A 144,179-nucleotide genomic window follows, 5' to 3' on the forward strand; every position below is an offset into this window, starting at 1 on the left:
CAGGACCACCTGGGCTCTCAGAGTAGCGGAGGCTAAATAATTCAGTCTGGCTCACCCCGTGGGCTTGTGTTCAGGGCTGTTCAGGACCAGAGAGGGTCCTTTGAACTGCAGCATTTAGCAGTAGGCCTTGGGTGCTGTGGAATCAGCCCAGATTTCTGAGAAATGCTGGCAGGAACAGAGCTAGGCACTTGAGAACAGGTCCCTCAGGGCAGGGCCAGGGAGCAGTGCTGGTGAGACAGCAGGCTTGGGGTTAATGACAAGGTATAGATCCCTAACTAAGCATTCAGGTGAATCTACAATCTACGTGAGCCCGGGAAGCGAAGCCCGCACTGTGTGATCTCAGGAAGGCCCATTCCTTCTCTGTTTTCTCATCTGTAAGAAGAGGTTGGACTAGGGAGGGCGCCTGGGTGGCTTAGTTGGTTAAGCGACTGCCTTCCGCTCAGGTCATGATCCTGGAGTCCCTGGATCGAGTCCCTGGGTCGAGTCCCGCATCGGGCTCCCTGCTTGGCGGGGAGTCTGCTTCTCCCTCTGACCCTCCCCCCTCTCATGTGCTCTCTCTCATTCTCTCTCAAATAAATAAATAAAATCTTAAAAAAAAAAAAAAAGAAGAGATTGGACTAGGGAGTTTCTAAGACTTCCACTCAGGGTGGTCTGCGTTGATTTTTTGTGGGAAGGAATGGCCATTCCGTTAAAATCATGTCTCTGATCTATTATTTACTGCTTTTCCTGTTGTGTTTGTGAGAGATGGGATTTTGTCAACTGCAAGAGAGAGGGACTGTGGGTGAGCTACAGTAGGTGAAAAAAATCAAGCGGCAGACCGGCCGTGTTTATCTTCAGTGTTGCGGCGCCCCGGGATACAGCAGTGAACACAATAGGCAAACGTGCCCATATTGTGTAGAGACAATGAGAGTATCTGCGTGTGTGCTTAGAGCACCTCCCGCAGGCGACACGAGGAACGCTCAGAAAATTCATGCCTCCGGGGCCAAGGGTAGGGAGATTGATGTTCCATTGTAGAGCCTGTGGACCCTCTGAGTTTTGCGCCATGTGAGTGTATTTCCATTAATATAAATAAAATCGTTTTAAGAAAAAGAGAAGGGCTATGCGCTCCATGGTGCCGCCTGGGTCTCACGCCGGTGCAGACGGCGCCGGGGAAGGGGGCGAGAGCCTGTGATGACCCGGAGCGGCCACGTGGTGGCAGTATTTCACTTTGATCGGCTGAAGGCCACCCGCCCCATCTTTAATGAACTCCCCACTGCGGATTTCTGAGCTCCTCCCTCTAGGCTTTTATGGGCCTCAAGATGTAAAATGAAGATGTAAAATAGTATCCTGAGTGGAAAATAATGGCTGTAACAGATATCCCCTGGCTCCTCCCTGTCTTCTATTAGAAAATCTCCCAACTAAGAGCCCCTTAGCCGCAGGCCCGGGGTTGGTACTGCGGAGAGGAATCCAAGAGGGATGTGGGGCTGATTTGTGTCTAAGGCACGGGAAGCAAAAGAGCCAGGATGCATCAACCGGGCAAGGGGGCCAAGGGCGGTGTGAGTCCCCCAGAACCTAAGGAAGTGACTGGCTTTCATGGAGAGCTTGGCTTTTTCCTTTTACCTACCAGCCAGAGCCCCAGGGCCCATTCTTTCTGAGGGGACTTGGGGGCAGCTTCTTCCACAGGAGACTTGCAGAGGGGAAGGCCGCAGGGATGATGACCTTGGGCGGGTTACCAGACCGTTGTCTGCCAAGTTCCTCTTTGGTGAGGTTGGTGTGCTGATTCACTTGGAGGTTCTGGGCCCCCCAGTTCAGGACTACTCCAGGATCACTGGGGAAATGAATAAACCCCCAGATTCTGGGGCGCTGCTATTGCTTAGTTGTTCTGTGGGTCTGGGTTGGAGCCCAGGAATGTGGGAGTTTAATAAGCTCCCAGGAGAGCTGACGGGAGCCTGGTGTCCAATGTCCAGGAATGCTTTTCATTTCCTTCCAGGGGGAAATGTGTGGTTGTGGACGTGATGGCTCCATGCGGAGGACATGGCCCTGAAATCCACTTCTTAAAGCTGCTGAGGTTTGTCTGCATTCATATCCTCAAGATGCTGTAGGACCTTCCTGGGGCAGGAAGCCGATTCTGTGCCTGGTGAGGCCTGGCCTTCCTCCAGTCCCGGCTTTTCCAGTGACAGAGGGTGATGGCCCTCAGGAGGGCCTCTGGCTCTCACCTCATAACCAGGCGGGGAAGGGGGTGTCTCAGCTGTAGACTTTAAGTTCTTTTTATTATGGAAAAAAAATGTAAACATATACAAAAGTAAAGCAAATAGTATAATGAGTCCTTATGTATCCATTATCTAGATTCAATAGTTATTAAAATTTTGCTATATTGTTTTACCTAATCATATTTTTTTGGTCTTTGTCTTTTATAAGATATTTTCAGGCAAAATCCAAGCATTTCGTCCTCTCTCCCCTGTATGGGGCATTTTCATCATAATTTCTAATAATATCTTCTAGGTGTTACCTAATTCCCAGTCCATACTCAAATTTCTCCAAAATTGTCTCAAAAATGTCTTTTTACGTTTAGTTTGAGGTCTAGGCTTTTGACGTTATGTCTTAATATCTCCTTAAATGTACAGCCGCAGAGGGACACTGACGGGGTATTTGAAATACAGCACCATGGTTGTGGAGATCATTCAGTTCCCCCCTCCCCAGTAGTGGAGTCCCTTGACAGGTGAAGGACTGCTGTGCATTCAGCATTCCCACAGACTCTTCCAGGGTCCTCCAGTGGCTGGAGTGTGGACTTAGAATAGAGAAACTTATGAGCTGTCTGACCCTGGGTGAACTACTTACCTTCTCTGAAGCCAGAACATTCCATCACTGAAATTTAACCACCTCTCCTGCCTGTCCACTCTCTGTCCACTCCCTGGGCTGACAGATGCCTGTGGTATGCTCGGCTGGAGACTCTCGTGGAGCTCCCCAGAGACACACCCAGCTTGAGAGGCAGGCCTTCCCACAGGCAGACATGTTCTCCCCCAAACCTGTCCATGCCAGCTCTCCTTGATATTATCCTCACATAATTTAATCAAACACCATGAAAATTGATGAAATATGGATGTCAAAAAGAAATAGAGGTGTTTCCAGCTCCTCTGAAGTGGTTGAATGTGATGTAAAGACTTGGAGCAGACAAGCTGATAAAAAACTGCCTTCCCCCGACCCCCAACTTCATTGGGCTATAACCCCATGTAAGCCTAAGATGTACAATGTGAAGATCTGATATATGCATGTGAAATAATTACCACAATAAGTTTAATTAACACACATCATCTCACTCAGTTATGGTTTTTTTGGTGTATGTGTTGAGAAATTTTAAGATCTCTTCTCTTAGCAACTTCCAAATGTACTATGGGATATTAACTATAGTCACCATGCTGTACATTAGATCTCCAGAACTTATTCATCTTATAACTGGAAGTTTGTACCCTTTGACCAACATCTTCCCATTTCTGCCCCCCCCCCCGCCAGCTCCCTGGCAATCACCATTCTACTCTCTGCTTTTGTAAGTTTGACTTTTTTCTTTTTTTTCTTTTTTTTTTTAATTTATTTATTTATTTATTTATTTGAGACAGAGAGAATGAGAGAGAGAGAGCACACGAGAGGGGGGAGGGTCAGAGGGAGAAGCAGACTCCCTGCCGAGCAGGGAGCCCGATGCGGGACTCGATCCCGGGACTCCAGGATCATGACCTGAGCCGAAGGCAGTCGCTTAACCAACTGAGCCACCCAGGCGCCCTGACTTTTTTAGATTCTGCATATGAGTGATATCATACAGTATTTGTCTTTCTTTGTCTGATTTGTTTCACGCAACATAATGCCCTTACAGTTCATCCATGTTGTCACAAATGGGAAAATTTCCCTTTTTTATGGCTGAATAATATTCCATTCTAGCTATTTATCATCTGTCTATCTGTCTATCTATCTATCTATCTATCTATCTATCTATCTATCATCTATCTAGCTGTCTATCTATCTATCCGTCTATCTCATTCTCTTTATCCATTCATCCATCGATGGACCCAGGTTGTTGCCACGTCTTAGGTATTGTGAGTAATGCTGCAATAAATATGGGGATACAGTTATATCTTCAAGATAGTAGTTTCATTTACTCTGGCTAGACAGCCAGAAATGGAATTGCTGGATCATACAACAATGTGGAAAAACTCTCCAATTCAGATTGCTTCTTAAGAGAGTTTAAGTTCTTCCTCTGCTTGAAAGAAATGGAAACTGGAAATCAATACCAACTCACAGAGGTAGAGTTTATGAAAGACAGACCATGTAGATCTAATCAGTAGATTTCTTCAAAGAAAGGCCTTGGGTCAACATGAGCCTTGGGGAATGAAAAAACATATGTATTAAGTTGAAATTAAATATTTATGGTATCTATGTACCATGTTTTATGATTCTCTGCTTTAACTTATTTTTTTTTTTCAATTAACCACCCATCTACAGGGGAGAATGCTGGATATAAGGATTCTGTATTAATAATAAATGCTTATCTCAGAGGACAAATGTGAGGAAGAAATGAGATCACACAAATTTTCTATTCCAGTGTCTGGCACACAGCAGGCCCCCTAAATACAAATTCTCATTCTCCTCTCTTTCCTTCCAGTGGTAAGGAGCCACAGCTTCCAAGACAGCTGATTCTATTTCCAAACAGCTCTGGATTGTGAGAAGCTCTTCTAAAGCCTCCTTATAATTTCTGTTAGCCATGGTTTTGTCTTTTGGGTATACACAGAACCAAGGCTGTCTCCAGGTGCTTGAAGACAATCATCTTGTCCCTCCAGGAGCATTTTCTTCTCTAGACCCAACCCAAGTTTCTTTTTTTTCCCCCCCCTTAAGATTTTATTTATTTATTTATTTAATTTGAGAAAGAGAGAGAGAGAGTACGAGTGGGGGGTGGTTCAAAGGAAGAAGCAGAATCCCCACTGAGCAAGGAGCCCAGTGTGGGGCTCCATCCCAGGACCCTGAGATCATGACCTGAGCCAAAGTCAGACACCTAACTGACTGAGCCAGCCAGGTGCCCCAAGATTTTTTGTTTTTAACTGTCCCTCATATGATACTTTTTCAAGATTCCCCACTCATTCTTTTGCCCATTCCTCTCTGGGCTCACTTCACACAACTCATGTTATACCCCAGATGTATGTGACATTCTATATGTGGCACCCTAGAGCTACTCCACCACTTTGCCTTTGTTCTGGACGCTCTCTTCCAACGGGGCCATCTGCCTCTGCATGAGTGTTTTGACAGTGTCCAACGTTGTAGATACAGGCCTTGCTGCCGATTAAAACTCACAAGCCCTTTCCTTAGAGATTGCTGTGAGGCCAGGCCTTCTTCATCCTGAAACTGTACATTTGATTTTTTTTTTCAGCCTATATGCAGAAATTTCTATGAATTACATTTCATCCTGTTGGTTCCAGTTTTCTAACTTGAGTCCTTTTTTTTTTTTTTTTTGTATTTTGATGCAAGTCATCCATGAATCAACTGTTTTCCCTACCTTGATGTTGTTGGCTAATTTGGTAAGGGGGCCTTCTAGGTCTTTCCTCAAGTTGCTAGTAAATATATTGGACCGTAAAGGGATTGGGAGACAGCCATGTTACACATTATAAGAAGTCCTTCCCTCCCTTCAGTTCATTTAACTTTCAATTCAGCCAATATTTGTTAATCTGTACACACATTGTTCTAAATGCTGGAGATACAGCAGTGGACAAAACAAACAAAAATTCCATCTTTATAAACCTTACATTTTAGTGGATGTCATTTTGGCTAGTAAGTCTTGCCACCATAATATGTATTAGGGATCTTTATTTAATTCAGCTCACACTTATTCATGATAATAATTTATTGAGTTGGTATGTGTTGAGACTTGTTTTTGGTCTTCAGGCACATAATAGGTGGCAGCTGATATAGAACAAATAAGCTCAAGTGTCCACCCACTAGATTGGCAAAAAGCTTATTATCACACTCTTGGGGGCCCCCTCTCCTTTCCGGATCATTCATGAACCTTTCGAAAGTTTTGCAGTCTAAAAGGAAATTTCTCCAAACTTCCATTCACAGGTGGGAAAAAATCTTCAGGTTGGTCAGCCCTTTGTAGTGGCTGTTCCTTGCCACTTGGAGGCGCTGCTGAACAGATTGTCTGTGTCTTATCCCGCTACCCTCCCCCCAACCCCTTTTCCAGTTGACCCTGTGGTACCTGCTCTGCCCAGTACAAGCTGGTGCCTTTCAGAGGAGGGCGGTTTTACTTAGTCTGGGCCTCACTCAGTTCAGAGTGCTCTTCAGTGGGTTCTCTGGAGCAGTTCTCAGTCATTCTCCTCCCGGGTTGGTGCTCCGTGGGTGGCTCCGGGGACCTCCTCCTAGAACCTGAAACCCTGCCTTTCTTTAGTTTTGAGAATATTTTGGGTAGGTAGGTGGAGACATTGAGACCACGGCTGAGATGTTTTTCCTTTGCAGTCCTCAAAATCTAAAAAAAATTATTCCATTCTCTTCTTGAGATAACGTTAATTGATCAAAGCCTTCCCAATTTTTTTTCATTTAAGGTGAAAAAATTTGGAGTATTTTGTAAGGAAGGGGATAGGTGATGAGGTGCCACCTTAGAGGGTGCTGCTGACCCTGATTGCTCTCCATGCTTGTAGCATCGGGGTAGTGGTGTTCGTAGCAGTAAGTGCAAGGGGGATGGGCAAGATAGGGTGGTGGGGAAGAAATTTTAAAACTTAATGTATGAGTTGCCATTTCTTAGAGGCCACTGTGCATCTTTAAATATCAGAGGGAAAAAGTCTTCTGTGGGTTACCCCAAAACACATACATCATCTAATTTGATCCCCAGAATAGCCCTGCAAGGTAGCATAATTTTAGCCATTTCACAGATGAGGAGGCAGGTTCAGAGAAGTGAAGTAAGGAGTTTGGACATTGGGTCAGTTGGGGCCTGAAGTCTGACTTGGTCCATCACACTGTGCTCCTCTGTGTGGCTCACGGGCTCCTGCCCTCTGTATTGACCTGGAGCTCGCTGCACCATTGTTCAAGCGTAGAGGAACTGCTGGGGGCTTGGAGCCCCAGTGAGTTTCCTGTGGCCCAAGAGCTTCAGAGAGGGCTTTACAAAGAACTGCTGATTTGATCCCTGAAGTAGTACTTCTCATTAACCCAATTACATAATGCGAGTAGAAGAACCTTCCTGTGCTGGAGCTAAAAGAGACATCAGTGATCATGTAGCTTGGCTTGTTTTACAGAGTTGAAAGCTGAGAGTTAGGGAGCTTAAATGACAGCCAGGCAGAGAAGGAACTGGGAGAGTGACTGGGTTTTCTCACTCCCAGCCCAGGACTTATTTTAAACTGGTGTTGATGACTTTACCTTATAGAGGTCTTTGTTATTCTTAGAATAATGAAAATTATTGATGTGTTAAAATACATAGGACTTCCAGCTCTTGCCAAGACAGAGTAACAGGTTTATTTTTCCACCATTAACAGCTATAAAATTGGGCAAAACAGATGAACAGCTAGTCCCAAGCATCCCACGGCTGCGGTTCTTGAGGGAAGAGAAACACACAAGGTGAGGTTCACTACTTCCATGCTGACTTTTTGCCTGAGGCATTTCCAAACTGTAGAGAAGTGGAGCCCAAGCAGAAAGCAGCAGTCTGGTTGGGGAAAGGACACTAAGGTAGAAGGTCTTAGTTGCTAAGGCTGCTGGAACTTGCAGGGTTGTGTACCAGAGAGAAGGAAGCTGAAGAGAAATAGCTCCAGAAATCTGTGTAAGGGTTTCTTTCAGATTATTTGCCAGATCTTTAGTTGTGTATGCACTGAATGAGACTCTGCAGCCAGCTGAGAACAGTTTCTAGGGGACTGCGAGGTGATAGTGATTTGAAAAGTTGCCATGCAAGCGAGCTATTGGAGTTCTGATCCAGCCAAAGTGGAGCTGGATGCTTATTTGAGACTCTGGAAAGGCCCGCCTCAGGAGGAAGGACTATGTCCTAGGAATAAGGGACATGCCATAGCATTGAGAACAAAGATGAAACATATCTGCCTTAACAAAGCCAAAACCTAAGACTCAGTAGGATCAAGATGACCCGTTAGTAATTCAACTGTTAGAACAAAATGTCACATTTCTTAGAAGAATACAACAAAATCCAGAATCTCTACAATGTGTCATTCAAAATGTTCAGCATATAATAAATATGGCTAGACATGCAAAGAATAAAGTTCAATATGTTAGACCTTCCTTATAATTTGAAACTCCAGACACTCTCTCAGTTGGCTCTTTTTTCTTTGGGAGTCCTTTAGTCTGACTTAAATGATTAATGGAACATAGAATGTTTGGGCTTTGACAATAAAATTGGATTTCTTTTTTTTTTTTCAATTAAGGTATAATTGACCTATAACATTATATTAATTTCATGCATACAACATAATGATTTGATATATGTGTATATTGTGAAATGATCACCACAATAAGTTATAATTTTTTCTTGTGATGAAAACTCTTAAGATCTACTCTCTTAACTTTCAAATATGCAATATCAAATGGTTAACTATGCTCACCACACTGTATGTTAGATCCTCAGGACTATTTATTTTATAACTATAACTATTTTTTTTTAAGATTTTATTTATTTGAGAGAGAGAGAGCATGTTCTTGAATTGCTCTTAATGTCTTAGCTGATGTCTATCCTGCCCATTTATGGAGAAATGTGCCTCTAGACAGAGGCCTCCTTAACTAGATCTCAGCATTTTGTGGTTCAGTTGAGGGATGATATTTTGAAACATATCTGAGTTTCAACACTTTCTTTTTTTTAATTTTTTTTTAAAAAAATATTTATTTATTTATTTATTTATTTATTTATTTATTTATTTATTTATGTATATATGTATGTATGTATGTATGTATGTATGTATGTATTTAGGAGGGGATGCACAGAGGGAGAGGGAGAGAGAGAATCCCAACTCCACACTGAGCCTGGAGCCCGATGTGGGGCTCTATCTCATGACCATAAAATCATGACCTGAGCCAAAATCAAGAGTCAGATGCTTAATCAGCTGAGCCAGCCAGGTGCCTCTCAATGCTTTCTTTTTAAAAATATTAATTATCATATTGGTTTGGGTTGTTTGTCAGTAAGGGATTTGGGGGGATTGGGATGAGGAGTAGTGCAGTGCAGGGCAGAGAATTTTATGTATTTGGGAGAATATTCTAGATTTCACTGAGTATCTGAATGACTGCTAATAAAATAAGGAGGAACTGTAAAATCTGAGCAAAAATTGTAAAATCTTTGGAAAAAATATCTTCTAGTTTTTTGATTCATGACAAGAACTTACAAGCATTTTTCTTAGACAACTTCAACTTGTCTTTTGTGTTCAACTAGATCAATTTTTACCTAGAAAAGCTGATTTTTAAACTTTTGATTGTATAAGAAACCTGAAGAAGCATGAAGAAAAAATTTTGCAATTTCTGTTTTTAGGTATAATTAGTTGATCGGTTAGCATCTTTAGTAAAAACAGTCTTTAATAGAGATTTTTCCTTTCCATAAAAAAATAAAGTTGCTTTCTAATCAGGAAGGAAGCAGAAGGTTTCTGTTGGAGACCTTTTCATTCTGGTTGCTATTGAACTTGGGAGATTTACTGTTCTTGGAATAAGTACATTTATTCAATAGGGAATAAAATCAACATTATTATTTTAAGACAGAAAACATCTTGAATCATGAAACCTTTAATTCATGGGTCTTAATCTTTCTCCTTGTTTCTAATGGCTGATAACTCATCCTGCAGAATTATGCCTCTGTGCCCTTGGAATGCTCTGTAATTAATTAATAATTTATGCTGAGGGAAGTGATACACAGTACAGGGATGGGCATTCATCCCTTGCTGGGATTGCTTTGGCTGCTTAAATTGTCAGAGAGGTTTTCCTGGCAGAAAGACTCTGCAGAGTGTGGCCCAGAGACTGAAGGGCAAGGACTCATGGTGGGGGACACCTTTGGGCAGCCTCTTCTTCTAACAGCTGTGGATATGACAAGGTCTCTTACAAATCCATCAGAAGGTATTTCACAGACTCTGACTATCCCTTGAATTGTGTGGACTCTGAAACATTTTCCAACTTGAATTGTTGAGAAAAGGCCTTTATTTGGACATGGGAAAATTAGCATGCAGTTGAGAAATAGATTTTAAATGCATAAGCAAGAGTGATTAGCTTTTCTTTTCTTTCGATTCTTGGGCTGCTTCCATTTTAGTTTCAGTAAATGAGGAATCTTTTAATGAGTTATGTGATATTTGCTGAAGGTTGTGATTTTGGCAACTGCTAAATAGAAAAAAAAAAATGTTCTCCCCCCACTGCCTTCCCCTACTCATCCTCTTCTTACTTAGATAGGGTTCTTAAATTGTTTGCCAAAGTCAGTGACACAACTGCCTTTTTCAGACAGGCACCTGACAAACTGGCCCAGATTTCCACAGCCAGCTTTGTGTTGAATCTTCTCCACAGGAACACCAGCCTCTCGGGCAGGAAGGCGCTGCTCTAGAAGGGAGTATGTGAAGCTGTAGGTGAGCCAGAGGGTCACTTAGTCTAAATCCCACATGAGGAGGGTAGCCTTTTTTAAATATGAAAGTGGGTTCATTGCTTTATTAAAAATTATAACATTCATTAAAAATTCTATGCAATATAACAAATAATAAAAAGAAAGTAAAAACTCAAACACCCTAAACCCCCAAATCCCACCACTTATGTGGGAGTCACCAAGCTTTTTGCAAATGTCTAGAGTAGTAAATATCTTTGCCTTTGGTCTCTATCACTATAATTGAATTCTGCAGTTGTAGCAGGAAAGCAGCCATAGACAAAAGGTAAATGAATGAACAGGTGTGACCATTTCAATGAAACTTTATTTAGGACCAGATTTGGCCAGCAGGCTGTGGTTTGCTAACCCTTGATGAAGAGTAACCCTCATTTATATTAGGTGCACATCATTTCCCAAATCTTTTTTTTTTTTCTTTCCTTCTCACTTGTGTCTTTGGAAATATATCCATAGAGGAAAAAAGAGAGAGTTAATTTTATATAGATGAAAGCATCTTTATAAAAATGAAAGCTATATTTAAAAATATAGTAAATTCAATTTTATTTGAATTTGACAGAAGGAATGAACTGAAATAAGATTGCAGGAGCTACTGAAGTTCAGACACACATTTCTTCACCACGGGTGACAATATTTCCTAAAATAGTTCCTCCGAAATTAGGGGGGAAAAAGATGATGAAAACGTTGGGCATCTTTTTGCTTTTTAAAGTCCAGTTTTCAATTTTGGATGGAGCAGTTGACTTCCTACTCTGACAGATAAGGAAATAAGTGTTCTTCCACTTCTCCTGTCTGAATTCCCTTTGCTCATTTGATTGATTTTAAATTGGCAAGGCCAATGATTTACATTCTATTCCATCACCACAATGACCTGGGGGTCCTTTGGTCTTAGATGTTTCAGTAGATGGGCTAATGCCTACCACCATTTTTCTTTTAATCAAGGTTTCTTCATTTCTGTTTTTTTTTTTTAAGTTTTCTTTCCTCTCTTATTGAGTTGGATTTATTGCCTAGTAATATTTTTAAGAAGGACTTATAGGATTTTTAGTCTCTGATTTGCCTCTTAGCATCATACTCAAAGGACAAACTGTCCAGGTATGCAACTCCTGGGTCACATTTCCTACCAAGTGTTGTATAATTTTTATTTTTAAGTTTTTGCTGTAGTTTTAAAGTTACAGCTTCTTTATGTGTCTTTTGGCTGGTTGGATTTTGTGGTCAAGAATCCCACTTTCTCTATGATGTGTAGGTGCTACATTTCTCCTGTTCTTTCCTGTTGGAAAATGTCCATCTGTATTCATGCTGGAGGGCTTACTTGGCTGTGTCTGTCACACTTGGGGTGATCTCTCTTTGCCTGGGGACCTTGTAGGCTTTGCTCCTTTCCTTTTAAGCATTGGCTATTTCTCTTGGGAAGCCTGAGCACAGCTTCGTTTTTATCCCTTGGGAGTGTCTAACTGCCCCCCCCATACCTGAAAGAATCTTTCTTTATTATTAGAATCAGTATCTTCTTGAGAACATGTCACAGTATTAATCATTTATATTAATTTTGTGTCCTATTTGTGCTTCAGGTTTAGTTCTTCCTTTATGTCATGGAAGTTTTCTTCTACTTTGTTTTTTACTACCTTTTCTGTCTCATTTATTGAGTTCTTTATCTTGAGGACACGTGTCATTGTCTTTGTTCCTGAATATCCTCTCAATTGCTTTTATACCTTTGCTTTCATTTGCTATTGAAAGAAACCAGAATATGTCACCCCAAAATATGCCCCTTTGACATAAAATTATTTTGAGCTGAAGACAAGAAGTGTTGAATGCAGAAAAAAGCTTCTCCTTTTCTGCCTATAGGCAGGAAATAAATTCTCCTTTGATTAGAGACTGACTCTTATCAGCCCAGAGAAGGCTCCAGAGGAATCTGCAAACAAACCTTGTTAAACTAACCCTTCTTTTCCTAATTAAGGAAGTAAGGACCACCTAGCCCTACATGGACTACCCTTAGCCCAAACCTCTTTGTCTTGCCAGTTCTTCCCAAGTGTATTGTTTCCTTGTCTGAAAGGTATAAAAGCTTCCTGCTCTGGTAACTTCTTTGGGTCTTCATTCTCTTGTGAAGTCTTCCATGTACCCATAACAATTCAATAAAATATGTATGCTTTTCACATTATGAACTCTTTTGAAAAACTTAAGTCATGCATTACCTTTGAAAGCCCAATTCTTTTTTTTTATTATAAAGTATTATAAAGAATGGTCACAACTTTTAAATCCACTTTGAATTTCTTCTCTGAATTGTTAAAAAAGTTATTGATGATCTCATTTATAAACACTAAATTCTGATTCTGTCAGAATCTAAATTCTGTCACCTCCTGTCATTTAATTTTGTATTCATTCAAATGTGTTTTTTGTTATGTGTATTATAAAAATATATTTTATGATCTCTTACCCAAATAAATGCTTGCAAAGGAAAAAAAAAATATGTATGCTTTTCTCCTGTTAATTGGTCTTTGTCAGTTTAATTTTCAGCCCCAGCCAGAGACCCTAAGAAGGTCGAGGAAAACTTTTTCCTTCCCTATGCTGATTAACTCAGCCTTTATTCTATGTCAGTATTTTATTTTTGGCTGTTTTCTTCTCCTCACAATTTTTACTTATTATTTTTTCTATAATGATGTTGTTTTGATCCCTGTTTGGTTTCCCTAGTTCCACAATCTCCCTGTCATTTCACTTCATTACTTATTCATTTTGACTTTGAATTATTATTGTTTTATTAAATTCATGTTTTTCTTAAGGTTTTGCTTTTTTTGTTTTGTTTTGTTTTTAGCAAGAAACACGCACAGGGAATTTGTCTTCTCCACCTTGGATTATATTTTCTTTCATTCTTTCTGATTGTGTCCTTTATCTGCTTCTCCTTATCCTTTTCTTCCTTCTTTCCCTTTATCCCCCCCTTATTAATTTTTTTCTTGTGCTTTAGTGTTTGCTTAGCTGCCATGCCATTTCTTCTTATCTTGACCCAGCTTCGTATGAGCAGCTCTGCCCAGTCTTTAGTCAATATAAAGTAGTGTCCATGAATTTTCTCAGACTCTTTAGGACCTGTTTGTCTGTCTTGTAGCCTGAAGGCTGAATATTATTTTCTGTGCACTCTTGTTGCTTTTATATAACCAGAACATGTGGTGTTGGAGGTGTGTGGCTGGGGCAGTGGAGAATATTCTGCTGGGGCTGTGGGAAGTCTTTCTTGGAGCCCTTGGCTTGTCCTTTGCCTCAGTTGTGTACTACTCTCAAGGAGCATGGAAGCCTAGGCTTTAGAGATCCCCTAATTTAGCCCTGTTTTTTTTTTTTTTCTCCTCTTGTGAGATCTTGACCTCTTATAAGGGCAGATAAATGCTTCTCCTCTTGAGGATTTCCTCTCTGTACTTTCATGGGCTGCCTGTATACCTATTCAATGTGCATCTCTTCACATTAGTGGGTAATGTGCACATTTGAGCATTTTGTCTACACATCTTCCCTTAGTATTGCTTCTAAGAGGTGGTGATTAAGTTAGGAGCCTATAATAGTTTTTTCCTGTGCAACAAACAACTGCAAGATCTCAGTGGCTTACAACAAATATTTATCTTCATGTTCAGGCATCTACAAGTAAGCCACTGTTTGTCTGATCCAGTCTGGGCTTGGCTGGGCCAGGCTGGACTCCAGGCTTGCAGCTGGTTTCAGGGGTGCTTCATATCCTCACTCTGGGGACCGAGATGGAAGGGAGATGCTACCCAGTGGGATCCCAACAGCATAAAAAGCCAGGTTGCATCACACAAGCACAAAGTCTCTCTTTGCATCCATGACTGCTAATGCAGTCCATAGACCCAAAAAGGCACATGGCCAAATCTAACTCTAGCGGGGGTCAGCAACATCACATGACAAAGGGCAAGGATGTAAAGTCTATAAATGCAAGGAAGTAAAGAATTGTAAATCTTTTCCCAATCTACCCATGAGACTTCCTAAGTCTGTTAAGAATCTTCTCTCTTTCATTTGCTGCTTTCTTTCATTTTACTTTTGAAATTTAAGGCAGAGTTACGTCACTTTTCCTTGATTAGAATTTGGGTAAAGCATTTATTTTTTATTTAAAAAGTTCTATTCTATTAAGAATTAGAGGACAAATCTTTGATCTTAGCCTCAGTCTGACATTTACTCAGAAGTCTCCTTATAGTCTCTGTAGGGGTTTTCTAAGCTTTAGAAAGTAAACTGTTTTATAATTACAATAATTTCTTCAGTACAAACTAAATTCTCTTCTGCTCTGAGACTCTAGTTCTGTGCATCTCCCTCGGGATGCTTGACCCACAATAAATCATTTTGGATTTGGCTTCTGTTTCCTCTAGACATCTTCTCTGTTTGGCTACAGTCTTATATTTTAAAACAAATACTCGGCAGATGCAGGGTGTAAATAAATTAGATTGCACTAAAAGGGGAAATTGAGTGAGCATATTGGCTTTCAAAATTTTGATTTCCTAATGAGTCACTAAGAAAGGTGATTAAAAGTTCTGAGTGCAGAATGGACTTGCCAACCAGTGGGTTCTACTGGCGATCAGGTCCCCAACTGGACTTTTCCATTAAGGGATCCTCAGGATCTGGGGTCAGTGTGGTTGAAGGGTCTGGTATAAGGGGGCTGGAAGCATATAGTTCATGAATATTTAATATATAGTATATCTAAGAAGATATGACCTGTCCACTGAGAATCTGGAGAATCTGGTTCAAAATCTTTACAGTGTCATGCCAGGGTGGGAGATGGTGGTATTCTGTGGGATCGGATGGAGGAAAGATCTAGGCTCTAGCAGCTCTATGTTCAGACTCAACCCATCTCTCTGTTTTCAGGTTGGTGATAGCTGCGTCTCAGATCCAGGCTCTCCTAGGCATGCATTTCTCAGGCATGCATTTTTAAGGCATGCATTTCTGCTGCTCTTTGGCTTCACTCTCTCTAGGCACTTGGTCTTCATCCTTTGCAGCTGCATTAACTCCATATCTACTTCCTGTTTCCCCAAAATGGGCTCACATGGCTAGTGATGTCTGTCCTATGACTTAATACTTTTGAAAAAGATTCCTCAACTTTCTTGCATTTCAGAAGAGAGTACAGATAAATGCATTTATTCAGGCCACCATATTTAATCAGTCCATTCCTTTTATTTTTAAAATTTTATTTCTTAAGTTTTTGTTTACAGTCCGTTCCCTTTATGTCCCTCCTTCTGGTGCTCTCCTTGCTTAGAACGTATTTGAGTCTCTTGTATGATTAATCACATCATAATCATAACCTCACAATCTGGTTGAAATCTTCCTCTGGTTGAACTCTTCCTCTTTCCTCTCTTTCTTTGCAGAAACTTTGATTAAGCATCAACTGTGTGTTAGTTAATGTATTGGGCATCGAGGCATTGAAGTCACACAGATTAAAAGGCACACAGCTCCTATTCTTTTTTTTTTTTTAGATTTTATTTATTTATTTGACACACAGAGAGAGACACACACAAGCCCAGGGAGTAGCAGGCAGAGGCAGAGGGAGAGGGAGAAACAGGCTTCTCACCAAGCAGGGAGCCTGATGTGGGACTTGATTTCAGGACCCTGGGATCATGACCTGAGCCGAAGGCAAATGCTTAACAACTGAGCCACCCAGGCACCCCACAGCTCCTATTCTTGAGGCTATTTTTCCATTTAATGGGGAGACTGCCCAGTGGATAAGCATTTCTTAGATGATTGGGTAACGGGATTAATTGAGGAAAGTGCATGAGAGCAGAGTAGGAGTGCTTAGGTCTCTCTGGAAGAGTCAGAAAGTCTTCTGGAGGAGGTGGTATTTGGGTGACCCTTATGAAGGTGTTCTCTCAGAGGGAGTAGCATGAGTTAACAACAGGGCAGTGAGAGAAACAGTGGGTGCTGGGTCATTCGGCTAGCTCAGGGTTATAGAATGTGAAAGCCATTTCCTTCCTTTGCACGTTGCCTGTCATCTTAAAATGCATTACTTTACCATTTTAATGTGTGAAACCCAAGTGTCGCCAAGTCCTCTGTTCTCTGTTTCTTTAGTACTGAAGCACAGTCCTCCAAATACAGTTTCTAAGATTTACATATGCTGGAGGCAAAAGGGCACTGTTTGTCTTGCTGACCCCAAGGACTGACCCAGTCCTTTTCTATTTTTTCCCCAACCACTCTACAGAGGATTGTTGTGCATTGTAGACTTCTGCTGAAGGCTTGGGAAAAATAAGAGGCGAATTACAGCTCAGTCTATAAGCGTAGAGTGTTTTCATCTTCCGGCGCCTCTGCCTGCTACCATGTTGCCGGGAGTCGCTCTCCCTTCTATGCCACATCTCTCCAAGTCTTGTCCTCTCTGAGTTCCAAGTACCCCTGAAATTTCCTTCTATTTGAGCTTCTAGGGGAAGCCACCTTAATTCCTACTAATTTATTAGGCCTATTCCAGCTTTCCTGGTTGAAATTAATTGTTTCCGCCTGTGGGTTTCTATAAGATTGTCGCCCTCAATTAAGCAAATTTCATCCCCCACCTTTTAGCTCTGAACTTGCCAGTCTTCTCCACCAGAAATAAGCCCCCTGAGGTTGAGGACCTTGACTCATTCATGTTTATATAATAAAGTATAATGTTTCACTCATAGTAATTATTCAAATAAATCATTCTACAGGCATTGCCAAATGCTCAGGGCTTTGCAAACATGAGACTGCATTTAATCCCTGCATGATGGTTGCTTTGGCCTCATGCAAGCCAGTTTGATTCTTCAGCTGTTCCTAATTGAGATTCTTTCAGTCAGTGACAAATGATGGGGTAAATGCAGCATGAGACCTGAGACTTGGCCGTCCGTGGGTCAGCATCTGTGGAGTCCTGGGCTTCCTTTTCCTGTAGTATCCACAATAGTCACGGTGGGGAGTGGAGGAAGGGTAAAGATCTCCATGCCTCACCCATCAGAGGTGGCATCAGCACTGGGCCAGAGAATGCCATGTGTCGAGGGCCTGCAGAGGATGGTGACCTTGAATGGGATATTGTCAGAGTTTTTGGTGCCTGGGAGGCTGTGGGAAAAGGGTGCCTGGTAACCATGTGGACAGTCCTTTTCTCAGGGGCCCTTCACCTCTACCCTGGTTCCCTGTGATATTTTGTTCTTACTAATGACCTGAGGAACTTTAAAAAAATTCACTTCATTATTCATTGATCAGTGGCACCAGGATTCACTTTCACTGGTTCTACAAAGGACCCTTTGGTCAACTGGGGTTGGCCAGTGGTTTTTCCTTGGAAAGACACCAGTGACAGTTTCTGGTGGTAACTCCTAATAAGTTACGTGGTGGGTGGAGTGATCTCATTCGTAGTATTTGTTATTGGTGAATTTTCACTCAGTAACCACTCATCCCACAACACAGTAATAAGGATCATTGTAGGAATTCTTCTGCTGGAAATAAGCCAAGTTTTATGTTGTTCTTTCTCTTCCTTAAGCATTTTGAAGAAAAAGACTTTCTTAGAAAAATAACTGTTTGATAAATGCTCGAATTTCAAGTAGTAGGAGATTTTGGGGTTATTTTCTTTCTTCCCTACAGGAAATACTTTAACTTCAGAGTAGGGGGTTTAGATTTCAAAAATATGTCATTTTTTTCTCCCTTTCAAAGGCTGGGAGAATATGGCCTCTGCTTGGCCAGTCACATGTAACAGATTTTTGAGAGCAAGCTGGAGATGTGCTTTGTAACTGGTACTCTTGTAGGGAGTAGCCTCACACTTCTCATCTGGTCCTAGGCTAACATCTAGCAGAAGGTCCTTTGTTGATTCCGTTGTAGATATGGGAGCGTGGGGCAAAGTTCCAGATGTCCACCTCAGTGCTGGTGCAGGCAGGCCCGTCCCAGGCTGCTGTGGAGCTGTGCCTGGTTTTCCCACTGTCCTTTGGATTGAGGAAGCTGGTTTGGATTCCCCAGATGTGCTCAGTTTTAGAAGGTGAAAAGAGGCTTCTGGCTCAACCGCCACCCTTTCTAAACCGAGTAACACAAATCTTCTCAATGTTGGCTTATACTCAAGTGATGGGGCAAATTTTCCAAATTGGAAGAGTTGAGGAAAAAAATATTCAATGATATTTCAGTTGGAAAGATAGACTTTATTCAGGACCATCACCACGGGGATGGGGACCATTGTAATGGAATTTTACAGCAGGGGAGAGAGATCAGGCTCAACTCCAGATACAGCAGGGGCAAGTGGGAATTCATAGCCAAGGAGCAGGGTGGGGATCAGTGCTTGGAAAATTATGGGGAGGAAACATTAGGGGCTGGGGCGGGGAGGGGGGGATGTTCTGGCTAAACTGGCCTAACAGGATTCTTGCTGAAGGCAGGTCAGGGTGATCAGACATCAGCTGGGGGATGGCAGAGGGTGAGGAACCTGATCAGATATGGAGGGTGACGAATTCTGGCTAAACTGGCTTATCAGGGTTCTTGCTAAAACTAGATTTTTGCAGAGGAGTATACAGATGGGCCTAGAAGGAAGTTCAGGAGCCTGACTAAAGTTCGGCCAAGCAATTTGTCAGAAGCCAGATTGAAAATTATAACAATTTCTAGACAGGCTAAAGTTCCCCTTCCATGAAATATTAGTGTGTAAATTTTGCTGTGGAATAACTGTGAGATTCCGCTTCCAAGATGAATGACTCATGAGTCCTTTGTTTTGAGGTAATTAGCAATAGTAGGAATAAAGAAGATAGGAGGGTTTGTGGATCAGTCAGGGCTTTCCAGAAAAATAGAACCGATTCTTTCTTTCTTCCTTTCTTCCTTTCTTTCTTCCTTCCTTCCTTCCTTCCTTCCTTCCTTCCTTCCTTCCTTCCTTCCTTTCTTTCTTTCTTTCTTTCTTTCTTTCTTTCTTTCTTTCTTTCTTTCTTTCTTTTCTTCTTTCTTTCTTTCTCTTTCTTTCTTTCTCTTCTTTCTTTCTTTCTTTTTCTTCTTTCTTTCTTTCTTTCTTTCTTTCTTTCTTTCTTTCTTTCTTTCTTTCTTTCTTTCTTTCCTTCCTTCCTTCCTTCCTTCCTTCCTTCCTTCCTTCCTTCTTAGCTTTATTTTAAGGAATTGGCTCACAGAATTGTGGGGTAGGGGCTGCTAAGTTCAAAATCTGAAATCTGCAGTCTAGGCCAGCAGGCTGGACTCTCAGGCAGGAGGTGATGCTGCTGTCTTTAGGCAGAAATGTTTCTTCTCTCTTTCTCTCAAGGCCTTTAACTGGATTGGATGAGGGCCACTCACATTATTGTGGGTGATCTCCTTCACTTAGGTCATCTGATTGTAGAAGATAGCCATGTCTACAAAATACCTTCACAGCAACACCTCAGTTAGTGTTTGAATGAGTAACTGGGCACTACAGCCTGGCCAAGTTGACACATAGAACTATCACAGTAAGTGAAGTTGGAGTTTTTGCCGTGAGGTGGAAGAAAACCGAAAGGAAAGGAATCATGGATTCCTGAGGTGGACTGTTGCTGTATGGTGAGGAAGCAGGAGGACCAATGAGTATTCTGACATTGGGGCTATCATTCTGGGATAGGAGAGGAATGAAGAACAATTTCCTAACCTGGGATGCATAAGGCAATTCAGGCATTCTAAGATGTTTTCCATGTGCAAGAAATCCCTGCATCTCTGGGACCAAAGGCAGGCAGTCTTTTGTGTTGGGTTTGAGGCAGGGGGCTGGGGGAGGGGCATGGGGGGGCTGGTAGCCACAGCTCTGAATTGTAAAATCTGAATTGTAGAAAGACATTTGGCTGGAAAACTAAACACAGGAAAAGCTGCCTCCTAGCTTGTCATTTATCTATAAAGATAAAATGAATTCACTAGCATCCCTTTGAAACTTGAGGGATGGATATCTTAATAAATATCCATGGAGTCAAGGGATAAGGGATGAAGATTAACTGTATAGAGGCCACTATTACTAATTTAAGATGTGTAAAAATGTCATTATTGACTGCATTGTGCTGGCTTTATCACTGTATATTAGTAAATATAAAAATATTTGTCAGAGATTCACTCAGGACCTTATTCCTTCCACCTTGCTTTTCTCATAAGGTTACTCTCTACAGCCAGGGATTCTCCTACCAGGAAGATTCTTCAGGAACCCAACCTTCTATATTAGAGAGGAATTCTGCTATTGGCTCCTATATATAAAAGCAGGGGCATTAAATTCATCATCGTATATATGACAGAGCATGTCTAATGGGGCAGTGGAGAAGGTCTGTTCTTCAATTATTAACAAGTTAGCGCTATCAATACATTTAACAAAACTCATTTCCCTTCAATAAAAGATAACCATTAACCTCTTCTAAACCAGGCACACCCACTTGGGCAATTCAAGTAGATTCGCTCAATAATTGCAAAATGTTGCACCTTCTAGTGTCTTCCTGTTTGGTGCCTCCTCCCTACCCCCAACCCCAGCTGCCAAAACATTTGATTTTCTTGTCTAATGAAAAGGAGAGAAATAGAATCTTCTTTTATGACACTTCCTGAAAATGGCCTTTAAGCCAGAAAACATCACATACTTGCCTATATAGATAGATGGTCACTAAGGCTTTGGATTTTGTAGTTGTAATGGGCAGCAAATACCTGTGGGACCCCCTAAAATCTGTAAGTTGCCTTGTAAAACTGTCTTGTTTATGTACAAGATCTTACAGTTTCTGGAGTATATGTGGTTTTTTGGTAAACTTTTATTCTGGTTAAAAATTTAAAAGGGAGCTACTTATAATGTCCTTAGCATTAACTTAAGCTATAACAGGTCTATAAAACAATCACTGAGATGCTATTAAAAGTATATGAATAATAAAACAGCTACAGTAAGAAAAGCTTTAAAAGAGTAACTTGGCCTTGGCAGTTCCCTCTTTTCAGAAAGCCCTGGGGTGGGGGTGGGGAGCTAGATGGGGGCAGGGATTGGTTTGGCTGCACTCTGGCGATGTCCTGGGGGGGTTAAATGTTATTTGGTAATCAGGGAAACTGTACCTCCGTTTTTTTTCCCCCTTATTAAGAGTAAAGGCTGTAGGACATTTTCTGGGTTATAAATGGTAACAGAGTATAACGCAGTAATATTTCTAGGAAATCATCTCAGGGTATTTTGTTTATAAGTGATATTATGAGGGTGCAAGTTTTGTGAAGTTGTTCTATTGGTAAAAGTCAAAGGCGCTAATAAGCCCAGGGCCATGTGGGGTGTGATGGAAAAACTTGGGGGTTTTCAGAGCAAAGTGATTCTGGATTTGTATCTAGGTTCTGCTGTTTAGAAGCTTTGCAACCTTGGGCAAGTTCCTTAAGTTCACTAAACATTAGTTCCTCCTTTTATGAAATGGAATTAATAATACCTGTTGTGAAGTGTTACTGAGAGGATCCCTCAAGATGACAACATATATAAGGTGCGGAGCACATCTCTGGACCCTGTCTCCTTCTGTTACTTTGAGATTATTAGTGATCTAATATGATGTCTATGATATTTATTTGGTATCACCATCTGGTAGACATCTCTCTTGGCAGCGGTGAAATGGAGCTGATGTTTGAGATCACAATGAATGAATGTCCTTCTGTGGTGTTAGGAAGTTCAAGAAGGCTGCATTGATCAAGAATCTTGAGATCTTTAGACTTCTATCAAAACAGCTGCTGCTGCTTTCTTTAAAATATATATATGTATATATATATATAAAAAGAAACTATTTTATTGAAAAACAGCATATGTTTAGAAAAGTGCCCAAATTACAAGTATACAGCACAATAAATGATCACAATGTGAAGAATTCTGTGCATTTACCACTCAGATAAAGACTCAGCTCTCTACCAGCACCCCCAAAGACCTCCTTGGGACCACCCCCAGTCATTCCCACCTCCCTCTCAGAAATCATCATGGTCCTGACTTCTCATATCATCAGTCAGCTTTGCCACCTTCTGGAGCTTCTATAAATGGAAATAATTTATTTTGTGACTCCCTTCTTTCACTCAACATTTTTATAAGACTCATACATGCGGGCGCCTGGGTGGCTCAGTTGGTTAAGTGACTGCCTTCAGCTCAGGTCATGATCCTGGAGTCCCGGGATTGAGTCCCGCATCGGGCTCCCTGCTCGGCAGGGAGTTTGCTTCTCCCTCTGACCCTCCTCCCTCTCATGCTCTCTGTCTCTCATTCTCTCTGTCTCAAATAAATAAATAAAATCTTTAAAAAAAAAAAAGACTCATACATGCTATTGCCATACCAGTGCTTCATTCATACTTGTGCATGGTACATGCATTATATGAATATGCCACCATTATTATCCATCTGGTGTCGATGGGTATTGCAGTAGTTTCTAGTTTTGTCTATTAAAAATAGTGCTGCTATGAACATTTTAGCGTATCTCTTTTGGTGAACATATGTACACATTGCAGTTGGGAGTATTCCTTGAGATGGAATTGCTGACTTCGCAGGTAGGCACATGATCAATTTTAGTAGAGATTGCTAACCAGTTGACCAGTTGTCCAAAGTAATTGCATCTTCTAATGCACTATACTTAAATGTTATTTGGGAAAGTGATGCAGGAGAGTTTTGGTCGTACCATGTGTGTGCCACACTGGGTACAGTCTTTTTCATTTTGGCTACCCTGATATGTGGGTATCTTACTGGCTACCCTGATAGGAGTGGTATCTTACTGGGATTTTGCTTGTGGTTCTCTGATGACTAATGATCTTGAACACTTGAATTTATCTGCTGACCATTGGGACTTTCTCTTTTTCTCTTCCTCTCTCCCTTCTTCCCTTTCTCCTTCCTTCCTAATTCAGTGGCCACCTGTATTTCAAGTTTTGTGCTATTGCTCTGTAAGACTATATGTTAGCTCAAACTTAGGCTATTCATTAAGATGGAAAAGAATGGACTTAGGCAGGGCACCTACCCCCAGGCAGACAACACTGGCCTGAGAGCTGGCATATCTGGGTCCTACTCTCAGATACTCTGACTGTCCTTGTGATGTTGCTCATTGTTGAATGATGTCTTGGGTCTCCTTTTTTTTTTTTTTTTCTGGTTGGTAAAATAAAAAAACTTTAAATGATTTATAAGGGCGCTTTCTTCTCTGGCATTTTGTGATTGCACATAATTTGGCAGAACATTTACCATGTCCTCACTGCCTTTTGAACATTCTGCCCTGAAGTGATCTGGAATAGTGATTCTAAAAAATGGTCCCAAGAATCAGTTTGGTGTAAGTATAACTTGTCCCTTAATCTTATTGACAAAGAGAACTGGGGGAAATAGAAGCTGGTGATACAGAGGAACTTGTAGTTTTTAAGAAACTGAAGAAATCCATCAGTGATAATATGAATCTGAGGCCATCTGGGCCAAAGTAAAAACCGGAAGTCCCTAACAATGGTCATAGTTCAAAACTTCCCTGAGAATCATGATTATATTTATTCAGGATCTGCTCAGATTTTGAATGACCTGTTTGACTCCACCCTCTTCCTTGCCCCACCTCTGTGCATTCATAGCAGGACTAGAGACTGTCAACAGAACATGGCTCCCTAAAGTTGCCTCTTATCCATCAGATGACTGAGGGATCAGTGATGGGTGTGGGGGGGATCACTGGGTCGTTCCACAGACTCCTTCCTCCCTCATTTTGGGACACCCCCCATGTCCCACTATGCTCCTTCCATCAGGGGGAGCCACCAGGGCACTTATGTTGCTGGATTCAGTCACTGACAGAACAGAATTAACTCGATGAATTTTTAAAAAATGCACAAGCTTTGTGGCTTTTGTTTTGTTGCTTACAAATATTTTATTTTGCCTTGACTTATAAGACCATAGACTAATGTCAACAGCATCACTATTCTATGCAGTTTTAAAAATACATATAAACATACTGTATATCTATAGTGATTAATTTAACCAGTTCCCTGTGTAGGCATTTAAATTGTTTAGTTTTCCTGTATCAGAAACTATAAACATACTTTTAGCTAATTCCCTGTGTATGAGTGTAATTTTTAAAAACTTTTTTATTATGGAAACTTCCAAACATATACAAAAGCGTAAGGAGTAGTGCAATAAATCTCCATGAATCCATCATTTAGCTTCAGGAATTATCAACACATGGCAATCTCATCTCATTTATACCATTCTAGTGTCCCCTCCTCACTTTTTGAAGCAAATCCCAGATATCATATCATTTTATCCTCAGATAATTCAGTGTGTACTTCTAAAAAGATAAGCACTCCTTATAAAAATTGTGGTGGTCTTTCATGTTTAAACCATATGTGGTTTGTAGACAAAATTGGTGAGAGTAGATAACTGTGTTAGCTTTCTATTGCCGTGTGACAATTTACCACAATTGTAGTGGGGTAAAACAATACACAACTATTATTTAGTAGTTTTGTGGATCGGGAGTCCAGACCTGGCTGGGGTGTACTCTGTGTTTTGGGGTCTCACCAGGCTGCAGCTGAGGTGCTGGCTGGGGCTGCAGTGTTCCCCATTGCTCAGAGGCCTCTTTTAAGCTCACGTGGGTGTTGGCAGAATTTGGTTACTTGTGGTTGCTGGACTGAGGTCCTCAGCAACTTGAGCCCACCCATAGCTCCCTGCCACACGGTTCTCTCCAGAGGTACTCTCACAACACACAGCCTGCTTTTTTGAACCAGCAAGGGAGAGAAATCTTTGATGGGAGCATGGACTTACGCCCTCTTTTTAGAACTTTCCCCTGATTAAGTCGGGCCTATCTGGGATAAACCCTCTTTTGATTGCATAAAAACCAACCGATTTGGCCCCTTAATCACACCTTAATTACAAAATCCCTTTTGCCCATTCTGTAGGGGTGGAGACTACATAAAGACATGAACAGTAATGAGGAAGAAAATCATACCTGGAATTCTATTCTATTGCTAATTTAGGGCAGGAACTGGAACTTTTCTTCTGTGAAGGGTCAAATAATAAATTTTTCAGGCTTCGTGGCCAGATGGTTTTTGTCACAACCATCCACCTCTGCTGCTGTCCCAGGAAAACTGCCACAGACAGTGTATAAATGAATGGGCGTGGCTGTGTTCCAATAAAGCTATTTACAAAAACAGGTGGCAGGCCACGTTTAGTCAGTGGGCTACAGTCTGCCAACCTCTGATGTTCTGATATACTTTTCCCTCTGCTGGGCTGGAGTCCTGTCTTATGAGCACTGTAAGAATAGTGATCTAAAAATCTGTCTATGCATTTCTTTCTTTCTTTCTTTCTTTCTTTCTTTCTTTCTTTCTTTCTTTCTTTCTTATTTTTTTAAAGATTTTATTTATTTATTTGAGAGAGAGAATGAGACAGAGAGAGAGAGCATGAGATGGGGGAGGATCAGAGGGAGAAGCAGACTCCCTGCTGAGCAGGGAGCCTGATGCAGGACTCGATCCCGGGACTCCAGGATCATGACCTGAGCCGAAGGCAGTCGCTTAACCAACTGAGCCACCCAGGTGCCCTGTCTATGCATTTCTTATAGAGCCATCCTGAGGACATTTTCATTACATCTCTCAATAATTCCTACTGTGAAGCTCCATGTGAAGAACTTTCTTTGGAACTTAGTGGCAACAGAAGTTTTGCTTCCCCTGACTGTTTTTTTTTTTCTATTAAAAAAATTATATAACTCACCATATTTCCCTTTTTGTGTGGCTTCCAGGAAGCTCAGAGTCTAACTTGAAACTCCATTATCACAACTATTAAGACCTGACAGATTGCGTATTGTGCTTATCCACCCACACATTGGTATTTTATCCTTATTTTAATTTTCTGTGTCTCTCTATTTTACTATTATTTTATTGTATAAATGTGAAATAACATTGAGTAAAAATATGAAATTCTATACCATGGGCTCAAAGGAACACTGAATTTGTATTAATAATAGCTCCAAATTAGAAAGAGCCCACATATCCATCAAGAGGAGAGCTAATGAATTGTGGTATCACCATATAATGGAATTTTACATAGAAACAAAAAGATCCAACTGCTGACACATACTACAACATGGAAGGACCCCAACAGACATCACACTGATTAGAAGAAGCCAGACACAAAAGAGTAAATACAGTACGATTCCATTTATACCAAGTCCAAGAATAGGCAAAACAAATCAAAGGTAATGAAAATCAAAACATGATTGCTGTGGGGCAGGGGCGATTTTCTGGGAAGTGGCAAGAGGAAATCTTGTGGGGTGCTGGAAACACTCTGTATCTGGACTGAACTGTTGTCATGGAGAGCAGACATATGTAAAAATCATTGAGGTGTAGACTTAGGATCATTAAACTTTATGCACTTTACTATATATAGATACAAGCTGCCTCCCAAAGAGAATCGCTAATAATGCAGCGTCTTGCTTAGCTCTCTTCCACATCTATGCCCTGGTGTCTATTGGAAAAGAACGTCAAAATTGATGATCTCAAACGTCCGTACCTTTTTATTTTCTAAAGTCCATAAATTAGCAGCAATCATACATTTTTATTACACAATCTCTCTTAAGTGAAGAGCTGAAAAAATAGGTAAAAATAGCTTTTCAATCCCAAAGGCAGGTCACTGTCTATGGCTATGGTGTTGGTCCACTGCAGGAGGGGCTTGAGAGGCAAGTGTGAGCTGGAATCTGGCCCCTGGACCACTTGCCAAGCTCAGTACTTGAAGGCAGTGTCTGCCTACAGTGGTACCTTTTCTCATTTGCACCAGTACACATTTTCTAATTTGCACTTAACACCACAGGTCAGTAGCAGCTCTACACAAAGATGATGTTTAGGGCATAATAATTAATTTTCAGGACCAAGGGTATATTTGGTGATCTTTGGAACAGAAACCAGTCTCTACCTTTGTCTTTGCAACCTAAGGAATGTTTTATAAAATAAAATAGGAAGAATCAATATCCATTCACGTGTACATTCTACTTAAGTATTAAGAATATAACCTCTAGTTGGCCTAGTAATGGCTTAATGGGGCAGAGCCATATGGAATTTGGGGGAGAATGCATTTTTGCTGACCTAAGAGATCCATACTTTTAGCTGAGCCCCTTGGAGAGATTGAGCTCATCTTGACTTCTAAAGAGGTCAGTGTGGCCATCACTTAGAGGAAAGCATGTGAGCAAAAGATGGGAGGAAGCATCTAATCAAATCTGTCCTAGCTGAAACCCCAATGTCCAGGAAAGAACACAACAACTAAAACCAAAAGGAGATTGAGATCTAAAAAGACACTTAACATTTTTAAGCACTAAGATATAAATGTTAGGTGCACTATCAACCGGATTTATAGATACCATCAAGACCTACCTCTTCCTACCTCTTCCACATATATAAAGCTAAAGCTAAATTGTAATGAAAGATTAATACATGGTGGAGCGATGTTCAGGTTATCCTGGCTTCTTCTAATTTGACATGAGATGAACTAGAATTACTGGTAGCTGTGAAGTTTTCTCCACCACAATAAAAAAGTCTGTCCAGAAATGATAGTGGGGGAAAAAATCCCAAACAACACATTAAAAAATATTTTAATTCCAGTGTAATTAATGTACAGTGTTATATTAGCCAAACAATACATTTTAGTAAGTCCAATTAGTGATTGCTCATATGACTTTAATTTTAGTTTAAGAAAAAAAAAAATCTGATACCTACTTTGGGTACCTCAAATATATTTGGGTAAAATTTGAATTTAAACATGTACATAATTTTCTAGACTAATCACTGATATTGAAGACTTTTGGAGGAAGCTGTCTTTGTAGTGCTGTTAACTCAGTCCTTTTGGAGTAATAGAGAAATATCTTTGCTAAAAATTCCAGGCAGTTAAGATCACTAACTGAAAACTTATTTGATTTTTGCTCCTTGAACATCCCCGTGGATTTTTTGATGAACTTCTGACTTGGTCAAGTTCCCTTTGATTGAAAGTAACAGAGACCCACTTCAAATCAATGTAAGCAGAAAAAGAGATTTCCTGAGAGGATCCTTGCTAAGTAGGCTGGATATTAGTTCCAGGCTTCTGGGAGAGGGACTTGGTGCCTCAGCTTGGTCCACGTGTCCAGCCTTGAGCCCATTAGCTGTGGCAGGTGGTAGAGTCATACAACCCTAATGTGGCTGGGGCAGTCCAGGGGCAAGACCCTTCCTCCCAGCACTTAAGAAGAGATTCCAAGTGCTCGGTCCAGGAAAGAGTGAGCCCAATGGGGAGGAAAGACAACCCAAGGGAGGATAGATGGAGTGGTCATGCTGGGAAGAGAGCAAGATGGATTGCTTTGAGTTCTGTATAATGTGATGAACTTTAATTTCCTTCTGGTCCAGGGCTTAGGAAACCAATCAAGTTTCTCAAGCAGAGGCTAAGACACCATTTTCCCTCTTATCCATCTCAACTCATGTTGGACTCCATTTACTAGCCTTGGTGTGGCAGGAAATTATCCCTTGTTTATCCTGAGCTAATGTGCACCTAAACAAGCCAAGGCTGGTCCTAGTTCTCACTTGGTGGCCAACTTGGAAACTTACCCCATATAGTAGGGGTAAGTGATTGGAGTGAAAGTTTTGGGGCTGGAGTCATTTGGGGGACTTTTTAAGTATACCACCCTGTGTTGTTCATCTCCAGGCATGGAAGACTGATTTCATAGATGGACCCAATTTTTTGCATCTCTCTATATTGAAGCCCTTTAATAGAGGCCTCCTACTTGGACTCTGGGCTTGGTGACATGACTATAGACAATGGGACAACACCAAAGATACAAGTAGAGGCTTGGAAGAAGCACTTGTATACTTCTTTCCTCTTTCTCAAACCCTACTAAATTTGGAAGATAGTTTGTTACCTAACAATGGCTAACTGATATACCAGGTATTTTTATGTAAGTGAAATCAAGTTCAAATGATCATTTATTAGGAACACCCAAACGTTTGAGCTATGGAGGGATATGTGAGAAGTGGAGGGGGCGAAAAGCCCTTTCCCTAGGGCTGGTTTTCTCTTGAGAGTATTGGATATTGAATGGGTTATATTGGGTATTGAATGGGTCATATGCATCTAAACCCCAAGGATTAAAAAAAAAAAAATGTTTGAAATGAGCTCTTTCTCCCTTATCTCTGTCACTGCCTTGGGTCTCTGGGAATTGAGGGACCTGTACAGATTAGTATATATTTCTCTGGTGGATGATGTAATCCATGACTTCCTGAAGCAAGATTCTAGGGCCTTTCTGATGGGAATGAGAGAGCACCATGAATTTCCTTGCATAAAGAGTGAATTTCTTCTATTAAAATGTTGAGCTTCTCCTAAACTATTTTTGCTGGGATTGACATCACAGGCTTTGGGTTATTTAATCTGTTTTAAAAACTTGTCTTTATGTGGAGGGGAGTAATTTTTTAAAAAATTTTTTATTGTTATGTTAATCACCATACATTACATCATTAGTTTTTTGTTTTTGTTTTTGTTTTTTTTTTAAGATTTTATTTATTTATTTGAGACAGAGAGAATGAGAGACAGAGAGCATGAGAGGGAGGAGGGTCAGAGGGAGAAGCAGACTCCCTGCCGAGCAGGGAGCCCGATGCGGGACTCAATCCCGGGACTCCAGGATCATGACCTGAGCCGAAGGCAGTCGCTTAACCAACTGAGCCACCCAGGCGCCCACATCATTAGTTTTTGATGTAGTGTTCCATGATTCGTTGTGCATAACACCCAGTTCTCCATGCAGAACATGCCCTCTTTAATACCCATCACCAGGCTAACCCATCCCCCCACCCCCCTCCCCTCTAGAACCCTCAGTTTGTTTTTCAGAGTCCATCATCTCTCATGGTTCTTCTCCCCCTCCGATTTCCTGCCCTTCATTCTTCCCCTCCTGCTATCTTCTTCTTTTTTTTTCCTTAACATCTATTGCATTATTTGTTTCAGAGGTACAGATCTGTGATTCAACAGTCTTGCACAATTCTCCACACTCACCATAGCACATACCCTCCCCAATGTCTATCACCCAGCCACCCCATCCATCCCCCGCCCCCCACTCTAGCAACCCTCAGTTTGTTTCCTGAGATTAAGAGTTCCTCATATCAGTGAGGTCATGTGATACGTGTCTTTCTCTGTTTGACTTATTTCGCTGAGCATAACACCCTCCAGTTCCATCCATGTTGTTGCAAATGGCAAGATCTCATTCCTTTTGATGGCTGCATAATATTCCATTGTATATATATACCACATCTTCTTTTTTTTTTAAAGATTTTATTTATTTGACAGAGGGAGATACAGCAAGAGAGGGAACACAAGCATGGGGAGTGGGAGAGGGAGAGGCAGGCTTCCCACCGAGCAGGGAGCCCGATGCGGGGCTCGATCCCAGGACTCTGAGATCATGACCTGAGCCGAAGGCAGACGCTTAATGACTGAGCCACCCAGGCACCCCTATACCACATCCTCTTTATCCATTCATCTGTCGATGGACATCTTGGCTCTTTCCACAGTTTGGCTATTGTGGACATTGCTGCTATACACATCGGGGTGCACATACCCCTTTGGATCCCCACATTTGTATCTTTGGGGTAAATACCCAGTAGTGCAATTGCTGGATCGTATGGTAGCTCTATTTTCAACTTTTTGAGGAACCTCCATACTGTTTTCCAGAGTGGCTGCACCAGCTTGCATTCCCACCAACAGTGTAGGAGGGTTCCCCTTTCTCTGCATCCTGGAGGGGAGTAATTTTTAAATTAAAATAAGCCCTCACTTTATTCTTTTCAGAGTGACCTAATTTTATTTCCTCATTAAGGGAATTGAATGACCCATAGCAACACATGTGCATGTGGGAGTGGGGGTGGGGAATTGCATGAAGATTTTCGCTGAACACTTTTGCTATTCCCTAAATGGAATGACTGGGTAAATAAGTAATTTTTCTGGGAGAAAAATTGAGCCTCTAAGGAGAATCTTGAGGATATCTAATGAGGATACGAACTTGTTTGAGGGATATGAGAAGATTGTATAGAATTAACACTAAAGAACAAACACAAATATAGCTGAGATCATGATAGGTTATTGTGTACCTAGACGTGTCAAGCTATATACCAGAGGAGAAAATTGAGAAATAAGCTCAGGCTAATAGTTATTTTGTTACCTATAACAGTTTCAATGTTACTTTTTTATATCTTTGATTCTGAATAGTATAATCCTGCCTGTCCCTCAGAGAGCTCCTAATATCTGATTCCCTACTATTTACTTTCTTCTTTCTTTCTTTCTTTCTTTTTCTTTCTTTCTTTTTCTTTCTTTCTTTCTTTCTTTCTTTCTTTCTTTCTTTCTTTCTTTCTCTTTCTTTCTTTCTTTCTTTCTTTCTCTCTCTCTCTCTCTCTCTCTTTCTTTCTTTCTTTCTTTCTTTCTTTCTCTTTCTGTCTCTCTCTTTCCTTCTTTCTTTCTTAGAGAGAGAGAGCGTGCGAGGGGTGGGGGTATGGCAGAGAGAGAGGGAGAGAGAGAATCTTAAGCAGGATCCACACGCAGCATGGAGCCCAACGCGGGGCTGGATTTCACGACCCTGAGATCCTGATCTGAGCCCAAATCAAGAGTCAGTCGCTTAACCGACTGAGCCACCCAGGCTACTTTATTTCTTACTGTTATCTTCATTTTCATCCAAAATAATGTTATTTTCTCAGATTCAATCTAAACAAACATGACATAGCTTTGTTGAATCTGCAGATTTATGTCAAATTAATGAAAGATTGAAGAGTAGCCCATGGATGACATCTAATTCCTATATTCTCCAGGAAAACTACAATGTAATTATAAATGCATGAGTTGCTGAATTTACTGATTAAATTTATCAGAGTAAATTATTCCATTTCAGGAAGCTTTTGATTCTAAAGCTGATTCTAGTATCTTTTAACAACTTTAGAGGTTTAATCTGTTTCCATAATGTAGCCATAATTTTGGCTAAAATGATTTAGTTCTTTGAAAATATACCAAGTTTGAATGATAAATATTGAATGATCCTTTTGTTTTGTTATGTTGTTAAATTCTGTATGAGCTATTACTTTTAGTTCAACAATTTAAAAAATATTGAGTGGAGGGCACTGTGCCAGAGCCTGCAGGAAGATTTAAGGGCAGATGTCATTTCAGTTTATGGCTATGGTTGAACATGAATAATTTATTTCTCATTTTTGGTTTTTTGATATTTTTAATTATTATTTTTAATATGTTGATGGCAGTAGATACTAGTTGCGCATAGCACAAAATTTGAAAGATACAAAAAGGACATCGGTAAAAAGAAAGACAACTTCCCTCTCCTTATCCATCAGGTACCCAGTTTACCTTCCTGGAGGCAACTACTCTTTCCTTCCCAGTGTAATCCAGGCATTGAAACATGTGAATGTATGTGTGTTCTCACCTTTATACAAAAAGTATCATACCATATTATGCTGTTTTGTACCCTCCTTTTTTTTTTTTGACTTAATAATATGTCTTAGAAATCTTGCCATATCTGGGCATGTAGAGATGTCTCAGTTTTTCTAACAACTGCAAAACATTTTGCTGCATAATAGTGTCATACTTGAATTAACCAGCCTCTGATTGATGGCATTTAGGTTATTTCTAGTCTTGTGCTATTTTAAACAGGCTTCCATGAGTTCCTTTGGAAATACATTGTTTTGCCCTACACTTAACTTATTTTACATACAGTGTCATACAAAACTATCTATATTCCTTAAAAATTTCCACAAATAAACACTGGAGCAACTCAGAATTTCTTTTCACTCTTTTGGTTTTAAAAACTTTATCTTCTCAGTTTCCCTGGACACAAATATTTCATTGAATTCTTTTTTTTTGGCTTTGAACACTCTGAAAGTTTAAGTCAGGTAATTTGAAATTCTGGAAGCCCCAAAGTGTATCAGAATACGGACATGTAACCAATAGTTTTGCAGGCCAGTGGTTCTCAAACTATCTGTGGTAAAGGACCAGTTCTTCTCTCTTCCTTCCTTCCTTTCTTTTTTTTTTTTAGATTTTATTATTTTTGCAAGAGAGAGGGAGAGTGTGCATGTGTGTGCATGAGTGGGGAGGGAGGGGCAGAGGGAGAGGGAGAAGCAGACTCCCCACTGAGCAGGGAGCCGAATGCAGGACTCAATCCCAGGACCTGACCCCAAGCCAAATGCTTAGCTGACTGAGCCACTCAGGTGCCCTTCTTTTTCTTTCTTTCTCTTATTATTATTATTTAAAAATTTTCCAATCCATCGTAGACCAGTGCCACTATGTGGCTCACACCACATGCAACTCACCACGAGAGAGAAGACATTCAAGCTGGCTCCTACCTTGTTTGGAGAGACAAGTCGCTAATCACATGCTTGGATGTTGTGTCAATGTTAAAGTTTTTAGCTACACTCTTGAACATTTCTTGTGGATGAACCCCTTTGTAGCACTGTTGTAGGACCAAGATACAATTCCTTCCAATCATAGTTTCTCCCAACCTCTAGTAGAAAAACACTAATTTTTTTAAAAGATTTTATTTATTTATTTGACAGATAGAGAGACAGCACAAGTAGGCAGAGTGGCAGGCAGAGGGAGAGGGAGAAGCAGGCTTCCCGCTGAGCAGGGAGCCTGATGTGGGGCTCGATCCCAGAACCCTGGGATCGTGACCTGAGCCGAAGGCAGCCGCTTAGCTGACTGAGCCACCCAGGCGCCCCAGAAAAACACTAATTTGATGGAAGAACATCTTTCTTTGAATGGGCAAAACCAACACTGAATAAAGAACAAACTTTGTTTTCATTGTCTTAAGTGCATTCTTACCTGGCACTTCATTCTCTAAGAATTATGTTCACTGGAAGAAGTCCCTTGGCCAAATATATATTCATGATGATGGTTATCAAGTCCTCTTATTCTATCTTTGAACAAACTCAGAATTGTGATTGGTCACAGAAATACACATCATCTTCACTGAAGTAAATACAGATCCCTAGGGACTCCACTGAGACTATGTTAATAATGGCCTCCTGAAAAACTACAGGGACTATTTGCAGAAAAGAGAAAAACTCAAGGATTCACCTTTCTGATTTTAAAGGCTTTTTTAATTGGCTTTTTGAAAAAAGAGAATCAAATATGCATAAACAATGGATCTCTTTCTATGAGAGCACGACTGCCAGGAAGTCCTCAGGGGTGTTGTCACCACAGCAGTGAGCCAGCAGGTCCTGCTTCTCTGTAACCAGTGAGGAGATTGTGAAGGACTCACAGACTGACTGTGCAGAACACTGACCACGTACTCAACTGGAATCCAAAGTTGAGGAGGAAAGAAGCAACATTTTCTATAGCAGAAATGCCACCAAAGTGAGAAAGATTCTTCCCTTTAACATCCACGTAATATGTATTAGTCTTTTTCAGATCATGAGATGAAGAGAAATGTTAATAAAGAAACAAAACTCTATAGTTCTTAACATATGGACATGTGGAACCTGAGTACTGTTCTTTTTCTTCCCTTTTCTTTTCTTTTCTTGTCTTGTCTTTTCTTTTTCTTTTTTCTTTTTTCTTTTTTTGCCACTTAGAGGCCAAAGGCCAAATTCTCACAATTTTCTGACTTGTCTGCCTCTACCCCCAGCAGGGAATGACTTTTTGCCACTTGACTCTTGACACAAAACTGCTCAGTGGGAGGCTTCCCCCCAACAGAGAGGATGTGAGCTGGAATAGATGTATCTACAGTTATTTTAAACTTCTAAATGTGTACTCTTCTGAAAGACATTTCTTAGAAGGTAATTCTTTTTTTTTTTTTTTAAAGGAATTTAAAAACATTGGATAAAATCCAGTGCTTGAGAAAACTAAGGAGAACTGGGGTGGGGAGGGAATTATGCCTTTTTGAGAGACATAAGTAAATCCAAGATATATATACCACAAGAACTCCAGGACTGAAAAATCACCTACCTTCTAATTCAGCCAGTGGTCTGGATGCAGAATGCCCAGTAGCCTGTCCATAGCTGGGCATTCTGGGCATTCTGGACCAGCATGGACTTTTTGTCCCAGGATCAGTCTGTTGATCTGTTGGAGGCTAATGAGGTCTTGCTTTGCATTCTAGCACCTAGGACAGTACTTGGCTCATAATAGACACTTGTGACTTTTGAATGAATGGTCATGTGTCTTCTCTTGACTTTTCTCTTACCACTCAATCAGTCATTTGGCCCAGTGGATGGAAAGTTCATTCATTTTTGTTTACTGCTTATCACCAGCCTGGTGATGATTTCTGACTATCTCTATTTGTTCTTTTAGTCGAGTCCCACATCTCCAGCTGCTTACTGGGAAGTTCTGTTAAGATATTAACTTTTGCTTCAAACTCAACATCTCTAAAGGAACTCATCTTCTTCTCCAAACCAGCCCTGCCTCTTCAAATTTCCATTGATGGAAAATTACTGTCCTAGTTATCCAACTGTGAAATTTTGTAAACAGATAAATCTCTGAATCCAACCAGTCACTAAATCCCTGAAGTTGTCTATCATCTATTCTTTCCTCTGAAGTTTTCTTGTCACCACACTAGTTAGTTTTCTTACCTCCTCATTCCAAAATTCTTGCCATAGCTTCCTCCCTCTCCTTCCCAACTAGCATTGATGCCAAATGTATCTTCCCTATTGTTGACATCACAACACTCACCTGTCCCAAATCCATTGTCATAATGTTCTACAGTATTGAATTAACTTTTTTCCTGCTGGCTTTCAAGATTCTCCACTTATTATTTCCCAAAATATAGACACCTTCAATTCTAGGCAAACTGACTTCCTCATCGACCATTGTGGTATTGTGATTTATAATAAAAAATATATATTTGGTCACCAACCCTTGGCACAGAGATGCTAAAGCCTTGGAGTTTCCTAAGTGATGAAAGTGGTAAGTAAAAAGATGGCAGAGGAGTAGGGGACCCTATTCTAACAGGTCCCTGGAATTGAGCTGGATATCTACCAGACCATTCTGAACACCCACAAAATCAGTCTGAGATGTAAGAAGATAGATCTGGATCTCTACAAACAGAATATCGCAGGCGGTTGGTTTTGAGGTATGAAGCAGGGAGCTGTGATTCTGCAGGCAGATATCAGAGGATAAATGGCAGCAGGAGGGAGCCTGGCTGTGGGGATCCTACACCACCGGTGAGCAATAGCCACCTGCACTGAGGACCAGGCACAGACTCACAGACCGGTAGCGGCAGGGAAAGGACTTTAGATGGAAACCAGAGCAGCGGGGCCCTGTGTGGGAACTGGGGGCAGCTGGTGGTTTTAGAAGCACAAAGGACAGAGATGTGCTCCAACCTGGAGGTGAGAACTGGGAGCTCTGCTGAAGGGCGCATGACCTAGGACACTGCAGTTTATAGCAGCACAGACAGAAACAGAGAGAGTGTGCCTGGAGAGCTCACTGAAGAACAGACTGCGATCTCTCTGCTCTGAGGCAGAGGGTTGGAAACAGTCTCTTCTGCTCTGACTCTCAGAAGAGATGTGCAAATCCACCAGGGAAAGCCGCCAGGGAAAGGCACCAGAGAACAAAAGCCCCCCAAAACCGGTTTTCACTGAGCCCATCCCCCACCACAGGGGGCAGGGCAACTCTGCCCAAACAGGGTTGCCTGAGTAACAGCACAGCAGGCCCCTGCCCCAGAAGACAGGCTGGGAAAACAAGAGGCCAGCAACCCTAAGGTCCCTAGAAAACAGGTGCATCTTGCTTGGCTTATGGTCAATAATTTGGACTCTGTACATTCCCTCAACCACCCCTCAACAGAATGATGAGGAGGAACCCCCAAAATAGGAAAGACTCAGAGACTATGACTTATGCCACTGATTTACAAATGGATTCAGATATAACCAAGATGTCGGAGATGGAATTCAGGCTAGCAATTGTGAAGACAATAGCTAGAATGGAGAAATCAATTAATGGCAACATTGAGTCTCTAAGGGCAGAAATGAAAGTTGAATTGGCAGAACTTAAAAATGCTATCAATGAGATCCAATCTAATCTAGATAATCTAACAGCTAGGGTAAGCAAGGCAGAACGAATTAGTGACCTAGAAGACCAAATAATAGAGAAAAATGGAAAAGGGGAGGCCAGGGAAAAACAACTCAGAATCCATGAAAATAGAATCAGAGAAATAAGTGACACCATGAAATGTTCCAATGTCAGAATTATTGGAATCCCTGAGGGGGTGGAGAGAGAGAGGGGACTAGAAGATGTATTTGAACAGATCATAGCCGAGAACTTCCCTAACCTGGGGAATGAAACAAACATTTATGTCCTAGATGCAGAGAGAACCCCTCCCAAGATCAAGGAAAATAGGCCAACACGCCAACATGTAATAGTAAAACTCGCAAATCTTAGAATGAAGGAAACCATCTTAAGGGCAGTTAGGGGGAAGAGATTCCTTACGTACAGAGGGAGGAACATCAGAATAACATCAGACCTATCCACAGAGACCTGGCAAGCCAGAAAGGCCTGGCAAGACATATTCAGTGTACTAAACGAGAAGAACATGCAGCCAAGAATACTTTATCCGGCAAGGCTGTCATTTAGAATGGATGGAGAGATGCAGAGCTTCCAAGACTGGCAGAAACAGAAAGAATATGTGACCACTAAGCCAGCTCTGCAAGAAATATTAAGGGGGGGGGGTTCTATAAAAGGAGAAAGACCCCAAGAGTGATATAGAAAAGAAATTTACAGGGACAATCTATAAAAACAAGGTCTTCACAGGCAACATGATGATAATTAATTCATATCTTTCAATAATCACTCTCAACGTGAATGGCCTAAATGCTCCCATAGAATGGCACAGGGTTGCAGATTGGATAAAAACACAGGACCCATCCATATGCTGTCTACAATAGACTCATCTTGAACCTAAAGATACATCCAGACTGAAAGTGAAGGGATGGAGATCTATCTTCCGTACCAGCAGGCCTCAAAAGAAAGCTGGGGTAGCAATTCTTATATCAGACAAATTAGAATTTAAACTAAAGACTGTAGTTAGAGACACAGAAGAACACTATATCATTCTTAAAGGGTCTAGAAGATCTAACAATTGTAAGATAAGGTCTCAAGAAGATCTAACAATTGTAAATATCTATGCCCCCAACATGGGAGCAGCCATCTAAATAAGCCAACTGTTAACCAAAATAAAGAGTCATATTGATAACAATACATTAATTGTAGGAGACCTCAATACTCCACTCCCAGCAACAGATAGATCATCTAAGCAGAAAATCAACAAAGAAACAAGAGCTTTGAATGACACACTGGACCAGATGGACCTCATAGATATATACAGAACATTCCACCCTAAAACAACAGAATACTCATTCTTTTCAAGCGCACATGGAACTTTCTCCAGAATAGACCACATACTGGGTCACAAAACAGGTCTCAACCAATACCATAAGATTGAGATTATTCCCTGCATATTCTCAGACCATAATGCTTTAAAACTGGAACTCAATCACAAGAAAAAATTTGGAAGAAATTAAAACACTTGGAAGCTAAAGACCACTCTGCTCAAGAATGTTTGGGTCAACCAGGAAATCAAAGAAGAACTTAAACAATTCATGGAAACCAATGAGAACAAAAACACATCGGTCCAAAACCTATGGGACACTGCAAAGGTCCTAAGGGGGAAATACATAGCCATCCAAGCCTCACTCAAAAAAATAGAAGAACCCCAAATTCACCAACTAGCTTTACAACTTAAAGAACTAGAGAAAAAGCAACAAACAATGCCTAAGCCCTACATTAGAAGAGAAATAATTAAGATTAGAGCAGATATCAAGGAATTAGAAACCAGAAACACAGTAGATCAGACCAGTGACACTAGAAGCTTGTTCTTTGAAAGAATTAATAAGATTGGTAAACCACTGGCCAGACTTATCCAAAAGAAAAGAGAAAGGACCCAAATTAATAAAATTATGAATGAAAGGGGAGAGATCACGACTAACACCAAGGAAATAGAAACAATTATTAGAAATTATTATCAACAACTATATGCCAATAAGCTGAGCAACCTAGAAGAAATGGATGCCTTCCTGGAAACCTGTAAACTCCCAAGACTGAAACAGGAAGAAATTGACAACCTGAATAGCCAATAACCAGTAATGAGATTGAAGCAGTGATCAAAAACCTCCCAAAAAACAAGAGTCCAGGGCCTGATGGATTCCCTGGGGAATTCTACCAAACATTCAAAGAAGAAATAATACCTATTCTCCTGAAGCTGTTTCAAAAAATAGAAACAGAAGGAAAGCTTCCAGACTCATTCTATGAGGCCAGCATTACCTTAATCCCCAAACCAGGCAAAGACCCCATCAAAAAGGAGAATTTCAGACTGATATCCCTGATGAATATGGATTCCAAAATCCTCAACAAAATCCTGGCTAATAGGCTCCAACAACACATTAAAAGGATCATCCACCATGACCAAGTGGGATTTATCCCCGGGATGCAAGGGTGGTTCAACATTCACAAATCAATCAATGTGATACAACACATTAATAAGAGGAGAGAGAAGAACCATATGGTCCTGTCAATTGATGCAGAAAAAGCCTTTGACAAAATACAGCATCCTTTCCTGATTAAAACTCTTCAGAGTATAGGGATAGAGGGAACATTCCTCAAGTTAATAAAATCCATCTATGAAAAACCCACAGCGAATATCATCCTCAGTGGGAAAAAGCTGAGAGCCTTTCCCTTAAGATCAGGAACACATCAAGGATGCCCACTCTCACCACTATTGTTGACTAGAAGTCCTAACAACAGCAATCAGACAATAAAAAGAAATAAAAGGTATTCAAATTGGCAAAGAAGAAGTCAAACTCTCTCTTTTTGCAGATGACATGATACTTTATGTAGAAAACCCAAAAGACTCCACCCCCAAATTACTAGAACTCATACAGCAATTCAGTAATGTGGCAGGATACAAAACCAATGCACAGAAATCAGTTGCTTTCTTATACACTAACAATGCAACTGTAGAAAGAGAAATTAGAGAATCGATTCCATTTACAATAGCACCAAAAACCATTAGATACCTCGGAATAAACCTAACCAAAGAGGTAAAGGATCTATACTCTAGGAACTACAGAACACTCATGAATAAGAAATTGAAGAAGACACAAAAAGATGGAAAAGCATTCCATGCTCATGGATCGGAAGAATAAACATTGTTAAAATGTCTATGCTACCCAGAGCAATCTATACCTTCAATGCCATCCCGATCAAAATTCCAATGACATTTTTCAAAGTGTTGGAACAAACAATCCTAAAATTTGTACAGAATCAAAAAAGACCCTGAATTGCCAAAGAAATGTTGAAAAAGAAAAACAAAGCTGGGGGCATCACGTTGCCCGATTTCAAGCTTTATTACAAAGCAGTGATCACCAAGACAGCATGGTACTGACACAAAAACAGATATACAGACCAATGGAACAGAATAGAGAGCCCGGATATGGACCCTCAGCTCTATGGTCAAATAATCTTCAACAAAGCAGGAAAAAATATGCAATGGAAGAAAGACAGCCTCTTCAATAAATGGTGCTGGGAAAATTGGATAGCCACATGCAGAAGAATGAAACTCGACCATTCTCTAACACCCTACACAAAGATAAACTTAAAATGGATGAAAGACCTCAATGTGAGACAGGAATCCATCAAAATCCTAGAGGAGAACATAGGCAGTAACTTCTTTGACATTGGCCACAGCAACTTCTTTCAAGATACATCTCCAAAGGCTAATGAAACAAAAGCAAAAATGAACTTTTGGGACTTCATCACGATATAAGCTTCTGCACAGCAAAAGAACCAGTCAACAAAACAAAGAGGCAACCCTCAGAGTGGGAGAAGATATTTGCAAATGACACTACAGATAAAGGGCTGGTATCCAAGATCTATAAAGAACTTCTCAAACTCAACACCCAAAAAACAAATAATCAAATCAAAAAATGGGCAGAAGACATGAACAGACACTTCTCTGAAGACATACAAATGGCTAACAGACACATGAAAAAATGTTCATCATCATTAGCCATCAGGGAAATTCAAATCAAAGCCACACTGACATACCACCTTACACCAGTTAGAATAGCAAAATTGACAAGGCAAGAAACAACAAATACTGGAGAGGTTGTGGAAAAAGGGGAACCCTCTTACACTGCTGGTGGGAATGCAAGTTGGTACAGCCACTTTGGAAAACAGTGTGGAGGTGCCTCAGAAAATTAAAAATAGAGCTATCCTATGATCCAGCAATTGCACTACTGGGTATTTACCCCAAAGACACAGATGTAGTGAAAAGAAGGGCCATAGGCACCCCAAGGTTCATAGCAGCAATGTCTGCAATAGCCAAACTGTGTAGAGCCGAGATGCCCTTCAACAGACAAATGGATAAAGAAGATGTGGTCCATATATACGATGGAATATTACTCAGCCATCAGAAAGGATGAATACCCAACTTTTACATCAACATGGGTGGGACTGGAAGAGATTATGCTAAGTGAAATAAGTCAAGCAGAGAAAGTCAATTATCATATGGTTTCACTTACTTGTAGAACATAAGGAATAGCATGGAGGACATTAGGAGAAGGAAGGGAAAAATGAAGGGGGTGAAATTGGAGGGAGAGATGAACCATGAGAGACTATGGACGCTGAAAAACAAACTGAGGGTTTTAGAGGGGAGAGGGGTGGGGGTGGGTTAGCCAAGTGATGGGTATTAAGGAGGACACTTATTGCATGAAGCACTGGGTGTTATATGAAAACAATGAATCATGGATCACTACATCAAAAACTAATGATGTATTGTAAGGTGACTAACATAACATAATAAAATAAAATCTAAAATACCCCCCCCCAAAGTGGTAAATATGGCTGTTGTAATGTTAATGAGGTGACTTTTGGAAAACACCTATGGTTTGGGACTGGTTGCCAGGGGAACCAATCCTCTGAGTCCCACCTTCCTGACCTCCAGGGAAGGGAGAATAGTTGGAGGTTGAATCTGTCCCCAGTGGCTGATGATTTAATCAATCTTGCCTATATAACAAAGCCTCCATAAAAGTCCAAAAGGATGGGACTAGAGAGCCTCCTGGTTGGTGCTAGGAGAGTGGTGTTCTTGAAGGGGGCATGGAAGTTCCTTTCCCCACTCTTTGCTTCTACCTAGCTGTTCCTGAGTTTTATCCTTTTATAATAAACTGGTGAACTAGTAAGTAAAATGTTTCTCTGAGTTCTGAGAACTGCTCTAGCAAATTAATCAAATCTGAGGAGGGGGTTGTGGGAACCTCTGATTTAGAGCTGGTTGGTCAAAAGCACAGGTGACAACTTGAATTTGAGATTGGGGTCTGAAGTTGCAGTCTCGTAGTACTGAACCCTTGACCTGTGGGATCTGACCATAACTCCAAGTAGAGAGTATTAGAACTGAGTTGAATTGTAGAACACCTAGCTGGGGTTGAAGCATTGCTTGTCGGTATGGGGAACCTCCTACCCTGTCCCATGGTGGAATTGGGTGCAGAACCCTCTTTTTTTTTTTTTTTTAATTTTTATTGTTATGTTAGTCACCATATATTACACCATCAGTTTTTGATGTAGTGTTCCATGATTCATTGTTTGCGTATAACACCCAGTGCTCCATGCAGAATGTGCCCTCTTTAATACCCATCACCAGGCTAACCCATCCTCCCACCCCCCTCCCCTCTAGAACCCTCAGATTGTTTTTCAGAGTCCATAGTCTCTCATGATTCGCCTCCCCCTCCGATTTCCCCCCCTTCATTCTTCCCCTCCTGCTTTCTTCTTTTTTTTAAAATTTTTTTATTGTGATGTTAATCACCATACATTACATCATTAGTTTTAGATGTAGTGTTCCATGATTCATTGTTTGTGCATAACACCCAGTGCTCCATGCAGAACGTGCCCTCTTTAATACCCATCACCAGGCTAACCCATCTTCCCACCCCCCTCCCCTCTAGAACCCTCAGTTTGTTTTCAGAGTCCATTGTCTCTCATGGTTCATCTCCCCCTCCGATTTCCCCCCCTTCATTCTTCCCCTCCTGTTATCTTCTTCTTTTTCTTTTCTTAACATATATTGCATTATTTGTTTCAGAGGTACAAATCTGAGATTCAACAGTCTTGCACAATTCACAGTGCTTACCAGAGCACATACCCTCTCCAGTGTCTATCCCCCAGTCACCCCATCCCTCCCACCCCACTCCCCACTCCAGCAACACTCAGTTTGTTTCCTGAGATTAAGAATAACTCATATCAGTGAGGTCATATGATACATGTCTTTCTCTGTTTGACTTATTTCGCTCAGCATAATACCCTCCAGTTCCATCCATGTCGTTGCAAATGGCAAGATCTCATTCCTTTTGATGGCTGCATAATATTCCATTGTATATATATACCACTTCTTCTTTATCCATTCATCTGTTGATGGACATCTTGGCTCTTTCCACAGCTTGGCTATTGTGGACATTGCTGCTATAAACATCGGGGTGCACGTACCCCTTCGGATCCCTCCATTTGTATCTTTGGGGTAAATACCCAGGAGTGCAATTGCTGGGTCATATGGTAGCTCTATTTTCAACTTTTTGAGGAACCTCCATACTGTTTTCCAGAGTGGCTGCACCAGCTTGCATTCCCACCAACAGTGTAGGAGGGTTCCCCTTTCTCTGCATCCCTGCCAACTTCTGTAATTTCCTGACTTGTTAATTTTAGCCATTCTGACTGGTGTTGAGGTTTTGATTTGGATTTCCCTGATGCCGAGCGATGTTGAGCACTTTTTCATGTGTCTGTTGGCCATTTGGATGTCTTCTTTGGAAAAATGTCTGTTCATGTCTTCTGCCCATTTCTTGATTGGGTTCTTTGTTCTTTGGGTGTTGAGTTTGATAAGTTCTTTATAGATTTTGGATACTAGCCCTTTATCTTATATGTCATTTGCAAATATCTTCTCCCATTCTGTCGGTTGTCTTTTGGTTTTGTTGACTGTTTCCTTTGCTTTGCAAAAGCTTTTTTTCTTGATGAAGTCCCAATAGTTCATTTTTGCCCTTGCTTCCCTTGCCTTTGGCGATGTTTCTAGGAAGAAGTTGCTTTGGCTGAGGTCAAAGAGGTTGCTGCCTGTGTTCTCCTTTAGGATTTTGATGGACTCCTGTCTCACATTGAGGTCTTTCAACCATTTGGAGTCTATTTTTGTGTGTGGTGTAAGGAAATGGTCCAGTTTCATTCTTCTGCATATGGCTGTCCAATTTTCCCAACACCATTTGTTGAAGAGACTGTCTTTTTTCCATTGGACATTCTTTCCTGCTTTGTCGAAGATTAGTTGACCATAGAGTTGAGGGTCCATTTCTGGGCTCTCTATTCTGTTCCACTGATCTATGTGTCTGTTTTTGTGCCAGTACCATACTGTCTTGATGATGACAGCTTTGTAATAGAGCTGGAAGTCCGGAATTGTGATGCCGCCAGCTTTGCTTTTCTTTTTCAACATTCCTCTGGCTATTCGGGGTCTTTTCTGGTTCCATACAAATTTGAGGATGATTTGTTCCATTTCTTAGAAAAAAGTGGATGGTATTCTGATGGGGATTGCATTGAATGTGTAGATTGCTCTAGGTAGCATTGACATCTTCACCATATTTGTTCTTCCAATCCATGAGCATGGAACGTTTTTCCATTTCTTTGTGTCTTCCTCAATTTCTTTCATGAGTATTTTATAGTTTTCTGAGTACAGATCCTTTGCCTCTTTGGTTAGATTTATCCCTAGGTATCTTATGGTTTTGGGTGCAATTGTAAATGGGATCGACTCCTTAATTTCTCTTTCTTCTGTCTTGTTGTTGGTGTATAGGAATGCCACTGATTTCTGTGCATTGATTTTATATCCTGCCACTTGACTGAATTCCTGTATGAGTTCTAGCAGTTTTGGGGTGGAGTCTTTTGGGTTTTCCACATAATGTATCATATCATCTGCAAAGAGTGAGAGTTTGACTTCTTCTTTGCTGATTTGGATGGCCTTTATTTCTTTTTGTTGTCTGATGGTGCAGAACCCTCTTAACCTTCCTAACCAACCCAGACCTTCTCTGGTCCTGTCTTTATTCATATTCTCTTTATCATTTTGATTTTTTGCCCATTGTATGCATCCAAATGACACATATCCCCAAGCTCCAGCTCAAATTCCTCTTCCTCCAGGAAAGTTCTTTGTTTTCCACTCCATCTGTCAGTGTTTCCCTCTTCTTGTGGGCATGTTGAGAGATGGGGCAAGGATATTGAGGACAATTGAGATTGCATAAAGCAGCCATAACACTGACCAGCATTTGCTGGGAACTCAAGGGATCACAGAGTGCTTTGTCTTACATTTTTTCTTATTTAATTTCTCAAGGGCTAGTCAAAGGAATTGGGACTATTTGGCCCAACGAAAAGATGACTTTGTTTGGGGTCATGAGAGTTATTCTTAGTTTTTATGAGGACTATCATGAGAAATTCTTATTCTGGATACTTTAGAACCCCAGTCCTATGTGTAATCAGGATTATGTGGGTTAAGTTACCAAAAGGCAGAAACTTCATGGAAGTGGTGTGAGATGTCCAACAAGATAGAATTTTTTTTTTTTTTTTTACAGAGAAACTTGATATGGGGGAATTTTCAAAGTGATTGAAAGCTGTCAGGGTGGAGGAAGTGGCCCTGACATAGACCCAGTGGCAGGAAAGGTCATCAGCAAGACGGCTAAAATAAACTCACTCTAAGGATCAAAAGAGATGAGGTGAGAGGGCTGACCTTAGCATGGTATCAGGTGGTCAAAGGGAGCAGTGCTTTTGAGTCCATGAGGGGTGGCTAGCTCCACCTGTCCTGCAAAGGCCATTCAACTGGTGCCTGTGGGTACAGAGAATGTTTGGGTACATGTCTGGCAGTGTTTGCCCAGGTGCTATCTGGGTTGTGGTTCTAGCAGGGAGATGGGCACACAGGACTGGCCCTTGAGACAGGAGTAAGTGCCAGCAGTATTCTTGTCTGGATCGGAGGATGGAGTTCCTAGGGAAAGGGACTGGACTTCTAGTCTATTTGGGCTTGTGGGATTTCCAGTGTGTTAGGGGTCACTGCTGGGATGTGGAGTACAGTGTGGATTGTCCAAACTTTGAAGCTATCCAGATATTCCATAATTCTGCTCATAGTTCACACAGGCAGAAATAGGCTCTGGGTTGCTTTGGCAGGTGTGGGGTTTCCCTTAACTGGGGATATGAAATATATGGATGCAGCCAGGATCAGATAGTTGGACATGAAGACTTCTAAGGTCCCCTGAGCACTAACTCTCTGATCCTATAATCCTGTGTATTTATAAATGTATCCTGTAATACACACAGTACTGTTATACTGTTATATGATTTGTATTGTTCATTTTGGTGGCAGCTTAATGTAGCAGAAAGAACACCTGCCTAGGAAGTGTGATGGGAATTAGACATCATGGGTTCTAGTCTGAACTCATGGCTCTGGGCAAGCCATTTATCTCCTGTGCTTAAATGTCCTCTTTGAAAAACAGAAGCTGGTTATGTTAGAAGATCTCCCTGGAGGGCACAGTAATGCCCCTCTCCTCCCAAGATTTCCACTTCCTAATCCCTGGAACAGGTGAATATGTTACCTTACATGACAAAAGGGACTTTGAAGATGTGATTAAATTAAGAATCCTGAAAGAGATTATCCTGGATTATGTGGGTGAGGCCAGTGTAATCACCAGCACCCTTCTCAGGGGGAGACAATGGGATCAGAATCAGAAGCCAGACATGTGACAATGGAAGCAGAGGTTGAGGGCCTCCTTTTGCCGAGGAGTGCAGTGCCTCCCAGAGCTGGAAAAGGGGAAGAAGTGGATTCTCCCCTAGAGCCTCCAGAGGAAAGGCAGCTGTGCTGACACCTTGATTTTAGCTCAGAAGAACCATCTCAGCCTTCCGGCCTCCAGACCTATAAGATAACAAATAAGTGGCATAGTCTTAAACCACCAAATCTATGGTAACTTGTTACCACAGCAATAAGAAATGAGTACGTCTGCACCCCAATGTTCATAGCAGCAATGTCCACAATAGCCAAACTGTGGAAAGAGCCGAGATGCCCTTCAACAGATGAATGGATAAAGAAGATGTGGTCCATATATACAATGGAATATTACTCAGCCATCAGAAAGGATGAATACCCAACTTTTACATCAACATGGGTGGGACTGGAGGAGATTATGCTAAGTGAAATAAGTCAAGCAGAGAAAGTCAATTATCATATGGTTTCACTTATTTGTGGAACATAAGGAATAGCATGGAGGACATTAGGAGAAGTAAGAGAAAAATGAAGGGGGTGAAATCGGAGGGAGAGATGAACCACGAGAGACTATGGACTCTGAGAAACAAGCTGAGGTTTCTAGAGGGGAGGGGGATTGGGGGATGGGTTAGCCAAATGATGGGTATTAAGGAAGGCACGTATTGCATGGAGCACTGGGTGTTATATGAAAACAATGAAGCATGGATCACTACATCAAAAACTAATGGTGTATGGTGACTAACATAACATAATAAAATAAAATTAAAAAAAGAAATGAGTACAAACTCTAAGATTCCTTCTAGAATTAGAATCTTATAATTCCTTATTTCCTGTATATTACTTTCATGTCTTTGACTAGGATAAGCTTTGAAGGCAAGGACTGCTTCGAAGAGTTAATCCTCCATAACTCCAGCACATAATTAGAGAAGCTTAATAACTATTATTGATTTTTTTCAGCTTTACTGAGGAGTAACTGACAAAACTGTAAAATATTTAAAGTGTATAATGTAGTGACTTGATCTAATATACTAGGTTTCCCCCCACCCAGTTAATTAACATATTCATCACCTCACGTAGTTCTTTTTCCTTTCCTTTTTTTTTTTTTTTTTTTTTTGCGGGGTGGGGTAGGAACATTTAAGTTCTACTCTCTTAGCAAACTTCAATTGTGGAATACAGTGTTATTGATCATAGTCATCACGTGATGCATTAGATCCTCAGACCTAATTCATCTTATAGCTGGATGTTTGTACTCTTTTACCAATCTCTCCCTATTTCCCCCATCCCTCACCCCCTGGCAACTACCTTTCTACTCTCTGTTTCTATGAGTTAAGGGTTTTGTTTTTTTTTTTTTTCAGTTGATTTTTAAAAAGTATCTGGGGAAAGCAGAGAAGCCATGGTGACTATCAAGACTCTGGAGGAGCTCAGAAGCCATATAAGCAGCAGAGGGCTTTTCCAGATACCTCTTCTTGGTCTCTCATTTGCTGACTAAGTTTTTGTGTCTTCCTCTCCCACATCATCTGGAAACTCACATGTAGAGGCTCACTTTAGCCCTTTCCTTTACAGCTGGCCCCAATTCTCGACACTGAGGCTCTATCCAATGTGGAGGATATGGCTGTTGGTCATCCTTGCCACCAGTGTGGCTCCTACCTGTATTCTGATAGCTGGACACTTGCCTCTGTGGTATAATCCAGTGTTTGGTCTTTGTCCCTTGTTTCTGACACCTAGCTCCTAAAACCCTTGAAATCTCCTGAGTGATAAGTATGTCTGCAGTGTGCTAAGGAGATGACTCTTGGCTGGGGGGCTGCTCGTTTCAGGATGGGGGCTGGTTGCCAGAGAAGCCAGCCATGATCAGAAGCTTGGAACTTTCAACCCCACCTCCTGATCTCTAGAGAGGGGAGAGAGGGTGGAGATTGAGCTTGTCACCAATGACCACAATCACACGTATGTAATGAAATCTCCAAACCCCATTCCACCCCCCAAATGTTGGGATTTGAGGAGCTTCTGTATTGGTCAACATATCCATGTGCCAGGAGAGTGGGGCACCCCAACGCCATGGGGGACAGAGGCTCCTGTGCTCTGGACTCTTCTGGACCTCACCCTAGTAGCTCTTCATCTGGCTGTTCATTTGTACTTTTATAATAAACTGTTATAGTAAATATAACATTTCCCAGAGTTTGTTTGTCCTAGCAAATTATCAAAACTGAGGATCAGACCCAGGAGCGGACTGTGGGAGCCCCTGACTTTTAGCCAAGTCACACAGTGTGTGGGTAACCTGGGCACTGTTTTTTGAAGTGAGGGCAGTCTTCTGGGACTGAGGCCTTAACCTGTAGGTCTGACGCTAACTCCAGGAAGTGTCAGAATTGAATTGAACTGTAGGACACCCAGTCAGGGAATTGGTTGATGTGAGGAAAAAACCCAATAGCCCTTCTCTGTGGATGTGTCTTCACCCTGAGCTCTAGTTCTGGTGTCTGAACCTTTTACCCAAGTCCAGGTATTTTAAACTTAAACTTGTCTGAACCTTTTACCCAAGTCCAGGTATTTTAAACTTTAAAATGCCCTTGCACCCTTGGGCTTCTGCCTTGTGCCCACCATGTCCTCTAGGACCTGAGGTCTTGGTTTTGAGTGTCAGCCCAGTGTCTGGGTCCCTGTTGCCTGATGACAGACATCTCTGAGCCTGACTCCTGGGTGGTCTCCAAGAACTGTCTATTATCCAATTTCCTACCATTGTCCTCAGTTCACATCAACAGGACACCTTTTCCCTCTGTTAGAACTACCTGATGCTGCCTGCTTTGTCACATCTCTACTGCTCTGACCTCAGACAGCATACTCAGCTTTCCAGAGAGGACTTCTAGCACCTATGAAAGGCTTGCCCCACTAGAGTCTAGCTTCCTAGTGCACAAGGTCATCTCCTGGTTCTGGACTCTAACACTGTGTCCTGAGGATCACAACCAACAGAGCTATGCCCTACGGGATTCTGAGAAATGATGTCAGCAGTGAACTTGGCCATCCCAGGACCTAATTAAATTAAGCTGTTTAGTGCCAGGACTTGGCACATGTTTTAGCTTTGAGGGTCACAGGGCTGTCACCGCAAGCTCAAGATATAGGCAGAAAAAGACAGGAAGTCAGAAGAACAATAAAGAGATTAAGGAAGGGGGATAGGGATGGAGCAAGTGTGCACATCGAAGCGAGTGCCACAACCTTGACTTCTGGTGTCTTCCCTGGCCTATTTTCCTAGAACCAGGAAGCTGAACAACAAGCTGTCATTGGAACAGGAGCTCAGTTGCAGGCAAGGTGCTATTCTCAGAAAGCAAGAACAGAGTTGCATATGGAATCTAGAGGCCTTTCAGCAAACAGTGTGGAGTGATGGAGAGCACACAGGGTTCAGCTTCAAACAAATCTGAGTTTGCATCTCAGTTCTGCTCCTTTTGAACTGAATAATCTTGGGCAAGCTACCTTGACCTTCAGAAGGCTCAGCTTTCTCATTTCTGCTATGGGGATGACAGCACCAGTTTCTAATGAGATAATGCAGGTAAAACAGCCAGCGACATGCTTGGCATAAACAGGTGCTCAGTAGATGGTGACTCTGTGCCCTATGACAGCACCAGGGAAAAAACAGTCTTGGTGGCTTTGTAGAACCGTTTGCTCCTTTTCCTGGATAGTGACATAAAGTAGTAGATTTCTGCAAGCTGCCCAGTGTCCAGGTGTCCCAAGGTCAGCCTGTGTGCAGCTGCTACAATTGGTTCAATTGCTTAAGTGTCTCTTGAAGGAGGCAGTCACATACAAACATGCTCATCAGTGTGGGCAGGCATATTTAGGCCCTCGTAGGTGTCCAAAATCCAGGTGCACTGTCATTGGAACTCCTGGGAAAGTGGAGAAGCAAGTGGCCCCACACTTGCTCCCTGGCCTCCTAAACCTAGAAAATCTCCCTGGAAATCAGGTGGGTCTTTCCATGAGGAATGAGTATTGCAAAGGTTACAGGTGATGTTATAGGCTTTTTCATGCACACGTGTGGTACACAAATACCCAACAAATATTTACTGGGCTTCTGCAACATGTCAACCACTGTGTAAGGGATGCAGTGGTGAGCAAGACACACATTCTCTCCCCCAATTGGGAAACACCAAGAGCAGAAAAATATCCTGTCTACCTATTAAAACCTAGAGTCAGGTGAAGAGCTTTCAGATACAGGATGAAAACCACGTTATGACTTGTGAACTGAGCACCTTTTGTTTTGCTGCTTGCTAACAGAGCATACCTTTTTCAGAATTCATTTTCCTACCACATGATATGTGATCAAAAGACAATTAGTAATTTGAATTTGAGGCAGATGAGCTGTGGTCTGTTGGTGAGAACTTGTACAATTCTGGTTGGGAGAGATCTGCTATGCAAATGTATAGGCTGGCTCCAGGGGAGCACTGCAGACAGGGAAGGGTGCTGCTCTGCTATAGGGGCTCCAGCAGGACTAGAATTTGAATTTTTGGCCTTTTTGGTGTAAAGGGAAGAAAAGTAATATGGTTGCTGTCACTAGGAGAGAGCTTTGTTTAATGGCTAAAACACAGACTTGGGATTTGGCTCTCATAAACCCTAGGTCTTCTCTGCCAGTGGCTCTATGTGGGGCTTAAGTCAACCTCACTCTCCTCAGTTTCCTCTTCCTATAAAAGCAGAGAGCCAACCAAGGACTAAAGAGTCAGAAAACATGTATTCTAATCCTGGATCCACCATGTTGAGTTGAAAGAAATTTGATATTTGAAATCTCTGTTTCCTTCTAAAGGAATTCCTTCCTCCTTTTCCATCTAAGGGATTCCCTTCCTTCTTTTCCTTCTGCTAAAGTCCCTCTACTGGTTTGCAGTCCTTGAAATCAGAAACAAGACTTACCTCTTCAGACTCTTGTAGAATAAACCCCCAAATCATGCTTGCTGAATAAATGAATGAACCACAACACTAAGGTTAGACTTCATCTATTTCAAGTGCCTTGGGAGCCTTGGAGCAACATCTTTTATGGACGTGCCAACACTGGTCTTCAAAAGCATGACTTTGGTTCTTTACAATTATGGGCATGTCAGCAAGGTTTGGTGTTTTTTTGGGGAGAATGAACACAGTCCTTGTTTATTTCATATGGATTACCTTCCTCTCAAAGACCATTTCTTAACATGGCTTCCTTCATCTTGTGGACCCCACTCCACTCCTGGATCCCACCGGGTAAGCATCCCCAGGTGTATTTTCTCTGCCAAAGGACTGAGCCAGATGAGAAACTTTCTTTGCTAGTGGTCATGAGTATGACTTGAGATGAGTTACCGTATCTTTTAGAATCTGTTTTTCCATCTGCTCCATGGGGAGTATATTCCTCTGTTGCTTCTATTTCTCCCATGGCAGGTAGAAAATCAGATGAGATGATTTTCTTCTGAAAACAGTTGGAAAACCCAAAAGTGGCTACAGGAACCAAAGGTGAAATTTTTGTAATTGCCACTTACCAGCATCATCAACAACTTAGTTGTTTTTTCTTCCCAGCCACATCAGAGATGGCCACTGATGCCATGTAAGGAAATACAAGGAAGCAGAGAATTTAAAAATGCCATTGTGAAATTGGAGGAAGTTTAAGTGAATATATGCCATTTTATATTCATTCATATTGCCATTTAGCAAGTAATTATTGAACATCAATTATATATGAAGATGAATCAAACATGATTCTGATCTTGTGGTTCTTTCAAAATGGTAAGAGAAATAGTGCTCTTATATTAAAACCAATAATGTGAAGTAGGAAATCATGGGCATTCCTCTGATAAGAGAAATGCTGTGATTGCACTGACAGGGAGAGAGAATTTGTCACCAAGGGGCAGGAAGGCTTATTATGAGAAATGGTTTCTAGCTGAGCCTTGGAGAATGGGGAGGATTTGAACTTATAGAATGGGATGGGGGAGGGAGGGCATCCAGGCAGAGGAATGGCTGGAGTGAAGACAGGTGCGTTCTCAGTAGCAGGGTCCTCCTGTGACTTTGAAGTACCCTTGACCCCCAGCCTGGATTGTGCTCCTGGTTTGAAGATTACTTTTTTTCATCTTTTTTGTTTTTAATTTTTTCCTTTGATCTTGCTTAAGTTGCTAAAAATTGTCCGCTACCTCACCATGCAGTCGATCTGAGCATGAGAGACTCTTGGCCTCTACTAGTAATAACCTTGGCTGCACATTATGCAAAAAGCCCATCAAAAATTCTCCTTCTGGAATGTGAGATTCACTTCAAAGCCCTCTTCTGTTGACCAAGCCTTGGGAGGTGTCATGTCCAATCATCACTTCTCAGTTACTGAGCTTCCCCTGCCTTGCTGTGAGATCAAAGGAAAGGAGAGTTCCATCATACAAGTGGAAAGAAGGTTCATTGCCTTTAGGTAGCTGATGTGGAACAGAAGTTCGACGAAGGGGGTCAAGAAACTGTTAATCCAGGGTGTGGGAAGAATCCTCAACTTGTCTGAGATACCAAGATGAGGTGGAAAACAAAGCAAGGCCGCCATTGCATTCCAGATGATCAAACTTTGCCTTAGGGTGAATGCTTGAGAGACCATCATTTACATGATTCATCTGGCTGGAAGTGGGGACCAATCCTCTATGTTAGGTTATACTGTGTGCCTCATTCCTCTCACCACATTTTGAGCAGCAAAATAAACAGAGCTGGCACTTATTGATCCTTACCTGGATGTATGTTGATGTATAAAGTTGGGCTACATTAGAATAGACGATGATTATTTTTAGATTTTTGGATCTTACGGGCTGGTAAATTTTTAAAAATTGTGTTCAACCTAGAATTGTTAACTTTTTGTTTTGCCAAATCAAGGACATTAGACTTAAAGGACAACTACAACTACAAATTGATCATCATTATTTTAAAAGGAAAGAGAATTCTGTGCCAATTATTGGGAAGAGCATAATCTCAGACTAAAGGGCAGTCCTTCCTAAAAGAGCACTGTGAATCTTCCACCAATCCTTTAGCTCTAAAATGTTTCAAATTGCCTCGTGGTTAGCCCAGTCATGGGTGTGGACTTTGGGGCCCCATGTATCAGAGGAGAGCTGGCTTCACTAGTCTGTTTGGGAAAGATACTGAATGGGTTGAGAGATTTCATGGGTGCATGGATGGTTTTGAATACACATCAATCCTGACAAGGTATATTTTGTGCTGGCATCATACTTCCTGGCACTTGTTTGTGATGATGGTGTGGTCAGTTCATTTTTATTCTGGCTCATTTGTGGGAAGGGAAATTTAATTCTCTGGGAACCCATACTTGTATTAGTGTTAAATCATTTGTCTGCTGTTTAATGATTTATATACACAGTGCAAAGAGGTCCCAGAATTGCCTTCCTGATTGTTCCACTCCTCCCACCCCCCGCTCCTTCACTCCACTCCAGGCCAGAGAAATCATTCAGTTTTGTGCCTTAGGGAATCCACCCAAGACACTATTCTTCAGCTTACTCATTCCTTATATATATTTTTATACTCTATTGACATTGGGCTTTTAGAGGAATACAAAGACTTCTTGAGGGTGCTTAGATAGGTACTATGTGGTATTTTGTGCTGAACTGCTTTGCCTTCTTAACTCAGCAATTAGTCTCCTTCCAAACTTGATGCACCCATTTTGGATTGTAAATTGTGATCCTCTGATTTATTTCTCTCCAGTTCATATGCCTAATGTGGATGGGCCTTTGGTGCTCATTAAAACAGAGACTTTTATTTGAAGGGTTGCTCTGACATTGTGCTGATGGGACCTCACATATTATACTTCTCCATACTGGCCATCTATAATTTAGTGTAGTGCTCCTATTCATGTAATGTTCAGCATTTGCAATGCTTATGAGTAATTGACAGTATACAATGGTATCAATAAATCAGATGGGCCAGGCCCAGTCCTTGATGGTCACTTTCTCTGTCTACCAAGGAGGAAAGCTGAAAATCAGTGACTGCCATTAACTGGGAGCTTTTCAGATCATAATGTCAGAGAAAGCACATTTGTTGGCTTTTATTATTAATACATTTTGAGCGGCGGTTTAAAATAAATTTCCCTGGTTGGATAACGAGACATGAAAAAAAATGATTCCTTGTTATTTTTTTTTAAGTTATTGCAATTGATTTCAAAGGAATGACTTATTTTGATAAAGTGAGTGAACCTGAGTTGTAATATATGTATAATAGGCCAAATGATATAGGAGACTTCAGGTTGTGTGATGTGGCATGTACGTCACAGAGCCAGCAACATTAGGATTTATTTTCTTGAAATGCAAATCTGGAATGAGGTGGCTCAGGAATCACCATGCAGTGCTATGTAATAGTGTATACAAGAGTGTGTCACAGAGTACAGTTGTGTGTCTGGAATGTTCCATTGCCTAGGGATAGTTCTGGGAATATATGTTTTTAAGAGAGGCATACCTCAAATTTCCATTGTTGGTCATGAGTAGCCTACATTAGCTCAAAACTGGGCATTGTCACTTCATAATAATTCTTCCTGACATGGGAAGAAAGATGTAGGGGTCAAAAGTTTGCAGGAGGAAATGCTTAGCAGACTCTCCAAGGAAAAGGTATCCTCTGGTGCTTGAAAGCTCCAGTGCTTCTGAAATACAAATCTTTATGAAGCTGGGCTAGAAGGGATTAAAATGCAGGAGCTCTAGGGCAGGTTGGCCTCTGGATTTTAGGCCCCGGCTCTGCCATGATGCACCAGTCACATAACCTTGGCCAGGTTACTTCATATCTTATTAGAACCTTGGTCTCCTTGTCTCTAAAATGGGGAGACAAATTCTCATCTCATAAGAAGAAATGTTTTGAAGAACAGATGATTTGATACACACAAAATACCTGGATAAGTGCGGAATAATTTTAGTTTTCCTCCCCTGTACTTCTGGAGAAGATGTGGAGTCATCAGGCAGCTACTAACTCTGTAGACTCAAATCTCTTAGCACCCTTGAAGAGCAGTGTGATGGTCACAAGTTAAAGATGGAACCCTGAATTCTGTATCAAGAAAGAATGCTGAGCCATTTAATTAGGGCTATGGCTGAGAAGGTTATCTTTTTATATCGACCTTGACTTAAATCATTTGTACCTGTAAGTAAAAATAAAATATGTCCTACAGGTAAATTTGATTTTTCACATCTTATTTTTCAGGTCAAAGACACTTTCTTGTATTGATATGTGAAATTAAGTAGTAGTGTCCTACTCAAGCTAGTAATGCCTGTCTTTAACAATAAAAACATAAACACAAATCTTTACTTGGGAGTGCATACGTGGGAATGCAGGTGTGTAGTTCCTCCCTTGGAACATGAGACAATAATGATTGTTTTCTGAGCAGTCAGTGCATGCTAAAAGCAGGAGGCTTTTGTGCCATTATTTTGACCTTTTGGGTCTTCCAGATCTTTCACTTTGTTGTTTGCTCTAAAGCTGCTATGGTCTAAATGTTTGTGTCCCCTCCCAAATTTGTATGTGGAAAACCTAACTCCTAAAGGTGATACTATTTTTTTTTTAAAGATTTAAAAAATTTTTTAAATTCTTTATTTATTTGACAGAGAGAGACATAGTGAGAGAGGGAACACAAGTAGGGGGAGTGGGAGAGGGAGAAGCAGTCTTCCCATGGAGCAGGGAGCCTGATGTGGGGCTCGATCCCAGGACCCTGGGATCATGACCTGAGCTGAAGGCAGATGCTTAATGACTGAGCCACCCAGGCGCCTCCCAAAGGTGATGCTATTAAGAGGTGGGCCCTTTGGGAGGTTCTTAAGTCATGAAGGTGGAGCCTTCATGAATGGGATTAGTGTCCTTATAAAGGGCCTCTGAGAGCTAGCTCACTCCTTCCAGCATGTGATGAAACAGTCAGAAGTCAGCAGTCTGCAACCTGAAAAGGGCCTTCACTAGAACCTACCCTGCTGGCATCTTGATCTTGGGCTTCTAGCTTCCAGAACTGTGAGGAATGAATTTCTGTTGTTTATAAGCCACCCACCCTGTGGTATTTTGTTATAACAGCCTGAACAGGCTAAGACAGAAACCAGTAGAAACTATATATTTTTTTTCTTCTTAAATCCAATTCATAATATTATTGGCTTATGTAAGCAATGCAAAACAAAGCAAAGCAATTGGCTAGCTAAAGATTCACACTGACTAAAGGATTACATCTGGGTAGTTACATTGAAAACTGCAAAAACCCACTGGGGAAAATTTGCCTGGGTAGAAATAAGCAACACAACATAAAAAAGGCAATGACCAAAATTGCACATGGTAATTTTTTTGAGTGAGCAATTATGATGGAAAAATCAAATATGTCTGAAAAAAATCTGGATCTGAAAAACTTGAGGTAGAAAAATTAGATTTGGCAAAAATATTGGTCACAGAAAGACCAGACAAAATAACAACAAATATGGCACAATGGCAGGTGCTAGATTTTGTAAAAATTTGATATGGATATAAACTAATCAATGAACTAAGTTTATGCTGTGAATTTTACAAGAAAAAGCATTAATTCCAATGAAAACAAGTTTAGTAAAATAGAAATGAATATGAAAAAAAATTGGGTATCATTTAACTAATCCAGGAATTAAATTCACTTACTGGAGTTCACATCTGCAAGTACCTCTTTATAAAGAGGTATTCCTGTTGGTGCTATTCAGGCCTCTCTTCTGTACATCAGGCTCCGGGGATATTGTGTCAGATCAAGTCCCAAATCCTTGCTGGGGCCTTGGGGCCCTCCATGGCCTGGCCCTGGGCCCCCTGTGCTCTCATTTCCTCCACCCAGCCCTGCGCCCTGTGGTCCATGCTCCAGCTGCACTAGCTTCCTTGATGTTTCCCACACAGGCCAGCTATATATTCCTTGGGCCCTTCTTTTGCCTGGGATGTTCTTCCTGCAGTTATCGTTGAGCTCACTGTCACCTCATGGTGGCCCCAACCAACCATCACTCCTCAGGGAGAACTTATACTACCCACTCACTCTCTACCCCCTTACTCTCCCTTCTTTTTTCTCATAGTAATTGTTACTTCCTGATATTATTATATCTGTCTACTTATTTGTCTACGTATTTGGCCAGAATGTTAGCTCCAAAGGGTTTGTTTGGTTCACTGCTCAGTCTGCAGGGTCTCAAAGAGAGTCTGGCATGTAGGAGGCCCAACAGATACTGGTTGAGTGAATTCTGCATTAAAATGTTTGTATTTGTTAACTCAGCACCAATGTTTCTCTTGGATCCGACTCCAGGGCCAGGTTGTCCACTGACTCAAAACTGAAGGAGAGGAGTGTTAAGAACCAAATATCCTGCATCACCTGAGCCTGTGGCCAGCATTAGTGCTGCTGCTAACCGTTCTGATTTTCAACCTTCTGGGCCAATGGTCAGATTGCACCTCCCTTCTGCAGATAGGTGTGGCCATAGGACTGGACTTGGCCAGTGAAATGTGAGCAGAAGGGACATGTGTCACTCCCAGCTGGAAGCCTTTCAGACAAAGTGTGCCCCTTTACAAGCTTCCTACTCCCTGTTGCGGTGAATGGTGACACTTTGGGCCATGGTGGCTTCGTTAGCTTTGGTCCTGGAGTGAGGACGGCACAGATTGGGGCATGTCCTGAGTTGGATGTGGAGCATGAGGGGATACTCTACGTTTGTTCTTTTGGGCCACTGAGATTTTAGGGTTGTTTGTTATGTAGCCTACTAATACAATAAGTTAACATTTTATCTCATTTAAGTTTTCTATTGTCCACAGGAGGCAGTCATTATTATTCCTACTTATCACTGTGAAAACTGAACTCACAGATGTTAAGTAATTTCCCAAAAGTCATGCAGCTACTGAGTGGCAGAACTAAAATTCAAATCCAATTATGGCTGATTCCATGATCTGAGCTCTTAAACATAGGCTTGTCCAACTTCTCAGTACGTTATTAAACGTGTGATAGTCTGTATGGGCAAAAGTGTGCTCTTAAGAGCTTCAATGGCCTCATTGAAAACTGGAGAACCATTGAAATCCTCTTAAAACCAGGTGATACATCAGCGACCAAGACAGAAGATTATAAGAAGTGTAGGTATCATGTTTCCTCTGTCAGTACATAGAATGAATTAAATATTAAAACCCACTTGAAGGTAATTTGAGTTGATGACTTTGAAAGGGGGCTGTAATGGTTCTCACCTGGGTAAGATTTTATTTATTTCACTTATCTCTGTTTAGGAATTTTGAAAACCCCACTGGCTCTACGTAAAAAACAAAATAGGCTGAAAAAAACAAACTGATAAACAAACCTATTTCAGGAGGCTCAGCATATTCTCTCCCTGTGTGGACTTAGAGGAAACCAGACTTTCTGAAGGTCTTGGGAGGGCACTGACCAGGACAAAGTGCAGCAGGAATATGCCTCAGATGCAGGTGGTTTTAGGCTTCAGAGCCTGTAATGGTGATAAACCCACCCTACAAACACAGTACAGAGCTGTTGTGGGTTGGGTGGCGGTAACTCCTACTTCTGAGTCCCTATGACTGACACCCCCTTTTCTTTCAATCAGACAGGAGTTAGGCTTGTTGTCATGGCTGGGTTCTCTTTCTCCAATGGTTTTCTATATTTCTATTCAGATTAATTATGATTTGAATTCAATTTCCAAGTTAGGGGAGGAGGGCTACTCCTTCCTCACCCTATATAGGACTATCCAGGCAAGCAGAGAATTACTCAAACATGAAGAAAACCACTTTCACAAATTTGGGAGGCTATAGTTATTTCATTTGCAGAAAAAAGTGTGCTGTAATGACTTTATTTTGGGATATCAGCTGTCATGTGTGCATGAATGAGGTCTAACCAACAAAGGATTGCTGAATCCCTTCTTGTGGGGCCATGTGCTTAGATCATGGTTGTGAAGAAGTTGACATGTGGATGATTTTCTATTTTACCCATGTCTCAGAGCAGGGTAGGATAAAGGGCAGGCAGGGTCTTCCAGAATAGGGTCTGAATGTGCCCTTTAAACGACTAGTCTATCACAATATAGTGTGTCTCATGTTCATTAACACAGGGATATCCACAAACTGGGCTTGTAGCTCTATTTATTTCTCATGTTGAACCTGCAAAATGTAGGCTAGTCTTTCATCTACAGACTCCTGCCTCTTGTTTGAAATCAGGCCTGTTAGGAAGAATTCTGCATGGCGTGTCTCTGGACTCATGAAGGGCCCGCTGGACTGCTGGTCCTAAAACAATGTAAGGTGAGCAGGGGTCCAGGGAGCTCCTTGGGATTCCATGAGCATCAAAGAAAAAAGTAGGGATCCTTCTAACAAATCTCATTCTAAAGAAAGCCATCAGGACAAAAAGCAATTGTGGGCACTAATAAAAAGCTGAGAGAAGAGAAAATCAATAATCCCTTGTGTGTGGCTCTGAACACCATTCTCTGTGGTCAGGAATCAGGTGGCTTGATCAAGTGTGCACATGTGTATGTGTGTGAATCCACACACTAAAGCTGCAGGAGGGGTTGGAATAGAGTAAAGACAGTGACAGAGAGATTGATGAAGTTCTTGCCAAACTGTGTGACTAAAAGAATCTCATTAAGAAGATGTGCCCTGGGAGGAGGAGGTGGTGACTTTGCTTTGAAGGGGTGGACGGGCAGAGGCTGGGAAGGAGAGACAGTCCTGAAGCCTTGAGGTGATTCTAGAACTTCCATGGCCCAGTGGCAAGTGTTGTGGGTTGAATGGTGTTCCCCCCCCAAAAATATGTCCAAGTCCTAACCCCTAGTACTTGTGAACGTGATCTTATTTGAAAATGGGGTCTTCGCAGACATAATCAAGTTGAGATGAGATCATACTAGATTAGTGTGGGCTCTAATTCAGTGACTGGTGTCCTTATGAAAAGAGGGAAGGGCATCATGTGGTGGTGACGGAGGAAAGGTGCTGCTACAAACTGAGGATGTCAGGGATTCCCAGCAATGATCAGACACCAGGAAGAGGCACGGGAGGATTCTTGCCCAGAAGCTTCACAGGGGATTATGTCCCTTTCTATACCTTGACTCCACACTCCTGGCCTCCAGAACTCTGAAAGCACACCTTTCTAGTGCTATAAGCCACTTAATTTGTGATTTTGGTATGGCAGCCTGAGGAAATTAGGACAGTAAGCAAAGGGCCTTGGGCTTCAGCCTCAGGGCAATGGGCGACGGTGAGCAGAACTTGCACTACAGGTGGGCAGTGAAGGCTCAGAGGTGCTAGAAAGTGAGGCAGTCTATTGAGGGTGGCATTGGATGCATACTGGGAAGGGGTGGCTGATTGGTTCTCATTCAGTGAGACTAGGGTTGGTTGGTTTGGCTGCTTTCAGGAGCAGTTAGCACTCAGGGATTCAGGTAGGGCCAGATTTCTCAACCCCTGACCCATCACTCTTCGTGACAGATGCATTTTCCAAAGGTTGCCATGACAATACCTCCCATCCCTCTTGCTCTTTGAAAACTTGCTACTCCTCCATCACACAGTGAGGTCTAATTCTCCTCTCTGAATCTGAGCACACCTATAACTCCCTTGTAACTAATAGAATGTGGTCAATATGATGTGGCATGATTTCAAAGTTAGATAATGTGCACTGGACCAAGGACTCGATCTGGAGCCCGGAACCACCTTATAAGTAGCCCAGCTGCCTTATAGCTGCCATGTTGTGAGGAAGGTCAAACTAGCCCACATGGAGAGACCCCATGGAGAAGCTCCAAGACTATATGAAGAGAAATTGCTGCTGGGACCTTTTCCAGCTACTCTCAGTCCCTTTCCCCTCAACCTGCACTGTTCTAGCTTCAGCCACCAACCATCTGATCCTGAGCCAAAGCCCCTCACCATGTTCTTCCTAAATTCCTGATGTTCACAAACTGTGAGCAATAATAATTGTTGGTTTAAACCACTAAATAAATTTTATTATGCAACAATAGTATCTAGAACCTCTTCAAACCTTTGCCCAAGGGCCACTTCCCCTCTGAGACCTTCTCTGACTCTAGACATCACAACTTCCTCCCCTGAAACTCTCCTTTCCCACACAGCTACTAGCTATTCCAGTTCTCAGCATTTCCCTTCATTCAGAGCTCAGTTTTACTGGTGCCAGTCTCCATTTTCTTCAGTTTCCTGGGGAAGCTTCATACTTTCTATCCCTTTATAATGCAGAATTCATTGTGCCCCACCAGCTACCTCTATCCCTGAAGAGCACATCCATCTCAGTTCTCAGTAACAAAGAGACCTCCAGGGACCAGATCTCACCCTCCTTAAGGGGCAGGCTTTGAGCTCCAGGAATGCTGATGAGGTTTTTAATATAACAAGAAAACATTATTTTAGTTAATTTTGAACTCAAATGATAAGCTCATCTGTCTCACCCACTGGGGACTGTGTCTTATTCATCTTTGCACCCCTAGGTTAGTTTACTGCTTGATAGAGAAAAGGCTCTTGATGGGTGGATGGATGGATGGATGGATGGACAGATGCATAGGTAAATGGATGAATGCAGAGAAAAACTTGAAAAATATAAAGTGGAATTTGTAAACTTGGACCATACGTGCTGCCATTTCCAAACTCTGTGCCCATGGAAGGCATGGTTAACAGACCCCAGCACTCCTTCTGGGGATTGGAAAGGCTGCCTCACCCTGTCTTTGAACTATATATAGAAGCTAGCAATCAACCATATTTTGTACTCAAGAAGACTAAAAGCACAAAGACTCTTTTGGAACTTCAATTTATTAAAAATATTGTTAAAATAAAAGTCAAAACTCTGTATACAACTGCTCCCTGACTTTCTGCTAAGGTTTAAGCAAAGTTTGTTAAACTAATATACATGTTCCTGTGCTTTTAATGTGCATAGATTTCACATTAAGAAGAAAATATTCTGACACTTTATGGCCTTTGCTGTTGCAGTGAAGTCTTTAAGCAAAGAATTCGTCTCAAAAGGGAACCAAAGAATAAAGCAAAGTGTGGGATTCTGGAAGTCCATATGGTCAATAATGCTGTGTTGTTTACAACCAATCACTTACCAGGATGGACAGGACCAACGGAGAAAGGAAATTACCCACCCGCCCACATAATTGCACCAATTGCTAGAATCGGTTAATAGGCCATAAAAAAAAAAAAAAAATCAGTCCCGGAGAAGCATAAAGAGATACATGTGAGAGTAGAACTTGGTTATTATTGGTCTTCATTCACAGCCACATTTGAGCACCTTACTCTTTATTAGCAGGATGACAGTTCTGACAAATTATCCTGTCAGTCTCTGCTTTTGTGCCCTCGTTTTATTGGGAGTGAGTTGTTTTCTTTTTTCTACTTTCTGTGTTTTGATTTTCATAGCACTGTGCCTGGATTCTGTGGCAAGGGAGAGGGTGTTATTAGGGGAAGAAAAGAAGCTTTTGTTGTGCATGGACCAGTACCAGGGAGCGTCAAATTCCTTATGCAACTTGTCTTATCTGATGACCCTCCCACTGGCCACCAAGAGGTAGCTATGATTGTGACCTTTACCCTACAGAGGAGGAAACTGCTGTTCAGAGAAGTGAAGTCACTTGCTACACAATGAGAGAGAGGATTCAAATTTAGGTCTGTCTGAGCTTTTTCTATTGAACAAGGCCTTGATTTCTTATTCAAAAGGTTTGGGGCCAGATGTGTGTTGAAATTCAGTAGGGTACAGAATGGGGACATGATACATATCCCATATATTACTTAATACTCCCGGTGGGGTCTGGAGCAGCACCCTGTAGTCAAACCCATTAATATTTCAGCAGTGAAACATCAACATTGAAACTAAATAGGGTAAATAAAAGTACAAATAGCCTTATTATTTGGTTGCCAAGTGATTCTGCACCTATTTTGTGAAATGTTTCATTTTCAGAGCTTTGGGATTTCATAATTTTGGATAAGAAACTTTATCATACTGGCTCCCAGGAGAGAGTTTGCACACATTTGTCCTCTCTCTCAGGGAACTCTGAAATGGAGCAAGCTGGAGTTAAAGAACAAAAACAAGACCAGAAACAGAAACCTGCTGTTGTTGGTCAATGGCCAAATTGATATACACTTGGCACGTAAATGAAAATGGCTTTGAGAACAAACTGGTGGCAGAACCGTAATAGTCCTTCACAGGCCTCCCAAACGCAGAGAAGTGGGAAGATCAGGGGTCTTCCATGAACTAATCGCATCCAGGGTCCATTGAACTGTAATTCTAAACTGCAATCCATGCACAGCAACCATTTGGACCTCCCAAGAAACTGAGACTCCGCTTTGCTTTTCACCCCCACCCCCAGCCCCTTTCAGATATCTCCTCTGAGGATTAATGGGCGTGTCAGACAGCCACTGGTGTTTGTCCCAAGTAATTGGATTGACCCTTTGAAGAAAAGATTAGTTCAGATGAAATGGAATTTTCAAGTGGAGGGACAGATTCTCATCCTGGAACATCTGTAGTTCACTTGGAGGATGGGTTTTCAGCCCTTGTTCTATTATTTCATGATTGTCTATCACACTAGGTACACTTATCAACATCTCCCCCATCCCCCCCCACCATATCTCTTTTGTTCATGTCATTTGACCACTTTCCCTACCACCCTATAGTCACAGCTCATTGGGCCAAGTGGGACGAATCTCATTTTTCTCTCTTGGATTTTGAACATAAGACACAGAAACTGAGTAAATCAGGTGGTTAAGGACTCTGAGTTTGTAAGGTCACATTGGGTTAGGCCAGAGTCATGGCCTCAGGACCCTGCCCTCACCTTCTCCTCACCTTGGCATGCTATAAAAGAATAGAAACTAAGAGGATGATCCTTACAGAAGAGACTTTAATGAAGTATGTTCCAGAAACAAGTGGAGAGGGAGAGAGAGAAAGGGAGAGAGAGAGCAAGAGGGAGAGAGAAAAGAAAAACTGAGTAGTGAGGCTTGGTTAGCACTTATTGTGGTTTATTGGTGGTTTATTGACACCAAGTCTGGGTTCTCCAGAGAAACAGAACCAATAGGAGATCTATCTATCTATCTATCATCTATCTATCTATCTATCTATCTATCTATCTATCTATCTATCTATCATCTATCTATCTATCTATCATCTATCTATCTATCTATCTTACTATAAGGCATTGGCTCATGTGATTATGGAGCCTGAGAATTCCAAAATCTGCAGCCAGTAAGCTGGAGACACCATGGTATAGCTCTAGTTTGAGTCCAAAGGCCTGAGAATCAAGAGAGCTGATGGTGTAAGTTAACAGTCTGAGTCTGAATCCAGAGGCAGGAGGAGATGGATGTTTTGACTCAAAGACAATCAGGCAGAAAGAAACCTTTCTTAGTCAGTCTTTTTTCTACACAGGTCTTCAGTAGATTGGATGAGGCCCACCCACACTGGGGAGGACAGTCTGCTCTATTCAGCCTACTGATTCATATAATGATCTCATCCAGAAACACCCTCACAGACACACCCAGAAATAATGTTTAGCCAAATATCTGGGCACCCCATGGCCCAGTGAAGTTGACACATAAAATTAACCATCACAACCCTTGTAATAGATCTTTCAGGGCAGGGTGTCTAAATAATCCAGAGACCAGGGATTGGTGGGAGCCAGAGGTTGAGAGCTCTTGGAAATGTCCTATCAGAGTCTTCGGACATCCTTTCTGAAGAAGCTGCTGGAGAACTTATCAGACCCCACTCTCCTCAACAATGCTCCTTTCCAAGCCAGTGTCCCTCTCCCTGGAGGAAGCTCAGCAGTAGAGTGGGGTTCCTTACCTTTCACACCTTTTAAAGTGAGGTTGGGGGTTCCTGGGTGGCTCAGTCAGTTAAGCATCTGCCTTCAGCTCAGGTCATGAACCTGGGGTCATGGGACGGAGCCTTGTGTTGGGTTCCCTGCTCAGCGGGAAGTCTGCTTCTTCTCTCTCCCTCTGACCCTCCCCTCTACTTGTGCTTTTGCTCACTCTATCTCTCAAATGAATGAGTAAAAAAATCTTTAAAAAAAGAAATAAAGTGAAGTTGAACCAGATCAATATTTACCAAAGTATGGTATGGGTACTACTGGTAGTATACAAGATAATTTTAAAAAGGACATGAACAAACACTTCTTTCACCATCTGGGTATTTTCATGTGTGTTAGACAAACCTGTAATTTATGTTACATTAGTTAGGGTAGGTTAGGCCATGCTCTGTAACAAATAGGCTATTATACAGTAAAGGATTAGCTCAGCAGGTCTGGGTGGTTCAAACTCTAAACATTCCAAAGAAAGGTTTGGTTCTTGCCCAGCTCCCAGGAGATAACCTCTCAGCCCTTGGAACAACTTGTCTGTTAAGAGTGTCTTTGTTTACCTGAGGCCTGTACCACGTGGGATAGTTTATGTTCACAGTATGATTTATGGTGGGGGCCTCGGGCCACAAAGTATTAGCTTGACCTCTGGAGGAGACAGAACTCAGGTCAGCCACATGGGTGATCAGCCATGCCTATGTAATAAAATCCCTGGACACCAAGGCTTGACTGAATTTCCTCGGTTGGCAGAACTTCATGCATGTTGTCACTGTCAGTGATGGGAGAATTCAGTGCTGTTCACAGGATTCAATTGGGAGAGGACAACTGGGTGCTTATGCCTGGGCTCTCCTGGACTCTGCTCTGTGGGCCTTTTCCTTTTCTGATTCGATTCTCTTCTTTCACTGTCATGGACTGTAACTCTGAGTATGACAGCTTTCTAAGTTCTGTGAGTCCTCTTGAACCACTGAATCCAGGGTGATTTGGGGGACCCCAAACACAGCTTAAAAAAAATCTCAGTAGCTCAGTACAATAAACTTTTTCTTTTTTTCCTTTTTTTCCTCTTTGTGTAAAGTCTGTTGCAGAGCTGGACGCTCCTTTGGCCAAAACTTCTGTGAGCAGTTAGGGTGCTGAGTAGTGTTGTTTCAGAATCCACTGTTTCTAGGCACACAGGTGACAGAATGAGAGCAAGGGAGAACACGGGATGTTTTAGGGACCGACTTTGTAAGTGTTTCACTTCCACCCAGATTGCATTGGCCAGAATCTAGTCACATGGGGTCAACCTAATGCAGGGAGATTGGGAGGGCCAGTCTTCCTGTGTCACTAAGAAGGGAAATTAAGTTGGTGGGCATCTAACTAGTCATCAGCACCTACATCAAGTCCTTGACTCTATGGATATTAATGCTTAAGGCAAAGTCAATTTTACATAAGTATAAAAAGTGTGTTGGTTTATAGAAAGATACTGTAAAAAAAAGTGCAGTTAATACACAATATGACAAAAATCCTGAAGTAGTAGGTGAATTATGAAGTTTGGGTAACAGGACCAGATAATGGCCCTGGAGACAGTTTGGTTACAATGTGCTTCTATGATGATACCAACTGCTGGACATCACAGTGTTCTACAAGGTTCCTGGGTCTGGTAGTTTACAATTTTAGGAGTTTGAAATTTTAAGTCAATTTCTCTTGAAATCTGGGATAGGAAAAAAAAATAATGGAAGGAAAATTCCATTTCTAAATACTCTGCTATGTCAAAATTGAAAGAACATTTAATTTTCATTCAAAATTTCCTTCTTAGGAGTGACTACAAGAAAAACTCTTTTCCAGCCTAAGTATATTATTTTTCTTTTTTTTAAAGGAAGTTCCATCCCGGCCCAGTATAGAATATTCCCTTTTAAACTTCTGGCTTACTCTTGGTGTATGATTTAAATGGCTTAGTGAACATTTTCTTGTCAAAAGTAAAGCAGGATGTTTGAAAGCCCAGGAAAAACTTTTGACAGCTGACAAATCTTCTGAATGCAGTGAACTTATCAAAAGCATCTTTCTAGGTAAACTTAGGTTCACTTTGTAAAGCTAAAATAGAACAAAGACAAACAACACAATAAATAAAATGATATTAACAGGAAACCTGGATTAGAAAATTAGTATTCTATATGGCCCACAATTATCTTGCCTGGCAATAATTTTTGATAAGATAGCAAAATAACTTAAGTATATTCAGGCATATGAAGGTCCCATAGGAGGCTGATCTTACAGAATTCTGGAATTTTGGAGTCTGTGGAATTCAAGGGGCAACTTGCTCATCCTTCTGCCTTTGCCAGGGCTGCCTGAAAACAGCCAAGTGTCAGGAGCTGATTGACCAGTTGTGAGTCCTTTTTCTCAGCAGAACCTCTTATCAGTCAATGTTTAGGTATATGTTGAACTTTGGAAGTAGATGAGTAATTTTTAGCCAATGTTGCAGTGACTTACATTTAATTTGTGGCAAGGTCTGCTATTTTGAAACAAAATGGCAGCCTTGAAAGTGTTCAAATAGTTGAATTTCCTGCATTATTAAACAGCTTGTTGTGAATTTGTGAGAGTGAGTATGGGGAAACCTGACTGCTTTGAGTGGTGGCCTTAGTTCACACTGAAATGAATCCATCTTGTCTTTAGAAATCTTGAAAAAAAAAAAAAAAAGACTCCAAAAACTTATGTCAACTGTAGGTGGTATATGAGGGTACCAGTGAAATGCCCACCAATAATCTGGAAATAAGGTGGATTAATTAAATAGAAATAAATTAGACTAATTAAATAAAATTAACTGGGAAGAGTTGCCCATGGGAGTCTAGAAATAAGATTGCAGAATTAAGTAGAAATGAATTAGACTACTCAAATAAAATTAAATGGGAGGTGTCAGCCCATGGGAATGGCTGCTTGACTTGTAATTTAACCAGTGATATCAATATAGTATAAGAAAGAACATATTTATTATAGCAGAAAAAGTGGATCTAAGAGAAGAAATCCCTGCCAATACATGTATATCATGGTTTGGGGTAGAATACCTATTTGGGGGACATAGTGAAATCATAGCAAGGTACTCTCTTATAAACAGTTATTATCTTGTTTGCATAAAATATTCCTTAGTACTGTCTACTTACATTATATACTCTATATCTGTCCTTCTAATTACTAATCTGGCTTCCTAGGATACTGGAAATAACAAGACCATTCCAGTTAAATTACACAGAAAGGAAGTTTATTACAGGATCTGGGATAGCTCACATACTGTCTGGGAGGCCCAGAGGGTTGTGCTTGAGTGCGTGGCAGCCTGAGGCAGACCTCATGGTGGGATGGCTCCAGAGACAATCCCACTACTACCACCATGGTCAAAGATATGGGAGGGGGCACAATTCGTGCTGGAAAGCAAACACTCAGTCATTGGCCACTGCTGCCTTAAAAGCACCCTCAGTGCCATCCTCTTAAAAAAAAAAATCAGATTCTGCACAGTGTTAGGTCAAAATCTCATGTGCATATGTCTGATTAGAAAAGTCTAGGTCACATGGCTTTTCCTTAGCTTCAAGGGAGTCTGGGAAAGCATGCTCTTGGACTACCTTGGGAGATGCCACTCATGAAGAGCAAAGTCCCCAAATATAGAAAGGGTAGCCAAGATCCAACACAAGGGAAAAGCCAGACAGGTGAATTAGCCTTGTGGTCACGGGGAGGGCCATGTTCCCCACTGTAATGAATACACTGACCATTCTGTATTACTCATTGGTTTGACTACTGGAACATCTTCAATACTTCCTCTGGGGGTAGTGGAAAAGCCCACTTTCTAGACCTGCAAGGCTGTGGAATAAACTCGAGACATGGTAAACTCCTCAATCTAATGCCATGCTAAGTGAGACCCTCGCTGCCAGCCAACCAGCCAGCTTTCTCTTGGCCACACCCTCTCATTTCAAATTTTAACGGAAATGTCTTAGATCGCATAAACACCAATCCCAAGGCCAAATGGCCTGACATATGAAAAGAAGAGCATGGGAACAGTTTCATGAACAAGTGCTCTTTTGATTAACATGAATCTCTTCTTTCACTGTGCTAGGTTGGGAATTCGGGGACCATGCTGGCTGGACTGATGGGTGGGTGAGGGGCCCACATCCAGGGGGATATGGGTAGAAGTGGTTTGCCCTTGGTGCCGGCAGTATCTGTAAGAGGATTTTAAAACAATAAAGGCAACCAGAAGTTGGTTTGCTTTTTGTGATCACCGTGGTAGGGCAGTTCTAAACCATGTCCGTGATAAACTACTCCTATCCCAAAAAATCTTTTTTGCTTGTCTATATTCTAAGGGATTAGTAAAATTACTGTTGAGATTTAATAATATATATGTCAGTTTCAAATTCGCATGGTTTTGTTTCTTACTCTTTCGTAAGGACTGTATTCTCCATGGAAGTTAATTTGGAGAGCTCCTTCTGTAATATAGTGCATGGACTCAGTTATACGTTTGTTTTGAGAGTAAATGTGTAACGGTCTGGAATTGTTCAAGCTGGCTTTGGGCACTGTACGTGTCTCCAACCCCTGTGATACTGCATGGTCTGTGTTTAAATAGCAGATTTAAAATAAACCATGATAGCCCAGTGAATTAAAGATGAAAGCTCAGAGCCTGAGTTATTTTAATTGTTACCCCATGGGACCGCTTGGAGATTTGGGGTTTAAAATTTAAAACAGTAACTGCAAAGCATAACACTTTTGGGCAGTAAGTGCAAATATTAGTTCTCAAATGAACTATTTTACTGAATTCTGAATAACATTCTTAAAATAGAAATTTCTTCTTTTTCAATTAATTGTTTTACACCTAAAGAACAAATATATCAAAAAATAATGGTCATTACTCATTCAACATGAGAGTATAACTGAAACTAATTTTGTCCTATGGACAAGGGGGTGTTAAAAAATGATCTGTTCCAAGCATCAAATATACGAGGTCCTCTGTGAGGGGTGCCTCAGGTCTCTGAGAGTTGGAGGAATAATGCTGATGGTTAATATTAATTTTCACCATGACAGTGTGAGTAAGATGTGTTCAACGTTGGCCCCATGGCACTCTTTCCATCATTATTGCAAATATTGTGCCTAAAACAAACAAAACATAAAAACAACAACAACAAATCCTAGCTTCTGTGTGAAGGCAAAGACCTAAGTGTCAACTTGATAATAGTAACACTAACAAAATATTGGCTGGAGGAAGTTACTTACTTACTTGGATCCTGGTTTGTCACTGTCGCCCCTAAGCTCCCACTTTCATGAACAGTTCCCTTTACTGGGTGCCGCTTCTGGGCCAGGCCCTGTATGACACACAGACAGTCCTCATAAGGTAGATCCTGGGGTCATCCTGTTTAGCAGATGAAGAAACTCGGGAGCAGAGAGACGAAGCAATTTGTCAGAAGGCACAGGATTAGCAAGTAGAAAGGGTTGGGAGGGAAGCCTGTCTTTCTGGTTTTCCCCCTCCATTGCGCTATCTTTAAAGAACAGAAACACATCCCAGATTGTCCAATGATCATTTATAGAGTTTGCTGAAATCCTAATCTTGTGTCCATTATTCTTTTCCTGTATGCTTTGTTCAGACCCGGAGGCTGCTTTGAGCAGTGGTCACAGAACATGGGGAAGGGGGACAGTGCCCCGAGCTCCCTCTCTCCTCCAGGCCTGGCGCTGGGTGCTGTCCCTGCTGCCATCAATGGGTCTGTCCCATGCCAGCTTCATGGAGGTGGAAACCCAGGCGTGTGGGGGAGAGGCATCGCCTCAAGTTTCTGACCACAGATCAGCTGCTCAGACCCTCGGGCGCTTCTCCCCTGCCGAGGGCTTCTATTTCTGCCTCTATGGAAAGATTTAGACTTGCTTTGCTTTCAGGTTTCTAGTTCGGGGCTTTCCTATTATTGTTCCCCAGGGCCAGGCAGCTGTCAGGGCCTCACCTTCTGCTGAGCCCTGAGACGTCCCAGGGACTTTCAGGGAGGGAAGGGAAAAGGCAGGAGGCAGGAGTGGAGGGAAGCAGTTTGGGTCTCCCCGTCCCCAGCACCCCCTTCTTTCCCAATCTGATGAAAGACCCAGGGGCTTCTGCTGGCTGCCATTTAAATACTTTTTTTTTTTTTTAAATATTCTCATTCTCTCATTTCATTTTTTAGATAGGCAACACAGTCTCATGGTTCAAACATCAAAAGGTCTAAAAAGTCACCCAAGGAAGAATCTCCCTTCTACCCTGTCTGGCCTGCACCCTTGCACCCAGTGGCCCTGCATCCCACCCCAGGGAGACACTGTTGTGGTTACTTGTATGGACTTCTGGATTGGTTGCATGGACGTCTGTGAAAATACAAGCAAATGCCATGCATATCAATGCCCAGCCCTTTCACAAAAATATGGTGGCATTCTCTACTGAACTTTTAATTTAATCCTGTACTTTTGATGTAATGAGCTTTTCCATGGGGAGATGGGAGGGAGGGGAGATGAAGAATATCTGACAGTTGTCCAGGAGATTTGTACAATTACTCAATGAATTTATAGAACAGTGAATCTGGGGAATGTTCACTGGTTCAGACTAGTAAGAATGTTCTGGACTTCTTTCTTTCTTGTTTTATAAGTTCTTTTTCTCCTTCCCTCCCTCCCTCCCTCCCTCCCTCCCTCTCTTCCTTCCTTCCTTCCTTCCTTCCTTCCTTCCTTCCTTCCTTCCTTCCTTCCTTCCTTCCTTCCTTCCTCTTTTCCTCCCTCTCTCCCTCCTACCCTCTCTTTCATTATTTCGCAGTTGGTAAATTTGCTAGGTATTTGATACTATCTTGATCTGTCCAGACATTGTTGATCTTTGTTGCTGAGCCATAAGGTTCTCACTGAACAACTACCAAAAATGTGGTCTTATTGTACAATACTCCTTATGCCAACCAGAGACGGGTCTCTGCTGGCAGATGTCTTCCCTCAAAATGTGCAGATATGCTCCTGTCAGCTTTAGTGAGAGATTCAAAGTAAAGTTTGCTTCTTGGAATGAATCTGCCTATCAAGTGTAATTGTGCTTGGGTAAATACTCAGCAAATAAATGATTTCTGCCTCACTGATTCTGGGAATGCACACTTCGGTGATGCCAATGCAGAGGGGCCCTTTGAACTGCTCTTGTCAAAACACCATGTGGGGATTCTCCTACCAGGCCAGCATTACCCGACATTGCCAGTTCTCACTCAATATTTTAATAAACATGTTGAATGGAAATCAACTGGTTAGCTTGTGGAGCTGAACAAATTTAGGAACATGATCAATGTAGCAAGGCGAGGACAGGGTGCGAACTTCCTCCCCATTTCCTGTAGTCAGGGCAATTCTCTTCTCTCTGCCCTGTGGACTGATTTCACCTGATCCAAACGTGCGAGACACCTGACTCTGGGGAGTGTTGGGGATAAATCTGCTCTTAGTCCATCCAGCCATTTGCAAATACTGTGGCAGTAATCTGAACAAATTTCTTAGAGGAGATAAATTTTACATGGTGGTTCTTTGAGTCTCCCTTCTGTGGGTAGGGCCTCCGGTAGAGCATTTGTAGACTTTCAGGCATGTTTGGATTATTACGGCTAAACGTGAAATGTGGGTGCCCAGGTCTCTTCCCTGCCTACAGCAGCTCTTATGTCCCTGAGGGATTTCCAGTTTTGGGTGGTTATGAGTGGAAAATGTTGGGCGGCCTTTGGCTTTCAGTGTATTATTCAGGAGTTTCCCCCTTTTCCACAGATGCATTTTTTTGAAAAGTCACTTGATGTAGTCGGCTTCCACAGGAAGTGGTCTCCCTCACGTGGGACTTCATACTGTGGTGTTGCTGGGAAGGGGGTTTGCTGTAGTCAGTAGCACAGTTGGTGACGGTAAGACAAATGGTTCATCCCTAGGATTTCCTCCGCAATCCCCTTAGAGAGATGGGTGGACCAGCCCTATAACTCACCAGGAGTGATCCATCATGGCGGTAGATGGGTTTCAGGCTACAACACAATCTAGACAGAGAGAAAGAAGGCCAAGGAAAGGGAAGAGGATTCTCTCCTGGATAAAGGCAGAGAGGCAGATGTTAATGATTAGCTTTATTGTGGGTTCCGTGTCCCTGTGTGCATGTGAGAACTCAAGTTCTTAGGCCTCCTTCCCTCCACGCAGAGCTTTTGAGGCTCCCTGGTTTTGCCCCAGAGAGAAGGAAAAAGGCCTTTTTCTGGTGAGGTCAGGCTTTAGGTCGGGCTGGAGAATGGAGGGAAATCTGTCTTTCTCAGAGGAGTGAATCTCAGGTTTTAGACTCCCAGGGGTTCCCTCAACAATTTGTTTTCTTTCCTCTAACACCACCCTGAGGTTGGAAGGGCCCAGGTAGAGCAGAAAACTGTCAGCTCAGGGCCCTACCCTTTAAAGCAAATAAGTTACCTTTTTTCTGGGGCCATCCATTTTTTAGTCTTTCCCACTTCCTGAAATTCTTACCCCTATCATCTCCTGTAGTTTCTGGTGTCTTTGTGTCCTCAGGCAACTCAGGCCCCCAGTTTTCTTACTATGTGATGTAAAATGGATGTGGGCCTTGCCCTGCGTCACTGCTTCTCTCTTCCTTCTGTGCCTTAGTCCTCATGACCTCTGGGTGCCGCACTGGGGTTCAGACACTTAAATCCATATTCTTCAGAGGTCCTCGTGGCAGATGCCCCCTTGCAGATGCCCCTCACTTCAGCCTCTCATTTATATTCTGGAGCTGCTGCAGGACCCAGAGTTCCTGCTGTCATGGTAAGGTCACCCGGATCTTCCTGGTTTCAAATGTGGAAGGCTGTCCTTAATGGTTATAGTCGTTCATTTTTTCTTTTTTGTTTTTTGTTTTTTCCTGAGGCTGGGAGGACAGCATGATAGACTAGAAAGAGCACTGGATTTGGAGCCCAGCAGGAGACGATTTGAGTGCTGGTGCCCCCACTTACTAGGAGGAGACCTTGGGTAGTTTCAGGGCTTTTGTCTGGAAAATGGAAGAATGATACCCACTTCCCAGACTTATGATGGAGGTTCAATGAAATAATGTACATCCATCCCTGGCACAAAAGAGACATGTGATAATGCTGGTTTCTTTTTCCTGCCCTTTCTTTTTACCCGTCCCTGCCCCCTTTGGCTACCACATTTTCACTGGCCTGCCCCATAGGTGGGACTTTACACAGGGAGCAGAGTCTAGCTTTCTCTGTCTTTAGAATTAGAAACAGCACTGTTGTTTGTCCCTGATAGCTGTGACCCAGCCCTCCGACACAATTTATACGAGTTGTGATATAACCTGAGTTTAACACATATATTAAAAAGTGTCTCCTTTAGAAACAACAAGATTGGTGAGGATCTGGAGAAAAAGGAACCCTTGTGCACTGTTGGTGGGAATGCACACTTGTGCAGCCACTGTGGAAAACAGTATGGAGGTTCCCCCCAAAAATAAAAATAGAACTACCATATGGTCCAATAATCGCACTACTGGGTATTTACCCACAGAAAACAAAAACACTAATTCAGAAGGATATATGCACCCCTATGTTTATTGCAGCATTATTTACAATAGCCAAGACATGGAAGCATCCCAAGTGTCCATCAATAGATGAATGGATAAAGAAGATGTGGTATAGATATCCAATGGAGTATTATGCAGCCATAAAAAGAATGAAATCCTGCCATCTGCAGCATGGGTGGAATTAGAGAGTATGATGCTAAGCAAAATAAGTCAGTCAGAGAAAGACCAATACCATATGATTTCACTCATAGGTGGAATTTAAGAAACAAAATAAGTGAACAAAGGAAAAAAGAGACAAACCAAGAAACAGACTCAACTATAGAGAACAAACAGATGGTTACCAGAGGGGAGGTGGGTGGAGGGATGGGTGAAATAGGTCAAGGGGATTACGAGTACTTTTATCATCCGAAGGGGTACAATGCATCCCGATGTTTATAGCAGCAATGTCCATAATAGCCAAGCTATGGAAAGAGCCAAGATGTCCATCAACAGATGAATGGATAAAGAAGATGTGATGTATATATTCCAATGGAATATTATACAGCCATCAACAGGAATGAAATCTTGCCATTTGCACTGACGTGGATGGAACTGGAGGATATTATGCTGAGTGAAATAAGTCAATCAGAGATCTCACTGATATGAGGAATTCTTAATCTCAGGAAACAAACTGAGGGTTGCTGGAGTGGTGGGGGATGGGAGGGGTGGGGTGGCTGAGTGATAGACATTGGGGAGGGTATGTGCTATGGTGAGCGCTGTGAATTGTGTGAGACTGATGAATCACAGACCTGTACCTCTGAAACAAATAATACATTATATGTTAAAAAAAAAAAGAAGACAGTAGGAAGGGTAAAATGAAGGGGGGAAAATCGGAGAGGGAGATGAACCATGAGAGACTATGGACTCTGAGAAACAAACTGAGGGTTCTAGAGGGGAGGGGGGTGGGGGGATGGGTTAGCCCAGTGATGGGTATTAAAGAGGGCACATACTGAGTGGAGCACTGGGTGTTATACACAAACAATGAATCATGGAACACTACATCAAAAACTAATGATGTAATGTATGGTGATTAACATAACATAATAAATTAAAAAAAAAGAGTACTCTTATCATGATGAGCATTGAGTAATGTAGAGAATTATTGAATTACTATATTGTACACCTGAAACTAATATAAAACTGTATGTTAACTATACTGGAATTTAAAAAACTGTCTCCTATAGACATTTCGCTTTACACAGTGATAGAAAGCCCTTTTGCCTCCAGGCAATATAAAGGAGGTTTGGCTAGGGATATACTGGCAAGCACCCTAGCTGACTTACTTGAATAGGGCAGGACATTCATTCTCCTTCGTGGCTATAGGATAATGAAGTGGTAGAAAGCACAGAGGAATTTCAGGCCATCCAGCCAGTCATGGCTTAGGATGCAGGGTAGGGGGCGCATTGATCTGATCGCCTTCCTGTCGTCTCTCTCCAGCCTGGCCTGTAGTGCCTGAGATCTACGGCCTCTACCTGGAGGGATTTGTGATGGAGACAGGCATGTGGATGCTTGGACAAAACCCAGGTCTGTAGGCATAGTCTAAAGCATGCATTCTCAATGTGGGTGATACCACTCCCAACAGCATGCAAAATGCTCCTTGGGGAACGAAACATTTTCCTGCTGTGTATAAAGCCCAAGTATGCATACAGTATATAAACTGGCATGCAGTCTCTCTGTGATATTAAAATTGCATGAGGAATATTTAGAGAAGAAATGTCTAAAAACTCTCCTTAGGGGAGGAATAATGAAAACAAGTTTGAGAAATACTGGTCTAAGGAAGTGGTTCTCAACTTTGGTTGCACACTAGAATTATCAGAGGGGCTTTAAAAATCTCAATGCCTGGGCTGCACCCCAGACCAATCAAAACAAAATCTTCGGGGTTGGTCTCAAGGATCAACATCTTTAAAACACTCCACATAATTCCAATGTGCCACCAAGTGTGACAAGCCCTGCTGTGGATCCCTGGTACTCAGTGTGATCCACAGAGTGGTGGCATCAGTGTCATGTGGGAGCTTGTTGGAAATGCGGACTCTTAGACCTTCAGGTGACTCTTGAGCTTATTGAAGTTTGAGAAGCCCTTGGATAAATATTTATCATTAACAAAACCTCAGAGCACTTTAATGCAGCTGCATGAATGCAACATCAGCATGTTTCCAGCTGTTTGTTTCAGGACCTCATTGCTGGCCTTTGGAACAAGAGGCCTGGTGGCGGGGGGTGGCGGGGGGCCCAAGGCTGCATTTGTGCTCTGACATGTTGGGAAGCCCCACGATCCCTCAGAAGCTGAGCAGATAGCTTGTTTCCAGGAAGGGTACCAATGTGAACAAAGGGGTCAAGACCAGTCAGCTGGAACTGAGGTAGAATCTCACCATTAAACCAGTAGTTGGCAGTTCTTGGGCAAGAAGTTGATCGTGGAAAGTGGTGTTTGGGGCCAGATTCACTTGGCAAGTCTGTGCGATGAATGAGAGCAGAAAGACTGAGAAGTTGGTAAAACTTCTGGGATCTTGTTCAGGTAATTCGGTGAGGTCTGCCACCCATGCATTTGCTCCTTCGTGTATTCACTCACTCAGCAAATGTTTATTGACTGGTCGCCATTTGGATTTGACCTGGCATTGTTGTTATGGGGGAAGAAAAGAAGGACATGACAGACCTTGAAGGGAGAGCTTTGGAAGTAAGATCCAAAAAAAGTATATGTTAAGAATTAGCTAGCTCTCATCAACTTAAAAATACTGACTTATCTATTAAAATCTATAGACACAAAAACTTCTTAAAAGATTGCAGAATAGTTTCATAAAATGTATGACTTACAATGTAAGTAAAGACTTAAATATCATCCATGTTAATTTAAACAAACAAACAAACAGATTTCTGGAGCATTTTCACTTCCTGTTTTAGATGGGCACAGGTTTGGATTAGGATCTCCCAATTTTTCTTATTGCCACAAACTCTTCCTTGATGCATTGTGAAACGTGATTAGAGGATCATAGTTCTGGTGACTCTATCACTCTTCAGGTTGATTCAGGTTGTAAGCTGATATTACTGAAACCAAATGTCTGCTTCTTGGCATTTCTGCGTCTACTTGACTATGGCAGGGATAATTATTCTTAATTGTAGTTTCATAATTTAACCAATTTAAGGTTACCAGAATAAAGCATTTGAAGCTATTATATGGCTAATGGTTTAGACATTTTCATATCTCTGTCTTTCGGGTGATAAATGTATAATGTGCTTAACTCTTCCACCAACATTAACTTCTCCCTACATTTAAAATGTTGAATTAAACAATTTAGTGTCCTTGACAGTGTAATAGATTTTGTTTAATAGGCAATGTCTAAAACTGGACCTAATTCACCTCATTTTAGTTAATGTAATTTTTCCCACAAGGGGTGTTCGATGTAAATCTATCAGACGTATATGGATCTGTGTGACCTTCTAACAACCCCTCTGGAGGTTACATAAGAATCACTCATCTCCCCATTTCAACCCTGATGGTAGGGGGTGATATGAGGTGGTGAGAATGAGGCCAGATGAAGCAAGGGTATTTTGCTCATTTGTTCCCTTAATCTTAGAAAAGAAAGTATTTTCAACATCCATAAAGAAACACACAATGGACCTTAAATGCTGATACTAGGACTCACCTTTAATTTTTTTCTAGTGCTATGTATTTACAAGGTTTCATAAAATGTTCCTTAGATTTTCTTCTCAACACCATTATGAGATTGGTCAGGTCTTTTTCCCTCCGACTCTTTGAAACCACGTACAGAAAGCCCAGAAAGAGAGGACAAAAGCCCAGAAAGAGAGGACAAAAGCCCAGAAAGAGAGGACAAGAGAGGAGCGTGCTTGGGCCTCTTATCAGCTAGACATTCTCCTATGCTGGGCTTTCGGTTATGAGTGTAGGGCAGCCACTCTGTGGCCAGATCGCCTGGGTTTGATACCAGCTCTGCCACTCACTAGCTCTTCACTTCATTCATTCATTTACCCTCTCAATACACATCTCTTTGAGCATCATCTTCCAGCAGTGGTGAACTAAATGCATACTAATTATTGACCTCATGTAGTCCACAATTGCTTCTGGTGGGTGTATATCAAATGGATACAACTCTTATCTGTCAAATGGGATAATAATACCAAACTCTTGGGATCGAGGTGAAGCATAAATGAACTGGCAGGTACTCAATAAATGGTAGCTATTTGTGACCTTTAGCAGGACCTACTGAACACCATATGGATAACCATTGCTTCAAAGTAGGATTCAATATTTTCTACTTTGGGCTATGAGAAACAGTGGTGGTAATTTAAGAATTAGGAAGTTAAAATATTTCCAGCTCTCAAATAAGGAAACTTTGGGGCACCTGGGTGGCTCAGTCGGTTAGGTGTCTACCTTCAGCTCAGGTCATGATCCTGGGGTTCTGGGATTGAGCCCTGCATCAGGCTCCCTGCTCAGCTGGGGGTCTGCTTCTCCCTCTCCCTCTGCCTTCCCCCCCCTGCTCACACGTTGTCTCACTCTCTCTCTCTCTCTCAAATAAATAAATAAATAAATAAAAATAAGGAAACTTTATTTTACAGAATAAAGTTTACAGAATAAACTTCCCAGAGCATCTTGGTAACACTGCCCACAAAAAAGGCACTCAGTAAACTTCTACTGATGAAGAGTTTCATTGCTTCAATAGTGAATACACTGGGACCCAATAAAAGCTTTGAATTTGTAGATGAAATTGCTCTGTGAGGGTTCAGTGAACTAAAGGCAATATAGGATGCCTGTGATTACTGTCTGGTCCATGTTTTTATTCAGAGTGGTAAATTTGGCAAAAAACAAGAATGTAAAGTATGTTAGGTAATATCAGGAGATGAGATTGGAAAAGTGGGCAGGGTGGGGCTATGGAAGACCTCAAATGGCATGCTGAAGAGCCACTGAAGAGTATTAAACAAGGGAATGATATAATCAGATTTGTGTCTTAGAAGTAGCTCTTCAAATGTAGTAGAAGGAAGGCATGGGGGGCAGGCAGAGGTAGATTAACAAGAGTGGTGATAGGGGAAACATAAGGACTCAGGTCAACAACGCAGGTGAGCAATAATGGCCTAATATAGGAGCAGAGAGGTTGGGAGGAGGGGGCAGATATTAGCGATATGAGGAATGGGGAACTAGGGTTTGGTGACTGACTTCATGTGGGCGTAAGGGAGAGGCTAAACTCCCTGGTGACTTCTAGGCCTCTCCTCTTAATGCATAGGTAGATAAGAGATTGAATTCTATTACCTGAAAAATTGAGGCAGAGTAGGTTTTGAGAAAAAGATGATAAACTGACTTAGATGTGTCTTTGGGACCTTGAGCAAGTTGTTGATGTGTGGGGGGGGGGAGGGTTGAAGCAGTTGAGATAAGATGTGTCCAAAGAGAAGCAACACAGGTCAAATAAAGAATCCCAGGGAACAACACATTTAAGGGATGAGAAAAGTAGGTGGAAGCAGAAGAAGAACTCGTAAGAAGCTCTGGTCCTCCCCTGGTGTCCCCAGTCTTGGTAAATGGCACCCAGTCATCCAAGCCAGAAATCCAGATGCTGTCTTTGACTTCACTTTCTCCTATATCCCATCAAAACCAAACCTTGGGAATTCAACTTCCTTAATTGTCCTGTGTCCATTTCCCTTTTCCATCCCACTGACAACTTCAGCTTATCTAAACGAGTCTCTCTAAACATGAGAACATTAAGTTCTCATATAATTCAGTAGGTTGGGGGTAGATACTGTGATTCTCCATTTCTAATAAGCAGAATTTTCCCTAACAATATCTAATTAGGAAAGGTTTAAAGGAGTTGGTTGGAGGGGTCCTAACACCTGATGGTCCACATGATAAATGAATTGGATTTGGTTTTTAGCAAATGTTAACCACATTCCCCTTTAGCTAGTTCAGTGGCTTGGCATTAAGGGATGCTGAGTTACTTACTCAATTGGCCTTTTAGTCTTGCCAGCTGGACAGATGAATTTAATCTCTCCTTGGGGTGGTGAAACTGTCCTCAACTCGGATATGGGAGTGATTTGTAAAAGTAAGCCATTTTTCCTTTAATGTGCTGCACAAATGAAAGAGGTACCAATAGTTTCACACAATAGTTTTCTGAGATTGCATGTGTTATAAATGTTTATGCTAAATGGAATTGTAATTTCAATGCACAGCTTTGAATTGGCTACTTGACGAAATCCCACGGTGATTCCGTTTGGGCAGCAATACAACCTCTTGCATGAAATCAGCTGGGTTCCCATCTATGTATACCCAGAAATGGGATTACTGAATCATATGGTAGTTCTACCTTTAATTTTTGGAGGAACTTTCATACTGTTTTCCATAATGGCTGTACTCATTTACATTCCCACCAACAGCGTACGAGGGCTTTTCTCTATTACTTCACCAACACTTGTTATCTGTTGTCTCTTTGACAATAGCCATCCTAACAGGTGTGAGGTAATAGCTCATTGTGGTTTTGATTTGCATTTCTGTGATTGTTAGTTAAGTTGAGCGTTTTTTTATATACCTGTTAGCCATTTGTATGTCTTTTTGGCAGGGAGAAAATGTCTGTTCATGTCCTTTGCTCATTTATTTATTTCTTGGCTACTGAGTTTTTGAAGTTCCTTATATATTTTAGGTATTAATCTCTTATCAGATATATGGTTTTCAAATTATTTCTCCCATTCTGTAGGTTGCCTCTTCATTTTGTTGATTGTTTCCTTTGCTGTGCAGAAGCTTTTTAGTTTGATACTGTTCACTTGTTTATCTTTGCTTTTGTTGCTTGTGCTTTTGGTGTCATGCCCCCTGAAAATCATTCCAAGACCAATGTCAAAGAGCTTTCTCCCTATGTTTTCTTCTAGGGGTTTTATGGTTTCATGTCTTCATTAGGGTTTTGATTTGCATTTCCTCATGACTAATGATGTTGAGCATCTTTTCATTGCATATTGGCTCTTGGCTTGTCTTCTTTGAAAGTATCTATTCAGATCTTTTGCCCACCAAAATAAATTGGACTGTGTGTTTTATTATCAATGAATTGTAATATACATATTCATAATTTTTTGCTCAGTATAGATATATTAAATATTCCACTGATTCTCTGATTTGCCTTTTATTTTCTTTAAAAATTATTTTACTTTTATTTGTTATTGAATTTTTTATTTTAATTCCAGTTTAGTTGACATACAGTATTGTAGTATATATACAACATAGTGCTTTTTTATTTTCTTAGAATTGTCTTTTATAGAGCAAAACTTTTAAATTTTGATAAAGTACAATTTATCAATATGTTCTTTTGTAATTTGTGCTTTTTATTTATTTATTTTATTTATTTATTTTTTTTAAAGATTTTATTTATTTATTTGAGAGAGAGAGAATGAGAGAGAGAGAACACATGAGAGGGGATAGGGTCAGAGGACGAAGCAGACTCCCTGCTGAGCAGGGAGCCCGATGTGGGACTCGATCCAGGGACTCCAGGATCATACCTGAGCCGAAGGCAGTCGCTTAACCAACTGAGCCACCCAGGCGCCCCTGTAATTTGTGCTTTTTAAAGAAATCTCTGTCTACCCTAAGTTTGAAGATTTTCTGATATTTTTCTTCTAAAACTTTTGTACTTTTAGCTTTTATTTTTTTAAAGATTCTATTTATTTATTTGTCAGAGAGAGACAGAGAGTGAGCATAAGCAGAGGGAGTGGCAGAGAGAGGGAGAAGCAGGCTCCCCACTGAGCATGGAGCCTGATGCAGGACTCGATCCCAGGACTCTGGGATCATGACCTGAGCTGAAGGCAGACACTTAGCTGACTGAGCCACCCAGGCATCCCTAGGTTTTAATTTAGATCTGTGACCCATACCAACTGCATTTTTGTGTATGCTTTTGAGACTTCTTTTTCCTCCAGATGAGTATCTAGTTGTTTCAGCCTCCAGCGTATTGCTTTTTGAAGTGATTTTTAGGAAGCTTTTAAATAATGACCTTCAATTCTTGCAATTGTGAGGTCATATAATTACTAAATATGTATTAACCATTTATCTCCCATGAAAGAGTATGCATTGCATTTACTGGGTCTTTTTTTCATATTCATTTTTCCTGAGCACACTACCCCTTGCAGTCAGGCAATTCTGGCCAATTAAATATGAGTGGAAACACATGTGTTGCTTTTGTCTGAGGCAGTGAGAAACCCCTGCATGGTGTTCCAACTTTCTCTCTCCTGTTTTGGCAATTAAGAAAGCCTTGTGCTGGAGGACAAAGCAATACGATTAAAGAGAAGTCACCACTGGAAGGACCACTTGAAATGTCACCCCAGGCCCATAGTGGCATTTGTGGGAGTGACAGTACATTTTTATGTTTTAAGCGTCTGCGATTTTAGGGTTCATGTTACTGCAGCATAGCCTACCCTATACTGACTAATATACATCCTTCCCCTTTAAAAAAAAATAATAAATTTCGTGAGGCAATTTCTCTAATCAGCTTAACCATCACTGATTGAAATTGTTCAGGCTAATGTAGCTTTGCCAAAAATAAGGCTACTGAAGGAGTACCTCCATGATCTCAGAGAATTTGTAAGGGCTAGAATACAGGGTCTACTTGTTTGAGGAATGATTTTGGGGGAAAAAAACCTCACTGCATATTTGCAAATAGATCATTTGAATGTACAATAATATGATTGTAAATCTTGATGCTTTAGAAGCACAACACTGTAGTTAGGGTATGGAAATACGTTGGTGCTATGCCTAAATCTAGGGATTAAGATATGACCTGTATAAGACACAAGGTAATATTTCCTCTTCATAAATTACATTTACTGCAATTGAAGTTCATAGGAGACTCAGGCCTCAAGTATTTTCCAGATGTCTGAGGGCACAGCTGGAAGAAATCCTATAGAAGGCCCCTAAAACTCCTAAAATATATACCCCGAGTTCTTGATCTAGTACATTGTAAAAGTCAAGTAAAAAGTCTATTTTGATACTCTGCCGTTATCTATAAGACAAAACAGCAGAGTTCAGGAGAACCTCCCTTCCCACACCTGCCTTGTCCCTTTTTCTGTTTTCTAAACAACAGATTCATTTTGGTTTGTTTCAGGATTGGCAGCACGAATGGACAGTGTCTGGGATGGAAAGTTAGGAGTCATGGGCTCTGGGTCCAGCAGTGTAGTCTGGGGCAAATTGCTAACTCTTCTTTGGAACTTGGTTTCCTCATTTGTAAATAAAAGACTGTGTCTATATTAGTAATTTCCAGCTGGGGCTACAAGGGTATACTCATACTACTTATAATGGTTCAAAAAGTCTAGCAGAATCTTTACCTATTTTCTGATGAGGTGGCACAGACTTAGAAAAACATTACATTTCTCGGCATTTTGGCTCTGAATTTTTGAACTCAGCAGAGTAGGATTAGCTATCTCCTGCTGATCTAAAACTGGGTTTGAAAATTATATATGTCTTTAATACCAATAGTAGAGAACATTTACTTAGTGCTTACAGTGTGCTGAGTAGTGGTCTAAATATTAGGCCCAGGGGAAATCTTATTAAGTTCCCCATAGCACACTACTTTGGCCACATTCGCTATCCTTCTGTTGCTAATTTCAACCTTTTTTGTATCATGGTCATCTCTCAGACTTCGCTCTCAAGTGGGCCCAAGTAATGTAAATGAAGTAGAATGCATATAAAAGTCACATTTCCTTTTTGTAAGAAGTCATTGTGAAGATGATAATGGAAATATTAAACCCATGAACTTTTACACTGATCATCTCTAAAATATAGAGATAGGATGTATAAAATATAATATAGGAAATCGGCAAATTAAATCAGATTTTTTTTTTTTTTTTTGCTAACTAAAGTGAATTTGTTCACTATAAAAATGAGGACTCTTTTTAGATGTTTAATGAAACAGGAAGAGATAGATGAAAATATACTTATTCTAGAAACCTTAATTAGGTTTATCTTTGGGGCATAGCAAGGTATTTGGTGGATAAGCGTGAAGGTAAGTGAGAAGTTAAAATGAAAAGAAAAGAGAAGAAAATCCAATCATCATAAAACCAAGTCATCGAGGTCAGCCGGATTTAAGGGGAAGAGAATTGGACTCCACCTCTCCATGGCAGGAAGAGGGAAAAATGTGTGGCCATCTCCAGTTTTCCACAGTGTTCACACCAAAAACAGTGGAAACGACTAGCAAGAGAGCATTTGTATGACTCCTAGCAAGTACATGTCAGAGCCCGCAGGCTCTGGTCACAATGTGCTGAGGGAATATGGAGTCAAGAGTGAGCCAAGTAAGGAGCTTCAGAGAGGTTCTTGTTCCTGGGCTGTGTGTTCGAGCGTCCAGGAGTCTTTATGTTTCCTGGTCCTATCTTTAGTCTTCGAAAGGTTTGTAATTCATGGCAGAGCAACTCCAAAGTGGATGGCACTAAAATGATTATATAGCCTTCACAGTTTTCCACCCTCATTGCCCATTTTCCCAGAGAAGCACTTTGGAAACTCACTAAATGAAACCAGCTATCCCTTCTCCTTGTCGGTGTTAAGTGTTACTTGGCGAGGGCAGATGGCCAGGGGCTACTTCCATGCCTGTGTGACTGACAGACCTGAGAGGCTGCTAGCACTTGGGTAGAATGTCACTGAACAGACTCATCAAGAGGGAAATGTCCATTAAGTGCAACATGTGCTAGGGGACACCCCCTTGCTCAAGCAAGCTATCTCCCACCCTCACCAGCTGGGCCACGGTTTCTGTGCAGAAACGCTTCAGAAAGATCCTTCCCGGAAGGCTGTGGCAGACGGGCAGCAGACATTTGCTCCCCAGCTTCATTTCTCTTGTCTTCATTTCTCCTGCTGCCACCACACTCAGCCTCCAAGGAATATATTTCCTTTTCAAGGTCAGGTCTTTTTCCTCTGTTCTGGTTTTTTTTTTTTTTAAGATTTTATTTATCTATCTGAGAGAAAGAGGGAGCGCACACATGCGAGAGCACAAGTGGGGGGCGGGGCAGAGGGAGAGGGAGAAGCAGGCTCCCTGCTGAGCAGGGAGCCCCACGGGGGCCGATCCCAGGATCCCAGGATCATGACCTGAGCTGAAGGCAGATGCTTAACCGACTGAGCCACCCAGGCACCCCTTCCTCTGTTCCCTTAAGGTTAGCTGAGATAGGTCGACATCATCTGAATAAACCTTATCAAAGAGCATAAGGAAAGGAGAAATTGTCCTAGAAAATATGAATCATATAACAAACCCAAGTTCAAATGTATAGTCAGTTTTCTAGGCCTCCAGACCAGCCCATCACCAGCTGTATACCACCGAGTAATCCGGAACATGGTGTGAGGAATCACCCAGCTGTACCCTGCCCTAATTCCTGACCCACAAAATCATATGGTGTCATAAAATGGTTGCCACTTAAACTATTGAGTTTGGGGGTAATTCATCACATAGCAGTAAATAACCAGAACAACTATCTAATCAACTGTAAGTTCCTAGACACTACTGGATTTCATTTCTTTTCTTTTCATTTTAACTGTTCTTTCCCCACAGTTACTAAGATAACTGTAGTCTAGCTCCAGAAGGCTGGGTTCAAGCTCTAACCTGCTGTTTTGTTCCTTCTCTAACTTGTTTTTCTGATTCCCAGGGAATGTGCTTATGTACCACATTATTTGGTTCTCCAGGCAAATGTAAAAGACACATTACTGCTAACAGTATTTTCCCTTTGATTTGACTTAGACCCCATGTTGTGTGTTGGCCATTGCTGTGTCCGTGGCCAGTGGCAGGGTTGTGGGGTAGCTAGGTATAGCAGGCCCGAGCTACTCGAAACAAGGCTAATTTCTTTCTGTGACTCACTAAACACATCTTCCCTGGTTCCCAGAAAGTTGTAGGTACATGGGGGTTAGCATGGTCATTACGAGTGGGGGCTCTGGAGTCACATTACCTGTCCACCTGATTCCAGCTGTATGATGTTTGAGCCTTAATTTCTCATCTGTAAATATAATAATACATATTTCATAGGGTTGTTGTATTAAGTGAGTAATTAGGTATAGGGTACTTTAGGATAATTCTTGCCACCAAGTCTTAAAATATGTTAGTTGTAATGATGATGAATACAGAATGCCTTGACTATGCTGTAAGTAAAGTATATGATGTAATAAGACCTTTCTGGACGTTATGTCAGGGAGGGTCAGAGCTTTTATTCCTCCAGAGAATAGCCATTTCTCCTTGCTCTGCAGAAGTAGACAGTTTTAAATAGTGTATCACAAACTCTCCTTGGTGTGAGGGGGATGGGAAGCTGGAGGATAAGGAGGGGAAAGAAGGAACTTGACATTTAGAGTGTCTGCTTTGTGCTGAGCCTTATGAGATATATATATTTGTATATAAAATCTTATGGAACTGTCTCAGCAACAATATGAGGCATTATGGACACCTCTCCTCCCTTTACATTTAGGACACTGAGATGCAGAAAGTTTGAGTAGCTTGCACAAGTCATGTAACTAACAATGATGGGGCTAGGATTCTAACCTGGGAGTGTCAGACTGAAAATCCTGTGTTTTTCCTCCCCACCATACTGGAGAGCAGGGTTCTCGGGTGCAGTGTGGAGAGGATGAGGACCTGATGTCTATCCTGATCTAGCTGGGGAAATGATCAAACTCTCAGAATAAAGAGGGTTGGGAGGGACAAAACAAAGCAGAACAAAACACCAAAAGACTCCCACAAACACACACACGCAAACAACACTATTTACATTCTCTTCTAGCTGATGCTGTGCTGTTTTATGCTTTCTAGGATAGCACAGCACAGCGTAAGGTAGAGTAGAATGTAAATAGATTTTTGTGAAGTCCACAGTATTTGGAGTATAGCGACGGCTTTAAAAACTTGGATTCTGAAATGTCTCTTTGTTTAAAATTCACTGTTTCTTTGCCCAACTATGATATTGACAGAGGTTGGGGTGATCCAGGAGCATTACTTTTCTAAGTCAAGGTACTTTTTTTTGTTTGGGGGAGTCTTTTGGTATTTTGTTCTGCTTTGTTTTGTTTAGTTTCCTCAACTATAAAGGGAGGAGAGGTGTACATCATGCCTCACACTCTTGCTGAGACAGTTCCATAAGATTCCAGAAAGCATTTCTCTCTCTCTCTCTCTCTCTCTCTCTCCCTCCCTCCTCCAGATTTTACAGCTCTCCTTGGAGGTTTTTCCACTCGGATGCTGTGGATCCTTTTTTTCTCCTGATTCCACCCAAGATCCAAAGCTATTTATTTTTCTGGGTGTGTCCAGAAGCTCCTGACCTTTTTGCTCAGCCTTCAGATGTTTTGACAACATTTCCTGTCAGCTAGTTTATCACAGAGATTTGGTGCATTTTCTCCCTAATACTGCTGGAAAATGTGAGAAGAACAGCCTAGTGTCATCCCAGAGAGCTCATTCACCAGCTCCCTGCATCAGAAGGGAGATGGGGCGGGGACATGATGCATGACAATATTGAGCCCCCAGAAAAATCTAGCTCTTCTTTTCATCTGGTCCATATTCTGCTCCTGGTTTCAATAAACCAGGATTTTGTAGGAAGTGAAATATACTTTTCACCATCATGTAATCTTACTTGGAATGACATTCTGGTCTACTGGGCAAATCCTTTCCATTTGCCAGTGGCCCGGAGCTACTCTCCCTGCCTCTGTGATCCTTTCCTGGACTCCTTACAAAACCCTGTTCTCTGACCTGCTTACTGCCTGATGATTGACTCTAATAATATCCATCCTAACAGAAGTGACTTTGCCCCTTAGCCCATGGCAAGCCTTGCTCTGTGCCTTCAACAAGACAGCCATGTTAGGTAACAACTCCCCAAGCTTAACTATTGAACAAGAAACACATAAGTTTTGGGATAGCAGATTAGAAATAGGCTATGGTTGTTACTTAAAATCAAATCTCAAATTCTAAGCGGTTACCAGGGATATGTGTGCTGGATAGTATGTGGATTTTTGGCAAGCAGCATCAAGCACTCACTCTGTAGCAGATGCCTCTTATGTCCCGCATCACATCCCCTTGGCCCATCTTTGGTTTCATCCATAGTTTCAGTGAATAGTTTCCGGATGAGTTCGATAACGTCCCACTTCAAGAACATGCCCAGGGCTTTCTCTGATGTCCTGGCAGCCTCCTCAGCCAGCATAAAAATGCAGCCTGGAAGTGAGACTGATATTCCCAGACACAGCCCTCAATCAAATTGGGGAGGAGGCCAGGGAGTAAGTGTCCCAGATCCCCATAGCTCAGGTAGGCAATTCTAGGGGCATTTGGGAGGCGAATCGGGAGGAGGTCCTGGCAGAATCGGTGCTCTGTTGCTCCCAGGTATGACTTTGCGGACAGACTCTTATTTGGGCTTTTCTTCCTTCCTGTCTCTCTGCCCTTGCTCCCATGCCTGCTTCCTGGGATCTCCTCCTGTGGTAGGCAGAATAATGGTCCCCATGTATAGCCGTGTCCTAATTCCAGGGAGCTGTGACTGTGTTACCGGAACCTATGAATATGGCAGAGGACTTTTGCAGATGTGATTTTAAGTTGAAGATCCTGGGTTATCCAGAGAGGACAAAGGTAGTCACAAGGGGCCTTACAAGAGGGAGGCAAGAGAGTGAGAGAAAGGGATGTGACAATGCAAGCAGAGGCGTGAGTGATGTGGCCGTGAGCCAAAGAAGGCAGGAAGCCTCTAGAACTTGGAAAAGGAAAGGGATGGATTCTTTCCTAGATTCTCCAGAAGGAATGAAGCACGACTGACACCTTGACTTGAGCCCCCATGTATTAGTGTCCTTGGGCTGCTGTAACAAAATTTTACAAACGAGGTGACCTGAAACAACAGGAATCCATTGTCTCACTATTCTGGAGGCTGTAGGTACAAAATTAAAGTGTTTCCAGGGCCGTGCTCTCTGACAACTCTAGGGGAGAACCCTTCCTTGCCTCTTCCAGCTGCTGCTGTTTGCCGGCAGTCCTTGACGTTCCTTGGGTTCTCCTTTGTCCTCCCAGTCACGGGGCCGTCTGCTCCTGTGTGTGCATGTGGTCTTCTTTCTGTGCATGTTTGTCTGTGTTCAAGGTCTCCCTTTTTATAAAGACAGTCTTTATAATGATTAGGGTCCACCTGAATGACCACATTTCAACTTGATTACCTCTGTAAAGACCCTATTTCCAAATAAGATCACATTCTAAGGTACTGCGGGTTAGGACTTCAACAAATTTTTAATTCTATTAAACCCCGTAAGACTCACTTCAGACTTCTGACCTTCAGAATTATAAGATAAATTTGTGTTTTGCGAGCCCCTGGGTTCGCAATAATTTGATGGAGCAGCAACACAAAATGAATGTTATTTCCCACACTCCCTGCACTTGAACCCTTATCTCTGACTAACTCTGCTTTCAGGTGTCCCTGTATACAAGGGTTGGGAGCCTGGAAACCACATTTCCTACAATCCTATGCCATGCCCCCAACATTCTGGAAACCACTTAAGTTCTGCTTCTGAGATGCATTTGCATGGATTTGAAAAATGGAAGACAGAAGCTTTGTTCTTCTCCTCGGGCAGTGATGGCTTCCCCAGATTTGAGATTGGGCAGCAGCCTCTGGATTCCCCTGACATTCACCAGTCTCAGGGATTTGGTAGAGTCAATAATTAGCAGCAGTTGCTTTAGCTTCCTGAACAGTGGATGGTAGAGTTATCGGACTCTCTGCAGTGGTCCTCCTGATTTTCTTTTTCTTTTTGTTTTCTTTTTTAAATTCTTTTGAGTATTTGACTTTATTTTCTTAACATTTCTAATCAAGTTTTGTTTTCTAAAGATTTTTTTTTTATTTGAGAGAGAGAATGAGAGAGAGCGAGCATGAGAGGGATGAGGGTCAGAGGGAGAAGCAGACTCCCTGCTGAGCAGGGAGCCTGATGCGGGACTCGATCCTGGGACTCCAGGATCATGACCTGAGCAGAAGTCGGTTGCTTAACCAACTGAGCCACCCAGGCGCCTAAGTTTTGTTTTCTTTCGTTTTGTTTTTACTTATTTAACTATATGAACTTTTTTTTTTTTTTTTTTTAGAGGGGGGTGTAGGGGAAGAGGGAGAGGGAGAGAGACAATTTTAAGCAGTCTCCATGCCCAGTGTGGAGCCCAATGCGGGGCTTGATCTCATGACCCTGAGATCATGAACTGAGCTGAAATCAGGAGTTGGATGCTTTGCTGACAGAGCCACCCAGGTGCCCCTATATGAACTTTTAAAAATAAACTTAAGGAAATTAGCTTTTTATCAGTCATAAATGTTGCAAATATTTTCTTTTTTTTTTTTGCAGTAAGAACATTTAACATGTGATCTAGCCTCTTAACACATTAAGTGCCATAATACCTATTGTTAACAGTAGACACTATGTTTTACAGTAGATCTCTGGAATTTACTCATCTTGTATAGCTGTAACTTTGTACCCATTGAACAACAGCTCCCCTGTTCCCCTTCCCCTCCATCTCTTGGTAGCCTGCATTCTGTTGTCTACATCTATGCGTTTGACAATTTTAGATGCCTCATATAAGAGAAGTCATGCAGTATTTGTCCTTTTATGACTGACTTACTTCACTTAGCATAATGTCTTCCAAGTCCCTCTGTGTTGTCACAAATGGTAGGATTTCCTTCTTTTTTAAGGCTACTAATATTCCATTATATGTATAGACCATGTTTTCCTTATCCACTTATCTGGCGGTGGACATTTGGATAGTTTCCATATCTTGACTATTGTAAATAATGCTATCATGAACATGGGAGTGCAGATAGATCCTGATTTCAATTCTTTTGTATATATACCCAGAAGTGGAATCATGTGGTATTTCTCTTTTTAATTTTTTGAGCAAATTCCTTCTGTTTTCCCTGATGGCTGCACCATTTTATGTTTCCACCAACAGTGCACAAGGGTTCTGATTTCTCCATAATCTCTCCAGCAATGGTTGTCTTTTGTTGTTTTGATACTAGCCATCCTAACAGGTGTGAGGTGATATCTGATTGTGGTTTTGACTTGCATTTGCCTTGTGATTATTGAAGTTGAGCATCTTTTCATATACCTGTTGGCCATTTGTATGTCTTCTTTGGAGAAATGTCTATTCAAGTCCTTTACCTACTTTAAAATAAGGTTGCTTTTTTGCTATTAAGTTTTAGGGGTTCTCCATGTATTTTGGATATTAATCTCTTATCAGATGTATGGTTTGCAAATATTTTCTCCCATTCTGTAGGTTGCCTTTTAACTCTTTTGATTATTTCCTTTGCTGTACAGAAGCTTTTTGGTTTGATGTTGTCCACTTGTTTATTTTTGCTTTTGTTGTCCCTGCTTTTGGTGTCATACTCAAGAAACCATTGCTGAGACAAATGTCAAGAGGCTTTTTGCCTATGTTTTCTTCTAGTAGTTTTGAGATTTTAGATCTTACATTTTAGTCTTTAATCATTTTGAGTTAATTTTGGTGTATAGTATAACAATATAATTTTATTTTTTTTAAATATGTGGATATCCAGTTTTCCCAACACTATTTATTGAAGAGGCTATTATTTCCCCATTGTGTATTCTTGGCACTCTTGTTGAAGATAATTTTACTGTATAAGAATGGGTTTATTTCTGGGCTATTTTGTTCCACTGATAGGTGTCTATTCTTATGCCAGTAATATACTGTTTTGATTACTGTAGCTTTGTAATATATTTTGAAATCAGGAAATGTCCTCCAGCTTTGCTCTTGCTCAAAATTGCTTTGGATAGTTGGGATCTTTTGTAGTTCCAAATGACTTTTAGGATTGTTTTTTCTATTTCTGTAGAAAATATCTGGCATTTTGATAAGGGTTGCATTGAATCTGCAGGTCATTTTGGGTAGTATGGCCATTTGAACAATATCAATTCTTCCAATCCATGAATGGATAGATTCCCTTTTATTTAATTTTTTAAATCAGTGTTTTATAGTTTTCTTTTTGGTGCTATTGTAAATATGAGTGTTTTCTTAATTTTCTTTTTAGTCAGTTTGTTGTTAGTGTGTGGAAATGCAACCAATTTTTATAAAAAGATTTATTTATTTATTTTAGAGAGAGAGAGTGTATTTGTGGGATGAGGACAGGGGGCATAGGGAGAGGGAGAGAGAATCCCAAGCAGACTCTGTGTGGAGCATGGAGTTTGACACAGGGCTCGATCTCTCAGGACCCTGAGATCACAGCCTGAGCCAAAACCAAGAGCCAGATGCTAACCAACTGTGCCACCCACATCAATTGCCACCCCAGGCAACTAATTTTTATATGTTGATTTTCAATTCTGCAACTTTCCTGAATTTGTTTATTATGTCTAACAGTGTTTTTTTTTTTGGAGGGGGTAAAGTCTTCAGGGTTTTCTACATATAAGTTCATATCATCTGCAAACAGAGATAATTGTACTTTTTTCCCATTTGGATGTCTCTTATTTCTTTTCTTTGCCGATTGCTCTGGCTAGGACTTCCAGGACTATGTTGAATAGAAGTGGCAAGAGTAGGCATCCTTGCTTTGTTCCAGATCTTTCTAGATCTTAGGAAAAAAGCTATCAGTTTTTCGCCATTGAGCATGATGTTATTTGTAGGCTTGTTTATGGCCTTTGTTGTGTTGAGGTAAATTCCTTTTATACCTAATTTGTTGAGAGTTGTTTTCATGAAAGAGGGTTCTGCATTGTGTCAAATGCTTTTTTTGCATATATTAAAATGATATAATTTTGTCTTTCATTCTGTTAATGTGGTATATTATATTTATTGATCTAGTGGCATGTTGAGCCAATCTTGCATCCCAGAATAAATCCCACTTGGTCACAGTGCGTGATCTTTTTCATGTGCTATTGAATTTGGTTTGTTAATATTTTGTTGAAGATTTTTGCATCTCTGTTCCTCAGGGATATTGGCTTGTGGTTCTCTCTTCTTGTGGTGTATTTGTATGACTTTGTTGTCAGAGTGATGCTGGACTCATAAAATGAGTTTGGGAATGTTCGCTCTTATTTTTTGGAAGAGTTTAAGAAAGATTGGTATTATTCTTAAATGTATGGAAGAATTCACCTGTGAAGCCATTTGGTTTTGGGTTTTTCTTTGTTAGGTTTTTGATTATTCTTTCAATCTCCATATTTATTATGGGTATGTCAGGCTTTTACTTTCTCCTTGATTCAGTTTTGATAGGTTGTATGTTTCTAGGAATTTTTCCATCTCTTCTAAATCGTTTAATCTGTTGTGTACAATTGTTTATAATAGGATCTTATGATCTTTTTTATTTCTGTGGCATCAGTTGCAATGTCTTCTTTTTCCCTTTGGATTTTATTTATCCAAATCTTCTTTCTTTTTAACTTAGTCTAGCTAAGGGTTTGTTGATTTTGTTTGTGTTTTCAAAAATCAGTTCTTAGTTTTATCAATTTTTTCTATTTTTTTATTCTCTATTTCATTTATTTCTGCTCTAATCTTTGTCACCCTTTCTTCTGCAAACTTTGGGCTTATTTTGTTCATTTTGAGTTCCTTGAGGCATAAAGTTCGGTTGTTTATTTGAGATTTTCTTGTTTTTTAATGAAAGGCATGTATCACTATAAACTTCCCTTTTAATACTGATTTTGCTCAGTCCCGTAAGTTTTGCTATGTTGTGTTTTCATTTTCGTTTGTCTCGAGTAGTTTTAAATTTCTCTTTTGAGTTCTTCTTTGGCCCAATGGTTGTTCAAGAGTGTGTTATTTAACTTCCATTTATTTGGGTTTTCCCAACATTCTTTTGTTATCACCTCTCCTTTTATTTATTTATTTTTGCTTCTTAGCTGTCCTTGGTGATCTAGCCATGCCAATTCCCCCACTATTTTGCATGAGGCAAGACAGAAGTGGGTGTCTCAGCAGAGTTCTGGAATACTGGGGAAGTTGCAGGCCCACCTTGTTCTCTCCCTCACTGGAGAAATCCCGGGAGGAGGTATCTTTCTTGGGGGTGAATTGTGCTGGCTTAGGGGAGGAGTGATGTGGACAAAGTTGTTAGAGACCCAAAAGAGTGAGTCCTCTCATTCTGGGGACAAAGAAACTTCCATTTCCAAGACGTTCCAAGATGTCCTTCCATAATCTCAGGCTGCCATGAGGTCCGCTGGATTTGTCAGGGTGGGCTGGGGCTGTGTAGGTGCAGGACTTCTGCTCAAAGTGATGTTGTCTCTGTTGCATTGCTCTCTTAGCATATGGTTGGCTGCTGGTGAGAGGTCACAAGACCTGAGATCATTGCTTTCCAAACTTTTCTTTTTAGTAACAGAACGCCTAGGTTAAAAAAAATCGAGCATGTGAAATACCAACATAGAAAGCAAAAAAGGTAAAACTGCTGTGGTTGAATTCAGGGAATGAGTGCTATTTGGTTTGCCTTGCTGTGTAGAAAACAGATTTGGTACAAATGCTGGATACCATTTCCTTACTTTGAGGGCTTGGGCGCATCACTTTACCTCTCTGAAACTCAGTTTACACTTTTATAATTGAGCATAGTCATATCTCCTCTTCCTGGAAAATCATGAGTTTTGGACATAGCACATGTAAAGCTCTTATCGTGGCCCTTGAAACATATTAGGAGCTTTAAAAATGGTAACTCTTATTTATCATTTATTGTTATTTGTTTTATCATTTATTTATTTTAACTTACATTAGTGATTATATTATTTGTCATTGTCTTTTCTTACTTATTTATGATCATCTATTATTATCAGATGATAGGTCAGCTTAGCCCCTAGGCTATCAGGAATAAGTCACATTTGGTAAGGGAGGACAACAGAATCTCAGGGATTCCAGCAGTTAAACTGTGCCCCCAACAGTGCTGCATAACAAATCATCCCAAGACCCAGTGGCTATGGCACCAATTATTTATTCTCCATGGATCTGCATTCAGCTGACCCTGGCTGGACTCTGCTTTGAGGGTCTCTTATCCTTCTTTTGGCACCAGCAGACTGACTCTCCTGGGACTAGTGGGCTAGCCTGGGCATGTTCTTTTCATGATAATATTATTACAGAGGCACGGTAGGGCAAGTCCAATCACCCAAGAAACATTCGATCTTGTTATGCGCTAACCTTCCATTTGTCCAAACAAGGCACATGCTTCAACCCGAAGCTGAAGATCAGGGAAATATACTCCCCTTCTTCAGTGGGAAGAACTTTAAAGACACATGGCAGAGAGTATGAATGGGGGGGGGGGGGGGCTGTGAATGATCATTGCCATTAATGCACTCTCTTTTAGGGATCATCTGGATTCAAGATGTCAGTAGAAGAAGGGGATCTCATGAAGGCCTGAGGAGGAGACAGAGATGTTGGGAGGGAACCAGAATACTGCAGTCTGGGAAGCATCTGGAGAAGGGAGATTCAAGAAGTGTCTGGTGCTTCAGAGAAGACCCACAAGGTGAGGTCAGAGAAAAGGGGGAAAATTGTTAATGTCAAATGGAAATTGTTAATGACCTTGAGAGACTATCTAAACGAACAGGCTAGTCAATTAATCCTTTAACAACCAGGCTATGCTAGCTGACCTGCTCCTATCCAGAAGTGAATGGGAAATGTTTATTGTCTCGTTTTTTTCATCAAAGAGGGACAAACAAAACTTGAGCAAATTATAATACTGACTCCTTATTCACTACTTTTATGTGCATTTTTTTTTTTTAGAGAGAGACAGAGAGAGAGTATGCCTGCTTGCTTGTGAGTGGGGAGGGAGGGGCAGAGGGAGAGGAGAGAGAGAGAATCCCAAGTAGGCTCCACACCCTGCCGGGAGCTCCAGGAGGGGCTTGATCCCACGACCCTGAGATCATGACCTGACTCGAAACCAAGAGTCTGATGCTTAACGGACTGAGCTGCCCAGGCACCCACCCCATTTTTAATGAATATATGCATTTAATAAAAATTTAATGCATATATATGTTTTTCTGTATAAACTGTGTTTGGTGCATTAAGTCACAATAAGCTGTTAGCAAGGGGAAAAGTAGTATTTACTTCTTTAGGTTGGGTGGTTTGCTAGCACGTGCACATATATAAAGTGAAAGTGTGCTGTGAAATCCACACTTAATTAAACTAAAACAATTAAGAAAGCACAATTATTGATTAGCTCAGTGAGCAAGCCCAGTGCACACATCATGCCAAAAAGATATTACCCAGGACCATCTGCACCAGTGGTGTGGTTGCAATCACAGAGCAGGCATGGATTGTGAGGATTTGGTAATCAGATTAAGTTGATCAAGGGAAAATTCTGTGATTTCACACTTGCAAAGCCTCTTAAATTAGAATTGTAGTTGGCAATCACACGGCTACTTTTCTTTGCAGTCCCCATGCCAGAAGAACTTTTCCTACTTTGATCCAGGACTCAGAGTATCTGATTTGGGAATGCAATCTGCTTACAGGATTTTGTGGCTTTGCTTGTATAATAAAAATTAAAACTTATTTTAGCTAGATAAGAAAAATCTTGATAAGACCGTAAGAGGTTTTGGAACCCTGTTTTTTTAAGTTTTCTTGACCGTTTTCTTGAAGATTCCTTGAGTTGCCATGAAATTTGCATTTTCACATCTTGAATGACTTGTACAACTTTTATCAGCCAGAGTGTATAGAAGTTACCAGAATACAAATAAATGAAAGACAGGGACATACAGGAAAGTCAACAATGCACATGAGACAGCACTTAAAACTCTGGATAGCGAGAGAATGTGCTCACTGGCCGAGGGAACTCACAGTGTGGGACAGAAACGACCATTGGCCAAGGGTGACAGTAGATACTTGTCACATTTATTTTATTTTATTTTTTAAAGCATTTTTAAAAAAGGTTTTATTTATTTATTTTTGAGAGAGAGAGTAAGCCCAAGAGTGGGGGGAGCAGCAGAGGGAGAAGCAGGCTCCCCGCTGAGCAGGGAACCTGATATGGGGCTCGATCCCAGGACCCCAGCCGGGATCATGACCTGAACCAAAGGCAGACGCTTAACTGACTGAGCCACCCAGACGCCCCTCCTATAAGATTTTTTTAATGAAAGAAATGATTTCAAAGACAAATAGTATTTTAACAAACTGTTAGGGTAGGTGTATATAGCTTTTCCCTCCTTAGGATACTGCAGTTTGCATTTTCAACTGTCTTTGTCACTGATCCTGAATTCTGGACTGCTGTCAGCTCAAGAAGAACACTTGTAGATAAGCTTGTACATCCAGACCAGACCCATTTTAAGTATGGCAAGTGAGCTGGGTTGTTACAAATCCGGAACACAGTAATGAAGAACTGACAGGCTCACGTTACGTTTGTGAATGGCTTTGGGGGAGGGGGATTTACAGGGAGGGAGCAATGGTCATGACTTCCTAATTCACACAGATCTGCACGGGAGGAGCTCTGAGTGCCGGTAAACACAAATATGTCTCTGTCCCTTTAAAAAAATCTTTTCTGTTTTCATTTATTTTTGTTTGCTTATTGGTTAAAAACAGTCATGTCAGAAAGCTATGGAGATAGTTTCAAATGAAATTCTCCCTCGATTAGCAAACAGGCTGCCCCAAACTGTTTAGATTCTTTCCTTCTAATTTATTTACTGTTGGGCTTCTCTTTTTTGAAGGAGTTCAAATGTGAATGAGTGTATTTTTGTTGGCTCATGGTTGGAGAGTAAATGGACAAGGATTTAGGAAGCTTTCGGGACTCTCTTCCCAGCTCTGCCTCCACTGTGCAAAGTGGTAGTTCCCGCCTTAGCTTATCTAAATACGCGGTTCAGAATCCACAAACTGCACTGTTTTTATGCTAATGAGTCATTACAAACCACCTGGAAAGGTGACCCCACGTAGCCATTCATCCCACTGCTGTCTTGCTCTGCTTCTGGCACTTTGTATTTCTGAGCCACAGGTGCATGGACCACAGCCTGAGGGGCTTGGGCCAGCAGCACAGACCTGGGACAGCATCCCCCTCGCAGGTGATCTCCCTTTGTTTTCCTTCCCCCCCTTTTTTTTTTTTTTTAAGATTTTATTTATTTATTTGACAGAGAGATAGAGAGAGAGCACAAGTAGGCAGAGTGGCAGGCAGAGGGAGAGGGAGAAGCAGGCTCTCCACTGAGCAGGGAGCCAGACGTGGGGCTCGATCCCAGGATCCCAGGATCATGACCTGAGCAGAAGGCAGCCGCTTAACCGACTGAGCCACCCAGGCGCCCCTCTTCCTTTGGTTTTAGAGTAAACCATCACTTTGAAAAATTCTAGCTCCGTCTTAGTGGAATTAAGGAGGAAGGTTCTTCTGTGGCTCAGAAGTCGGGAGAACATGGAGGAATTCAGTGCAGGGGCTGGGAGGCCTTGCCTTCCAGGTTCCTGGCTTGGAGCCCAGAGGCTGGGAGGACGGAGGACAGAGGAACAGGTCTTCCAGGGAGTGGGCAGTGATGGGGAGAGTCCAGCATGCTGATCCTTTCTCACATGAAGCTTCCATGTATGGTGGTAATTTAATGATGATCACTTAACATTGGTATAAAAAAGGAAGAAGCCCTTCTTCTTCAGATCTCCTTCCTGGAGCTGGTTTCATGGAAAAGATAAGGCAGCTTGTGATATTTCTGTGTTGGAGCAGATTCATTCAGGCTCACTGAGGCGAGCTGCAGCGACTTCAGGGAGAATCCTGTTCGCAGTGTTGCCTCTTGAAACTCCGCGTTCTTCTGTATCTGTCCACACCTCTCTTCTGGATTGTTGATAAAGTACAATATTTAAAAAGTAAAAAACACTATTTCCATACAAATAGGTAGTTAAGCATATGTAAAAGATTAGCTAATTAACGAGGGTCCCAGCAGGATGACAAAGCAGATACAAAGGCAGATATGGGGACTGATGTTCCCATCTATGTGCATATCCATAGCTTTATCTACTACATATACAGGTGTGTAGTGGGTGGGATCACTGGCAAAGGACTATGCGAAATTAATACAAAACTGTATTAGATAAGCTAATACAGGGGACTATCCTGCAGGGCAATGAGCTATAAGTTTTGAAATTGTGGTCTCTACTAGACAAATTGTCATTTATTCCGTGTACAGGTTGACAAGTAACCTTACCCCCTGTGGGACTATAGCATAGTCAATGGGGAGTCCACGTTACAGGCCCTACGGCAGGGTTTGGCAACTGGCCTGGGGCTGCTCTGTGTAGCCTAGGGTCACAGCCATGCCCTTTTATTTAGCCTGGCCTCTCTGGCTGTTTTCTCACTACGGTGGCCAACTGAGGAGGTGTGACAGATGTCTACCACTTGGCCTGCAGAGCTGAAGATATTTACTGCTTGGCCCTTTACAGAGTAAAGTTTTCTGACTCCTGGTCTAGAAACCGAGTCAGCAGACCCTTATGTAAGCTTCTTAAGAAATCCTCTAGGGGTGCCTGGGTGGCCCAGTCAGTTGAGCGTCCAACTCTTGATTTTGGCTCAGGTCATGATCTCAGGGTCCTGGGATCGAGCCCCAAGCTGGGCTCCATGCTCAGCACAGAGTCTGCTTGTCCTTCTCCCTCTGCTCCTGCCCCCGTTCATGCTCACGCTGTCTCTCTGTCAAATAAATAAATAAAATCTTAAAAAAAGAAAAGGAAAGGAGTGCTCTAGAATGAACCCGAACAGAGTTCTGGCTATCTGACGGCTCTTATTCAAAATTTATTCAAAATTTCGAGATGGTCACAGTGGAGTACTGTGCTGTTTACACCCATGATGCTGCCCCACCCGACTCACTGAAATGTTCTTCCTGTTGTGTTCACCTTTGCAACCCAAGCACACAGAAGATCTGATACATGGTAGGCACTGGACAAATACATTTGGGGAATGTTATTCATTATTTAACCAGTTCTGCAAAAAAGTGACTGCTCTGAAAATTTCATTTTTGAAAATTCTATTTATTTTCAAAAACACGTCTGTTGCACAAAATCTTTGTAGGTATATATTTAAATGTATGAGCAGGTTTTATTGTGTATTCAGCGTATTAGTTGACTTTTCAGTGAATGATCACTTTCTTCATCCTTTTTTTCTTTCTGCTCCTCAGACTCGATAATTTCAACTGTCCAAGTTGGCTGCTTCTTTCTTCTGCCTGCTCAGATCTGCTGTTCAGCCCCTCTGTGGCTCTTGCTTTTCTGGGTGAGGCAGGATCTTCATGCCCTGATAATGCTTCTGGTTGGGTCCCTTGTGTCCTCACGGGCCCCTTTGCTAGACACAACCACTTCTTCTGGACCCTTCTGTGTGGGCCTGCTCTCTGCACCACCTCGGCACACCACAGGTTGCCACTTGGTTCCTCCCCTGCTTCTGCCAGAAGCTACCCCTCCTCCACTTCAAACTTCCCAGAAAGATGGCATTTTGTGGAAAGGTGGGAAAGGAGACCCAGCTTTCTTCCTGTCTTATTTGTTAGAGAATATCAAAGCTGTGTGTGCGTCTCCTGTCTCCATGTCTTAGAGAGCTCCATCGAGTGCCATTTGCAGTGTTTACTTTTGCTGACTTTCCCTTCACACCCACACACTCACACACCCGAATCAATTTCAGACACAGATTAAGGTTTGGAGACACATCTTGGTAACAATGCTATTCTAACTATTTACACAAATTCTAACTATTCTAACTATTTAATTCTATCTTAAATGCTAGGCTTTTCCACCAGCTCAAGCTTGTCTCAATGTCCTTTTCTTAAGAATTCTTTCCCACAAAACTTTTTAGGCCTTGATGGAATAGAATTTTCTGCAAGGCCACGCCCTGCTGGCTTATCAGACAGGCTCAGACAGGTCTCCCCAAGCACAAAACAAGCTGACTATACCTTCCCTGTCCTTCCATCCACCTGAGCAGCCTGAACATCCAAGGACATACCTTGCTTTCCCTTAGTTTCCATCAGACTTTATTCAGACCATCTGGGAGCATCAGTGACTCATTCAGTACAGTGGAGAGCCTGTTTGTATTGTAATTGACTCAACTTATTTAACATATTTTAATGTATTCAAGGTTTCATATGGTTGCCATGTTTGCTCAGAGACCATATTTAGGAACACAGTATATCTGTGTGTGCATATTTGTCATGTCCTGACGGGTCATATTGGCCAGAAGAAGAGGAACAGCGGATCGTGTTTAGGCAAAGATTTGGTTCCAGGCCATCAACTGCCAGTTGCAGGGGGAAAATGTATGCCCATAAATAAGTACAAATAGGTTATGAATTTTAATCCATGATGATGAATCTATAGATTTTACATTGAAAAAGTAAAAAAGACCTCATATGAAAAATAAACATTAGCTAAAGGCTTTTCAAAAGACTTTTGAAAAGAAAGGTAACAATTCTATCTTAAAGCCAACCCTGCGAACAGTATTTATATAGCATTTAGCATGTGCCAGGCACTGTTTTAAGCATGTTGCAAATATAAATTCATTGAGTCCACTGAAGAGCCCTGTGATGTAGGTAATTTTAGGTGTTATTCCTTAGGTCACATCTAGACAGGCTCTCCTGCTCTTTTGCAAATATGCACTTTTGTTTAGAGAAATGGGCCATGACATTTATTTTCCATTAAAATATATGTATAATTTCAAAATATGTCTGCAGATCATGATTTTATCCACCAGCAATCAGTAAATTAATGCGCTATTTTTCTAGTCATGATTTGCAAACCAGTGGATTGTTGACATCATGGTTCTCATAAGTTTCTTAGCAAACTTAAAGGGTTCATAAAATAATTTTATATTTGTCTTAGAGAAGAGCAAATATCAGGATAATCCATCATTTTTTCGGATTAACTGAGCTAACGAAGAGAGTCGACATCAATTAAGCAGTTGGAAAGAGAGCAGAATCAACATGTGACTTTCCATTAGTTGACCCCTCAAAACCTGTTCATGTACACGGGCCAGCTGAAAGTCACAAGCCATCCCACATATTCATACATTATTCATACGCATCATTTCTTATATATAGTTAATGGCACGCATATGGCCTGGATTTTCTGGTTTGCTAACTATTCTGCCCTCATAAATATACCCGTGATTGTTAAACCACATGCCCTGATTTTTGTTTCAGAAGCCGTGGCCACTATATGATGGAACACTATTAGGTGTCAGCGTAATTGAGGCAAACCAGAAACGTTTCCCGCAGTAATCATTAATTCTTTAAAAACACGAAACAGGAAGCAAAATCTCCTTTGAAGCCTAAGCCGCAATATGCAAAATATTTAGGGTCAATGTTTCTGAAATAGGACCCTACGGGGGTGCCAGAAGATGTCGATGTCCCCTGTGAGGATAGAGGGATAAGGGGCATGAGAAATAAGTGGGTGCTTGCTTCATGAGTCCGAAGTTACTCAGAAACTCAGGCAGCGTGTACGAGGCGGCTTATGTCTTTAAAAGAAAATTTGGCCCCCTTTGCAGATTCACTTCTTATCATCTTTTCGGATGACAAATATCTTTGGCAATTCCACAAATATGCCTTCTGCAAGATAAAACATTAAAGTGCCACAAAGAACAAAAACAAGCACAGGACCAGATACATTCTAGAAGCATGTATCATTGGGCACGTTCATTTCCATCTCTGTTCACCTGGTAAGCCAGGTGGTAGAAATATACGTTTACCTCCTTACATATTACCAAGAGTAGAGAGTAAATGTTGGGTGTAGGGGTGCAGGGGAGGCAGGCCGAGATGGGTTTGGGTTCTGACTCCACCAGATCATCAGCCTTGGTTCACCAGGTCACCCGCATGTTATTTAACCATCCACAAATAACTGAGAGGAGGAGAGATAGGAATCAGGGAGCATCCCCCTTGAGTACTTTCCCTTAGAAAAAGCTTTTTCAGTAACCCTAAGCTAGTGGGTGAATGTGGTCATTGCTAAGTCCTGATGCATTCCTTACATTTGGAAGCAGGGAGACACGGGGAGCGTGATTCACCAATGGGGAGCACTTCCAAAGTGCCAGGCACTGTTCTGAGTGCCTTCCATGGACCCATCCGTGGCAACAGAAGTCAGGTTTCAGCACTGGTGTGATAAACATCTTGGATCTCCTTCAGAGAAGGACACTAAGGGGTGATGCTTCTTCGGGCTCCTCCCCACCTGCCAGGGGCTCCCAGGGTGACTTCTTACAGGAGCTGACGGTGGCCCCGATTATTGTTAGTGGAACTGAATGAGAGGCTGTCTACTGGGTATCTGCACAGAGTTGCTGCCCAGTGAAAACAAGAAGAGGAAACAGTTCTTGAGTTACCATGAGATATCCTGAGAGATGTTAAAGTTCATGGGTTGGATTAAATTCTGTAGCAAAGCCCAGAAGTTTCCAAGCGTAGAGTTTCTTTGCCTAGTTAAACTACGCTTTCTTCTTTTTATAGTCCTCAGTATAAATTGCTTTATGATTTTTTTCCAACCCTAAAGTAAAAAATGTTCATTGGTTAAAAAAAAAAAAAAAGATAATCAGAAAAACATAAAGGAGAAAGGGAAAAGTCCCTGTCTACCACTGAGAGAGCACAGCTTTGAAAATTTCACTGTTTATCCTCTCGGACTTTCTCCTCCATGCATTTATAGGCATATACAAATACACATACTAGATAAAAGTTTGGGGGAAATGGGTCAGGCTATACAAATCCTGTTTCCCTACATGTTTTCAGTTAATACATTGTGGACATTTTTGCATGTCAGTAGACCTGGTTTCACCTCTTTATTTTCAATCATCACAAAGTGCTTCATCATGTGTATGTTTCACGATTTACTTAAAAGTTCCACTACTGAATGACATATAGGGTTGATTTATTTACTGATTTTGATTTATTGCTATTTATTTATTTATTTTATTTTATTTTATTTTATTTTAAAGATTTTATTTATTTATTTGAGAGAGCACATGAGAGGGGGGAGTGTCAGAGGGAGAAGCAGGCTCCCTGCCGAGCAGGGAGCCCGATGCGGGACTCGATCCAGGGACTCCAGGATCATTACCTGAGCCGAAGGCAGTCGCTTAACCGACTGAGCCACCCAGGCGCCCTATTGCTATTTATTTTTTGATTTATTGCTATTACAAAGAAGACTGGGAGAGTTAAAGGCACATCCATATACATGCGACCATTGAACAACATGGGTTTGAATTGCATGGGTCCACTAACAGGCAGATTATTTTTTGATAAAAACTGTTGTGTACTGTATATGTATTTTCTCTTCCTTATGGTTTTCTCAGTAACCTTTTCTCTAGCTTACTGTATTGTAAGAATACAGTCTACAGTACATATAACATACAAAATATGTGTTAATCGATGGTTTATGTTATCAATAAGGTCAACAGTAGGCTATTAGTTAAGTTTTTGGGGAGTACAAGTTATACGTGGATTTTTGACTGCATGAGGGTTGGGCTCCTAACCCCTGTGTTGTTCAAGGGTCAACTGTACTTCTGTTTGATTATTTCCTCAGAATAAATTCCTAGAAATAAAACTCTTTGATCAAAGAATATGTCCACTTTTAAGAATTTTAATGTTTTGTGTCAATTTCCACCTCCCTCCCCCCAATCCCCTGGAAATTGTACTGTTTTTACTGTCGACAACCTGGTAAGATATTTCCCCACGTAGTTGTCAACAGTGGGTTCAGTAATGCTGGCTATTCACTCAAATTCTTACCAATGCGGTAAGTAAAACAAACAAACAAATACATAAAATGGTATTTCATTGTTTTAATTTACATTTCCTTGTTCAATACTAAAGTTGCATTTTTCTCTTAGGTCTCTTTACTAGTCACTTGTATTTCCTCCTTTGGGAAGTGACTGATCATGCCCATTTCCCATTTTCCTTTTATTTTTGGATATATGCTTTTTATATATTAAGAACTATGAACTCTTTGTCATAGATTATGTTAAAACTGTTTTTCCTATTTGTTGTCTTAGACTTATTTATGATTTTTCTAACCATACAAATATTTACAATATGTCAGGTTTTCCCTTTAGCTTCTGCATTGATTTCAAGCTTATAAAGATCTTCTAAGATTATAAAAGCATTTACCTATATTAATTTTACCTTAAAAATTTAATCTACCTGGAATTTATTTTGGTACATGACATAAAGGACTGATCTAGCTAGTGTGGTTATTTTTTCACTAGTTAATTCAATTTTTTTTTTTTTTTGTGCTTTGGAAATGTTTAATTTTTTTTAAGCAAGGATGGAAAAACCAAGATGTCGTAGTTTCCAGGCAAGAATGAAGTCAAGGACCATTCACAGCATTAGAACCACATGCTGTTTTCCCATTGGCAGTGCTGAATTCCTAAATTGTCCATCCTGTTCTTATCTGCTTTGTCACCAATGCCACCTTTCTCTAAAAACTGGAAAAGTTTTCTTCTTTGATCAAAGCCTTGGTGTGGCCACGGGAACATCATGCTCACCCTAACAATTAAATTGATATGTCCTTGGCACCAGTGAAAAAATGAAGACAGCAGAAAATCTTTCTTCTGAGTCTCATAGAAATGAAGCAATGAAACAGAAAACTGGCCCAAGCCCAAGTTGAAAAACCTTGTGGGAAGGAGAGCTCACCAGGCTACAGAGAGTGGTGAAGGCTGTCTTTGTGCTGCATCATGGCACACACCTCATTAACTGTCATGGCGGCCAGTTGGGTGGGTCTCAGCTTGTCCCAAGGCCTGTATCAAGTTCAGGATGTCTGGAAACATCAAACTTGGAAGGAGATCACACACACCCCTGCCTGATGTAATGGAGTGGCAGCCCTTGTTGGGAAATTCTCTCTCGTATCCAGCTGACTTAGGTTCATTGAATTTAGCGGGCTCCCCTCTGAAAACTGGTGCCTGCTGCTTGCTCTTCTCTGCTCTGTGGGCAATGAGGTCTCAGACATTGTCCTCCACGTTCCTCCTCTTTCACAAGAGAAGTTCTCTTTATTTGGATAAAAGAGCCTCATGATCTGAAATGAACATGAGAGGAACAACAGGGTTGTAGCACCAGACTTTCCAGAGGCCCTGGCAAAACCTTTTCTTTTTTTTTGAATAGAGGATAATAAAAAACATTGAATGTGCCATACCTTTTCTTGTCTCTGTTTAACAAATAGAACCTTGTTGATTAATTAAATTCTAGTCTAAATTCTGTTGCAGAAGAATGTATATTATCTGTACATGGTATTCATTTATTCAGCTATCAATCAAGTGATGTTTATTGAGCATGTATTATGTGAAAGGACAGAAATTAGGATTTGTGTCTGTCAGGTACTGTGCTAGGTGCTTTTAAGCTACTGCCTCATGTCATCTGCATGAGAATTTTATGAGAGAGGTATTACTGTACCCATGAGACATGTGGAGAAACTAAGGCCTGCAGAGGTTAAGTGCTTTGTCCAAAGACGCTCGTCAGGCGTGTGCGGAACCTGATTTAAATGTACGTCTCTCAGAGTTCATGGCCCATTTGTTCTTCTTACTCTAGCGGTGACTCTTCTTTTGAAAATTATCTTCTTGGGTGCCTGGGTGGCTCAGTCATTAAGCGTCTGCCTTCGGCTCAGGTCATGATCCCGGGGTCCTGGGATCGAGTCCCACATCGGGCTCCTTGCTCTGCGGGAAGTCTGCTTCTCCCTCTCCCACTCCCCCTGCTTGTGTTCCCTCTCGGGCTGTGTCTCTCTCTGTCAAATAAATAAATAAATTCTTAAAAAAAAAAAAAGAAAATTATCTGCTTATTTCCAATTTGATTGCTTTATTGGTGGAGAACATGACCTATGGGATATCTGTTCTTTGAATTTTTTGAGGCCCCCTCTGTGACCTAGAACATGGTCTGTTTCTATAATTATTCCACGTTTACTTGAGGAGACATTATGTACTCTGCTAGTGCGGGGTTCCGTATATCCATTAGATCAACCTTGTTAACTTGGTTGTTTAAAACTTCTATATCTTTACTAACCTTTGGTCTGCTTCATCTGTCAGTTTCTATTAGAAATGTTAAAATCTCCCACCGTGATTATATATTTGCCAAATTCTTCTTGTCATTTTTTTTAGTTTTGCTTTATATGTATTTTTGGCTCTGCTCTTAGTTGCATACAAATTCATGATTTTTATATTTTCCTTATAGATTGTTCTAGTCATCATTATGTGGGATTCCAAATTATCTCTCTTAATGCTTTTTCCCTTAGCTTCTATTTATCTAATCCAAATATTGGTATGCTAGCTTTATTTTGTCTAGATGTTTGCCTGATGTCTATCTTTCTGTCTATATCTATCTATCTATCTCTATCTATCACCTATCTATCTATCATCTATCATGATAGATACATGCAAAATGAGATGATAAAAAGAAAAATATAGTGTGAATAATATATAAATATATATTTTATATAAAATTTATGAATATCTAATATCTATATAGTATCTAATATATATTTTCTATCACCTCATTTTATACCTTTCTGTGTAGTTTTTTTTTTTAAGATTTTATTTATTTATTTGACACAGAGAGAGAGAGCATGAGTGGCAGGGAGGAGCAAGGGGAGAGGGACAAGCAGACTCTGTTGAGCAGGGAGCCCGATGTGGGGCTCGATCTCAGGACCCCGGGATCGTGACCTGAGCCAAAGGCAGATGCTTAACTGACTAAGCCACCCAGGTACCCCCCTTCTGTGTAGTTTTGTCTTAGGTATGCTTTTTTGTAACCAGCACAGATGTTTTATTTTTAATGCATTCAGACAAATGCTGTCTTTTAATAGCAAGTTTCACAGTGAGCACTCTTGGGCTGGACTTCGTTTTTGCCACCTTATTTCATGCTCTTTGCCACTCTTTTACTTTGTTTCTTTTCTCTCCTTCCCTGTGTCTGAATGGCTGACAAACTTTCCTACCTTCCCCTTTGACTTCTCTGCTCGTTTAGAAGCTAAAGATCGTATTCCCCTTCTTTGAGCGGTTACCCTTCACGTTGGAACATACCTCCAACAATACAGCTTTCTAATACTAGGGAGGGTTTTGTTGTCTTCCTGTCCCGCCGCCAGAGGTGACATGAATCCATGTGCTGGAACAAGTCAGTGACTGTCAGTCCATGTTGGTATTTTGTCTGGACTTTTGGTTTTCCCTTCTGTACCGTCTCTATCCACACAGCTATCTACGTATGTATTTCACAGTCCGTCTCTCTGTTTACCTATCAATTTTTCTCTCCCTCTTCTTGCCTGCTCCCTTGGTATGGCTCCATCTCTGCTCATCTCTTCTGTTTCTGGTCCACAGACATGTTCATCTTGGGTTGGTATCTGGCTGTTACTTCTTTGCTTTACTTAAAAAACAAACAAACAAACAACTCCCCCTGTACTGTGTTGGGAGTCTCAAAGGTGTGTCAGGACTTGAAGTGACAGAGCTATCCTGGCTGGGATTCCTCAGCATAGTGCCTGGTGGTCTTAGGAGGAGCCCTCTGATTGAAAAGTGAAAGTCTTCTGTTGTGTTTCTTATGTGTGAATGACTCCCGATTCTATAGTCCCTTATTTTTACCTGTGACCATGGGGTATTTACTGTCAGGGAAGTCTTTGGCACAAACCACAGCACTGTAAAAATTACAACAAGATGCCCAGCAGGGGCATCCCTGCATCTTGCAAGTGGAGATCAGATGGCATTGCAGTCTCTGCTCACCCCTCCGGCAGGTGCCTTTGTGAGGTGCAGAACCCGAATCCCCCTCTACGGTGGTTCTGTTCCTAATAAGTGAGTTATTAAGGGTTATTAATACTTTTCATAGTGTTTATAAACCACAATTACCATATTGTTAGAACTTACTGATGTCATTTTCAGAATTCTTATCCAAAAGCCTGGTTGCCATGCATTCAAGCAGTTTTTCCCATTCCCAGGCATGCACCGATCATCATAATTCTCCTGGCACTTGGGACCTGGTCAGAGAAGTTTGATATTTCTTACAGTAGATTATACTCTGTGTTTTAGGCAGGACTCTGGAGGGATCCCAGATCTTTTGTCATAATTTTTATCCCTTTATATTATACCCTAAAAGTGAATCACCAGAATACCCTCAGTGTTTTAATGGAAGCTCACAGTAATAATCAATAACCAAGAGAACTGCAGAAGACTAATAGATATTAACAGAAATGTACTGGTAAGTGTCTAACAGTTGGCTTTCTGAAAAGAAAAGCCTTGATTTGCTTGTATTTTTCCAATTTTAGTAGTACAAATTCTTCACTATGGCAGATTTCAAGCGATCTCTGCATCGATATCACTGAATACGGAGCTGGGAAGAGATCCATCTGACATTGTCTCCGGCACCCCACTAGATCACACTGCATGAGCATCACATAAAAGAGGTCATTGCTATGTGTATTCAATTTCTAGTGATAATTTTGAAACCAGATTTTCCCAGTTCGAAGAATAATCCGTCCAAACAAGTATCTGGCAGGTCAACAGTGGCCCCAAACTTAGTCTTGTGTTGAGCATGGACGAGTCAGTCGCCGCAGGAGAGAGCGGATCTGAGGGGCAGATGACAAAGCCTGTCTATAAATTCTTTTCTCTGAGGCCCATAAGGACGAGTGGCTCCTACTCTGGAGATGTTCTTTGAAGAGGATATCTCACTTGTATTTAGAGATTTGCAAGTGGTTTTCAAAGATATTATTGTGGACACTTGCTTGTTTTCCATTTTTCCAAGGTGCAGTGTCCTTTGTCCATTGGAATTTGGGGTCTTTGCTTTGCTCATCTTACCTCCACCTGACAATTGTTTGCCTTTCAAGAGCTGATCCTGCAACCAAGTATATTCAGTTTTTATGGTTCATTTATTTGCTATGACACTCAGTCTTATAATCTGGTATAATACTTTGGCATTCATGGCTACCTTAACTTATCAGTGTATTCCTTTTGGAGTTATGATGGAATGATAAATTTTACTTTTTTTCTTTTCATTTGAGAATGTCATAGCCTTTTCCTAAACTGAAGTGAACATTGATGTTACTTATCGACAGTATTTTGCATTACTTGACAAAGTGACAGCCTGGAACCCATTATTTACTCCACTGAATTTTTAAAAAAATTTTTTTATTGTATGTTAAGCACCATACATTACTTAATTAGTTTTTGATATAGTGTTTCATGATTCATTGTTTGTGCATAACACCCAGTGCTCCATGCAGTACATGCCCTCTTTAATACCCATCACCAGATTAACCCATCCTCCCACCCCCCTCCCCTCTAGAACCCTCAGTTTGTTTTTCAGAGTCCATCGTTTCTCATGGTTCGTCTCCCCCTCCGATTTCCCCCCCTTCATTCTTCCCCTCCTGCTATCTTCTTCTTTTTTTTTTTTCTTAACATATATTGCATTATTTGTTTCAGAGGTACAGATCTGTGATTCAACAGTCTTGCACAATTCACAGCGCTCACCATAGCACATACCCTCCCCAGTGTCTATCACCCAGCCACCCCATCCCTCCCACCCCACCCCCCCTTCCAGCAACCCTCAGTTTGTTTCCTGAGATTAAGAATAACTCATATCAGTGAGGTCATATGATACACGTCTTTCTCTGATTGACTTATTTCGCTCAGCATAACACCCTCCAGTTCCACCTACGTTGTTGCAAATGGCAAGACCCCTTTCCTTTTGATGGCTGCATAATATTCCATTGTGTGTGTGTGTGTGTGTGTGTATATATATCACATCTTCTTTATCCATTGACCTGTCGATGGACATCTTGGCTCTTTCCACAGTTTGGCTATCGTGAACATTGCTGCTATAAACATTGGGGTGCACGTACCCCTTTGGATCCCTACATTTGTATCTTTGGGGTAAATACCCAGTAGTGCAATTGCTGGATCGTATGGTAGCTCTATTTTCAACTTTTTGAGGAACCTCCATACTGTTTTCCAGAGTGGCTGCACCAGCTTGCATTCCCACCAACAGTGTAGGAGGGTTCCCCTTTCTCCACATACCTGCCAACATCTGTCATTTCCTGACTTGTTAATTTTAGCCATTCTGATTGGTGTGAGGTGGTATCTCATTGAGGTTTTGATTTGGATTTCCCTGATGCCGAGCGACGTTGAGCACTTTTTCATGTGTCTGTTGGCCATTTGGATGTCTTCTTTGGAAAAATGTCTGTTCATGTCTTCTGCCCATTTCTTGATTGGATTCTTTGTTCTTTCGGTGTTGAGTTTGATAACTTCTTTATAGATTTTGGATACTAGCCCTTTATCTGATATGTCATTTGCAAATATCTTCTCCCATTCTGTCGGTTGTCTTTTGGTTTTGTTGACTGTTTCTTTTGCTGTGCAAAAGCTTTTTATCTTGATGAAGTCCCAGTAGTTCATTTTTGCCCTTGCTTCCCTTGCCTTTGGCGATGTTTCTAGGAAGAAGTTGCTGTGGCTGAGGTCAAAGAGGTTGCTGCCTGTGTTCTCCTTCAGGATGTTGATGGATTCCTGTCTCACATTTAGGTCTTTCAACCATTTGGAGTCTATTTTTGTGTGTGGTGTAAGGAAATGGTTCAGTTTCATTCTTCTGCATGTGGCTGTCCAATTTTCCCAACACCATTTGTTGAAGAGACTGTCTTTTTTCCATTGGACATTCTTTCCTGCTTTGTCGAAGATTAGTTGACCATAGAGCTGAGGGTCCATTTCTGGGCTCTCTATTCTGTTCCACTGATCTATGTGTCTGTTTTTGTGCCAGTACCATGCTGTCTTGATGATGACAGCTTTGTAATAGTGCTGGAAGTCTGGAATTGTGATGCCGCCAGCTTTGCTTTTCTTTTTCAACATTCCTCTGGCTATTCGGGGTCTTTTCTGGTTCCATACAATTTTTAGGATTATTTGTTCCATTTCTTTGAAAAAAGTGGATGGTATTTTGATGGGGATTGCTTTGAATGTGTAGATTGCTCTAGGTAGCATCGACATCTTCCCAATATTTGTTCTTCCAATCCATGAGCATGGAACGTTTTTCCATTTCTTTGTGTCTTCCTCAATTTCTTTCATGAGTATTTTATAGTTTTCTGAGTACAGATTCTTTGCCTCTTTGGTTATATTTATTCCTAGGTATCTTATGGTTTTGGGTGCAATTGTAAATGGGATCGACTCCTTATTTCTCTTTCTTCTGTCTTGTTGTTGGTGTATAGGAATGCCACTGATTTCTGTGCATTGATTTTATATCCTGCCACTTTACTGAATTCCTGTATGAGTTCTAGCAGTTTTGGGGTGGAGTCTTTTGGGTTTTCCACATAAAGTATCATATCATCTGCAAAGAGTGAGAATTTGACTTCTTTGCCGATTCAGATGCCTTTGATTTCTTTTTGTTGTCTGATTGCTCTGGCTAGGACTTCTAATACTATGCTGAATAGCAGTGGTGATAGTGGACATCCCTGCCGTGTTCCTGACCTTAGGGGGAAAGCTCTCAGTTTTTCCCCATTGAGAATGATATTCGCTGTAGGTTTTTCATAGATGGCTTTTATGATATTGAGGTATGTACCCTCTATCCCTATACTGTGAAGAGTTTTGATCAAGAAAGGATGCTGTACTTTGTCAAAAGCTTTTTCTGCATCTATTGAGAGGATCATATGATTCTTGTTCTTTCTTTTGTTAATGTATTGTATCACGTTGATTGATTTGCGGATGTTGAACCAACCTTGCAGCCCAGGGATAAATCCCACTTGGTCATGGTGAATAATCCTTTTAATGTACTGTTGGATCCTATTGGCTAGTATTTTGGTGAGAATTTTTGCATCCATGTTCATCAAGGATATTGGTCCGTAATTCTCCTTTTTGATGAGGTCTTTGTCCGGTTTTGGGATCAAGGTAATGGTGGTCTCAAAAAATGAGTTTGGAAGTTTTCCTTCCATTTCTATTTTTTGGAACAGTTTCAGAAGAATAGGTATTAATTCTTCTTTAAATGTTTGGTAGAATTCCCCTGGGAAGCCATCTGGCCCTGGGCTCTTGTTTGTTGGGAGATTTTTGAGGACTGCTTCAATTTCCTTAGTGGTTATAGGTCTGTTCAGGTTTTCTAATTCTTCCTGGTTCAGTTTTGGTAGTTGATACATCACTAGAAATGCATCCATTTCTTCCAGATTATCTAATTTGCTGGCATAGAGTTGCTCATAATATGTTCTTATAATTGTTTGTATATCTTTGGTGTTGGTTGTGATCTCTCCTCTTTCATTCATGATTTTGTTGATTTGGGTCCTTTCTCTTTTCTTTTTGATAAGTCTGGCCAGGGGTTTATCAATCTTGTTAATTCTTTCAAAGAACCAGCTCCTAGTTTCATTGATATGTTCTACTGTTCTTTTGGTTTCTATTTCATTGATTTCTGCTCTGATCTTTATTATTTCTCTTCTGCTGGGTTTAGGCTTTATTTGCTGTTCTTTCTCCAGCTCTTTAGGGTGTAGGGTTAGGTTGTGTACTTGAGACCTTTCTTGTTTCTTGAGAAAGGCTTGTATTGCTATGTACTTGCCTCTTAGGACTGCCTTTGCTGGATCCCAAAGATTTTGAACAGTTGTGTTTTTATTTTCATTGGTTTCCATGAATTTTTAAAATTCTTCTTTAATTTCCTGGTTGACCCATTCATTCTTTAGTAGGATGCTCTTTAGCCTCCATGTATTTGAGTTCTTTCCGACTTTCCTCTTGTGATTGAGTTCTAGTTTCAAAGCATTGTGGTCTGAAAATAGGCAGGGAATGATCCCAGTCTTTTGGTACCGGTTGAGACCTAATTTATGACCTAAGATGTGATCTGTTCTGGAGAATGTTCCATGGGCACTAGAGAAGAATGTGTATTCCATTGCTTTGGGATGGAATGTTCTGAATATATCTGTGAAGTCCATTTGGTCCAGTGTGTCATTTAAAGTCTTTATTTCCTTGTTGATCTTTTGCTTAGATGATCTGTCCATTTCAGTGAGGGGGGTGTTAAAGTCCCCCACTATTATTGTATTGTTGTCGATGTGTTTCTTTGCTTTTGCTATTAATTGCCTTACATAATTGGCTGCTCCCATGTTAGGGGCATAGATATTTACAATTGTTAAATCTTCTTGTTGGAAAGACCCTTTAAGGAGGATATAGTGTCCTTCCTCATCTCTTATTACAGTCTTTGGTTTAAAATCTAATTTGTCTGATATAAGGATTGCCACCCCAGCTTTCTTTTGGTGTCCATTAGCATGGTAAATGGTTTTCCACCCCCTCACTTTCAATCTGGGGGTGTCTTTGGTTCTAAAACGAGTCTCTTGCAGACACCATATCGATGGGTCTTGTTTTTTAATCCAGTCTGATAGCCTGTGTCTTTTGATTGGGGCATTTAGCCCATTTACATTCAGGGTAACTATTGAAAGATAGGAATTTAGTGCCATTGTATTGCCTATAAAGTGACCGTTACTGTAGTGTCTGTCTTCCTTTCTGGTCTATGTTGCTTTTAGGCTCTCTTTGCTTAGAGGACCCCTTTCAATATTTCTTGTAGGGCTGGTTTTGTGTTTGCAAATTCCTTTAGTTTTTGTTTGTCCTGGAAGCTTTTTATCTCTCCTTCTATTTTCAATGAAAACCTAGCTGTATATAGTATTCTTGGCTGCATATTTTTCTCGTTTAGTGCTCTGAAGATATCATGCCAGTCCTTTCTGGCCTGCCAGGTCTCTGTGGATAGGTCTGTTGCCAATCTAATGTTTCTACCATTGTAGGTTACATATCTCTTCTCCCAAGCTGCTTTCAGGATTTTCTCTTTGTCTCTGAGACTCGTAAGTTTTACTATTAGATGTCGGGGTGTTGACCTATTTTTATTGATTTTGAGAGGGGTTCTCTGTGCCTCCTGGATTTTGATGCGTGTTCCCTTCCCCAAATTAGGGAAGTTCTCTGCTATAATTTGCTCCAATATACCTTCTGCCCCTCTCTCTCTTTCTTCTTCTTATGGGATCCCAATTATTCTAATGTTGTTTTGTCTTATGGTATCACTTATCTCTCGAATTCTGCCCTTGTGATCCAGTAGTTGTTTATCTCTCTTTTTCTCAGCTTCTTTATTTTCCATCATTTGGTCTTCTATATCACTGATTCTCTCTTCTGCCTCATTTATCCTAGCAGTCAGCACCCCCATCTTTGATTGCAACTCATTAATAGTCTTTTTGATTTCGACTTGGTTAGATTTTAGTTCTTTTATTTCTCCAGAATGGGTTTCTCTAATAACTTCCATGCTTTTTTCAAGCCCAGCTAGTATCTTTAAAGTGATGATTCTGAACTCTAGATCCGACATCATACTAATGTCCATATTGAGTAAGTCCCTGGCAGTCAGTACTACCTCTTGTTCTTTTTGTTGAGATGATTTTTTCCATCTTGTCATTTTGTGCAGAGGAGAATAGATGAATGAGAGAACAAATGCTACCAGGGTAACAACATTCCCAGAAAATATACTCTAAACAAATCAGAAAAGACCTGAAGCTGGGGGAAAGAAAGGGAAAGAAAGAAAAAAGAAAAAAAAAAAAGAAGATAAAAACAAACAAAAACAGAACAAAACAAAAAAAAAAACAGAATATGATTAAATATGATCAGGCTGGTGCATAGATCAGTGCCACACACTAGATTTTGGGTGTATTTTGGTCTGTTGGAAGAAAGTGCCTCCCAAAATTTTAAAGAAAGAAAAACTTATATATGTACAAAAATAAGGGTTGATATGATGAAGGGATGGAATATGACTGTAAAGATGAAAATGATAAAAAATTTTATAAAAGGAATTGATAAGAAGTTGTTTGAAAAAAGAAAGAAGAGGATTTAAAAAAAAAAAGAAAAAAAGGGAGAGAATGTGATTAGGCAGGAGAGTAGAACAAAACCATACACTCCAGATTTAGGGTATATTTTGATCTGTTAGAAGAAACTATCTCAAAATTTTAAAGAGAGAACAACTTATATATATATGCCAAAATAAGCATAACTACTATGAAGGGATAGAATATGACTCTAAAAATGAAAATAAAAATGTTTTTTTAAAAAGGGATTGATAAGATGTTGGTTGAAAAAAGGAAAAAGAAAAATTCAAAAAAAAAAGACAAAGAAAAAAAATTAACTTTGAAAGACTAAAGAATCATGGTAAAAACGCTATGGATTCTATGTGCAGTATTCCCCTAGCGCTGGAGTTCTGCCGTTCTCATTGATCGGTAAACTTGGTCTTGGCCGGCTGTTCTCGCTGATCTTCTGGGGAGGGGCCTGTTGCCGTGGTTTCCAAATGTCTCTGCCGGAGGCGGAATTGCCCCGCCCTTGCCCTCTCCCGGCTAAGTAATCTGCTCCCGTTTGCTCTCCCGGGCTTTTGTTCCCTGCAAGCTTTCTGTACAGCTTTGGAGGCGGAGCGTGAAAATGGCGGCCTCCCAATCTCTGCCCAGGAGGAGCCGAGAACTCGGGGCCCCGCTCCTCAGTGAGCCCCCAGAGAAAAGCCGTCAGTCACTCCCGTCTCCCCGGTCTCCGGCCGCACTCCGTGCTCACCCGGCCTGTAACTGAGCGTTTCTATCTCCGGCACTCGACCCCGTGTGGAGTCGCCAAACCCAGCAGATCCCTGCGGTGCACTCCCGCGCGGCTCCTCCCCGGGGAGGAAGGGGAGTCTCCCCGGATCTGCCGCTTGTTGGGTCCCTGCTGGAGGAGCAGGGGCCCGACTGGGCCGCGGATCACGGTTTATGGCCACCCCGAGCTGAGAGCCCGCGCCTGGGCTCCGCCTCTGCAGCCGGCTTCCCTGCTCCGTTACCTGGGAGCTCTGCCACCCTCAGGCACCCCCGGTCTTTCTGAGGCCCCGAGGGTCCTGAGACCACACTGTCCCGGAGGGTTCCACCCCCCGCTCAGCCACCAGAGTGACGTCCCTCAGCGGAGCAGACTTTTAAAAGTTCCGATTTTGTGCTCTGCGGCTCTATCACTTGCCAGAAGTGGCTGACGGAGGCCCCTCCCCCGCCATCTATCCTCCCGAATATCGCCTCAGATTCACTTCTCCGCACGTCGTACCTTCCAGAAAGTGGTCACTTTTCTGTTCAGAGTTGTTGCTATTCTTTTCTTCGATCTCCTGTTGAGTTTGTAGGTGTTCAGAACAGTTTGATCCCTATCCAGCTGAATTCCTGGGACCAGACGAAATCCAGGGCTCCTACTCCTCTGCCATCTTGCTCCGCCCCCCCATACTCCATTGAATTTTAGATGTCTAACAAAAATTTGGAGAAAGATAAATGTGAAATCCTTTTTTGTACTCCTGCTTTCCTTTAGAACGTTTGGCTTTTAAAAGAGGTAGGTAACTGGTATCTGTGCATCGAACCGAATACATCCGTGAACTTTTACAATTTTATCTTGAATGTTTTAATAATTCTTTTGCACAATCTCTCTCTTCCCTTTTCCCCCCTTCCCCACCTTTTTTTTTTTTTTTTTTGACAGGTTGCCACAATGACTACCCTGGGGTGGTTGGTTTTTGTTCCAATGTTCCAGATTGAGTTATGCTAAAAATATAAATATGGAATTTGCCCTCAAGCAAAGGTAAACCATTTCCAGTAGCAATGTTTTGTTTCATTTTCAGTGTTGATGGATGACAGGCATTTTCATTGATTCCATATGCCACACTTCATGGAATACAAAGTTGGAACCAGCATCAGAATCTAAGTTGATGTTTTCCCAAATGGTGGTCCTCCAAATGTTCATCTAGAAACTGTAGTAGCTCTAGAGTAAAAAATGTGTTCTATCATCAGATAAGTTTGGAAAATGTTACTGTATTTTCTCTCGACAATTTACAATACTTATTTACCCATTAAAGTTGGTAGTCTGCTACTTAAAAAACAAATAAACAAACAACAACTAACAAAATCATACACACACACATTCCATTTGTTTACCAAATATTTTGAGAAGAATTTTTTTTCCTACTCTATCTATAAATACCTTTGAAAGGACGTTCTGTGGAATACCAGTTTGGGAAGTTTCCCCTAAGCCCATCTATCAATGCTGACCATATGTAGACTCCTCTAGGTTTTATTGTTGTATTTACGATGGAAACGTGGAGCATTTTTATACTGGTTAAGCAAGAGGCCCGAAGTGGAAAACACAAAACAAAATTCATCCTAAGATTGAATCAGATTATTCTTCGATTCATCCATGAACTCTTTGGCAAATGGAGTTGAACATGAATATGACTGTGTTTTACTAAATAAAAATTGAGAGCACTTTTGCCTCTTGTAAAACATTTCACGCTCATGCAAGAAGAGAAAGTTTTACACATACGTTTGTCTCATAGTAAGAATTATAGCAATCAGCCAGCTAAGTCTTGCCCTTGTTATTGCATATTATTATTTATCAATGAAGTTATCAGCATTGTAACTTTTTATATGCATCTATATGGTGTTGCAGGGAAGACTTAATTGAGCAGTTATAACTTGTGAATACACACTGCGCTAGACTAGAAACATCAAAGGGCTCAAATGCCCTGGAAATTAAAGCACCTTTCATGATCTTTATCTGGATAAAAAAACAGATCAAAGGATTGCAGCCCTTAGAACAACTAAGGCCAGAAGAAATGTCACTTAAACTAATTGAATGTTTGTTTACTAGTTAGTCAAAGAAAATTTTGATGATACAGAAAAGTAGACAGGAAAAAAAAAATAAAATCCACCCAGAGTCAGAACACCTAAATACAAACATTGTTAATATTTTGGGGGTATTTTCTTTCAGTCTTTTTCTGTGCATTAGTTTTTGTCCGTTTTGTTTTGTTTTTAAAGAGAGTACAGAGGCATGCTTACTGTGAAAGTAATAAGGCTTTAACTTCAGAGTCCCTCATCTGCAAAAAGTCCCCTTCCAGGCCTGGGTAGCCCTAGCAATGTGTTAATGTGGGCACACAGTTTTTTTTTTTTTTTTAGTAAATTTTGTAAAAGTGAGATCAATTAAGTGAGATTTTTAAGTTTGCTCCTTTTGTCTACTCAGATTTCCATCCATCACGCTTCTCAAATCAGGTCGTGATGAAGTGGCAGCAGGAATTTGGGGGGTTTGGCTAAGGGAGTGGAATCGTGGATGCATTTAGTTGGGGTTTGTTGGGATATGTTCAAGTGGTTCCCAGTCACTTTGGTAGAAGTGGCATCCAGAAATATCCTTCTCTGTTGTCCTTCCTAGTATTTTGACTTGCCAGAAGTTACATCAAATTTTTCCTATGGTGCCCAGAACAGGAGATGTGTCAGTAATGGAGGAGAAACTAAGTTTGCTATTTCTAGAGCCAAAAGTGCATGGAAAAGTCTTCCCATTGGCAGACATGAACAATGGTAGGCACATGATTAAATTGTGATGCCTTTCGGAAATCTACTCGATAATATGGCACATGCAATTACATTGTACAGCTTTGGGAGTTATATGTTTTATTTTTATTTTTACTCTTTAGGGGTTATCTTAAAAAGACTTAGCCTATACTCATTTCAGCAGTCTAAGATTAATCAAGATGTCAATCTTCAAAAATACAAAAGCCTATGACACATGAATCTAAATCTGGCCCTCCCATCTTCCATGTTTTTTTTGTTCCAGTTTGTTCCATCTATTTTTTAGTTCCAACTTGTGTGTAACACCCCCATCTGCAATTACCATCATCGTTGGAATGACAAATATACCTTACCAATTTTTTTTCCCCTTAAAATTCTTCTTATATCCCCAAATAGGTATCCCCATGTCCTTCTCGTTCAAGTTCAAGTTTCCTTTTGCTAAGTATCTTTTAATCATCTTTCATTCTGGACCAGGAGTAGTGAATTATCTTGATATTATATTTCTGAATATGTTTTTATTTTCCCTCCTCTCTTGATTGATAGAATCGTAGTTGAACAGGTTTTTCTCTTCAGCTCTTTGAAGATACTGCTCAGTTGTTGGTCTATTTATGGGTGCTGATGAGAAGCCCGAGGACAGTCTGATTTCTTTTTTTTTTTTTTCAGATTATATTTTCTTTTTGGAAGTTTCTAAGATTTACAAAAATGTTTCAGTTCTATGATTGTGCCATGATGTGTTTACGTGTGGATTTGTGTTTGTTTATCTTGCTTGGGACTTCTAATGCATTATAAATCTTTTGCCTCATCTTTAATTTAATAGACTTTAGAGAGGTTTTAGGTTTATAAAAAAATTGAGCATATAGTACAGAGTCTCCCTATACTGTCTCTCCCCCACTCAGTTTTCCCTATTATTAATATCTTGCCTTAGTATTTATAATTGATGAGCCAATATTGACAAATTATTATTAAAGTCCAGAGTTTACATTAAGGTTCATTTTTTATGCTGTACAGTTTTATGAGTTTTGATAAAAGTGTATGTCACATCTCCACCATGATAGTATCATACAGAGTAGTTTCACTGCCCTAAAATTCCTCTGTGCTCCACCTCTTCATCCCTTCCTCCCTCCAAACCCCTGGTAACCACTCACCTTTTACTGTCCTTAGTTTTGCCTTTTCCAGAATGTCCTGCTTTTTTCACTTAGCAATATGCATTTAAGGTTCCTCTGTGTCTTCTTGTGGCTGGAGAGCTCAATCCATTTTAGTACCAAGTAATGTTCCACTGTCTGGATGTACCACAGTTTGTCTATCCATTCACCTATTGAAGGACATCTTGGTTGCTTCCAAGTTTTGGCACTTGTGAATAAAGCCACTGTAAACATTTGCATGCAAGTTTTTGTGTGGACATGAGTTTCCAGCTAATTTGGGTAAATGCTTAGGAGTGCAGTTGCTAGATTGTATGGTAAAATTATATTGAGCTCTGTAAGAAACTACTAAACTGTCTTCCAAAGTGTACCAGCTTTCATTTCCAGCAGCAATGAACAACAGTTCCTGTTACTCCACATCCTCATCAGCATTTGGTGTTGTCAGGTTTTGGATTTTAGCCATTCTAACAGTTGTGTAGCGGTATCTCATTGTTTCCCTTTGCAATTCCTTGATGACAAATAATAATGAGCATGTTTTCAAATGCTTATTTCCTATTTGTATATATTCTTTTGTGAGATGTCTGTTCAGATTTTTTGCCCATTTTAAAATTGTGTTGTTGATTTTCTTATTCTTGAATTGAAAGAGTTCCTTGTATATTTTGTATACAAATCCTTTATCAGACATGTGTTTTGCAAATACTTTCTCCCTGTCTGTGGCTTGTCTTTTGACTCTTACCAGTGTCTTCTGAAGATAGGATGTTTTTAATTTTAATGGGTTCAAGTTTATCAGATTTCTCTTTCATGGATTGTGTTTTTTACTTATTTTTATTTTTTATTTTAATTTTTTAAAAAAGATTTTATTTGTTTATTTGAGAGAGAGACAGAGAGAGCACAAGCAGGGGGAGGGGCAGAGAGAGAGGGAGAAGCAGACTCCCCACTGAGAAGGGAGCCCTGATACAGATGCAGGGCTAGATCCCAGGACCCTGAGATCATGACTGAAGTCAGATGCTTAACCTACTGAGCCACCCAGGAGCCCCTGGATTGTGTTTTTTAAAGTTGTATGAAAAAACTCATCCTCGAACCCAAGGTCACCTAGATTTTCTTCTATGTTTTCTTTTTAGAAATTTTGTAGATTTATGTTTTAAATTTAGGTCTATGATCCATTTTGAGTCAATTCTTGTGAAAGGTGTAAGTTCTGTATTTGAATTCTTTTTTATTGCTCTTATTGCATATGGAAATCCAATTGTTCTAGTAACATTTGTTGAAAGACTATCCTTTCTCTATTGAATTGCCTAAGCTTCTTTGGTAAAGACAGTTGACAATATTTCTGTGGGTGCATTTCTAGGCTCCCTGTACTGATCCATTGACTAATGTGTTTATTCTTTCACCGATAACAACACTGTCTTAATTATGGTAGCCACATAGTACCTCTTGAAGTGGGGTAGTGTCCCTCTTCTGACCCCAGTCTGCATCAGTGTCCTGTTATCATCTGTTCTGGGTCTTTTGCTTTTCCGTATAAACTTTAAGAATCAGTTGGTTGATATCCACAAAATAGCTTGCTGAGCTTTTGATTGAGATTGCACTGAATTTATAGATGAAGTTGGGAAGAATTCACATAATAATATTGTCCTTCAATCCATGACACAGAATATTTCTTCTTTATTTAAATCTTCTTTCATTTCTCTGATCAAAGTGTTTTAGTTTTTTGCTTATAGATCCACTATATATTTTGTTAGATTTATATCAAATTCTTTCTTTCTTTCTTTTGGTGCCATTATAGATGGTATTGTGTTTTATTTAAGAGTGATGAGAGGATGCCTTTTTGCCTTGTTTCCAGTCTTAGGGAGAAAGCATCAGTTTCACACCATTAAGTGTGGTATTGGCTGTATGTTTTTATAAATGCCCTTTGTCAAGTTAATGTAGTGCTCTTTTATTATGAGTCTGCTGATATATTTTTTTTAAATCATGAATAGTTAGATTTTGTCAGTTCTTTTTTCAGTGCCAATTGACATGCTAATATGATTTTTTTTCTTTAATATACTCATGCAGTAGGTTACATTAATTGGTTTTTATGTTGAATCAAACTTGCATACATAGCATAAATCCCACTTGGTCATTGTGTATAATTCTTTTTATATGTTGTTGGATTTAATTTACTAATGTTTTGTTGAGGATTTCTGTGCTTATGTTCATGGGAGCTATTGGCCTGTAGTTCTCTTTTCTTGTAATGTCTTTGCCTGGTTTTGATATTAGGATAATGTTGCCTTCTATCCTCTGACAGAAATTGTAGAGAACTGGTATAATTTCTTCCTTAAATGTTTGGTAGAATTCATCAGTGAACCCATCTGGGCCTGGTGCTTTCTGTTTTGTAAGATTATTAATTATTGATTCAATCTCTTTAGTAGATATAGACCTATTCAGATTGCCACTTTTTTCTTTTTTGAATTTTGTTGCTTTGTGTTTTTCAAGGAATTGGTCTATTTCATCTAAGTTCTCAAACTTGTAAACCAAGTTGTTCATAATATTCTTTTATTATTAATTCCCATAGGACCAACAGTGATGACCTCTCTTTCATTTCTGATATTAGAATTTGTGTTCTTTATCTTTTTTTTCTTGGTTAATATGGCTAGAGAGCTATCAATTGTAGTGATCATCTCAATCAGCTTTTAATTTCTTTGATTTTCTCAATTTCCTGTTTTTAATTTCATTAATTTCTACTTTAATTTACATTATTTCTTCTACTTGCTTTTGGTTTAAATTGTCCTTATTTCTCTAGTTAATTATGGCAGAACATTAGATTTTTGATTTTAGATTTCTCTTCTCTTCTTTTTTATATATGCATTTAATGCTATAAATTTCCCTTTAAGCACTGTGTTTGCTGCATTTTTCAAGCTTTGTAAGTTGTATTTTCATTTTCATTTAGTTCAAAATATTTTAAAATTTGTCTTAGATTTCTTCCTTGACTCATGTTATTTAATAGCATTTTGTTTTATCTCCAAATATTTAATCTCCAAAGATGATTTTCAGCTATCTTTTCATTATTGATTTTTAGTTTAATTCCATTGTGGTCTGTGAATATTACTTTGTATGATTTCTGTTCTTTCAAATTTGCTCAAATGCCTTTTGTGGCCCAGAATGTGCTCTATCATAGAGAATATTCCACATGAGCTTGAGAATGTCTCTCCTGCTGTTATTAGATGAAATATTTAATAATACAATTAGAACCAGTTGATTGATGGTACTTTCCAGGTCAACTATATCCTTACTGATCTTCTGCCTGCTTGATCTATCAATTATGAAGGAGGGATGTCTTCAAAGTGCATTCGTCTATTTCTAGTTCTATCACGTTTTGCCTTATGTATCATGACGTTTTGTTGTTAGATACATACACATACACATACATACACATTAATGATTGTCAAGTCTTCTTGAAAAATTGATCACTTTTTCATGATGCAATGCTCCTCTTTATCCCTGTAATTTTCTTTTTTTCCTGAAGTCTGCTTTTTCTGAAATCAGTATAGCTATTCTAGCTTTCTTTTGATTACTATTAGTATGGCATATCTTCTCCTTTAGTTTTAACCTATCTGTGTCTTTATATTTAAAGGAAAGTTCTTGTAGGCAACATATAGTTGATTATTGTTTTTTTAATCCATTCTGGTCATCTATGCCTTTTTATTGTTTTTTTTTTTTTTTAGACAATTGATGTTTGAAGTGACTATCGATATAGATAGGTTATATCTTCAATGTTTGCAACTGTTTTCTATTCTTTCCATTAATTCTTTTTAAAAAATCCTTGCCTCTTTTTCTGCCTTCTCTAGTTTTAATTGAGCACTTTATATGATCCCATTTTCTCTCCTCTCTAGCATATTAATTATATTTCTTAAAAATGTGATTGGTTTTCCAAAAATTTCAATATAGTTTTTCAACTAGTCAAAGCCTACTTTCAAATAACAAGGGTGGAGCATATATCTTAGAGTATTTCCAAGTCTCCCCATAACTAACATTTACCCTTTAGTCATCTTTTCAAAAAAAACACTATTTTCCTTTCCAATATGCTCAAATTTACTAAGGCATTTCCTATATGCTCCTAACTTTTTCTTCAGTAATTTCTATTTCCAATATGACCTTCGCTTTTGTTATGTTTATATTTTCTTTCAGTTCATGTCCTTTAAAAAAACAAAATATTTCCCCTTATGTTTGTCCCTTATAAGCCCTTACATTTCTTCCTGCTCATTCCCTTTCCCTGAAGTCAAATTTCACTTGCTTTCTTTAATTTTCATAAAGATGTTTGATCATCATCTCAAACCAATTTGTGGCATAATGTTTTGGTGCGTATTCTTTATTTGCCTTGTTTGGTGATGTTTCTCTCCTCCTTGTTTCTTTGCAGTGTGTTTGTATTAGTTCTCTGCTGGTGTCCATCATCGAATGGTGGAAGTTTCCTGGACCAGCTGTTTGCGCACAAAAGTACAGGGATCAGCTGGGGTTAAACTGGAATAACAGGAACATTTGTTAAGTTGTTTTGAATGCTTTGTCATTGTACTCTACCTGGTTGGTGTGATTCTGCCTCTGGCCGGGGGAAATCATTCTGGCTTCTTGGTCCCATGTTCTTCTTTGGCAATTTAAACATTACTTGTCTTTAGGTGATCAAAGCTGCAGCTCTGTGTGCCCCCCAGGTTTATCCTAAATGCAGTCTCACTGATAGCCTGTTTCTTGCAGGAATAAGTCCTCTGCCTCTCTATGGAGAGTTCAGCTGGCTTGCTCACATGCACCGACTTTGCTGCTCCAATCAGGACATCGTGGTGACCCCTCTGGTGAGCCATCTAGTCTGGAGAACAGGTTGTCTCAGGGTCTGCAGAGCTCAGACTTCTCTTTCTGAATTTCTCCTTCCCTGGTCACAGTTTCCAGGGCATTTAGCAGTCTTACTTCATAAACTGTGGTTCAGGGTTGAGGTGTTTTCCTAGTTTTACTTGTTAGTTTTAGTTAGTTTAGAGGGGAAGAGTGAATAGAGACTTCTTTTCTGTATTGTCTCCGATAAGAAATTAATGTAATACAGTTTGCCAACCATCAGGTCAACATTATTACATAGCTTAACCCATCACAGTACTTAAGTAATCAGATGCATCTCTCTTTTTTTGTTTGTTTCTTGACCACTTTGGAGCTTAGATTTTTTTTTCTAATTAAATCTAGTACCCAAAAACTGATATTAGAGTTGATCAGCATAACTAATGCTTTAAGGTGTGTCTATTGCCTAAATCAGAAGAGGCCTCCGCCAGTTAATGTCAGTGTTGCTTTGCGTACCTCATCTTAGCAATTCCTTTGCTCTTTTTTTTTTTTTTCAGGAAAGATTTGTTTTTTACTCCAAAGATTAACTATGAGCATTTAGAACATATTTTTTTTCTTGGACTTACCCCCATGGAAATCAATTGTTAGACTAAGACAGTTTTGTCTAAATAATAAAACCTAATTGATATGGAACAGTTGCCTTTGATACTAATTACTGGTCTATTTAAACCATTGACCTGAAAATAAGTGACCCTAAGTGTATATCTCTCTACCAATCATCTGAACCATCGAGGCTCTAGGGGATTAAATAACCTAAAGGTAGCACATTTTATTAGCTACTGGAATTTTCACTGACACTCCCATATGATCAGTTCATGGTTGTCACCTTGTGTAAGTTGATCAACCTGTTATGTACGTGCACTGTTGTAATTGCATTTCTTTTTGACAAGGATGCATTAAGTGTGGCTGTGATATGGGAACCCCTTTCAGCTTTCATTAATTCAATATAAATCCAAAGCTTGCAGATTCAGCAGGATGGTTTACAGTGGCTTAATTGGAATTGCTGGTCAAGCACATTGATTCTGCTTCACTCAGGTAAAGATGAAAGTGGCTGTAACAATAGATATTGCATTTGAAGGGCATTGAGTTGTAGTGAGGCACGGGGAGCAAGGCAGTAAGACACACACAGAAAGTAATGGAACTCTTATTTGCTATCTGGGAAGCCTTGAGTGTCACACTATCAACTGACCTTGAAATTTCATACTTTTTGTGACTCATAGCATTTGTTTTTGTATGCCAGGGGAAATGTGATGTTGCTTTAAAGGGAAATTAATATAGGCAGTTTTACTCTCTGGGAAGCTTACACCTGATGTGATTTATTTGTTGACTTTATGAGAATATGAAAAATGAAGACCCTAGTTAATTTCAGATGAATCTGACATAAAACGTAAAATCACTCTTTCATTAGCCTCCTCTTGATCTTCAGTTCCTACATAAGGGGCTCTTAGCTCCAAATTCCTCATTTCCAAGCATTACTTACTGGATGCTACGCTGGCCTGAGGTGTCCCCACAGAGCCCAGTCTCAGGAAATGGTGCACCATGCACCTGGTGCCCGCCTGACCATCCAATTCTTACCCTTCACACAATTCAAATATGCCCATCTGAGCACACTCTTAGTGGAACACCAAGTTTAATTGTCAAAGCTGTGCTTTAGTTATTTAAGGAAGAAAGAGAACATCAGCTGTTTCAAATTTTAGACTCCAGCTTGGGCAAAAAGAGAATTGTCTATTGTGTAGTCATTCTTCTGCAAAAATAACATCCGTAGGGGAGGAACAGTAAGTGTCCAGTGATGTGAAATCAGTCTATAAATGCGAAGATTGAGACCAAAAGCATCAGATTACAAACATCTCACCCAGACCCCTTCGCCTGTGGAGAGCTCTCTGTGGAGTTGGAATATGCATCTTTTCTCTCCTTTCTGCCCCTATATTAACGCTGATCTCAGAAACTCATAGTTGCACCCTTTGTGTAGAGGACTGCATAATCAGAGGGTTCCCATTGCTAAAGCATTTGAAAAGACAAGTAGAAATTAGCTTTGGCGTATTTAACTAGTCTCTGCCCCTCCTTCTGACCCCAAGGGTAACATGAGCTTCTTCCAGTTCATCCTCCGGGGGCTTGCTTATGCTTGCTCTCTTCTCTTTAGCAGTGGTTTTAAACAACAAAGTTCTTATTACAATCCTCAGATTTAAAATTAAGTTCTGATCACGTCTTCTCAGGACACACCTAAGAGGCACTGTTTATCCCCAGCCAAATCAACTGTTTTCCCTAGTGACCCATTCCTGGAAATGTTATGGTTCCTAATAACCAGCTCAAATATGTATTTTCATTTAATCTTTCCTTTTACCTCCATTTCACATGTGTTGCTGCATGTCATGCAGTTTCTTCGAGGATCTGCTATTACATCATTGCATGAAGTATGAGATGGGGTTTGTTTTAATTAAAAAATTACTTTTACTCAGATAGTGGCTGGGCTTGGAAATGTTCTCTAACGCCCTGGGGGTTTTAGGCTAAGGCCGCAGTTGTGTGTGTGTGTGTGTGTGTGTGTGTTTCTTTTGAAGGATCTCCTATTTTGTGAGAGAATCCATCGCTTATTTCCCTTCATGTAACAAACTGGTATAGGCAAGTGAAGTCAGAGTGGGAAGAAGAAATTTCCAAAGGTGTTTCCTGCATGTGAAAGTAAGCACAAGCTATCCTTCTGGGTTTGAAGGGCAAGGATGCAGCAGAGTGACGTCTCTTTGCCCCTCTGACCAACATCCAGGAGTCTAGTTGCTGCATCTGAATGACAGATATCAAAGGGCAAGACTGCAGCTTCCACTGGGGAGCTTCTATAAACTTCGAGAATGAACAGGGATATTTTGTAGTGTTTTAGAATAATGGGTCCTTTGGTGCGGATTCCAGGTTTTATGTCCTACAAATAGTAACAGACATTTTCCTTTGCTGTACGACATGGTGAGCCACTGGCCTAGACTGGAAGCAACTCTGCACTGCTTTTCAAATATCATTCTCCCTCTCAACTGCAGGAACTCTTTGGTTTCTATTATACTTATGGCCTTTTATATCCCTGATGGTGCATCTGATGAAACTCAGTGGCCGGGGCGTGTGAACATGGTTGAAAAGACCCATGCAGGACCGGTGACATCTCCCCACAGCATGGGATGATCCCCTCCCGAGATGTCCCACTGTCAGCAGGATTGGTACTGAGTTGTTTTCCCAACCAAGAGGATGGGTCATATGACCCCTTAGTACTTTTGGTCCTGGTCCCTTTTTAACTAACCACACACATTGCATGATCTCAGGCTGGGGTCCATGACCGAGGACTGAGTTTCCCTGTGTAGATTTTTCCACAGTAGACATTTGTGCTGAGCTGAGGGAATAGACCCATCACAGCCACCATTTTTTTCCCATTACAATGGGATTATCCAGGCATAAACTTCAGAAAACATGTGTGAGATTCCAGAGTAGGCTGGGCAGCCTTAGAACACATTCCCCGTCCTGTAGCAGATGCCAGGCACTGCATCCTGTCTGCTCCTGTAACAGCCTCCCCATTGTTTGCTCAGCTATTCTGCTGCATCTGCAGATTGCCTGCCATGTCTAAGAAGCAGCCCCAAGAAGTTGAGGACGGTGGCAATCCTTTGAGAAGCAAGTCAATCAGTGGTAGGAGCAGATGACTGTGAGGCCTTTCATCTTGCTTAAAAAACAAAGAAACAAATAACAGTGTGAGGATTCTATATTAGAAGAGAAAGGACTTCTTGCAAGTTCAAAGTGCTATATAAACTATACCCACGTTTCAGTCCTTTTGGGGGTGGTATAATTTTAAGTGAGTCTGCTTGGAAGATTGCATATTTGGTGAAGAAGAAGAATCTGACTTTTAGGAGCAGTGATATTCCTTCACAAATGTGGATAGTGAAGAAGATGGAACCTGACATGGATCATGACCATGGTCAGGACCAGAGAGATGATATCTCAAGGTCTTTCCAGCTCTCTGACCTATGCAAAAATGAATACAATTTTTAGACTATTTTCTCTTATTTCTTGTTTTAGATCCCTCCTCTCCCCTTATTTAGACCCAGGAGAAGGTTTCCAGTGGAAGATAATAATGGAAAGTTATGTGACAAGTGAGTAACCTAAGAAGGGATTTGGAAGAAGAGACAAGAAAACTGAGTCTAGCTTGTGAGCCAGAAAAATCATGGAAAGTTATCATTAAGCACATTAAGCGTGACTTAACCTTGCTCTTCCCCACCCTGCGAAGCGAGGCGTATCATTGCAGTTGGGGAACCAGGTCTCCAAGAGGCTAGTAGATGGCAGAGCTTGGATTTGAACCAAAGAGCCACCCTCCATCCACCTTGCTTGGGTCCCACACTGTAAGTGGCAGCAGGTGGGAGCTGTGGCCTTGGGGATGGCACATTTGAATCTCCCACAGCAAGCAGAACTTAGTAAGAAGGTAGAAGCTAAATTTCCATGGCTTTGAAGTAAACATTTTACTGAGGCAGAAATTATGTCTCCCCCACTTTTTCTTTTTTTTTTTTTTAAAGATTTATTTATTTATTTGAGAGAGAGAGAGAATGAGAGACAGAGAGCATGAGAGGGAGGAGGGTCAGAGGGAGAAGCAGACTCCCTGCCGAGCAGGGAGCCCGATGCGGGACTCGATCCCGGGACTCCAGGACCATGACCTGAGCCGAAGGCAGTCGCTTAACCAACTGAGCCACCCAGGCGCCCCTCCCCCACTTTTTCTTTAATGATTGGAGGGGAGAATGGAGAAGAGGTGACTGGTGCCTTTGGTGCTGAAACAGGACATTAGAGTGGATGTTTCAGCTAACGTCCTAAGGTGATTGAAGACCCCAAGTGAGGCATCAGACCAAGGTGAATATGTTCAAAGCAAGTGGCTGGTTCCCCTTCCCCGACAGGGAGTGAAGATGAGATAAGGGATTCTGAAGGGAGTATCTTCAGGGAGAATCATCGGTACACTCTGAGTCCTGGTGCCATCCCTAAGAGGAAAGGGTGAGAGATGCCTCTCCCTCCCAACAAGTGGAGGGACATTGAGTCCGCTCAGGGACCTTGATGTCAGCTGATGGCTGGACAAGCATCTGATTCATACCTGAGGAAACAGAAAGCTTGCTTTCAGCTCTGGTAGCAGATGTGAGGGAGGGCTGGCTGCTCCCATCCTAGGCACATCCTCCCAGAATTTGTGGGGGCAAAGGGTGCATGAGCATCTCTGGGACCTGATGTGGCCCCACCAGAGAAAGGGTTGGCATTTTAGACCTTGTCCAAAAGGAGCCATTATAAAAGTGAACGGACTACTTGTTGCCTCAGGTGGGGGGCACGTACGTTTACTCAGAGACATTTCAAGTGGTACACTTATGTATATGTTATACTTCAGTCAAAACTGCTTTTAGGGGCGCCTGGGTGGCTCAGTTGGTTAAGCGACTGCCTTTGGCTCGGGTCATGATCCTGGAGTCCCTGGATTGAGTCCCACATCGGGCTCCCTGCTCGGCAGGGAGTCTGCTTCTCCCTCTGACCCTCCCTCCTCTCATGTGCTCTCTCTCATTCTCTCTCTCTCAAATAAATAAATAAAATCTTAAAAAAAAAAATTAAAAAAAAAACTGCTTTTAAAAAAGAATGAAGAAGCCTCATCAGAGAAAAGTTAAAAGTATTGCTGGATTCCTCTGGCCTGCAGAAAGAGTAAGCAGAAAGTTGGAGGAGAACACATCAACCACACCAAAGGAGTTTCTGGTGAGTGGTCCTTAGCAAAGAGGGAGGTTTCAAAAGACCTCTCGGAATCTGAGAAGAGCCAGTTTTACACACTGGCGGGGCCCAGGGAGCCCACAGCCTGCACTCAAGGGCACCACACCCCTCTCCCAGCCTGCTCTCCTGCACTGGAGGAGTCAGAAACCTGGGTTGGCAAGTTGGGGAAGAGGGACAGAGGAGGAAAGAGGAATGTGACAGCCCTGTCCCCTCCACCCACTGCAGCTTTCTCTCTTTTAACAACACATTCTAGTTGGGAAAGTGTGAGTCCTTAAAACTTTGAAGTTGGAAGCTTTTCTTAGTATGTGTGTTGGGTATTCGAAGTACAAATCCAGATTGTGTTTTGTGAATCAATTGGCTCTAGGATTTTGTGTTACCTAAGAGTGACCAGAAAGGCAAGTTTCATCCAGGGGCAGGGGGGAAAACTATCTCTCCTGAGCAAGTTAAGGGACAATGGGAGAAGAAAATAAGGCTGCTTTATTCTTACACACAAATAGCCATTTGTTTGATTTACTGGTTGCAGTAGTTTGAAAGGAAGTCTGTGATATTACCCCAAAGTAGTAAGCTACAAAAGCTGACCATCGGAGATGCAGTGCCATCCACTAAGTATGTCATGCAAACTGTATACATGGTTTAAAATGTTCTGACAGCCACGTTAAAATAGCAAAATAAACAGGTGAAATTAATTTTAATAATATATTTTTACTTAGCCTAATGCGTCTAAAATACCAGTTCAATGTGTAATCAGTATAACAATTTTTAGTGAGGTATTTTACATTCCTTTTTAATTTTTGCACTTACTCTTCAAAATCTGGGTATTTTTTTACGCTTTTCAGCACATCCCAATTTGGGCTCACTACAGGTAAAGAGCTCCATCGCCACATGTGGCTAGTGTTGCCAAATTCACCAGTGCGGTTGTGGGGTCCCCGATGGGGTGGAGAATGATCTCAGACAGTGAGTGATAAGACTCCATGCTCCGGTGATGAAGGGGTTGAGGTGGGGTCTCCAAAGTGGGCAAGAGGATGATCTGAGATTCTGTTTGCACTTGTGTTGGGTCTGAGAAAGCATCTGGAAGGATATTGGGCAGAGCAGAAATAGGAGATGGAGAGCTGGAATGAGACCTGCTTGGGCTGTGACTCTGCCATCCATCCATGTTGCCATTGGAAACCGATCTCAACCGGCCGGGAAGAGAGGAAACTGAGAGAACGTCTGAACCAAGGGAAGTCAAAATAAATTCAGCACACTTTTCTGAAGTAATAGCTATGGAATTTAAGTATTCATTAAAATGAGCGTAACATGCCCCCATAGGGGATGTTCCGGTCTTTGCACAAACTTGGCTTGTCTGAAATAAGAAATACCAGGCAGTGTGCTTAACATCGCTCTCGGGGTAAGCACTGCCATTGTTCTGGTTTTGCTGATGAAGGGAGTGAGACTTAGGTAAGAGGAACCAAACCATCCACTTCTTGCTATAGAATATTATCGCCCAGGGAACCCTGGAAACCCCTGGGTTCAGAGGTCGGCCTTCAGGGAGGCAGAGTCTGCTGAGGAGGGGCAGGGAGGTACATGCGTAACCAGAGAGTGGTCTTTGGGTTCTAGATCACCGCATCTTCCCTGATGGCGCTCTGTGGTTATAGGAGCACCAGAGTGGATCCCCTGTCTCTCCAAAAGAATCTGTGGAGCAGAAATAATGATGAGGTTTTTTTGGGGGTTTTGTTTATTTGTTTTACTAGATGTCCAGCCTTTAACTGTATGGAGAGTGAAAGGTCTTCCTGCAATCTTGACTTGGCTGTGAGTGATGTCATGAGGATCTGACACGTGTAAGCCCCAGGATGTCTTTGATGGAAGAATGGGGTGAGTGTGGAGGAGCGGGGTCCAAGCAGTGAGGGCAGGAGAAGTGGAGGTGGGAAGAAAAGCAGGAAAGGCCAGAGGCATTGGAGGATGAGAACACCGGCCATCTGTGGAGGGCACTGAGAAATTGGTACAGTGTTCATTTTGGTTGGCTGGTAGCCAAGTTGTAGGAGAGAAATGCAGGGGATGCTGAAGGAGCTTTGTAGCATAAGGAGTTAGACTAAGGGGAAACCAAAAAGAAAAAAAGAAAAAAAAAAAAAGAAACAGCAAAACTAGTGGCTTGGAGTGGATATCCAATAATCATCAAATCTTGTTTAGAATTGTGGATTTTGAATGTAAGGAATTCAGCGAGTTCATAGACCAGCGTCATCCAACAGAAATATAATGCAAGCCACATGTGTAATTTAAAATGTCCTAGTAGTTACATTTAAAAAGCAAAAAGAAACAGGTGAAATTAATTTTGATAATGTATTTTATTCAAAGCAGTATATCTAAAATATTAACATTTCAACAAGTAATCAATGTAAAAGGATTAATGAGCTATTACACATTCCTTCTCTCAGACTAAAGTATGTCTTCAAAATCTGCTGTGCATTTTGTCCTTCCAGCTCATCTCAGTTTGGACTGGTCACATTTTAAGCACTAACAGCCACACATGTGCTTGGGGGCTATTATATCGGACAGTGTAGTTCTAGACAGCTTCTTTCTGCATTGTCACATTTTTGTCCTTTATTTAATAAACTTTTTTAAAAGTATGATTCTTTCTTTTTTTAAGATTTTATTTATTTATTTGAGAGAGAATGAGAGAGAGAGAGAGAGCACGAGCGAGGTGAGGGGCAGAGGGAAAAGCAGGCTCTCCACTGAGCAGGGAGCCTGATGCAGGGCTCCATCCTGGACTTAGGGATCATGACCTGAGTCGAAGGCAGATGCTTAGCCAACTGAGCCACCCAGGTGCCCATAAGTATGATTATTTCTAAGTGGAATTTCAAAATAAGCCAAACTAAAAGTGTATTGCTTAGAGACGTGTAAGTAGGTGATAAAATTAGAAGGAAGCACAGGGGGATGATTCTCACAAAAGCAAGGGTAGTAATTTTTATATTCCATGAGAAATGCATGATAGAACTAGAAAAAAAAAGAGAAGAAAATAAAAATCTCCCCAAATTATTCCACCAATTAGAGGTGAGCATTCCTGGGGTTTTGTTGGTTGGTTTTTTGGTTTTCTTGTTTGTTTGGGTTTTTGTTTGTTTGTTTTGCACCTTTTAAAGAGAGCAAGAACCTGGAGCTGAACGAGGAGTCTGGCTGCATCCAGGGTGGGGCATGGTAGAGCGTGCTGCATCCTAGACCTCAGACATCGCCTGCCAAATGAAGTTTTCTAAGTCAGGTCCACGAGAACAGAAAGTCTTCTAACAATAGGAAGAGGGAACATTTGCAACATTAAAGGAAGGCAGACGATGTTGGACTCTTGGCCAAGTCTGATGATGCCCATTCCCACGAGAGGACACCCTAAAAGACGAGAGAACAATTAAGGACATTGACTGTTTTTTTTCCTCTTTAAGGCAAGAACTTAACCAATTTACTGGAATTTTTAAAAGAATTTACTAGAAAAAACACAAGCCAATAACCTCATAAACCATTAGGTACTGTTTCTGGAAGGGCAGCTGTAAGTGCATGGTCTATGTCCAATTTTGCTGTCATCTTGGAATGGGAAGAACGTTGGAATGACAAGTTAGATTGAAAAGCTGTTAAAAGCCAGAAAAATAACGAGTGCCTAATCCATAAATGGAAAACTGTCAGTCCCTTATGTCTTTATATGACTTGGTTTGATGGTAATTCAAGCAAAACTTCTGTGTTTTCAACCAGCCCTTAATGGCAAAGAAAATAAACCATCCGGAGAAAAGGAGTCATAAGAGGCACAATGTATCTCCATTTAGTGTCTGCGGAGAGTAAATTTAGGTAATAGAATTTATTTAGGAGGAGAGGAAATCTGAACGAAGAGATGATATGAAGTTGCAGATGTGAAAGCTGGATTGTGCTTTTGGAGGTGAAACCCTCTTGGTTCACGACCATGACCTTCAATGACCTTGCTGTGGCCACTGTACTGGAATGTGGATGGCAGCAAACAAGGCTGAGGGGGACCCTGTTTGCCACCTCTGCTTCCTCTCTCCAGCCTGCTCTGCTCAGTCGTCGAGGGTTTGTCTCTGCGTCATTGGTCTCCTAGGCTAAGAGGGCTGTTTCAAAGCTGGGGTTTCCAGGGCTTTCCTTTCTCCCCGCTGAGATCTGGGAACCCCCATGAAGTCTAAATGGCAACTGGAGGTTGTCAGTTACATCAGGGGAAAGCCTCAGAGACACAAGTAATGTGTAAAAGCCACTGCAGCATGGAAGCCCACAGACACCCTCTGATTCCTGGCTCCAGCACTGCGGGGCCCCCCGCTGTCAGGCCATAAAAAACGACTGTGAACAGCAAGCCTGGGGATGCAGACGTGCATCACCAACTCACAGCGGTCCCAGGAACACAAGCTTTTGATGTCTTGGGAAATGCATCTTGCTGAGCAGTTTGGAGTATTACCCCAAGTAGATCAGAGAGCTGTTTTCTTCTCCATTTATTTCAGTGCAGCCTTGACCATGTAGCTGGGGATTGTTAGATCCTCAGAAATCAGGCGGGCTCCATCAAGTTCGCTGAGGCTCTGCTCTGTGCATCCTGCCCCTGCCAGCCATCCGGGTTTCTTTTATTGCTGCTCACGTGGAGGGGCTCAAAAGACACAGACACTTGCTGGCTGCAAAAGGTATTCACAGTTCCCAGAAAGCCAAGTTAGAAGAGCATACGGTGGTGATGTTGAAAAGAGGATTGGTGAGGGGCTCTGAGCTGGGGCTCTGATCTTGACTGTGCTATGACTGACCGGAATGACCTTGGGGAAGTCACGCCTGTCACTTCTTAGGTGTTCGGAGACCAGAGACTGAGGTGAACTAGCACCAGTGGCTTTTAAACTGGGTTCCGGGGAGTCTACTCAGGGGCTGTGGAAAGTGGAGACAAGAACTGAGAGAGGGGCCTTCTAGCATCTTCTACTTACCCTAACTGGAGCAGGTCCCCTTTTATCTGTTGACTGTTTTACATGCTGGGGTCCCCTAGACACTTTTATTTAAAGAAAGGGTTATGAGACTTAAAAAATTTCAAAACTAATTAAGTAGATGATCCCTCATCTACAACATTCTGATTTTATGATTTCTTCCAGTGTTTGTTAGACTGAACATTTTGCAAAGTGTTTGTTGATGGCTGATACAGCAGATTCCTTATTGACTTTTGTATTCTTCTATGACGTGTATTAAAGACTATAAAGAGACATATAATGGCTTTTTGTTCTTTCTTCTAGAGGAATGACTGTTGCGTTAATGATTACAGCAGTGGCTGCCAATTCACTAATGGGTGGAACATGTAATTAGAGCTTGAGGACTTAGCTCTGGTCATGACTGTACCACTTACCATGGCCTTGAACACGTCCTCCACCCTCTTGGGAAGGAGGCACTATGCTCTGTGATTAGGAGCTTGAGATGTAGAGCCAGACTGCCTGGGTTCAAATCCCAGTTCCGCCACTGACTAGCTACTTGTTTTGGGGTAAGTTCTCTTACGTCTCTGTGCTTTAGTTTTGTCATCTCTAAAATGGGTGTAATAATACTACCCACCTCAGTGAGCTGTTAGCAGTGTTAAGTAAGGTCATTCATGCAAAGTCCTTAGATCGGAGCCTGGCACAATTTACAGTCCCAACAAACATTAGCCATGATGATCTTTGGAGTTTTTTTTTTTTTTTCCTTGTGTGTACTATGAAGGGGTTGGGTTGGGTGATGGATAAAGTCATCAACTAATTTATTAAGCTGTACACCCTGGGGCCTACAACAGTGCCTGGCACACAGCAGGTACTCAATATATGCTTGTTGACTGAGTGGCTAAGATTTTGCATTTCGCCTATTAGGAATTATATAAGAACCTATTTTCGGACACCTATTAGGCAGAAATATTAAATCATGAGATTAGAAATATCCAGAGTGTTAGGATGAATAAATTAAGAACATCACCATTTATGGAGAACTAACTGTTCTCTGTTGTAGTCAAGAGTCCAATCAGGGAAATGCACGAGCTCAAGCCAAGTAATTCAGTAGAGGCCATTGAGCACGGGGAACAAAGGGGCCAGGAGAGCTGGAAAGCCAAAGGGATAGTGAGGCAGCCTGGGGATTAGCCAGGAGGAGGAGATGGTGCTGCTGGAGACTGATGCCGAGGCACCCACCAAGCAGGAGCTGGGAGCTGGGACTGTTAAGGGACGGGTTGTCTAGTGGAACAAGCCACTGCCAGATTTGCAGGTCCAACAGAGAGTTCCCAATTCCCAATGCCTCCTATTGGCTAGATCCATCCAGAAGCCAGCAGGCAGAGGAGGATGGGAATTGTAGTTTGTAGAGGTTCTCTCAAGGCTTGTGAATGGATGTGAGGCCAAGCTGGCCAGGTCCAGCACCTTCACCAGACTGTGTACCAGGCTGTTCTAGTGGAGGGTCTGGCAAACTATGGCCCTCAGGTCAAATTTACCAACTGCCTGGTTTCATAAATAAAGTTTTATTGGAACACAGCCATACCCAATCTTAACACATCATCTATGACTGTCTTCATGCTAGGTCTGTAGAGTTGAGGCCTTGTGACAGAGACCATATGGCCTTTTACAGAAAAGTTTGATGATCCTGGTTCTAGACTATGTCTCACCCTTACAACCACCGGCTGGGTAAGTATTTCTACCCTTCTTTTGCAAATGGGGAAACAGGCTTGTGAAATGGACCTGACGTGCCTGAAGCTGAGTGCCCGGTGGGAATGAAACTTGCATCTGGCCGCTGTCCAGTCATTACCAAACTCTGCGTGCTTTCATTACACCCCCAGGGGCCCCTCAGGATCCTCATCCTCCCCTGAAGCAAAAAGGCACCTTGGGTTGGCATCTTTCCATGGCCTGTCTCTGCCTCTCTCTGCCTCACCATCAAGTTCATGCTGAGGGGTCGGAGGTCGTCTGAGCTGGAATGGACTGGAGTTTACAGGACAGTCCAAACGTTTGGGGCTTGAAGCTCTCTATTTGTTAGACTGGCCTTTCTAGGGAGGCAGCTGGCCCTTAAGAGGCTCTTTCCCCCCACCCCCTCCCCAAGTCTGCAGAGTCATCACAACTAAGCGGGAAGACCAAAAGATTTGGGAGAACATCTCTGACATAGTGGAAATCAATGTTAAAATGAGATTTGCTTTCCAAAATTTACAGTATAGCCAACTCTTAAGGAATATTTCTCCTGTAAAGCTAAGTACACCTGTCTGATGAAAAACAAAACAAAACAAAACCTTTCTAAATGGAATATTATTGCCAACATTTCTCTGCATCGCTTGGAGATTCATCTTCCGTAGTAGTATTTACGAGTCAAGCTGTGTTGCCGTTGCGTACATGACAACAGCAGGAAGAATTCTCCTGAAATACAAGAGGATTTATATTTGCTGGGAAGTCCAAGTGATGGCCAGGTAGACACTGCTTGCATTCATTTTGCTCACACAGAGGGCGAGAAATTGCATCTCTGGGAAGAACGTAAAGGGTTAAACGGAATGCACGTGAGAGTAATGAAATCAGGATTGACATGTGATGACATAGTCAGGGCAGAGCCGTGGCCATGGTACTATTTGACCTAGCATTTAGCCAGCACAGGTATTTTTATAACGTAATAAGTGTACTTTCCTGCCTCCATGAAAATGATACTCCTGACCACTCCTCGTGGGGTAACTGACGCCAGTTGTGCTTTTAAAGCCATCATGAAGCTCTGGTGACCCCCTGAACCCTTCCTTCCCTCTCTTCTCTGACCAGGTGTTGGGAATGACTTAGGCTGTTTCCTCGAGCTGGCCCAGGGCGGCGGCCAGACGAGGCCCCAAGCTGCCCCCATCATCCTTGATGCAGGCTGCAGGCATTTGCTTCTGAGTGGCTCTGGAGCTCAGGAATCTTTTTCCATCTTGAGGATCCTGGGAAAATTTGTAACCCTCGGGATCCAGAAATTCACTACCATTTCATGGGGGGCAATATGATCACGTAGGGAAAGCTGGGGCTTCAGAGGTGAAAAGACCCGGATTTCAATCCTCTGTTTATTAGCCTGTCCTCTCATGCATCTGATCCTCCCGCTAGGCCTGAGAGGGAGCTGGGGATGTCTCTGTGGCAGGCTGGATAGTGGGCCCCAAAGATATCCAGGTCCTAATCCCTTAGAATCCGGGGAGTGTTACCTTATGTGGAAAAAAGGGTCTGTGCAGATATGATGAAGTTAGGGATCTAGAGATGGGGAGATCATCCTGGATTATCTGGGTGGGCCCTAAATGCCTTCAGCGATGTCCATATAAGAAACAGGCAGAGAGGGGGCACCTGGGGGCTCATTCTGTTAGGTGTCTGCCTTCGGCTCAGGTCATGATCTCAGGGTCTTGGGATAGAGCCCTGGGTCGGGCTCCCTGCTCGGGAGGGAGTCTGCTTGCCCTCTCCCTCAGCTCCTCCCCTGGTTCGTGCTTTCTCTCTCTCTCAAATAAAATAAAATCTTAAAAAAAAAAAGAGAGAGAAGATCTGACGCAGAAGAGGAAGAAGACAGCGTCATAAGGATGGGAGCAGGGGGAGATGTGAAGATGCTGCCATCCTGGCTGTGAAGACGGAGCAAGGGACCACAAGCCAAGGATGGCAAGGAGTGCTGGCAGCCTCCAGAAGTTAGAGAAGACAGAGAAACTGATTCTCTCCTGGAGCCTCCAGAGGGAGCCCGACCCTATCGACACTTTGACTTCAGCCCAGGGAAGGACGTCTGGCCTCCAGAGCAGTAAGAGAAGAACTGTGCACTGCTTTAAGCCACCAAGTTTGTGGTTTTTGCTACACCAGCCATAGGAAACCGACACAGTCTCCCACCATGGTTGCGTTGTGTAAGAATCATGCTTGAGCAGGGATGCTAAATCAAGCCAGGAAGTCATGCCCAAAGCAAGGGGGTGGGACCCGAGTCATCTGAGGTGACTCTGGGAACAAGCGAAGTAACTGTGAGAATAGCCCCACTTGCCGTTCCAAGCTTAGGCTGGGGTATGAGTTGTCCCGGAAGTGGCACTTACATCTCTGGCATGGATTTGGCTCACTGCCCCCTGTGTCCCGGACCCTCGCTGTTCTTCTTTGGCCAGCCTGATATCCCATCCTGCCCACCTGGTTGACAGCCATGTCACCCATGTCAGCCTGGAACTCAGATTCCAGGACAGTGGTGAGGGCACAGCTTCTGGATCCTGTGTCCTTGATCAGGAACTGACCATTGCCTTGTCTGCCCTTTCCCTGCTGGGACGTGCAGGTCAGAGTCGGTGGGCGGGAGAGAGCTGGATGATTTTCAGGGAGGATGCCCACCAGGTGCTAACCATACCCAGGTGCTTAATCAACTGAGCACCCAGGAGAAGGAAGAAGCTGTGGTGGAGGAAGACTCTGTGGTCAACCCACATGGGCTCAAGCTCGGGCTCTTGCCATTGAGCTAAAGAGAGCGCTGCTCTCCTCCTGGCCCAAGGGGCTCCAAAGGCGACCCCACAGAACCCAAGGGCGCCCCTGCCTGAAGGAGCAAACTGACACGTGAGAGACCTCATGGGGCCTTAGATTCCCATATGGGGGTTCTAGACAAATGGCCAATGCTAAGACTGACTCTCAGAGGGGCGCCTGGGTGGCTCAGTTGGTTAAGCGACTGCCTTCGGCTCAGGTCATGATCCTGGAGTCCCGGGATCGAGTCCCGCATCGGGCTCCCTGCTCAGCGGGGGGTCTGCTTCTCCCGCTGACTCTCTTCCCTCTCGTGCTCTCTCTCAAATAAATAAATAAATAAATAAATAAATAAATAAATAAATACATAAATACATAAATACATAAATAAATAAAATCTTTAAAAAAGACTGACTCTCAGAGTTCTTGGGGGCATTGGAGGAAGCTCTCACACACACACACACACACACACACACACACACACACACACACCGGGCTGCTTAGTGGATGAACTTCAGTAATCCCTGGGAGCAGAGCCCTGGAGAATCATCAGTGTGGTTAAAAGCAATAGCCACCTCCAAAGCCACCACCTTAATCATGACAAAAGAGTTCATTTTTCTACCTTCCAGGAAATGTAGGACTAAAGACCTTTGCAAGAAACTTTAAAGATTCACTGACACGCTCAAGGCCTCTGGTCATCTGTCCTCCCGGGGAGATAAGCAGCATCCCTGGAGAGAAGGCAGTCCAAAGTCAGGAGGAGTACGGCCCTGCTATTCAGACACTGAGCTCTCCTCATACCAGGCTAGGTGGTGGTGAATCCAAGAACAATGAATCACCCCAGGGCCAGGTACCAGACAAATCAGGACAGCCCCTACCTCCCAGGTCCCACAGAAATTATTCAAATTCGCTAAACCGAAGTCACACTGTCCTACATATTTCTTCTGGTGGAAACCACAAGAGAGGCTCTGGCTCACCATGTCCCCTCACCCCTCTGCCTCCTGATGCCTCTCGGTGCTCCTCTGTGTGGCCCCGTGTGGCATCGTGTGCCCCGCCCCCATCTTGGGAAGGGTGAGTATCAAGCTGTCTTCTCTGTAGCAGTCCTTCCCTGATGCTGTTGGCTCATCAGACCTGAATAGTCATCAAGCCTACCTTTTGGAACAATCCGTGCCCATATTAAACCCTGGACAGGTGTGGCCTGGGAAGCTCAGGGGACGTGTCAGACTCTTAGCCCCGGGCCGAGGCCCTTGAAGGGGTTCTGGAAATGGCTGACCTCATTCCTCCCTTTGTCTCCCTTCCTTGACTGTGACCACATTGACTTGCTCTAGATGCTCTAAGCTTTCCCAGCAGCCTCATTGCTTACACATCGCAGTTGATGCTGGGGTTGTTCCTCTTCCCAGACAGCTGCCTAAGCAATCCTCTGCTTCCGCTGTCCCACTTTGAGAGGCTGAGGGTGAGGTCACAGCGTGGCTGGTGCACCAGTGTTTGCATTGCTCAGATGGTGCTGTCAGAGCCCGAGCAATGCACGCCTATCGTCCACCTGCTGTCAGCAACCTGTCAATACCCTCATCCCGGAAGCCATGTGCTCCTTCTCTTGAACTTGGTCCAGACATTACACAGATGAACTCTTACAGGGCAGTTTACATCCCTTTCACGGGAGCAGCACTGTAGGGGATTATCCAACTCTCTGATTTTGGTGATCGTTTCCTACCTCCCCTCCCATCCCCTCTGCTTAGTCTAGAACTTACCTTTTGGGTTTGTCCCTTCCCGTTAGCACCTCCTCCAGGAAAGGTGCCCTGGAGAGAGGGTTGTCTGAGGTGATTTCCCCTAAGAACAGAGCCTGAGACAGGTAGTTTATCTGGGAGTGACTCCTGGAAGCTGGAGTGTGGGAGTGAGGAGTAAACAGGACAAGGAGAAAAAACCAACAGAGAAGGTTCATTTGAACCGGTCACCACTGTGGGCAGCTGAGGCTCAGTTCCCTGGGGACTTCTGAGGAACTGTGTGGAATGCACCTCAGAATTGTCCTTCTGAATGGCAGGAGCCTGGGACATTCATCTACCAACTTCTGTGGCTCATTGGCAGAGGATTGCCCTGGGGGTGTTAACTCTTCCTGGGCTGAGCCTGAGCCAAGGTCCTCCAGGCTAAGGAGAAAGGCAGGGAGGCAGAAAAGTCGTGGTGGGGAGGTCTTTGAGATGAGACTCAAGATGGAAAGCAAGCAGTGGGGGTATAACTGTCCATCTCAGGTGTGCAAAAATCAGTGGGCTTATCAAACGTGTCCTACAGAGGGTGATATTTAAGTCAGTCAGCAGTAGCTTAAGAGAAGCATTTGGAACTGAGTGTTTACAATTGATGACCTAAACTGATGGTTTCAAAATCACCTGTAGGTCTTACCTGCCTGTATTATTCCTTTCCTCCTATGTTCAGGAGAGGACTTGATCTATTTACCACCAATGGTAATTAATCATTCTTTAGGATGAATGATTAATACTTTACTGGTTACTTACATTTGCTTAGATACCTTTGCATTGTTATTACTCCTTCTCTAATTTGGTCAATTAATTAACACATTCATCCCCAAAGTGAGACTGGTTCATATTTTGGATGTGAAAGCATGTGATTTTCCTCCTTTGCTTTTCTCCTAGCTGAGCTGGTCCTGGTTATACTTCACTGTCTCAGAAGATTCCCCTTAGGACTGAAAGCAGTGGAAGGCAGCAAGGATTTCTGGCTTTTGTTTTCTAAGAGCACAAGCCCTCAGGAGGGTTTGCAGAGGAGGCAAAAGGGTGAAGGAGACTTGATGTTCT

This window comes from Mirounga angustirostris, unplaced genomic scaffold (assembly GCF_029215605.1).
Source record: "Mirounga angustirostris isolate CCGP_5_RB_7025 unplaced genomic scaffold, mMirAng1.0.hap1 SCAF_15, whole genome shotgun sequence".
NCBI classification, from domain to species: Eukaryota; Metazoa; Chordata; class Mammalia; order Carnivora; family Phocidae; genus Mirounga; species Mirounga angustirostris.